This window comes from Acomys minous (assembly GCF_964271855.1).
Source record: "Acomys minous genome assembly, chromosome: 16".
Classification (NCBI taxonomy): domain Eukaryota; kingdom Metazoa; phylum Chordata; class Mammalia; order Rodentia; family Muridae; genus Acomys; species Acomys minous.
Genome location: NC_140498.1, coordinates 93617776 through 93757816, shown reverse-complemented (window position 1 = coordinate 93757816; position 140041 = coordinate 93617776). Strand labels below are relative to the sequence as shown.

Here is a 140041-nt window from a genome sequence, read left to right as displayed (position 1 = left end):
AGGGCTATAGAAAGGGGTGGGCTGTGCATATGTTCATATTTCATTGTACATATGTATGAAATTCTCATATTTTTACCCTGGGACCCTCTGTCCCATTCTCCCCACGGCAGGGACTTGGCTTCTCCTGTTCATGTCCCCTTCTGCCATCGGGATGAAGTCCGGCTCTTGTTGTGAAGTGCCCTGCTGACCTCTGCTGACCCCTGCTGACCTCTGCTGACCCCTGCTGACTTGTCTGCCTCACAGTGCCCAAGGCTGATGTTCCACACCCACCAGGCTTCCTCCTCAGCTCTCTTCTTTGTTTCCCACCCAGGAATGCTCTTCCTAGAGCCCTGGCTTGTCCCATCTCCCAGTGATGCCTCAGCTCTGCTATCAACCAGACAGGCTTCCTCACTTGATCAGTCCGCACAGATTCACCTCCACTCTCTGTCATCTCGTGTTTATCTTGGTTAGGTTCCCAATACACCAGGATGGATGAGTGGATGGATGGGTGGGTGGGTAGATGGATGAATAGGTCGATGGGTGGGTGGATGGATGGGTGGATGGATGGGTGGATGGGTGGATGGATGGATGGGTGGATGGGTGGATGGATGGATGGGTGGGTGGACGGGTGGATGGATGGATGGATGGATGGGTGGGTGGATGGGTGGGTGAGTGGGTGGATGGGTGGACGGATGGGTGGATGGGTGGACAGATGGATGGGTGGGTAGATGGATGGATGGATGGATGGAAATATGAAGCCAATGCATACTGACAAATTCTGAGTGTGGTGGGCACAGAGTCCTCGCCGGTGCTTTAGGCTCTGATGATTGGCACCTCCCTGTGCCTCTCCCCATGTTGTTTTCTCAGTGAAACACTCACTCCTGTTCATAGTATCTATGTGGAGACTCGCTTGCCTCTCAGGAGTGCACACGCACTGACGGTGTGCTGGGCCCGGGGGAAGAAGGGGGTTGGGAGGATTCTGACCCCAGCTTCGTCATTATCGCAGGTTAGTTACTTGTTGCTGTGGCCGGATACCCAACAAGGAGGAACGTGACGGGAGGGTTTGTTTGGACTCACCGTCTGAGAGGACCCAGTCAACTCACCCTGGACGACTAGGTGGGTGGCTCCGTGGTGGCCCGAGTGACCAGCTAGTCTTTCTAACCTGGGGGTGGGGGGAGGACAGGAAACAGAGAACAGCGGGCTGAAGACCCGCCCTTGCTGACCCGCCCACCCGCAGAGGCCCCGCCTCCTGACGTTTCCAAACCTCCCCAAACAGCACAGCTGGCTGGGGACCCAGCTTTCCAACACTTAAACCTCGGGGAACATTTCACATCCAAATCCCATCACCATGTGACGGCAACGCCCTTCATTTCTCTGACACAACTTCCCCATCAGGAAAACAGCTTTCCCGGTACTCATACGTGAGCGGACGGCATCCAAAGTTAAGAGTGTTGGCAGGCCTGGAGCTCACTGTTTGGGCCAGACTCCGACCTGTGTCTCCGCAGGGCTGGAATTCCAGGCATGAATCACCACACCCACAAGCTCTGGAGATGGTTTAAAGTCTCACACTGTCCTCGGGCTGTTTACTTGGACATTTGAGGACTGGGCTGAAGAAAATACAAACGGCTTCCCTCTACAGAGCCCACACGTGTGAGTTAGCTCACGCGACCGGCACAGCGGCCCTGGACCGGTGCTCTGTTACCTTCAGTAGAAGATGGTGCTCCCTGGAGCCAGCCGGGCTCAGCGGCCCCCTCTGCGCCCCCCACAGCCATTTGCTCCCCGCAGCTGGGCTCAGCGGTCCCCACTGCAGTAAATCCTAGTGCTCTTCAAATATGGCCTCTGCCCATCACCTGGGCCCCATTATCTGCCCAACTAACAGGTGAGAAGAAGACCAAGTATCAAAGGGATTTAGGCCAATTCCCCAGAGTAGAAAAGTGCATAGTCAAATTCAAATGCCATTGCACCTGCCTCAGAATCTGCTTCCTTCCTAGTACACCTGTCAATCAAAATGACTCACACAACCGCTCCACCATGAGCAGGCAGCCTCCCCCCGCGGGCCCCCCCGCCACCCCGGGAAGCTCCTGCGGGCTCTGACCACTGCCCACTGGACAAAGGTCAGCCACCTCACTCTGCTCTAATTGCTAGCTCTGCTGCCCGCCCTCCCCGCCCCCGGCCCCATCCCCGCAGGCTCAGTAAATGCTCCACTCCCAAGCTGACTGCTTTTGGGGGCCTCCTGTCACCGTGTTTTACAGCCCTCTCGTTGAAGAGCAAAATCTGTATTGATTTCAGAACAATTCAAGCTGTAAATTACTGGCCATGATCGGCTTGGTAACCCTGAGATGATAATCTATTGACTGGACCAGGGGCTTAAATCTAATTATCGTCCCGGGAAAGCCAGTGGTAGAGCCGCTCAATGCCTGTGTGGAAAAAGGACAGTTAAACAGCCAGAGCTACATGAATTTAAAAAAAAAAAAACCTAGATCTGGCCAGGGTCCCTGAAGAGCCAAGCCCAGGAATTTCCCATGGCCACCTACTGGCCTTGAGTCATTTCTGCAATTAGTGACGGTGATACAGATGATGATAGCTTGGTGTTCTGTTGCTCAGGCAAGTCTCCCAGTCACCCAGCCTGTCCGTGGCCCCATCCATGCCTGTTTCCTCATCTCTGTGCAGAGGTAGCAATGATGCCCGCCCCACCACAAGGATGGGGTTAAAATGAAACGATCGATACATGTGACTTGCTAAGATTGGAGCTTGGTGGGTTTCTACCTGTTACTTGAGAAGGAAAAAGAAACAGCCATGTGAAGACCTTGCCCAAGGTCACACAGCCAGCCCAGAATATAGACCTTTAAGTGGTTGTTAACTGCTAGTATTTAAATGCAAGGGGGGAGGGGGCGGGCGGAGCATTGCTGGAGAGATGGCTCAGTGGTTAGCTTCCTTGCCTGAGTGCAGTCCCCAGGACTGTGGGCGGCTGACAGTCGCCCAGACACACAAACTTGTGTACACAGCTCTGTGGGTCACTCCTCATCGGTGATCTGGGGACAATGCCAGTGGCTGAGCTGCTGTGGTGACAGCTAGATGGGACAACGCGACTGCCCGCGCCACCGTCTGGCAGTGGGAGGTGCTCTTGGGTGCCTGGTGTCCTCTCTGTGCGTGTCTTCATGTATGGTGGTGTGACAGTTTGCACAAGAACGGCCCCAGCGGGCTCATATGTTCAAATGCTCAGTCACCAGGGAGCGGGACTGTTTGAAAGGACTCGAAGGATTAGGAGGTGTGGATTTGTTGGAGGAAGTGTGTCACTGGGGGTAGGCTTTGAGACTTTAAAAGCCCAAGCCAGGCCCCAGAGTCACTCTCTCTCTCTCTCTCTCTCTCTCTCTCTCTCTCTCTCTCTCTCTCTCTCCCTCTCCCTCCCTCTCTCTCTCTCTCTCTCTCTCTCTCTCTCCCTCTCTGCCTAAGGATCATGTCGTAGCTCCTAGCTACTGTCCAGTGCCTGCCTGTGTGCCACCGTGTTCCCTGCCATAATAGTGGACTGAGCCTCTGAAACTGTAAGCAAGGCCCTGGTTAAATGCTTCCCTTTCTAAGAGTTGATGTGGTCATGGTGTCTCTTTACTGACTAAGACATAGACCCGTTGTTGTGTGAACAGCCATGCTTCACCCCGTCGCTTGCATCTGAGAAGCCTCACACCATCAGCTGCTAAGAATCCGGGGCCGTGACCGTGCCATGCGTGTGCCCCTAACAGGCCCCACAGAGGGAAACAGCATCTGAGGAGGTGGGCGCTTTCTCTTTTTGGAGCTGCTAGTTCTTTTTTTTTTTTTTTTTAAGACTGTATGAAGCCTTCCAGCTGCTAGCCATGAGTGAACTTTTGTCCCTCCACACCCTCACCATGGTTGTGTGGCACTGGGCACTCAATGGTCAACTTCCATTTCACAGAGACTACAGAGATCGTGACTGGGACTCTCCTTGGCAGCATGGGCGTCCTCCTTCACAAAGTGCCCACAGATAGCTTTTGCCCGTTTTAGGTTGCTGTTGTTTTAGAAACAAGAGGAGTGTTGGAAGTACGTGTGGCAAAAAGCATGTTCTGCTCCGAGGCTTGTCTCCCATGCGTTTACTCGTGTCCACTGGGCCTACAGAGGTTTCCACTCTCAGGCTGCCGGTCTGACCCTTGCTTCCTGCTCATCACCTCTGACCAGTAAGATAATTCGCCAGCTGCCTCTGTTTGCTTTTCCCGTTGGCTTTTCCCTTGGCTTTTCTCCCTGGGTATTCTGGGTAAGAGGACCATATCCTGCTTGTTTGTATCCATTCCGCTACCGTCAGGTCTGCACATTTTCTCACTGTGGTACGGGAGAATACCTCTTCAGTTCATCAGGGCGTGCTGCAACACAAAGGCCCAGGGCGGGGTGTTGTCTCTGACACAAACTCTCCTTCTGTGGCACAGGCTCCACAGCTGTGTAGGGGGTGGAGGAGAAATGACCTTTGGAATGAGTGTTGTCAGCAGAGGCCCCATCTTTGTTCCCATGCTGTGACGCATGATCTGCAGGAAGGATGTTCCAGGCTCATCCATGGCAAGCCCTCGTGGCCCATCTTCCTCCCTGCCAGGACACTTGAGCATACAGTGTGTGCGATTATCAATGCCCCAAACACTGAGAATTGTAACAAACAGGCTCACGTCTTACCAAAGGCAAAGATCCGTGAAGAGGAAAAAGATACATTCAAACAGAGGCAAAGATTAGGCTCTTGGGAAATCCAGTTAATGAAGAGAAATGAATCTTATCCACACAGTGCACAATAACACAGAGTTCTGACTGACTTAACATGAAACGAGGGCACCATGAAGCCATAAATTTATGCCAGTGATGGGGTGACGAATGAGTCTTTTACTCCCACCAATAATTGGAACTTGGGTTCACTCAACACACACACACACACACACACACACACACACACACACACACACACAAACTTGAAAACAGTGCACACACATGTGCAAAGTTAAAGTGAGGTAGTCATCAAATAGTTCACATCTAAGACTCTTCATAAAGGCCTGCCCAAGTCTGGAGCCATCAGCAATCCCCTGTGGTGGCATTGCTACTCCCTCCTGGCACACGACAACCAGCTACCACAGAGCAGAGATTGCTGTATGGCTTATGTCCATGTTGATGGCAGAGGGCGTGCATCCCCTGTAGAAGAGGGGAGACCTCAGCTGAGGTCCCAGACATCTCCCCACTGTCCCCAGCTACATGTGTTCTTGGGGTGTTAGAGAGTCTAGGAAGCAGAAATTGACTGACAGTTGGGACTCCGTTGGTTTGTGAGCTTGTCACCCATGTGGGTGGGACACTTTGGTAGTGTAGCTGCCTTTGAGTCACCCAGGCCACCAAGCCAGATAAAGTGAGGTCACTGGACGGCTGGTTCTGATCTAAGCATGCCACAAAGTTAAGATGTTATAGGCAATTACAGGAGATGGCAAGGTTTTCTTTCTATAAATTTCAGTTAAGAAAGGTTGGCATAAGATTATTGTGTAATTCAAATGATTTCTGTATCCCCTATATCTGGTTGCAAGCCTTGTTCTGAGAATCTCCTGTCTCAGTGTTGTATAAAATCTGCTCCTCAGTTGTCCTCTTATATGCCAATAAAGCAGCTAATAGCCAGTCACTGAGCAGGGGAGGGACTTCCTGTCAGCCTGGGGAGGAGGACTTAGAGGAGGAAGTAGGGGATTCAGCCACAGGCAGATGTCTGAGAGACATCAGGTGAGAGGAGCCGGAGCCATGGAAAGCTACAAAGTACAAGTATCTCTGGGATGTAAACTGGGAGGAAACCAAAGTAGTTTAGAGGGTTAAGACTAGAGTAACAACTGCTCAGTTCTTATGCTGTGGAGGCTATTGTTAAACAAATATAAAGGAGTCTCAATTATTTGTGTGATAGCCAAGTTAGAGAAATAAACAATTTTGTAAAAGTAACCTGCAACAAAGAAACAGTATACATCTAGCCTCCATGAGAAAGGGGAACTGCCAAAGCATTTGTAATCTTTCTGTGCAGGAGTTACAAAAGGAGCCACTGTAGACAAAACAAGCAACAAGTGTCAACACATGTCACCAACAGTTAACAAAACAGAATCTCCTAGGCTTTGGGATGCCACGTTTCTCGAGTGCCCTAAGTTGGCCATTGCTATTATTTCTTCTCTGATTTTTAATATTTACTTTCAACCTGAACATTTTTTTTTCCAGTTTGTATATATTTCCCAAAGTAGTTAGCAAAACTGTGGCAGTGCTGGAGCCAAGCTGCCCACAACCTCTCCCCACTTGGTGACACCCATAGAATCCTCCTAGTTGGCTGCAAACACACAATGTTGCTGCAAATTCACCATGAGTGGCTCAGATTTTATCTTGAGGAAGGGACTTGTTACGCTGCCCAGGCTGGCCTCGGACTTCTGATTCACCTCCTTCAGACTCTGCAGTGTTGGAACAGCAGGAGTGTGTCTGTCGCCACACCTGGGGAAACGCTTTGTTACTAACAACAGCAATAAAAATCCCACCAATGTGGCTGCCTGATACATGACCTAACCAGGTCAGCAACAGACACGCCAACGTGGATGGAGTGTGGGCACGTGAGGACTCCGGTCAGCCTTCCCAGGGCAGGGGGCTCATGGCCAGTGGCCTATAGGATGATTCTACCTTATGTGGGTCATAATCTCTGTGTTTGCCAAGTGTTGTCTGGTGCCCAGGCTATAACAGCAGCTCAGTAAACAGCCTCATCTCTAGGCAACAGGAGAACAGGGAGTCACTGGCATTTGGAGTCACATGAAAACTTCTGTGATCAGTCACCTCCTACTTAGGTATGTACTGTGACATGCAGGGACAGTCTCATCATGGTATGAGTGCACGGTGTTGTGTGAGTACAGGCATGCATGAGCCAGGGCACGTGTGTGGAGCCAGAGGAGAATCCTGGGTGTTGGTTAGTTCCACCTTTTTTGAGGCAGTGTCTATTTTGTCACCTTCTATGCCAGGCTAGCTGGCCATCAAACTTTCAAGGAGTCTGAGCGCCGGGGACTACATACACTCAGGTTACACTCACTGGCTTTTTATGAGGGTTCTGCAGGTTTGAACCTGGCACCTCACACTTGTGTGGCAAGCGCATTTACCCACTGAGTGTTGGTTTTTACGTATGCGGTGGGAAGTTGATCACTGGGGCCTGTGGGAGATATAGCAGGGAGCGTCCTGGGGGTGGGGATGCTGGCTATGGGGTTACTGCGCCGCCATGACGCCTGCGAGCCCAGAGAACAGGCTCCTTCGCCAGTTCATCCTCTGGGAGAGGGGACTGGCCAGAATCCGCTCATCTTTGCCACTCTAGGCTTTGGGGAACCAGGAACAGCAGTGTTACGGGTGGATGCAGAGTGGCATCTAGTGGTCTGAGGGGAAATAGATGAGATGTCCCAGGGATATTTTAAGGCTGAGATGGGGACACGTGGAGAGGCCATGGAGGCAGCCTGTGTGAGCTGCGGAGGCAGGGTTGGTAAAGCGCCTGCAGCGCAGGGACGAGACCTGAGTTTGACTCTCCAGAGCGCCAGAGCGCCAGTAGCGGACGGGCGCGGCAGCAAGCATCTGTGAGTAGCTCTAAGCATGTGTACATATGAGCGACACTAGATGGACTAAGTAGGGTGTTGTGCACGTGTGTGAGTGGGTGTGTGTGCACGTGTGTGTGCACGTGTGTGTGAGTGGGTGGGTGTGCACATGTGTGTGCATGTGTGTGAGTGTGTGTATGTGCACATGTGTGTGCATGTGTATGTGAGTGGGTGTGTGTGCACGTGTGTGTGGGTGTGTGCGCGCATGTGTGTGTATGTGAGTGTGTGTGCACGTGTGTGAGTGTGTGTGCATGTGTGTGAGTGGGTGTGTGTGCACGTGTGTGTGTGTGTGTGTGTGTGTGTGTGTAACATTTAGAACAAGAAGTCCTGAATTTGAGGAGAGGAGGTAACACAGAGGAGGAAAGGAGGGGTAGAAATGATATAAACATAATATACATGAAATTCTCAAATAATCATTTTTAATCTAAAAATCTTTCAGAGAAATCAGCCACGCAGTAAACATTACACACTTGAATTTAGTGCGGGTGAGAGTGTTTAGAGCACTGCGTGAGGAATGTTTAAGGGCAGAGGCTTCCACTCCTCCTGGAAGGACCTTTTATTCTGACCTTCATGGGCGTCTCCAGCGTCGGTGCTTTTCTCAGTCTCCCAAGTGACTTTTGAATCTTCAAGGTCATTTTCTGGGTCTCGGCATCTTCTCTTTCCTCTAAAAGGAGGGCAAGGCACACCTTAGCGGGTTGGGGGAGTTTTTGACAGCCGTGGCAAGAAGCCATGTGCCACGTAGGTATTTGGAAAGGTATGGCTAAGGTCTGCAGCTTCCGTGTCTGTGGTCCTAGAGGGCGATGCAGAGTGTGAAAGTGGCGGACAGACAGTGACCTGGAGTCACGCACGCACACAGGGCGTGGGTACCGGGTGTCTTCATCCGTGGCTGCACTTTGTGGTCTGAGGCAGGATCTGTCACTAGACCTGACGCTCACTGATTTGGTTGACTGGCCACCGAGTCACCACGGTTGTGTAAACATGGGCAGGTCGTGCTCTGTGTGTCCCCGTTGGCTGCTTTTTGAGCTGAGACGTTCCATTCACCCTTTCCCAGGTCAAAGGTCAAACCATCTGTGTTTCTCCTCTCTCTTCCAGGAATCTGATTGTACTTATTCCTGCATGTGACCTGCGAGATGTATGAGGGCAACAAATTACTCTGCAAGAAGCAACACCATGAAGGGATGCTCAGATCCTCGTCTTTGCACTCTCTTTGCATCCACCACAGCCATGACCACAATGCACTGTCTACTTTATGACCGTGGAAATACGTGGGCATCCAGAATACCGGCCTTCTGGGCACATTGCACACCTCCGGTAGTTGTAGGCTACAATGAAGAACAACCCTATTAACAGGGGAATGCAGCCCTGTGCTTGTTCTGTGAATCCAGATACATACACACACACACACACACACACACACACACACACACACACACACACACACACACACACACACCCCCTGTATCTCATGGTTCCATCTGTGCCAAATATTTCAGCACTTGTCTTTACTTGGAATCTGTCAGGGATTGTGCAAAAAAAAAAAAGCACAATTCATGCTGCATACAAAATCTGGGGAAAATGTCACTTTTAGGTGCAGCAGGAACACGCAGAGTTCTCATGACTGTTGGGGTGGATACGAGGAAAACATCCCTACCTTCACAGTTTCAAGTCTCAGCCACATCTTCTCGTTAAACCTCTCTGTTCTCTCGTGGGTTTATGGGCACTCCAGGGAGGGGTGGGTTTTTAAATAAATGACTGGTCTACCTGTGGATGCTTCGGGTACATCATGCCATATGAGCTAAGGATGGGCAGAGATGCTGAGCTCAGGCAGCTGTGCAGACTCGCTCACGTTTGGGATCTAAAGCAGCTGAACTCTTTGCAACAGAGACTACACAGGTGCTGGTCGGTGCTTGAGATCTGGAGAAACAGGTAGCAGCTGGCCCAAGGAACAAAGTCCCTGTGGTGCAGGAGATGGAGGTTTTGGAGACCTGATTCATGGTGAGCTTTGGGCAGAGTGACACTGTACTGTGTCCTGGGGTTGGCTGAGAGCAAGATTTTAATGACCATGGAGGAGTTGGAAAGCTGAATCTGTTTACAATAATCCTACCAGAAGAATCGTCAGCTGAGGCTGGCTTCCACAGTATCGGAAGGTACTGTGTCAGCTGGGGCTGGGGGAGGGACGGGGAGGGGGCAGGGAGTCATCAGCAGTCTAAGCCAGTCGTGAACCCTGCAAACTAATAATGAGCAATAAAGCAAGAGACGGCCCTGAGTGCAACAGTGGTGCAAAAGTTATTGGGGTGACCAACAACCCCGATTGAATTTAAGGCCTGGGCCACAGGAGGAGACCCATACCTGGTGCTGTAAGTCTGGTCAGGAACTCATGGTTGGTAGCTCAGAGGCCTCAGGGGCGGAGCTACCACTCTGATTTTGCTAAATGGCAACAGCTGGTAAATTTGTGTCTCCATACTCACCGGTTTGCCCCCCTCAGACACCATCAGAGAAGTTTCTTTGGAGAGTGGACGGTGGTTAACGCTGAAATCACAGGCGAACAATTGGTCAGCGTGCAGAGGACAAGTGCGTGAGCTAGCTCGGCCACAAATGCACGCCTTCATCACAGTCCCTCCCAATGAGACTCAGGAAGCATCGAGGAGCAGGCGGAGGGAGGCCGGGGAGGAAGTCACGGCAGCTGTGGGCGCCTACGCGAGACCTCCACAAGCTGAAGCCAGCCTGCATGGAGCAGCCCATGACTTGCCATCCCAGGCTTCTCAGCTGTTGGCACTTGACCGCTTCTGGGGGAAGGAGTTAGGGTTCTTCAAGGGTTTGCACTTTGGTCAGTCAACTACAAATATAAGGGCAGCTGGGTCTGTCAGCTATAGGCATGGCGGGCGGGCGCCTTTAACCCCAGCACTCAAAGCAGAGGCAGGTAGAGCTCTGTGAGTTCAAAGCCAGCCTGGTCTGCACAAGCAAGTTCCATGACAGCAAGACTATATCATAGAGACTCTGTCTCAAAAAAAAAAAAAATTAAACTAGCCCTCTCTAACTGGGAGTGGGGGGCACCCTGGTCCTCTTCGCTGACCCCCACCGATGGGCTCCATTGGTCGTAAACTTCTGGCTTCCTGCACACTTCTTTCCTCTCACCAGATTCAAGTCCCCCGGAATGCGCGCCTATAACCTCAGATAGTCTATTTTAATTCCAAGAGAGGCCCAGAGGTCTGATCATTCTGGACCCTTCCTGGCTCCGTGCTGCCAGCCTAGATCCAGTTAGTCCTGTTTTTCTGCCGCAGTGGCACTGCCGCTGCTGCAGGAAGCCCATAGCCGCAGCCACAGCTATACTTTCCTGGGTGACAGACCCGCTACACAGCCTTCCAAGGAACCCTGCCCCACCGCTCACAGCCTACTGAAAATTTAAATTTGCCCCCTGTTCAAGATACTTGGTGACTTATTGCCATCTTTGTTATGGGCGACCGTGTAAAATAATCATGTGATTGTTTATTGGATATATAATTGTTTATTGACTATGTTTTTATCCTGATCCAAATGTCTGATTCTAATCTATACTTTTCCTAATTCCTAGACAAGTAAATAAATACTATTTCTCCTGTCACCAACTAACCACGATCCAACTACCGGCTTCCTGCCTAATGGGTTTGAGACGGTTTTTAAAATTATTCTATAATGTTCTACTGTATTAGCATTCACTTGTTTACAATATTAGATTTTCAATCATTGCCTTCAACCATGTTTAGCCTACGATTCTAAAGGTGATATTGGTTATACAAAACTGTTCTGTTCTCTTTTATGGACTGTGTTTTTGGACTGTACTTGTGTTTTTAACGTTGCAACTTGATAGGCTATAAACTAAGTTGTCTATTTAAATTTTCTTAAGATAAACAAGACTGTGGTCTCATTGCCATTTTAATTAAAAGGCTGAAGATGTGTCCTGAGCCCCATATAAGAACTGGTAAAATCTTTAAAACCCGAAAGGAGCCTTCCCAACAGGCTCTGGTATAAAAACTATACTCCAGGCCTTAGTCACTACCCCTGAGAAAAATAGAAGTGGGCATGCCCTTCCCGCTGGGGTCCACCCTGAGCCAGCTCTGCCAGGGACCTGTTTCAGAGGCAGCCAAGAGGAGACACCGGTCTCACAGCTGCTGCAACCAGAGTGGGGCACTGGAACCCCAGCCTAGCCTGGCCTGTGGATGTCACTGCTCACACGCGGGCTTGTCCCCTGTGCCTGGTCACTGGAGGTTCAACCAGCACAAGAGCTGTGGACATGTCCAGCCTTCAAGCTCCTTGACCTGGCAGAGTACAGACGGCTCTTAAATTCAGCAGCCTCGCCGTCCAGGGTGATGCTCCAGGTCTGTGTTAAATTCATGCTCGGGTTACATAGACATATTGCCAGCTTCTATCATGGGAGACTTCAGGTACTTTCCCAGCTCGCTTCATACGCAGGAGACCAAACTGTCAATTTCACCTATTGTTTAAAGCTTCCAACAAGGTGTTTTAAAAAGGTGTTTTAAGTTGGTGAATGTAAGTTATGAGGGTCAACATGTCTAAACAGGTGCTCCATTTCTTCCTGTTACTATGCTGTTATATTAACTCTCCAAAGTATTGAGACTGATCAATGGAGCTCTGATTTATTAATCTAGTTATGGTAAACCATTCCGCTATATGATCCTACCCGAGTTCCAAGATTTTAAGTTTCCTTTTGTTGCTGTTCCACAGAGGACCAAAGGGCTTCTGCCTTCCCTGACCTCATCCCAGAGCATCCATGCTCTTAACATACAGTTCTTTTCCCAAGCCTGGACTATGCCATGTATGTCTACTACCCTTCTCCTACAATGTGTTCATGTCTAACAATGTGTATTTCACTACAGATTTCAAACAGTGGTGATGCTAATGTGTCTGAAATGTATCTCCCTTTATGAACTTAGAAGGATTCTTGTAAGCCACAGGAACTCCATCTCCCAGGTCAAATGGAGTCCAGATAAGTACCGTAATCCAAAACCTAAGTTTCTCACCTATCTCTAAGGGTGGGATTCCTTCTTTTCCCTGCTTTTGGGGCTCCCCCCTCCCTAACTGCCTCATTGCCACCGTCTACACCCAACCCCAGCTAAACTCTCCCTTCCTAGTCACAAAAACGCTTCCCTCTGTCCAAGAGACTGTCGACACCTCTCTGGTTCATTGGGAGCGGAGGTACCCAACCTCTTTGCTGACCCTCAACTAGGCTCATCTCCGTCAGGTGAGTTTCCTGATGTAGCTTTCTCCGCTGTTCTGTGACAGCCGCTGAAAAATTCGAGTGTACTCGTAGCTACGTCCCTGTCGCTAACTCATCTGTTGAGTTAGGCTGTGGCTAGCTCATCGGTTGAGTTAGGCTGCTGGTCGCTAGTTAGTGCTGACGAACTACCAATTAGTCTGCACCACCAGTCCTTTGGGCCACTGACAGTTTTTGGGAACACCCTGACGGGTTACTGACTTCACCTCCCCATAGGAAACGACCAGTCGTCCGTTCTTCCTGACACACTTTTGGGAGCACCCGCCTTAAAGCTTACATGCCTCTACAACCAAACTTGGACATCTCCAAAAGTAAACTGTTTTAATTATTGCCAACAATCGGGTAAATGGAAGGAAGCTCCCATATCCAGACTTTTTCTTTACTCTCCCAAAATTTTTCCCACATTGTTAACACTGTCTCAAGCCTTTTCTTTGTGCTCTTCCAAGAGTTTTAAATGTACACCTAAAAGGAAATTTTCTCCCTGACCTACTAACTTTGTCTTCTGCCCACATATATGTTCCAGTATCCTGCCAGACCTCCTACATCTGGGACATCATCAAAGCAGCTGCCCACAAGTGCTTCCGTCCAACCTCAGAAATCCTGCCAGCTGGACCTGCACTGCCCTCCCCAGCTGCAGATGTTCTCAGACCCTGGACATCAAATCTACAACCTGTTCTTCTAGAACCTGACCAACATTTCAGCCTCTTAAATCCCCTATCTCCACCCTACTGTCAGCAGGAAGTAGTTAAGACGATTACTTCGCCCCTTATTTACAAAAGACTGAAATGCTGTGCTCCAGGTGCCCCCAGCACTCCTCAGTCCCTATCTGCTACAGGACATGGCTGACATAGCCTGCCCTCCACCTTGAACTTTCAGGACAGAACTTTTCCTTCCTCTTCACAATATAATTTGGACATTTTGTTGCTGTTGATTTTTTTCTTCTCTCCATTGCCTACATTTATATACTTTAACTTACCTTATATAAAAACAATCCACTGTTGCTCATTTTTAAGTATAGGAAAAGGTAGGGGTGTTAGGATTCTGTGACACTCCACCTACCTGTGATGTCACTGCTTACCTGCCATGGGGGCGTGGCCCTGCCCAGAGCCATATAAAAGAACAGACCCTCCATGTGGCTCTCTCTCTTTTTACCTCTCTCTACCTCTCTACCTCTCTAACTCTTCTCTACATATCTCTCTCTCTCTCTCTCTCTCTCTCTCTCTCTCTCTCTCTCTCTCTCTCTCTCTGTCCACATGTGTCTCCAGAGATGGTTCCTGTATCTCTCTATTAAACCTCTTCAGTGGATCCGTTGTGTGGTGTGGGTCCATCCCTCTGTACAGCTCCGCCGCTCACCTCTAACCTCTGCTGCACAGCTTTTTACAACAACAAATAGACAAAAGAAAACATTAATAGGCAAACAAGACTAGAAAGGCACAGACACAGACACACACACACACACACACACACACACACACACACACATCCCAAAGAAATACGAGACAAAAAAAAAATCTACAAAAATGCCATTGAGTTCATTTTCTGGTGGCCATATACTACTGGGCATCGGGCCTACCCTTAAATGTACCCAGTGAGACTAAACTGTAGGAAACTCATTTTTTCTTTCAGACCCTCTGTTGAGTGGAGAGAGTTCCTTGGTTAGGGATGGGAGCTCATGTCTAATTCCCCCTTTAGGTGCTTTGACACGAAGTAACAAGTATTTCGGAGCATCCGAGTTGCGAGAACTGCAAGGCAACTGAGCTTGGCCTAGGTGCCCTGTCGCTGAAGCCCGTAAGAGCTCACAGAAGCCATGGCAGTACATGCTGAGTACAACACTTAAACCTGAGAGGCCAGAGAGATCCCAGAGACAGACAGGAGGACTCTCTTGTCTGGAAATGGAAAACTTGAAGGAACAGATTTATAGGCTATGACATAAAGCATTTAGTGGCCCAGGCAGGGCACAGCTAATACTCGGAGAGAGGGGCCGTTTTAAAGGCTGTCATAGAAAGATGGACGTGAGTGGAAATTTGAAGCTCACTTCTTCCCACCAGGGGCATCTGCTCAGAGCATCACTTACTTGTTCCCAGAACAACTTGAGCACAACGGCACTCACTGGAGAAAGGCTGGGTGCGCAGTGCTCCTCTGTCTAGGAGATTAGGGAACTAGAGCATCCACACAGAGTTCTGTGAGAGCATGAGGCTTTATTGCTTTAGGACAGACACCTAGGCAGGGGCATGCAGGCTCACAGGGTTAGCATCTCCTTCCCAGCCAGCCCAGGTCCACAGCTCAGCTGCCTGGCACGTGAGTGGTGTCCACTGTCTGGCTCTCAGTGCCCCGCCCCCACCCTGCAGTGGCTTCTCAGGGTGAGGGCAGGAGGACACCCAGGCACTGACCCCAAGGCTGCTGCCTCCTGCAGGAGCTACTCAGCCAGCAGCTGGCCCTCTGCTGGGCTCACTGCTCCTGGATGGTGCTGACAGCTCTGGGGCTGGGGCAGAGAAGAAGGGCCCAGTCTTGCTCTAGATCAGGGCCCTGGGGGGAGGGGACTGATCCCCTCCCCTCCCCAAGGCTAAGAGAGAAGATCTGCAGTCGCCCTGGCCTCTTACTCCAGTGGGGTATGTGTGTGTGTGTGTGTGTGTGTGTGTGTGTGTATGTGTGCGCGCGCGCACGCGCGCGCAGGCGCACGTGTGCATGGACAGCACATTCTGTGCCCACCTACCACTTCTCTGCTCACACATTGCAAATATTTGTTCCAACCATGGGCCATGCGTTGTCAAGCCCAATGACAAGCAGGTGAAAGAGAAGGTAGAAGCCAGTTCTTTACAGCAAACTTCCAAACTATCCATTAAATATCCTGGTCACCCTTTGTCCTCCTGACCTGCCCAGGCTCTAGGATACAAGGACCAGTAAAAAAGAGCTAGCTGCCCTGAGCATGCGTGTGGACCTCAGCTATCCTGGGGTGGTTGTGATCCCGCGCTGCCCCTGTTCCAGTTCATAGGGCATCTCCAGGATCCAGTGACATTGCGTGGCTTGTCAGTCTAGACACCACCTTGGATTCCTTTCTGGGTTCCTGATGGATTCTAAGGTCCCCTCTCCCCCGCATTGGTGAGTCCACCTCACAACCCAGTGTGCTGTTTACTGACCCTATCATCTCTGGCAGAGGTGAGAGAGTTTGTAGGTTTGCACTCTGCATACCCAGGTGTGTCCAAAACCCTTGGCATAAAGAAAACTGCATTCGGAGTCCTGGGAGAACTCAGGAAGGGACCACTGAGCCAGCAAACACCTCTGCCAGTGGGGCAGCAGACAATCAGAGAGGAGTTCCGGTTCAATAGGGGTGGCAGCTCGGCGTTTAAGCCCCTCTGATCAATGATCTCCCCCGCCCGAGGCAGGGGCTCTGTAACAAAGCTCTGAAGACAGCTCTAACCAGAGTTCCAGACCCCGTCCGTGAGCCCTGACCCGCAGTGTACTTCCATCCAGAGTCACACAACTCCACCCAAGGGTTTCTGCCACTTCAGAGGAAGGAGGAGGCTCATCCCTACCCAGGCTGGTGCCCAGTGTCCTCTAGGAAGAAAGGCAGGGCACCCTGGGTTTCTCTGGCACACATGGGACAAAGGTCTAGGGGTGAAAATGGGAGATTCCTCTGCTCACACATGGATGAGGAGATTCTGTCTCTTGCCATCTCCTGAGACTGGGTCTTAGAGTTACTGCGGATGACCAGACGTGCTAGCGCCCGTTGCCACAGGCTTTCCTGCTGTCCCCTCTGCCTGCCCAGGCTCCCGTGCTTCCTCTCCAGCATAAGCATCGCAGGGCAGCTGGGGGGAGGGAGGCCTGTGCTAGGGGCCTTGGAAAGCTGCTGCATCTCGTGTCTGGAAGCAAGCATGGCTGCCCTGCCCTCTCCTTCCCTCCCACAGCCCCTTCCAGCCCATCTGCAGCCTCCCTGCCCTCAGCCCGACTCCCTGCTCAATCTGCTCCTAGTAAGGCCTGCATCACAGGACCCACACTGGCCACACCTGCCCTGAGCTTGTCAGCTCTTCCCACCCCCACGCCCCACCTCTCTCTGCAGGGAAGGACCAAGACACTTGGCATCTCAGGGCCTCAGGCACAGCACCGTGTCCCAGTGTCCCTTCTACCGGGCAGTGGCACCTGACCCCCTTCTGTGCTCTCCCTGAGTTCTCCAATTCACATCATAGTGACCCACTCCCTGGCCAGCCTACTGCTGTCCCCTCCCTCAGGCCCAGCCTCGCTCCAGCCCGTTACCCATAAAACATGACAGAGCGGCTTCCAGTCATAACAGCAGCCCTTTCCTTCATATAAAATGGCGGCTTGGATGGCGCCCACAGTCCTCCCCGTTCCCTCAGCAGTTAAGGTTCATTATAGTACAGTCTTCAAGACTCAGCCTAAAAGTCAGCTTGCTCCAACAGGGTTCCTGTGAATCTCTCTGTCATTCTGAGCCTGTCCTGCTTTTCAAAACTATGTGACTGTGGAGTGTAGCTAAGGGCCGTTTGTCCCGCCAAGTGGAAGGAGCCCCCTCCCCTTTCAGCAATCTCTTAACTGGGAGTGGCCCAAACGTACCAGTTAGAAGTCAGAGACTAGCACCATGGATTAAATAGCAATGAGACCTAGCCACGTTGTGTGCAAAAAAGGCCGACTTTCAACGCGAAAACACAAGATAAAGGGAAAGGGGTGGAGAAAGGCACATGTTTTGCTCACACAAATCAAAAATAGGCCAAGCCGTTGCAAATCCATCAAACAAAGCAGCCATCACAGTGAGGAAAACGACTGTGGGCAGACGGGGTCACCTTTAGCTCAGTAGGCCAGTCCTCAAAGTCATTCTGTCCCCAGTATCCACACCCCTCGGCTCCCTGATGTGAGAGTCTCATATTGTAAAGGCAAAACCAGGTCCAGAAATGAACAAAATCTGTACTACAGCTAGAGACTGGGCCATTCCCTCTTACTGGTAAGTGCAGAAGGCAGGCAGGAGAACCTTGCGACAGACAAAGCCCCACCTGTCACCTGCCTCCCATCGGCAATGACAACGCTGCAGCGAGCATCAAGAGCACACGAAACATCCCCCAGGAATGCCCGTGGCATCAGCGCTGCCCTGACCAGCACGTCTGTGAAAGCAACGCAGACACAGAAAGCATATTCTCAGCTCTAAATGCACCTAGCCAGACAGCAGGAAAGCCCATACGCACTGTGAGATTCATCAGAATGTGAAAATTGTGGAATCAAAACAAACTAAGTTTGAAAGTGTCATGTGAAATATGGAGCAGGCCAACTCACGTGGCGGGAGCCCGGAGCAGAGCCTGGCATGCGCACAGCAGGAAAGGGTTGAAAGACACAAAACCCGAACCAGCCTCAGCCACTGGAAACTGGATCAAGAGACGGAGGGGGAAGCCGCAGTGCCTTCCTGACCCAGCCTTGAAAGTCCCTCTGTGTCCTTGGCCATATTCTACTGACCTCTCAAGCCATGGAGGACGTTGACAATTGGGTGTCACTTAGAGGGGTGAGTACCTGGAAATATATGGAGCTTCACCTTCTTCCATTTCCCAGGACGCTGGCTGAGTGCCAGCCGCCATGCTGGCACTGGTCGCCCACCGCCCACCTCACCGAGTCACGTGAGCCCATCCATGCCCACTGTCTTCTTTGTTTCTCTCCAAAATGCTTTCCACCCAAACCTCGAGTGCTGTCCCTAACACAGTGCATCTGACACACTTTGAGATGCTGCCTGTGTTGGTGCCGGTGCCCACAGGCGTGCCGTCCTCTACGGTAGACACACACGTAGCTGATGAGCACTTGAAATGACACTGGGTGGCTGAGGAACTGATCTGTAGTTGACTCTTTGTAAAGTCCGGGCACACAGGCCCCATGGAGTCTCGAGCTCCTCCATGCCCCAGTGCCCTTATGCTCAGGCTCAGCTTCCTGATGATGACGACAACTCTCACCGTGGCCGGGGCCCCTCCCACCCCCTGTCCCAGCCATTGCCATTACACTGGTTTGCTAGGAGTCTGTGGAAACCTGGGCCCTAGCTTCCCGGACCTCTGCTAGAACATTCTTCCCACACAGCCCTCGCTGGTTTTTAAAATCTCACGATTTGATTTCTAAACCAGGGTTCCCTTCTGGGCTCTGTGAGGGGGTCTTCAGACTTGGATATTGCTGAGCAACAAGAGAGTAGGGGCACCAGACTGGCCCGAGGGGACGCAGGGACAAACCCCGTCGGTCACTATCACCCACTCACAACCTCAGCTTTCATATCTGTAAAATGGGGATAAGAAACACCAGCCTCTTCCTTGGAAGATGACTCACCTTGTGAATTATATACACAAACCAAAAGAGTGAGTGGACACAGAGCTGGGCAGGCAGAGGTTCCCCCCGGGCCAGGTGCTGCCATGACAGCCCCACCATGGGAGAATCGAAGGCTTCACTTTGAGTTACAATGAGGGTGGAGCCAAGTCCACTCACAACAGAGGAAGGAAAGGGAGGGCGAGACAGAGCCAAGACATCCTGAAGCCATCTGTGCGGAAGCTCTGGGCTGTGTGGCGTTGCAGGCTCTCTGGAGTCAGCATGTGCGGCGTCTGCGTGCCTGGTGGTGCATGGTGGCATGGGGCAGGCACTGGCAAAGGTGGCTACCTAAGCCAGGGACATCATTTCTTCTTCCTGTTGGGCCCTAAGACTTGCCAAGCACCCCTGGGTGAATCAGAGACCGGGGCGAATGTGTCTGAGGTAAACTCCAGATGGGGCTGAGGCGCACAGGGGCACCAGGCACATGCCAGAAGCAGAAGGTGATGGTAAGTGTAGGCCGTGTGTGCCCCCTCCGTGTGGGCTGGGGTGGTGTACAGGACCTACACTCTCAGAGTGATGGGACCAAGGGGAAGAGAGTAAGGGGTGTTCAGGCACCAGGCTAAGCCACCGCCAGAAGTGTCCCGGGGGAAGACAGGAGGGTTCTTCGTGGGGGGTGGGGGGTTCCTGGATGCAGGCCGGGGTCACTTCATGCCCTGGGCACCCCTCTGATGCCATGCGCAAGCTGACTCTAGGGGCTGTGCCTGCAATGTCTGCTGCCGGAAGTGCTAAATGTGGAAGAGCAGTGGCTCTGTGGCCCTCTCAGCTGCTGGGCCAGCGAGACGACTGGGCTCCTTCCCTCAGGCATACAGTATATCCCTTGTCTGGCAGCTGTGTCCTCTCTCCTGAACCAAATAGATCTGGGGCTGGGACCACATATCTCTCTCCCTTGAGCTTGGGTGCCTGACTTCATCCCCTGGGAGCCTCATTTTCCTGTGGAACAATGTCGGGTGGGGTGGGGGGGACACAAGGCTACTCTGGAGGCGCTTCCAGGATTGGAGATGTGAACCAGCAAAGCACTTGCAGCCCCTGAGGGAAGCGTTCCTCCACCCGTGCGCAGCCCGCCCTCACTCAGCCCAGGGAGACCCCTGCCCGGCCCCCCCTAATTCCAGTCTTCCTGCATGCTTCCGGCTGGGTCGGTAAAGTGAAACAGCTTCTAAGACCTTAGCTGTGTCACCGCCTCTCTCTCTGGACTCTAGCATCCCATCTGTGTGAGACAGGCACTCTACTGTGCCAGGCTGGGGAGGACAGTGACTCATATAGTTATGGAGTATGTAGGGGTGGGGTAGGGTGGTGCTTTTTGGTGGCATAGATGTCTTTGAGTCACCTATCTTCAGGTACGTATCCCTCACCTACACTCCTCTAAAAACCTCCCAATAAATCTATTGGTTTACTAAGCTAGGCTCCGGTGGGATTATTTCTTTGACACGTGTCAAGAGTGACTGTCGTCTGAGTCAAGCAAGTGCCCTCTTGGTACATCCAGCAGTGGCCTGGGTGCAGGAGACCATCCTGGCTGGGCTGTTTCACATCCTCCAACTGCTCCATGCCAACCGCCAACTCTGCGTGCACCCACATGGCCTGGTGGTGGAGCTATATGTACACAAGCCCGAGGAGAATAAACGGGGGTTGAGGGGCTTCATCTATGTGGCTGCAGGAAAGCCCTCATCCCGGCTGGGTAAGGCTAGTTTCTAGGTGCAGCTGTTTGGAGGAGGAGAGCCCAACCCCACAGCCCCCCCCCCTGGAAAGGACTTTGAGAGACAAGCCTGCCGTTGGCTCCCCACACACCCCTCTCTCAGGTAGCTGTGTGTCTGTTTCACCATATCATCCGACAGCCATCACACAGCACACCCTGGCTTGCAGACTCCTATGGGTGCAATCTTCCTTCTAAGTGCAAATGCTTGCCCCCTGGAGGGCCTGCCGAGTGCTGACACAGTTTTAGCTGCCTGTGTTATGCAGACAGGATCATAAACTGGCCACCAGCATAAAGCCCACCCAGGGCCTCCGCAACCCTGACAGTCAGGGCCGGCCAACAGTCCTGTCCAATGACGGAGCTGGTGGCTTGTTTCGTTTTTGATGACTGTGGGTCATTTCAACAGTGTAAACAAACTTCATGTCATGGACGGCATCCCAAAGGTGTCTTTCACTGGCTGGATATGGCTTTCCATTAGGTTTCTAACTCAGCCGCTTCATACGTGTGGCTCACCATGCCTCCTTCAACTGATGCCTTTTCTTGATAGTGACAGTGGGACTCTGGCCAGTGCCAGTGTCACCAATACAAACAGTGGCCTTCAGTCATCTTATTGGTTTGCTGTTACATTCAGAATTAGCTGTGTTGTGTCCCGGTTGTGACTGTAGAGTGTGTAGAGTGTGTGTGTGTAGAGTGTGTGTGTGTGAGTGTGTGTGTGTGAGTGTGTGTGTGTGAATGTGTGTGTGTAGAGAGAGAATGAGAGAGAGAGAGAGAGAGAGAGAGAGAGAGAGAGAGAGAGAGAGAGATCCATACTTGCTCTATGAGTCCTGCGTCAACCCAAACTTGTGTCCCCCACTGTGGCACTCACAAAGTCACAGCCCCCTGGGTCACTAAGCATAAGGCTTCCCCTCCCGGCTCCTCCCTCAGGGAGCTTCTGAAGGAGGCCGTCCCTGGAGACCACCCTCCGCTGTCAACTCTGCCTGTCTGTCTGTCTCTGAGCACCTGTGCTCCCTTTGGGGAGACCCTATGTCCTGAGCAGGCGCCCTCTGCCACCCAGCAGAGGTCCCCTTATGGACAGCTCTGAGCCCATTGTTGCTGTCTGCATCAGTGAGTGTGCGCTTGGCCTGGCTAGCATCAAGGGCCGGACTCATGCTCATCTTTGTGAATTTTAGTTTTAGCTCTCACAGACAGGCCTAGCCAGGAGATTGCATATTGCACTTTTGTATTTCCTAAGCCTCAGGCGCCTGAGCCCCCGCCTCCCCCTGACTCCACTGGTAGATTTCAACCTTAGGGACAAGTCACCAAGCTCTGGACTGTGTTGGTCCAGTGGCCACTCCGGAGCCAAAGGGCCTTTCTCCCTCACTCTCTCACGCCTTTCCTTCCCAAACCACATGTTTCCTGAGGTCAGGGTGTCCCCAGGAATCGTGTTCCCCAACACAAAATGACTCCATCTCTAGCCCTGGTCCCGAAGTGTGGCTCTGACATCACCATCCAGGCAAAATAAGTGTGTGGGGCCACAAGCTGAGGGCAAAGTCGAGCATAAGACACCCTTCTGTCCAACACCAGCGACAGTTCGGGACTCGCTCGTCCACCCAGCCTTCACACTGGCTGTACCAGTTCTTACTAAGGCGGAGGCAGTAGAAGCCACACAGAGGAGCAAGAAGAGACACATGGGTGATGAGGGGGTGCATGGGGAGGTGGGGTACCACCCCCCAGCTCATCAGTCACCCACACACCCCAGCCCATCACAGGCTCACTGGGCACTGGATTCGCAGCTGGTGCCTCAGAACCTTTAGGGCAGGGGTCATGGCTGCAGGATGGAGCTGAGTCACTGGGACAAGGAGGCAGGGGTGGCTTTTCAAAGTTATAGAATGGCCCTCTTTGCACTCTCTTGCTCTCCGTTTCTCCCACAGTCTGGCCAGCTGCCTCATGTCCCACAGCCACGGACAGGAGCCAATCCAGCCACCATGTCATCATAGACTAACAGCTGCTGATGGCAGGAGCCCAAGTAACCCTCTCCTCGCCTCGAGTCACTTCTGTCAGACACTGGAGCAGCTAACACAGACCCCCACAGCCTTTTCTGCCCCAGTCTCATCGTGTAGGCGTGATTGGCCATGGAACCCTCCCTGGAGGCCAGCTTGCTCAGTCAACAGCCATCTCACCCTGTGGTTGGCCTTTCACTACTCTGTCCATAAACTGTCTCGGGTGGGGGTGGGGGAGGGACAACAGAGAGTCACCTCATGAACATAACGAAGGAAGTCCTTTCAGTCTAGAAGTTAGGACAGGAACAAGTTTCAGACACCAGATACACTTCGCCTTGCACTTCACTGCTAAGTGTCATGACAAACTGCAGTCTACGTATGTGTCGCTTCTGTCCCCACACAGCTCCAACAACCAGGTGCGATGGCAAAGGAAAAGGACCGCCACCACCCGGGAAAACATCTCTGGTTTCTAAAGACTGCCACCACCCAGGGAAATGTCCCTGGTTTCTAAAGACCACCACCACCCAGGAAAACGTCTTCAGTTTCTTTTTTTTTTTTTTTTTTTTTTTTGGTTTTTTGAGACATGTTCTCTCTGTGTTAGCCTTGGCTGTCCTGGAGTCACTTTGTAGACCAGGCTGGCCTCGAACTCACAGCGATCCACCTGCCTCTGCCTCCTAAGTGCTAGGATTACAGGCATGTGCCACCACGCCCGGCTCGTCTTCAGTTTCTAAAGACTGCTGCTCATGGTCAGTAACTGAACTGGATGGTGAGCCACCTCTGAGTGGTCCCCACCCCGACCCCATTCCCCACATAGAATGCAGCTTGCTCACACAAAACAAACTCGTGACTGTTCAAGTATGAGAAAGGAAGGTTTGAGAACGTGGGATGTGTGTACTGTGTGCAGAGCATGGGGACCGGGGCTGCTGGTTAACCCCGTGACCTAAGTCCCTCGTCTTTTTTTCCCCCCTGCCTCCACCTCCTGGGAGAGCACATCTGTAATCATGAGACATCAGGTCAGCCTTCATTCCTGTGACCATCCCTTCACACTACAGACAGTCCACAGCAATGCCAGAATCCTGTCTCTTCAGCGTGTCAGCTCAAGGGCTCTTTTGCCAGCACCCATTGGTGCTTCCGCCCTGGTCCTGTCCACATGCCCCAAGCCTTGCAGCTAGAGGAGGCATCCGATAGAATCCTAACCCACCTTTATATCACAGTGCTTGGGCCAAGCTTCCCTTTGCAGTGAGACGCCCCCCTCAGTGATAAGACACATGCCGCATGCGGGTCTAGTGGGGACTTAGAAGGGGGGGGGGTCTGCACAGTTCCGACAGCCTCCCTTTGGCTCTCTCCACAGAGGTCAAGTCGTTCTCTTTGGAAGACAGCCAACTAGCTGCCAGGCCCTCGCGCTCCTCAGGTGGGCAATCCGTCTGCCGCCACGGGCGCTGGTTATTACACAGCGCTCCTGCTCCGCAAGCCACAAGGAGCAGTGAGAGAAGCAAGAAGCGAGAGGTCTTAGTCAAGGCCTGAGCATCCTAGGAGAAGGGAGGCGGCCGCGCATCCCGGGTGCAGAGATAAGCTCAGGCACGGGCGAGGAGCATCCCAGCTATGGTCCTGTCCGACTTAGCACGAAATGGCTTCAGACTGTATCCGAAGGCCTTCCCAAGGAATCCAGTCAAGCAATTTGCTTATGCAAATGTGTGTACAAAAATGGGGGCAATTCTGGGCTTGAGGGTAATTCTGGATTTGGGAATTTGGAAAGACCGCACAACTGAAAAATGTCCCACCGTCAATTCACCTCCCAGGAGCGAGATTGTCATAGTGAGACTGCCCCAGCATGTCCCCCATCTCCAGGACAGCTGCCCAGAGGCACTTGAAGGGGGTTTGCTGTGACAAAATGCCAGGGAGAAAGAACTACATGACCAAGCGCCCCAGGACGCCTTCCGCGGAGGAGACTGGCTCAGAGCGAGAACTGGGAGGAGAGGGGGGAGGGGGAGGGGGTCACACTAGTTAGCTAGACCTGGCCCCTCCCCCGCCATCAGCCACAGCTGTCTACACAGCGATTGTTTTTGTGCTCACCCAAGAGAGAACAAGCAAGACACGCGTGTCCTGAGTGAGCTGAGGACTACATAGTACAGACATCTGATCTCAAGGAGACGGAGTTACTTCCTGCGCCATTCCCTCTCCAGCTATCGTGACATGTAGGACTCTTTGCTGTGTGGGAGGTGGGAAGAGGCAAAGACCAGGACTCAGGCCTCTTGTCTCTAGACCCAGACTGGAAGACAGAAGACAGACCCAGGTTCAGGACCAACTCGGGAGACCACAGAGCGAGGTATCCACAGGACTCGGACAGGGATCGCTTCCTGTTTTCCACCTGCTTCTATAAGCCAGCTGCTAGCCGGCCTTTGGGTGGGCTCCACTGCGCACCTTTAAACTAGACAGTGTGACACAATTGCCCCAGGGTAGCTGTGGTCATTCTACATTGGGCTCCAGTGTAGGGTGCGGTCATCAGTGGTAGCGGCTGGTCCCGTGGTCTCTTGTGTGGTCCAGACAATATCACACTGGCATCGTCTCTGGAATGACTTAGGGCCGTCGTTCCTAATCCCGTGTCCTACTCGTGGGTGGAAGGATGTGGGCCCTACATGGTCCTTGCTGGGCGGGTCTCATCTCTTCCTCATAACCCACCCCTTGCCTGGGCTCAGCCCTGGGCAGCTTGCTTAGGCCCCAAGAGTATCTGCTGACCACTCACGTGTAAGGATCTCTCTCAGATGTGGGGCAGTTCATACTTCACCTACTCAAGCCCGTTGGGGCCTCACGTAGAGGTCAGAAGTAACTGCTGGGGCTCAGCAGCAAGCTCAGGATCAAGAGACAGGGCTACCACACACAGCTGCATGCTTTCCCCCACCCTCATCCCCAGCTCCCGCAGCTCTGGTCGTATCTAGACAGAGTTTTCAGGGCCTGGCTTCACGCCTCTGTTAAAACGTGGCCCTGCTGGGAAGTCTTCTGGGCCTGGACGCTGACCTTATTGTTCTACTGTCCCAAAGAAGCACAGATGTGTAGTGACAACTTTAAAACTTTGGTTTCTTTTTTTAAAAAACAGCAATAGTATGAGGATATGTCTTTATTTTAATCCCAGGTATGGGGCTATGGGGCTGCTTTGCAGCAGCTGACTATGATTTGCCTCATGCTCTGGCAGGGGCATGTTTTTACCAGCTGCAGATAGTATCTGTGACTGTGTGACATTCGGAATACTGGGAATGTTTCAGAAGGTCTATGAACGCTAGGGACCCAAGAGGCAGGGTGGGTAGTTGGTTGGTTGGTTGGTTGGTTGGTGATTGGTGGTTGAGGTTTGCTAAGTAGTCATGCTCAAAGAGAAATCAACAACAACAAAAAAATAAATTAAATATCCTGTCAAGCAAAGATCAAACTCGCCCCCAAGGAACTGGACACCTCTTCTCATCAGGAAGCAGTCTAATGATAATGCCATTCCCTTTCCTACTCCCGACTTTATTCGGGGATCTCTTTCCTTTCCTCTCTAGCCTTTTTTTCTCTCTCTCTTATCTAGTGTTAGGGGGGCTGAAAGGGTAGAAGAAAAGGGGGTGGAGAAAGAGGTGAAAGAAAGAAGAACCCACAAAATAGCAAAGACCAGCTACACAGATGGGCATTTGCCTCAGGAGCACTAGGGAACGCACGAGTGCGCCCGTGCAGGGGGCTAGTCCTCCGCCTGGAGCACCGAGAGAGCGGCCACATCTAGTTCATCATTCAACTCTAGCTCTCGGCCATCTAGCTGAGCGCTCACTACCCGATGTCCTGCTTGGACATAATTTAGTCATTACCCAACTTCCAGTTAATCAAAACTCAAGCACACATCCAATCCCATGATCACACCAACCACCTTTTAAGTGCCGTTGGCTACCTAAATCCACAATGCCAAAGCAGAGGACAGTCACAGGATGCCCTCAAGCTTGTAATCTCACCTTCCCTCAGGGTCCATCGAGTCTGCACCCTGAACTCACTGAGCCTAAAATGCGTCCGTCACAGTTGGAATTCAATGCTGCCAAGACTCTCACGTGGAGGACTTGGGGCCCAGGGGAAACAGGAGGGTAGATTTGAGGGGTGATGATTGCAGCTCTTGTCTTTCATTTGAGGGTTTCCAACTCCCAATGAGATCAAGAGTGATCAGTGTCTTGCTGAAGCCTCTGACTCTACAGGACCCCAGGGAGGCTCTGAAAACCCAGAGGAAAGAGCAGCTGACCGGGGGTGATGCTCCAGGACCAGAGCTGGAACGCTAAAGTTTAGAACTTCCTAGAACCACGAGCCTGTGGTTCCTTCCAGAGGTCAGACTGCTGACAGGCCAGGTACGATTCTGACCACAATGGGTGACGTCACTCAGGCCCAAGCCTAGAGGTGGGGCCTCACAGGAGACTGCGCCCAGAGCAGTCCAGTGTGCATGGACCCTCTGCTTCAGAGACTGAGGAAGGGGAGGGGCCTCTGCCTCAGAAGGAAAGGGAAGAGTGCTTCAGTGACCCTGTCACAGGGGCCACGTGCCTCGGGCTGATGTTCTCAGATTGTCAGCATCCTTCTCTGCTCTGCTATTTAGACAGGAGCTTTCCTAGGAGGCCACATCTTTCCTTTGTCCTAGGGATTCTTCAAAGCCCTGGGTCCTGTTTGTAGCACAGGGCTTGGGTTTTGTTTTGGGTGTGACTCATCGGAGAGACTCCCATAGGACAGGATTCTCTCGGGCTCAGCCTTGACCGTGGGGACGACGTTCCAGCAGCTGCCAGGTGGGTGAGTGGGAATCTCCACACGGCACCCTCAAGTCTGCCCGCTCCGGGGATCAGGGCTCGAGAGTGCAGGGCAAAGCTGAGGACTGACGTCAAAGTGTGTGACCCTGGCTTGTCTCAGCCCCCCACTCACCCAAGGATGAGCCTGGAATCTGCATCCACCCGAGAGACCCGGGAAAGGAGGCTGCAGGCAGCAGATGCAGACGGCCACGCCCTCCAAGGACCACAGCTCTCGACAGCTATCATGCCCCTGGACTCCAGGCATGCCTGTTTCTCCTCTGACGTGAGTCTTTCCAGCTGCACTTCCTGTTCATTCTATTTAGTGTGTGGTGCAAATGTGGTGGCGGGTCCCTGTCTCTCGTGCATGTCCACCTCCAAGTCCTAACCACAGACTTGAGGGACTTTGGAGACGTTGCAGACACTGCTACATTTAGTGTCTTCGTGGTCTGGACGTGTGTGGGGTTGATAGGAAAATTCAAAATTGTCTGAGTACCCAAGTTCATGCTAAGCAGCTACTCAGTTACTCAAGGTGGGATTCACTATATCCTACAACCCATGCATAGTGAGGGCTCCAGACTTAGAAATGGCCCCAGTGATGGCCAGGGGAGGAGGGTGTCTATGTCCCCTATGCTCTGTTACAGATACCTGGGACTGGACATCCTAGACAAGGAGAAAGGCCACGGATGCAATCAAGGAGAAAGGACATGAGTGAGCCTGAGAGCCTCTCAGACAGACAGGATGACAACAGCCATCCTTTCCTGGTCACAGCTGAGGAGCTGGACGGATGGGGAAATACAGAGATCAGAGACCATCCATCCACCCGTCCCCCCACTGCACAGTGAAGGCGCCCACGTCTGTGACCCTCCCTGCCCCAGAGGACTGTCAGTGTCTGTCCACATGGGAAAATGGAATGGGGTGACAGACGGGGAGTTCCAAAGCCCCACGAGAGCACGGCACTGTTACCAGCTTCCAGGAGGTAAATCAGTTTGGTTTTCTGGGGTTTTTTTTCACCGTGAAGGATGGTCATATAGAACTTTGGGAAAAGGGGAGTGATATCCAGGGTGGGCAAAGGTCATTGGCTGAGCGGCTAAGGTACTGAGATACCTCATTAGCATGGGGAGGCAACCTGGCATTCCCAGGTGCTTGCTTATGGGGAGAAAGGGAATTTGGACCTGTCATTCCCCTGAGGACTACTTGACATTCCTGGGGTAGGAGGTGTGGGGATTTGGTCTCCCCAGGTCAGGCCGAGAAGAGGGGGCCCTCCATTTCCCCAAGCTCATGGCCTTCCGGTCATGAAGGACTGCAACCTTAGTAGCGGGGGTGGGGGGGAGGGGGGAGCGGGGTCTAACACAGGCCCTCACTGAGGACTGCAGACACGAGGGGAAATTGATAGTGCCCTGGGTTAAACCGCGTGGAATAGCACAGCCCACAGAGCGGCAGAGCCCTGAGTTCTCTCCCCCACCCCACCCTGCTCTTGGTCCCCACGGCCACCTCATCAGCGCTATTGCTCCTAAGGTTCAGACGATCACTTGGCAGCAGTGAAGACTCAGAAAGGGCCAGTCCGCGTGTGCGCGGGCTTCCTCTGCCCTACCCTTTCCTCCTCTTAGATGGGAGTCCCCACTCCTAGTTCCTGTTTCTCACATTTATGACTCTCATCATGAAGGATCTGGTCCACCCAGACACTTGACATCCTGGGAACGCAGTGAGCTCAGTGTCTCCGCGGAGCCCCTCAGGCCCCTGCCACGCAGCGCCCCGGTTTCTGACACCAGACTACAACACCGAGTAGGAGCACCCCTTCACAGCCAGGCAGCGGTTCTTCATGGGGACAGGGGCATGACAGCTGGGAGGTGTCAGCATCTATGTAAAGGTTCTGGAGAAGCGCCTGAGGCACTGGGTGTTCTGGATGTGAGTGTGTTCCGCCCTGGAAGGCGGTTCTGTAATGTGCTTCTCCGCAGCCTCCCATGCGGGACACAAAGGATGGGCGGAGCCAGGAGGAGGGAGCCCGAGAGTGTGATGAAAGAGCCAGGTGGCTGCTTTGTCTACGGCCAGGTGGGAAAGATCAAGATCTTAGGAAAATTCATGAAGTGAATGCATGTCCTGAGAAATCCTCCTCCAGCCTAGGGACTCGTTTGTAGCTACAGCGACAGGCAGGCAAGCTGGGTGGGGATACCAGAGGTGCAGCGCATCACTACTGGGGAGATGTGAAATGCCAACCTATGGCTAAGTGGGGGCTTCAGGATGGCCCCTGTGGAGGGTAGGCATGAAGGGGCACTGCATGGCTCCCCCCAGGATCGACAGGCCTCCTACTCCCCAGAGACTTAGGGACTTAAGACTCAGCTTTTTCAGGGTCCTTAAGAATGCCCTTTCCTCTGCTTCAGGCTCGCTGCCAGCGCTATCCCTGAAGCCTACCCAGTGGGAAGCCCAGGCAACCTCACTGATGCAAGGAGAGCCGTGTACTTCCCACACACAACCTCCTTAGCTGAGGACATGAGGCGGGCCCGGTGGCTGCTGGCTGTGAGTAGCGAGCGGGATATCTGAGGAGCCTTCTGGAACTGCAGAGTCTCCTGGCCAGCCTCCACCTCCCCGGTCACTGCATCGCCCTGGCACGCCGCACCATCGGTCCTGCTCCAAACTCCTATAATGAGATCAGGACACCTGAGCGGTCCGTGGCCTGCATCCCTGGCACGCACAGCCACCCGGCTGCGTGGCCTCTCCTCTCTGTAAAATAAGGTTCCGGCTAGTTAGATTGGCCATGTTCAGTGGACAATTTGGGGTATTAATATTGCATTTGATTCTTCCGTATTTAAAGTCCCTCCTGTGTCTGTTCTATATCTAGTGTAAATTTCTGGGAGGCGAACCTCAGGCCCAGGGAGCCACTCCTCTGGGATCTACCCAAAAAGTTACATTTTCAGTTTCCACATAGAAAACGGGCTAGCTTCTCAACATTGTTCCTGAGTGTAGATCTGAAGGGAAGCCTGCCCTCTTTTCTTCCCAGGACACAACATTCTTGGGGCCACCTCAGCAACCAACACCGCAGGAAAGCTGAATTCCAGCCCTAACATAGCCGGATAGACTTGCCGGAACCTGACACTACTAAGAGCGGTTTAGACTCCGAGACCTTCGGAAAAGAGAGATAGGGGATGTCAGACTGGGACGCCCACAGGTTGGGTGAGGACCCAACCCCTGCTTTGGGGTGCTGCCAGGACTGCCCTAGAGGGACACCGCCATCCAATAGCAGGTAGGCGACATTTGATGGCAGAGGGATGTGTCAATGGCAGGGCCTGTATGGTTCAGAAGACACCTAGAGTGCGGTGCCGATGGCTATGGAGGGACCTTCACAGAGGAGCTGGTGCTCTGCCCCTGGCTGTGCAGGGCGGAGGCGGGAGGAGCGTTCCCGAGGGAGTTCAGGTGCTCAGGAGGCAGCAGGAAGGAGCATCTTCAGAGCAGGTGCAGACGCTGCCAGGTCTCACCAGGCTTCTCACATGAAGTGTCTGTCAGGTCAGTAGAGACCACACAGGTTCCTGACAGCTTCCTTCACTGCCAGGAAACCACCAGCCACGGAGCTACTTTGTCCCCAGTAACCAACATTAACAGTGCACGGACGGCTGCCCAGCGAAGCCAGGCAAAGTCACTGTGGTGGGGCCATGGGACAGCTTTTAGAAGGCTTGAGTTTTGAGTCACAGAGGAGCCAGGGACACCAATGGTCCCTCAGGTGGCTCACCCTTGCAGCTGATGAGGAAAATTCTTAGGAAGAGGGGGCAGGGCTGGAGTAGACTCTTCTCTCCTTTAAGTTTTGTCTTTTTGAGGGGGGAAAAAGCCCTAGCTTTTGGTGCAGGACTGCAATGCAAAGGCAGGAGTCTGGATCTGTTCCAAGCCATTCTTTTGGCCAAGCGCTCCTTTGCGGGGAGGTCTACTCCCCCTTCACAGCCTCTGTGGGGTGAGGAAATCTGGGAAAAAGAGTGAGGGTATCCACAGCATCACTGTGGACTCTGGCTGATGTTCTATGACCCGAGGAGCCAAGCACATTCTTTCTACCTGGTCCATGAGACCTATGTGACTCTGGGCCAGTCACCTCATGGACTGTCCAATACATAATGTCCCACAGGGCTGATGTGGGGGCCACAGGGATGACGGCAGCTCCTCCTGGGGATCTTCACAATACCATGGCCACGTGAACCCTGAACTTAGCAAACGGCCCCCGGAGTTTTCTGGCTAGAGGCAACAGCCTCACACATCTATCTGGCTCTCCCCCAACCTGTAGTAGTGGCTGCTCAGGCGTAGCCAGGAAGCACCAGTCATTTTTCCTCAGGGTTCATGTGCACTCAATCTATTATGCTTTATACTCTGAGAAGAATAGATAAGCAGAGGGGCATTCCAGTAAATAAGCCAGGAGCCATCTGAGAAGAACGGGTGGTCCCTTGCCCAGGCCCCGTGGTTTCTGACTGAGACCTGAGCACAGGCCAGCAGGCCGTTGTGTTGCCTTTTCTCTGCCCCTTGAGTGGCTTAATTTGCACCACATGGTAGGTGCCTCTTCCCACTCCGGCTCTGGTTCAGCTGGCCCCCGAGGCAGCTGAGGGACACAAGAAGAAAAGGACACCTGGCTGGGGAAGCGTGCTGATGCTTCCCTGGACACCAGCACAGTTATCTTGATTGTGCTGTCTAAGCTCTTGGCTCAATGGCACAAGATACAAAGATGCTAAGATGTTCAAACAGGATAACCCAGAGAGCTGCCGCAGTACCGCGAGAGGTCCTGCATCCTTCTCACGGGAATCGGGGACAGGCCAGGATGCAGCCACCCAGAGAATCCTACTGTGTACCCCAGCTCAAGGTTTACTGGGCCCCTCTCAGCAGTGAGCGCCTTTGGCACAGTGGAAGCCGAGTCCCGGTGAGGCAGGATGTGAGCAGGAGGGTGCGCGCCCTGAGTGGCACAGCTGCTGCCAGTTCTCAGCCTCGTCTGTGTCAGCCTGACCCTGAGAGCCCGCAGCTGGTCCCCCACACCACCCCGAGCTGTCCAGCCCCAGCCCAGCAGCTCCTCTCAGCTCCTTCATCATAAGGCTCCTCCAGGTTTGGCCAGTTCAGGCAGATCTAATTATTTATGCAACTGTCCACGTGGGCAGTTGGTCGGAATGTCCGGAGTTCCGAGCCAGTTGGGCACCAAACACAACCACTGGTCATTCAGCGTGGTCACATGACTTGCTGCCCCTACCCCCCACCCCCACCCCCACCCCCAGCACATTAGAATTTAAGCATATCTGATGAAGAGGGCACCAAATTCCTAGTCCCTCAAGCCCACTATTCCCTCCCAATATCCTGATAACTGAGCCCCGCCCCCCCCCGCCCCCGCACACTTCTGTGTAATATATTTTTATACACAAAATCACAAATTCCAAGGTGACTGGTTTGGGGAAGTGCCTGGCAGTCTGTGCTCGTCCTCTAGACTCTACCGAGGTACCTTCCCTCTCTTCATGTGTCTCTACTCTAGCAAATCATCCATTGGTCCGAGTACAAGCTCTGCCCAGTCCCTAGAGAATTATAAAACCTACAGATACTCTTGGAGCCTTTCAACACAGTCCAGAACACACACACACACACACACACACACACACACACAGAGAGAGAGAGAGAGAGAGAGAGAGAGAGAGAGAGAGAGAGAGAGAATCCCTGAAGAAGTCTGAAAATGAGCCTTACTAGACAGACGCTATATCAGCTATTGAGAACACATTCAAAGCATCAGTTAACTGTCCCTAAAATCCAAATGGGAAGTATGTTCTTTTTTGGGGGGAAGAGTATGTTCTTGCACCATTTCCATGCATAGTGCCAGGGACGGACCTGACGCTGGCAAGGAAGGAAGGAAGACAAGACAGATGTAGGGAACTGAGTGGTCTGGGTTCTAGGATGGAGAAACTGCAGCACCCTGAAAGCTCAGGTGTTTGCAATATAGAGTTGACGTGGTGGCGTTGTGGCTCGAGGCTGGCAAGGAGGCAGCGGGGTTGCTTACAAATGAACAAGTGACAACTGGACAAAGAGACAGGTGTAGTTCATCTGGATAGGAGCTGTGTCTGTAGGGGGACAGTCTTCAGACTACAAACACCCAGAGTGGAGAAAGCTATGGTGGGCAGCTTTTTCACACTGTCCACCCTTGCACTTGGTCCCCCCAGGACGGCTTTGCTAAACCAAACCCCCTGAATCTCATCCCAGGGAAAGGTGTCAACACATGCCTCATTGGTTCTGAGGCTCTGGGGTCTTTGGCATGGCCACCTCATGTCAACACACACATTCACTCAGGACTGCGCTCACTAGGGCCGTCTCCATTCTCCACATTCATGAAATGGAAAGTAAGAGGTATAAGCCATAACAGGGTCAAAAAAGCAGAACGTCAACCCAAACTGTCGCTGTTGGCGGAGGAGCTTTTGATAAGGTTGCTAGGACAAACCATTGCGCGGCTTAGATTAGCGGAAAGCTCTTCATGGACAGTTCTGGGGAACAGAAACTTCCATGTCAAGGTGTCAGGCAAGTGTCCTTGCCTCCTCACAGCTTCTGTTGAATCCCTAGCTGACCTTGTCTTCCAGATGGACTGTTCTACCCCTGGCTGTCACCACGAATCCCTGTTGCCTCTGTGTCTCTATGTCCACAACTTTTTTTGTTGTCATCAGAGTGATGGTCTGATGACAGTTTTGGTCCACACTGGTGCAGGGCAAGCTCATCTCAATTAATGGAATCCAATTTCCAAATAAAGGGCACAGTCACTAATATTGAACATTCAGCATGAACACTGGAGGACACAGTTCAGTCTATGGCTTTCCTAAAGGCAGATGTGAGCGAGCAGAAGAGCCAGAGCTTGTACATCGGTCAGCCGATAGCACCAAGTCTGAGTCATAGTCAGTAGACACAGAATAAGCATCAAGTGTAACTCATGGTCAAGACACATAATAAGTAAGCTATCAGGCATGGGAGCCATAATAGAATCTAGGAAGAGATCCCAAGAACACGTGAAACAGGGAGAGGCCAAGGCTCTCCGACCTTAATTAAAACTTTAAACAGTCATGAACAAGCCAACCACGCTATAAAACTCACATTATATTGAACTGGTTGAGGTCAAGAGAAGCAGAGAGCTGACATGAGTCCTTTATCATGTGTAGAGGATCACTGAAGGTCAACCCAGCTATGGACAGGAGGTAAAAAGTTATGTTGACGTGATAAAAAGCAACAGAATCAGCTGGGCGTGGTGGCGCACGCCTTTAATCCCAGCACTCGGGAGGCAGAGGCAGGCAGATTGCTCTGAGTCCAGGACAGCTAAGGCTACACAGAGAAACCCTGTCTCAAACACACACACACACACACACACACACACACACACACACACACACACACACACACACACAATCCCTGGTGCATTGTTGGAAATGCCTAGGAAGAAGTGGCTCTGCCCATTCAGAAACTGCTAAAGACCTGCGGCAATTCATACACCCAGCAGAAATAAAAGTCAAACTTTCACACACCCGTGAGAGTCCACACACCACTATCCATAATAGCCAAGATGTGGAAAGGAGGCACTTGTCACCAGCTGATATGTGGGGGAAAACGCCCTGAAATTAGGTAGCCGAGTGACCTTGCAACCAAGAGAGCTAATGACACACTTAGGCGTTTACAGCTGTGAGTTACTTCTGGTTATAAGGGAATTATGATTTAAAATCTGACTTCATGCGAGGCACACTGGATTAGCTCCGTTCCCGCCCTTCCAACCCACCTGCTCTCCGTGTCCCATGGGCCTCAGTGGAGCAGGCAGTGAGATGACGCAGGCAGCATGTCGCTGCTCTTAGCACAGCTGCCAAAGGCTGTGGGGTCAGACAGTACACTTTCTTACAGAGGATCTTCCCCGGTCACATCATGGGCGTGAATCGGGGAGAGGCCATCATCTGTAGTCCAGGTTCCACACCCGAGAGCCTCTGAAGAACTAGCAGTGTAGAGACAGAGCCAGGAGGGACAGCAGTGGCTGTCAACTGACTGGTGGGCATTGAAGGCTCCTAAAGCCGTGGGTCCATCTAACGGGTTTGTTGCAGAGTTCCCTCCACGCTTGTGTCTGTTTTTCCATTTGTGAGTGACTCCACTCTTTATGCACCAGGGAGCACGTGTAAGCAGCAACTGAGGCTCTGTGCGTCAACAGGTCAGCTCTGTCCACCTGAGTGCCTTGTGCCCACACCAAGGAGGCTCCAGACAATGTACTGACATTCTGTTTCCTCCCTGACTCCCTGAAGGTCCGGACAGAGATGATTCCCTGTGAGGAGGAGGACCTGCCTACTATGAAGGTAAAGTTGTCCTTGGCTTCTGTCAGTCAGCTTCAAGCCTGAAACCATATTGTGGTGGACAGGATATTAGACTCTGACGGCCTTCTCTACCCCAGCTAGCCCACAAATAGTCCAGACAGAGACCTTTCGCATAATACAAGCTTGAAGGCACTGTAACAGGGCAGGTATCAACCCCCTAAGCTATTTTGCTATTTCCTGGCTACCCACCCCATGGTACTTGCCTTAACTCTTCCTGTCTAGGCTGCTTCTGTTCCGTCAGGCCAGCCCTCATGGACCATGCTCACGGTCCATACTGCCCCATGGTGACTCCCTTCTCCTGGCTTCCTCTCCTGCTTCGGTCTCCTCCTCCCTGCCTCATGGTCCCTCTGAGACCCCAATCCCAGGAACCGAAATTCCGCCCACCTCTCTTCCGCCCAGCTATAGGCCGTCAGCAACTTTATTTAACCAGTCAGAGAATACTGAGGAACAAACTTTGTCCAACATCACCTGTGTACGTGAGACTGGGCTGGGCTGCAACCAGATCTTGGGGGCCAGTGATTTAGCATTTGAACATACAGCACCAGACCAACCCCCAATACCATTTATAAGGCACAGGACTTGCAGAACTGCCTCTGTGGAGGAGTGTAAGGTGCAAACATATTTGTTGCCCGATCGTCCTCACGTTAGACATCATCTGTTGCCATCTTAGCAAAGCAAGCATCTTCCTCAGTATACCTTTTCTGGCTTCTGGAGGAATTTTGAAAATGAACTTGAGAATGCCTCTGTACAGTGCATCCTGCACTTCCCTAAACACCCCGTGCTTCACTTGGAGGTCACCGCCTTCACCCCCATTTCCAGCCAACCCTAGAGTCACCGCGGTGACGAACAGAGCTGTGCAAACAGGACTTGCCTCTTAGTGTCTTTATTTCTGTAATTGGTGGCTGACTCCACAGACAAGAAAACCATACGTATTCCCAACTAATTCACATAAGGAGAGAAAAAAAAAGTTAGCATTAAGAAAGGTTGAGACAGAGAAACCCTGTCTTAAAAAACCAGAAAAAAGAAAGAAAGAAATTAAGTAAGTGGAACTGCTGGGCACAGTGGTGCACGTCACTCAGGAGGTGGGGGGGGGGGGAGCTGGCATGTGGGGGGGGGGATTGGGGGAGGCAGAGGCAGGCAGATCTGTGTGAGTCGGAAGCCAGCCTGGACTACAAATTGAGTCCCAGAACAGCCACAGCAGTTATACAGAGAAACCTTGTCTCAAAAGAACAAAAGAAAAAAAATGTTGAATTTTTTTTCCCAGTTATGTCTAAAAGTATCCATCTTGCTTCCGGTTTCCTTTGCATAAAGTGACTGGGAGTTCTGTAATGGAGCCTGTGCTCCTGTGACAATTATAGACTAGCTGCTGCTGTCCCCGGAAGCAGCTATGTCATCCTGGCAGTGTAGGTTTGTGGGCATGAGGGTTGGGAGGCCTCTGTGAGCCACAGACCTGTGTGTGCCCTCAATAAGACAGAGTCCCACGTGGAGACGGCACAGCTAGCCGCCATCCTGAGGCACACCGACACTCATCACTCAGCCACGGAATCACTTGACACCAAGGGCTGGACCCTGAGCCTTTGTGTGGTAGGAGGATCGCCTGTGGGTTCTGCAGACTTCCTGCATCACCGTAGTGTGGTCACACTAGTCACATTAAGCAGCGGGGACACAGCTCATGGGGATGGTTCAGGATACAGCCTGAGGGGTCGGGGGAATCTTGCTGATTAACACCTTCTAGCTCCTGTCCAGCCTGTGCGCAACCCTGTCAGCGTGCCAACGGTCCCTCTGGGTCTTCCTAGCTGTCCCCGAGGTTGTGCTGGAATCCCATCCAAATCAGGAGATGCTTGCAGGGCTTTGTAAGGATATGTTTCATAATCACCGTCCCTGGATAAATGGAAGCTTCGTCTAACCAAGAACGCCATCCCTCTGTGCCCTCTTGACTGCTCACGGCACTTGACCGGCCAGGATCCCGCACTCAACAATGTCCTTGTTCGCAGGTCTTTTTTCTTTATTCTTTTCTTTTTTTAAAGATTTATTTATTATTATGTATACAGTGTTCTGCCCGCACATACACCTGCAGGCCAGAAGAGCGCACCAGATCTCATTATAGATGGTTGTGAGCCACCATGTGGTTGCTGGGAACTGAACTCAGGACCTCTGGCAGAGCAGACAGTGCTCTTAACCTCTGAGCCATGTCTCCAGCCCCCACAGGTCTTTTTTAATTCGTCTCAAAGTTCCTTTCCCATGGCCCATCTCCAGCACGAATTCTGGGCTGAAAGCGGAGTTCCTTTGGAATCCGGCCTTGCTACAACCAGAGATGACACCAGATTCCCGTAGGAGTCGAGGCAGGAGGATGAGCACTAAGGCTGGCCTGAGATGGAGGTCCAAGCATCCTTTATAGAACAGGAACCCTTTCCTCTGCTCATCTGCTTCCAGACGGCTACCACCTGGTCCTGATGCTGGCACTGTTGTCTTCAGAAACACGCAATATCTACGTTAGATAGGGTATCGCTCTTTTTGGAAAATTCCGCACCTCAGCCTGTGTTGCCTCATCCATCTGGACTCTGAACAGGCTCAAGGGATGAGCGTGGCTTCTGAAGTCAGCACTTTGTCTTCATCCTGTCACTGATGCTTTTATTGCTTCCGCACACTGTGTCCATCGAAAGAGCACAGCTGGGCCTTGACGTGAACGCCCCTGAACTAGTGTCCCTAGCACCTCATGGAAAAGCCTGCTTTGCGTGTGTACCCAGAAAGGACCTGAAAGTATGGGAGCAGATCGGCAGGGGGACAGCCCTGCGGCGGAACACCAGGAAACGGCAGGGAAGCGTTTCTCATTGCTTGACTCTCTTGGTCTTTGGAATGCCACACGGCTGCTACCAAAAAAAATTGCTATCTATATTTTATTGGTTTAAGTAAGATTAGCCATTCGGAAGCTCAGTCCACCACCCACGTTTCACGGGCCCTGTGGACAGGCTGTTCATGGTGCAGAGGGAATGGTCTCATGTTCTCATGGCCGTTGCCCTGAGACTGGCCCAGGTGTCCTCATCAAACCCACACACGACATTTGCACTTCACAGATGGGATTCCAGCCTGACAGATGTGATGCTATCCTGGCCCAGGGAAGGAGCAAACCGAGAGGTGGATGTTTCAGCTGCCCTCTCCCCCACCTGAAGGCTCACAGTGGATGCCTCTGTTTTGTGGAAGGCTCCCCTAGTCTTTAGAAAGTCCAGGGACAGGGTAAAGCAGTGACTCCTATAATCTCCTATAATCCTATAACCTGCTGTGGGGACTTTATAAACCAAAGGAAAATTTAGATCACTATTTGTGGATTCAAGGGCACACTGCGAGCATGTGCTTGGATCTCGTGACAACTCCTGGGTCATTGTACCATACATGTGGGAATTCATAAGGGGAGGTTTTATAGCAACGGGAGGCACAAAGCAGCGAGAGACCTGGTTTGCTCCTCTTAGGGATGCTAACCAAGGTCTGAGCAAACTACATTAAATGAATCACAGTGTCCCCTGTAAGCTAACTCCCTTCCCCTAGGCTGTGCCTCTGAAAGCTCTCATCACTGCCACACAGTGGGGTCCTCGCGCCCAGCACCTGAACCTGGCTGGTCAAAGCATATCTAAACCACAGCACCCACCGTTACCTCAACAGGAGTGGAAGGGACGGACAAGACTCAGTCCACTGAGACTCTTCCCGATGTTTATATCTCTCAATTAACTCTCTCAAGATTGGCGTGCGCACGGACAGTGCAGCCAAAGCCGTGGGTGTGGAGAGATGGAGGGTCTACAGGATGAAAAAAAAAACTACTCCTTAGTGTAGGATCCCATGGGAATAGTTTCCGGAGGCAGAGGCAGACCCAAGGAATTTTGTTGTTGTTGTTGTTGTTCCTGCCATTATTTTATAGACGTGGAAATATGAGCAGTAGGTCTATTAGGGCATCGAACATTTCATTAGTAAATATTTTCCTGCTTTGCTGGTTAAAAAACACCAGGATAGGAAACAAGGACAGGGCAGGATAAGCAGTCTGAGGAAGGACAAAGCGAGCAAGGTGGGTGCCATGCAGGAGTCTTGGAAGACACAGGCAGTGCCCTGGTGACTGCAGTAGCAGGGGCTGGGCTGGAAAAGCGCCCTGGGTTCTAGCCTCCGTCCCCAGTGCACAAGCAAGGTGACGGAGGATCTGAGGAAAGTACAAAGACATGAGGAAGACGTGGGCTGTGTGGCTGGGCTCTGAACCACCGGGAGCCGCAGGGGCCCATGTCCTCCCTGGACTTGAATCCTGTCCTCTTTTCCCAAGGCCACTCCGTCACGGTCACTGTCCTGGTATGTTCAGAAGTATGTTTCGTGGATTCTAAGGATTGGGAAAGAGGGAACAGACATTGGTATGTAAATTATCTTCTATATTCTTCTATGTGCTTTCAATTTGTAAGTTTTTGATTGGTCTATATCATTGTTTTTTGTTTTTTGGTTTGGTTTGGGTTTTTTTTTTTTTTTTTGGCTTTTCGAGGCAGGGTGTCTCTGTGTATGTAGCCTTGGCTGTCCTAGACACCCTTAATACAACTTTAAAAGCATCAGCCTATGTACTTGGACCATATTCAGCCCATAACTCCCAGCTATCTCACCAACTCTAGCTCATCTCGTTTCTCCTCCCATGTGGTCCCCTATATACTTACACACACACACACACACACAGGCACACGCACACGCGCACGCGCACACATATGCACACGCACACGCACACACACACACGCACACACACACACATGCCACATACCACACACACACGCGCCACACACCACACACACACACGCCACACACCACACACACACACACACACACCACACATACAGACACACGCACCACACACACACACACACACACACACACGCCACACACCACACACACTTCAAGCCACATTTGTCAGAGAGAGCGAATAGAAAAGCCAGGTGTGGTATTGCACATTAGCAATCTCAGTGTTCAGAAGGCTGAGACAGGAGAATTACCGTGAATTCAAGGCCAACATTGACTAAAGAGCAATCCCTGACTCCCGCCAAGAACCAAACCAAACCAAAACAAAACAAAAACCCAACTTTTAGAGTGGAGTTATTGAATGTATTGAAGATACAGAGCTTGAACATTCCAGATAACATGGATCTATATGCACCGCAGATTTAAGAAAACACTTTTTTCTTTTTAGGACAGGGTCCCTATGCAGCCCTGACTGGCCTGGAAGTGACTCTGTGTCACAGGCAGGCAGTGTCTTGGTGACTTTTCTATTTCTGTGATAAGACACCATTACTAAGACAATTTATTTTTTAATCATTTTTTATTAATTTATTCGGGTTACATCTCAATTGTTGTCCCCTTGCTTGTATCCTCCTGTCCCTCCCTCCTTCCCTCCCGCTTTCACCCTATTCCCCTCCCCTGGGTCTGTGACAGAAGGGGACCTCCTCCCCCACCATATGGTCACAGCCTATCAAGTCTCATCTTGGTAGCCTGCCTATTCCTCTGGGTGTCACCAGGCCTCCCCACCAAGGGGAAGTGGTCAAACATGGGTCACCAGAGTTCGTGTCAGAGTCAGTCCGCACTCTCCACACAGCTGTGGAGGCTGTCCTGTCCATTGGCCAGATCTACGTAGGGGTTCAATGTTGACTGCATGTGTTGTCCTTGAATGGGGAAATAGAAGGATCCAGAGGGTCCTAGAAGCCTCCAGGAAGAACATCATGATGGGCGGATCTGGACCCAGGGGGATCTGCTCAGCCTAAGACAATTTATAAAAGAAAGCATTTGATTTGGGCCTCACAGTTCCGGGTGGCAGTAGAGTCCATGACATCATGGCAGGGAGCACTGCAGGCAGGAGGGCGTGGCCTAGCATAGTAGATGAGCACTCATATCTGATCTCCAAGCATGGGCAGAGAGGGGAGAGACGGAGGGGGGGAGGGAGGGAGGGAAGGAGAGAGAGGGAGAGAAAGGGAGGGAGAGAGAAGGAGAGGAGGAGGGAGGGAGGGAAGAAGAGAGAGAAAGAGGGAGGGAGGGAGAACAGGGAGAGGGAGGGAGGGAGACAGACAAAGGGAGAGAGGGAGAGGGAGGAAGGGAGAGGGAGGGAAGGAGAGAGAGAAAGGGAGAGAGAGGGAGGGAGGGAGAGGTAGGCAGGGACGAGAGGAGGGAGACAGACAGAGGGAGGGAGGGAGAGAGAAAAATAGCATGGAAAGCTTATGAAACCCCAAACCCACTCACAGTGGCACACCTCCACCAAGGCCACACCCCCTAACCCTTCCCACATAGTTCACCGACTGGGAACCCAGAGTTCAACTATATGAGCCCGTGGAAGCCGTTCTCAATCAAAGCACCACAGGCAGTCCTCCTGCTTCAGCCAGAGGAGCGAGACACCACAGGAGGTGCACAAGTCTAAAACCCTGGGCCTGAGTTATTGATGAAGACGCTTGTTAAGTGAAGCTCCAGAGCTCTTTCCTTTGGGGTACTAGAAGCCAGCCCCTGGTGTTATTACCAGAAGTATGGTCAGCATAGGTCTTTTCCTCAAATGCCTTTTTAACTTTCTTGACATCAGTGCCTTCTCTGTCCTTCCTCTCTTGCACTCCAATGGCTTTCCCATAGACACTCATCTCACTTGGGCCTTAGGCACTCAGTGTCTCTTAAAGCCCTAGGCAGGTCCAACCTTTTGGCACAGTGACATGATGTTGTCAGTTGCAGAGTGCATGGCCAAGGACCAGGCAATAAAGGCTTTTTTTTTAGTCACACACATACACAAATTCATATTTTCAATATGTTTACAAATTTTGGGTGGTGTACATTCATGGCTGTCCTCCAGCCCGTGTGGCTGCTGGGCCACTGGGTACACGCACCTACCAGCCTCCTCAGCGCCCCTAGTGGTGAGAACATGTAAGAGGCAGAAACTGGTCTTCAGGTGTCTGTTCCTTAGAGCACTGGTCCACATTCTGTCTCCTTCGGATGCTGCAAGAGCAGATGAATCCACACTCCATCGCTGTCAAGACTGGACGGGAGAGTGGAGTATCTGCTCGCTTCTGTAACCAGTTCTGCTGGGCCTGCTGTGTGTTTGTCAGGGAGGAAACACATGGAAGGGGTTCACATAAGTCCCCTGAGTGTCAGCATGGAAAAGAGACCTCTTTTTATTCTCAATACTCAGAAAAACAACAACAACAACAACAACAATAATAATAATAATAATAAATGGATCCGGGGTCCAGCTTTTGAAACAAAACGTGGCCTCTTACATGACATACTCAGACATGTGAAACACACTTCTCTACACAGCACTACAGCCAGCATCCCATAAAACGGCACGTGCCCGGAGCATTCCACGTTGAATGTTCACCATGGCAACAGGCAGCCGCACGTATGGCCTTCCATTCCAACTGTCTCAGTGGACCGAGCGGTTCATCTCTGAGAGCAGTAGGGACGGGTTTTAGGTCGCTGCCTAGACTCCTCTGAGATGGGGAACCTCAAGTGCTCCTGCAGAGGTGCGTTCACTCAGCTCAGAGGGGCCAGCTCAGTTTCACGTGCTGTGCCAGCGTGTCACCATCCCACCCCAAATTTCCCACCGCTTTTAAAGTTTGTTTCCCATATAACTTGATATATACTTGCAGGTCTGCTCTCAGGCCGGCTGACTTGAATGCTTGAGGAGTAGAGTTAGCACGTTTCCTGCTTTCAGTTTTGTGCAGTCATCTAGGGAGCGGTCACAGGACAGCATGGCCACACGGGAGAATCTTGACGCTAAACCTAGCGACAAACACTCCGTGAGGGGAGAATGGCAAGTGAAACTCCTCTCAGTACACCTGGTCACATCCAAACGGGGGACTGGGGAGATGGCTCCGTGGGTAGAGCTTGTCACAAGGCTGACAACTTGAGTCCAGACCCCCAGAACCCATGTAGAAGCTATAAACAACAGAGCGCCAGTGTGCGCAGCCCCATTGTGCGAGGCCCCATTGTGCCCGTCCCTACAGGCAGTGCAAGGGCAGCTGGTTCATAGTATGCAGCAGTGAACAAGAGATGCCCAGCCACAAAAAAGAAGGGAAGGTATGATGGTATACAGGTGCACACATGTACACGAACACACGCACACACACACACACACACCCCAAAGAAAAGCTATTGGAAGTTGGGGGGAAACGGTCAAGTTATTTATAAAGGCAGGCATAATAACAATAATAATACAAAATAATAACAATTGGTTGAACAATAGAGATTTTTAAAGCCTGAGTGACTGGAGAAATGTATTCAAGCTCTTAGAGACCACAACTGCCAACCCAAACTATTATACCAGCACAATTATCTATTGAAATTGAATAAGAGAAAAACCTCCCTATGATAAAAAAAAAAAAAGAAACAAAACAAAACAGGATATAGGAATTTGTGATCACCAAGCCAGCTCTACAGATGACACTGGAGAGCTAGGAAGAAGAAGAAACACACCCGAGGTCCCTCAGGAGACAACACTGGGACAGTAAATCACAGGAGGTGAAAGAAACATCACAAACTCAACAAAATGGCAGAAACTAAGACCCAACTCTCAGCAATAATGTCTGAATGCCAAAGGTCTTGACCTCCCAATAGGTGCTTTTTGTTAAGGACGTTCACAGACTGTACAATAAAACCCAAACCCAGAACTTGGGCTGGGGAGATGGCGCCATAGTTAGGAACGCCGTCTGTTGACTATCAGCAACACATCAGGAAACTCACGTCCACTTCTGTCTTAGGGTTTTATTATTGTGAAGAGACACCGTGACCATGGCAACTCTTATAAAGGAAATCACCCCACTGGTGCTGTCTTACAGCTCCGAGGTTTATTAGTTCGTTATCACCATAGTGAGCGCACGACAGCACCCAGGCAGACGTGGTGCTGGAGAGCAGCTAAGAGTTCTACGTATGGACCTGCAGGCAGCAAGAAGAGACAGTGAGCCACGTGGCCCGGCTGGGGTTTCTAAATCCCCAAATCCCACCCCCACTCCCAGTGACATACATCCTCCAAAAAAGCCGCACCTCCTAATAGTGCCACTCTCTACGGGCGTATGGGGACCATTTTATTCAAGCTACCACAACCTCTAATGCCAGTTCCATGTACACATGGAACCTCTTCTGTGCAAGAGCACACACGCGTGCGTGCATGCGCACATGCGAGCGCGCGCACACACACACACACACACACACACACACACACTTTTTTTGGGGGGGGGGGATTTTCAAGACAAGGTTTCTCTGTTAAGCTTTGCCTGTCCTGGTCTCACTTTGTAGACCAGACTATCCTCAAACTCACAGCAACCTGCCTGCCTCTGCCTCTCAAGTGCTGGGATTAAAGACATGTACCACCACACCCAGCTTAAATTTTTTAATCAACATATTCCTAAAGTCCACTTGCCTCACGGTCTGCTCAGCCCCTGCCAACTGCAGGTCTGCTCTTGCCCTCTGGGAGATCCATTGCTGTTAATGCCCGGCTGTGGCTCTGGAGAGGTCCAGGGTGGGGTCTCTGGTCCTGGATGTGGATGCCCCTCCAGTTCGCTTCACCTCTTGGGTGGCCAGAGCTGATGGCTCAGGCAACTGATCAGCACTGAAAGAAAAAGAGGAGAGGGAGCCCAGGGTTACTTCTCTAGGGACTGGCAGTACCACGGCTGAGGAGGAGGACTTACGTAAAAGGAGGGGCTGTTTGATGTGTAGAAAGGCCTCCTTGTGGAGATCTCCAGTAAACCAGCATGAACTTAGGCTTACTAGCTGTAGAAGGCTGATGGCCCTGAGTCTGCTAACTTATTAGTGACTCTACAGGGAAATAAGAAGTAAGAGAGAGATAGAAAATAAACCACTCTCACACTTACATTCAAGAGAAAAGGTGGATGCAATTAGGCATCTCGACTTTAACTGAAGTCAGGTTTCCCAATCTCAATGTCGTTTATTGTTGATGACCGTACTTACATTTCTGAGAAAAGGGAATTACCTCATAGTCAAAAGAGTACAATTAATTACAAAAGCAGATGAATTCTAAAATACAACAGGTCATATGTTTTAAAGCTACGCATTCCTTATCTATGTATCCATTACATAAATTCATAGCGAGTTCGGAATGATGAAAGTTGACAGGGTCTAAGGTTAATAGGGTCTGAAACTTAATAGAGTATATGACATCAATTAGGACGGACCTGACTATACATTATCCAGCTCTTAGTTCATAATAAGCTCAGGACAATAATTTTATCTGTCTTTCATTCTAAGAAACAGAGTAAATTCAAGTAGCTCCATTCCTCTTAGGTTCATATGAAGTTTAAACAAACTTGCCTATATTTATGGTGAAATGCCAGGATTCGTGGTGCCATCTGCAGTGGAGGCTTATCTGAAGCCACAAATCTGCTACTAGGCTATCCTTAGTGAGGCATCTCGATGTCCACAAAGGTATTTATTGCAGCCATAAACTAACTTTAACTTTTAAAACTATCTGAGTCAAATCAGGAATTCCAAGATCAGGGATTAATTCATCTGAATAACAAAAAGTACATCTTCAACAAAATCCTGTAGGAAGTTTGCTCAATCAGAGCTGGTCAGTGCCCAGAAAGTAACAGTTCACTCCAATGCCAGATGTATTTACTTTTTGGTTTTTTGAGACAGGGTTTCTCTATGTAATCTCAGCTGTCTTGGACTCACTTTGTAGAGTTGGCTGGCCATGAACGTAGTCCTTGCTGTCCTGGACTCACTTTGTAGACCAAGCTGGCCTTAGACTCACAGTGATCCACCTGCCTCTGCCTCCCTGGGTGCTGGGATTAAAGGCGTGCACCACCATGCCCGGCTCTAATGCCAGATTTTAGAGAGATGCAGCAAAGCACAATTGACAGGGCAGTCAGAGGTTGGAAGCAATTATGGGGTACATCACAATACAGACCTCGCAAGTACCAGATCACCTCCAGAGATCTCTCATGCCTACTGTGCTTCCCCAAATCAACAGCTCCTGACAATATGTCAGAGGCTGGAAGCAGTTTGGGGGTACATCATGGTACAAGACCTTGCGAATACCGGGTCACCTCCTAGACAGCCCCCATGCCTAGTGGCTCTTGGCACATTGCTTCATATACCAGGTGAGAGAGAGCATTTTTGCTCTGCTCCTGGCTTATTTCACTCAACATGATGTCCTCCAGTCCTATCTCACGTTATCCTAAATCTCCCCGCCACTTTACCTTCACCGCAAGTGGGAATGTGTAAGTAACGCTGAAAATGCTATCGCTGAGTGATGAGAATATTTCAGAACAGACTGCCTCAAAAATGCAGTTATTCTATGCCAGTCAAGACAGGGCTTCACTCTCAAGCAGCTACTAAGACTTAGCCCACCTAAGATGTCATCAGCTGTCTCTGACCTCTTCTGTTCCCTAGGTTGCTGCATCCCAAATGAAGACGTTCCTCAGAGGAAGAGACATTTTGTCCATGGAACAAGGATCCGCTTGTGGCCACCCAGCAGGGTGGAGCCCACATATCCCAATGATGGTCTGTGAAAGTTCAGTCCTGAGTCCACTCATCAATAATGACTCTCCGTAGTTGGCGCCCTGCGTTTCAGAGAAAACTGTGACTTTATTCGGTCATGCATTTCTTTCTTTCTTTCTTTTTTCCATTTTTGTGTTTTTCTCTCTGTGTAGCCTTGGCTGTTCTGGACTCACTTTGTAGACCAGGCTGGCCTCAAACTCACAGCGATCCATCTGCCTCTGCCTCCTGAGGGCTGGGATTAAAGGCGTGCGCCACCACACCCGGCAGGTCATGCATTCTTTTATGTCCACAAACATAAACTCATTCAGCTACTAGCAACCTCAGAAACAAACCCTAGTAACCTCAGAAATATACGGTCATAAGTGAACACCTATTTACAACAGTATGTACCCCAGGTTGCCTTCTCAAGTGCTAAGGTAACTGCTATACTGGTGTGCATTATCACAGCTGAGTGTTTTGTTTTTGGGTTTTTGTTTGTGTGTTTGTTTGGTGTTGGTGTTGGGTTTTTTGTTGTTTGGTTGGTTGGTTGGTTGTTTGGTTGGTTTCATTTGGTTTGCTTTGGTTTTGTTTGGTTTGGTTTTTTGAGACAGGGTTTCTCTGTGTAGCCTTGGCTTTCCTAGAACTCACTCTGTAGACCAGGCTGGCCTCGAACTCACAGAGATCCGCCTGCCTTTGCCTCCCAAGTACTGGGATTAAAGCTGTGTGCCACCACACCCGGCCCTGGTTTTGGTTTTTTGAGACAGGGTTTCTCTGTGCAGCCCTGGCTTTCCTGGAACTCACTCTGTAGACCAGGCTGGCCTCGAACTCACAGAGATCCGCCTGCCTCTGCCTCCTAAGTGCTGAGACTAAAGGCGTGCGCCACCACGCCCAGCTCTTCACTGCTGAGTTTTAACATGGGTTTTTCAGCATAATGTTCAGTTCAACTGTATCGTCCTTTTTGTTCTTGCTGGGCCAGTCAGGATCGTTTAAGGTTGAGTGAAGCTGTCCTCTTTGCCAGTGCACTCGGTGGTGTCACACTGCAGCTCTCTGACCTGTCCCCTTTTCCTTCTTTCACCCACTAAGGAGCGTGTCCCAACCATAAGTGAAAGTGTGTGTGTCAACTGGCCACCTCCACCCCTTCCAGCTCTGTGTCCACACTACTAGCGTGCTTGAGCCTTTCATCAGCGAGACTAACGGGCTGACAGCACCTTGCTTCCTATTAGTTTCCAATAGGGTCATAATGGAGGTGGTCCCCTGTGTCTTCTCGGAAGAGGATGAGGATGAGGAAGAGGACAAGGACAAGTCTATCAGGAATGTAAGTCTGTCCTTCTTTGCCTGCGGTAGACATGTTGTTTTACTGATTTATTTCTTTGGGAATCAGGTTCAGACATTAGACTCTATACACCGAATTTCCTTCACGGAGAAATGTCAAGTTAAGTCTATTGCCAACCAATGCCTGGTTCCCACATTGAGGAGGCAGAGGCAGATGGGTCTTTGTGAGTTCGAGGCCAGCCTGGTCTACAAAGCAAGTCCAGGACAGCCAGGGCTACACTGAGAAACCCTGTCTCAAAACAAACAAACAAACAAACAAATCATAAGTGTTAGTATCAGCCACCAACCAGAAGCTAGCTCCTGCATCTTCTCCAAGTGCTCTCTAACCTCACTTTAGGGACACTGTGTAGAGCCCTGTCCTCCACACGGCTTTCTAACGCCACCACCACAGTGACCAAGAGACCTGAGCAAGTGAGATCCGATCCTCATGTCATTTTCCTTTTTGTGACCACAGGTGGAGCCCTCAGACAAGGAAAATAGTAAGTGTCCCAAACCTGTGTGCTGAGGGCAGCTCTAAGCCTGTTTTGTCGAGAAATCCACCTGGTTCTAGCTCCCAGTTGGAAAAGAGGAATGGGGCCGTAGTGAACAGAGCTGATGACGCAGTGAAAAAATAGGACCATCTGCAACGGCCAGAAGCAGCTCCATTATTTTGGTGTGGGTTTGTGGATATGAGGGTGGGAAGGTACCCGTGGCTGAGTCCAAGTAGAATAAACTCCCACAATCCAAGGGGGTGGGGGGAGGACAAAGAACACACCTTCACATATAGTTTTATTTCTTCAAGCCAAGAACAGCTCGATGTCAGGATCAGTTTCGTGTATGCAGACATCACGGGCCTGACTGGTCCAGACTCAGGGTTCTGCTAGATGAAAGACAGTGAGGAGCTAGCCACGAGGCCCAGTGTTGATGCTCTGAGCCACAGACCCATAGCCTAGTCTTGGTCAGGGAATCCCAAGTCACCATGCCGGGGCATTTCAGCCTCAGCAAACACCTGGTGAAATTCACGCTATGGAGTTTCCAACACCGCCCGTCTTTGGGAAGCAGCTGCAGTGTTCACACAACCCAAGGATGAAATGGTGCATTGAAAAGCGCACATGGGGCCGGGCAGTGGTGGCGCACGCCTTTAATCCCAGCACTTGGGAGGCAGAGGCAGGCGGATCTTTGTGAGTTCAAGGCCAGCCTGGTCTACAGAGTGAGTCCAGGACAGGCAAGGCTACACAGAGAAACCATCTTGAAAAACCAAATAAGTAAATAAATGCATACTTGGAATGAAATTGACATAGCTCCCTTCCTGCATGGGCAGGTGAGGTGCTGGGTACCACGGTGTAAGCCAACATGTGTCAGGGCTGCAGGAGCCCTTCCTCGCCTCTTGTTCAAAGCAGATAAGCATCACAGGGTCATTCGACTGTGTTTAGTGAGATGAGCATCCACAGCCTTACAGACACACCCTCTGTTCCCCTAGCAAGCATATCCAAAAGACCATGTGACAAGAAGTTTCAACTGGTTCTCATTCTGGGGCCCAGCTCTATTGCTGCACACCCGTGGTTAGACCTCAGCTAGAAACTAAACTCTAGCTGAACTGTCCCGCTGCGGGGTCCCCTGGGAGCAGGCCAGCCACTATCTCCAACGATACCACCACGACTTCTGTACAAACAGAAGACAAAAAGGGGAAATCACCACACCTTTGAGGTGGCTATTTGGAAATGACAGCAATCCATTGACGCCATAGTTATAAATTCTCTCGAAAACTAGTAAGGATTAGAGTATTTCTCTATAATTTAATCCAGTCTCCTAACAAAGGTCACTCTTTTGGTTTGTTTGTTTGTTTGTTTGAGACAGGGTATCACTTTGTAGACCAGGCTGGTCTATTATTAAAGGCGTGTGCCACCATGCCTGGCAAAGGTAACACTTTTGTCTAGTGAACAAATCCTTTAGGAAGAGTATATGCATAGGAGCATATGTGGATCTGGGGAAGAAAAGATCTCAGGAGTTACCCAGAAGATAGTGATGCTGTGCTCAGCATCTTACTGAACAGAGGAAGCACAGGACTATGTCCCTGGACCCAGTGTACGCTAGGATGCCTCCACCGGGAGAGTCAAATTCCCTGCCTCCATCCCCCTCCACTGCCCTCCACCCCTCTTTCACCCCCTCCACCGCCCTCCACCCCTCTTTCACCCCCTCCGCCCCCCCTCCACCGCCCTCCCTCCCCTCCATGCCCACCCCACGCTACACCCGTCCTTTGCCTCCTGTCTTTGCCCCATGTCTGTCATCTGATGCTACTGCATAACCCACAGGCACTGACAGCCAGGGCACTGACAGTGTCTCCCCAGGCATCCTGGAGACCCCGAGCGACCCCTTCCATCCTCACAGAAGATCAGAAGAATCCATCAAACACCCTAGTAGGTCGACTGCATCTGCATAGAGCATAGAAGTTCCCGTGATGGGACTGTGAGGACACTGACGTGCTGCACAGCACAGACGTGTGTTGGTGGAATGTTAAGGGAGTGACAAAGGTGACAAACATTCCGTAGCAGCTTAGTGCCAATATATTTCTCTCCTCAGTAGAAGACAGTTTTGCACTAGCCAGTAGCAGCACACTTGACGTTAGGTGACGTCATTCATGAACATCTCCTGTTTCTTTTTATAACTTTGTTCTTATGTGCACTGCTGTTTGTGTCTGTATGACTATTCATATATGCATGCTGTGTCCACAGAGTCATGCATCCTTTGGACCTTGCATTACAGACAGTTAGGGTGCATCACGTGGCTGCTGGGAATTGCGCCAGGGTGCTCTGGGAGAGCAGCTGTGCTCTTAACCACTGAGCCGTCTCTCCTGCTTCATGACAAGTGTAGATTTGCTGCAAGCCTTTGGATTCCCTTGAACCGACCACTCGTCCACATCTCTACGTCTAATGTCCCCGTGCGAGCAGAGCCCTGTTCACAGGCCACAGCACGTCACCTCCGTGATCATTCTTTTTTTCTGTTATTATGGGTCCACGCAAGAGGCGTGCAAAACGGTGGGGACGGCAGAGCCACTGACCTGGTTAGGGACAATCTTCATCAGAGAAGGGTGGGAGTGCCCTGCTGCCTTGGCATGGACAGCCAACTCCTTCTCGCTTCCTACTATGACTAAAGACCAGACAAGGACCACGGCCGACCTCTGTACCCCCTGAAAGCAATGGCACTCCTTTCCGGTGGTGTAGGGCTGGGCACATGGGGCATCATGTGTTCATGAGTGAATCCCCGTGTTAGAGTCACAAGGGTGCCTTTGTGTGGCTTCACACACACCTGGTTGCTTTGTTGTTGTTGTTGTTTTGTTTTTTCGAGACAGGGTTTTTCTGTGTATCTTTAGCTATCCTGGACTGGATTTGTAGACCAGGCTGGCCTCGAACTCACATCAATCTGCCTGTCTCTGCTTCCCGAGTGCTGGGATTAAAGGCGTGGGCCACCACGCCCAGCCTGACATCTGGTTGCTTAGCGAGGTTCATACACCCACTTTTCAGTGTTGCCATCCCAAAACAAGATACGATCCCCTTAGGTTGTGATTGTATCTTATAAAAATGGGCAAGGCCGACTCAGGGTGTCAGATGCCACAGTCACAAGCAGCACCCCACCAACGGGCATTTCCAAGGGGCTCACAGAGTTTGAGGTGTCATCCTGAATTTTGTATGCATGTGGGTCTCTGAAGGTCACCCAGACCTCAAGGAAAGACAACAAAATCAAATGCCATTCACCCAGACAGTGCTCCCTTGGTTCTAAGTGGTCAAGGAATGCTTCACAACTGTGACCGAAGAGTCGGTGCCCATATCTCTCATTAATGAAGCTGGTATGTCCCTGGCCTCCAAATAAGATCGTAGCACATAACGGGCCGAGGTCTGTCACACGTGGCTCACATCATTCACTGTCACCATACTCAGAATCCATTTTTCCTACAACTGCATGACAAGCACGCAGCGCTGGGCACAGCCCTGCCTTAGCAATGAGACCCCTGGCACTGCCACAGGCCATGCCCCGAGCTCCCTATGGTCAGAAAAGAGGCGACGTCTTTGCTTCCCTTGCCACAGGCAGTCACCTCCCAACTAGTCTCTGTGTAAACACTCCTGATGGAATATCATCTGGCTGGCACATTAAAACTGAATGGAGCCTCCGGGGCCACAGACTGTATCGCTGAACTGCATTGCCATTTCAGGGAGGGTAGGAGCCTAAGGGCATAACTCCAGGTGAGAAGACGCTTAGTGCACTGATGGGGCATGGGTCCACACTCCAGGTATTCCGATAGCTCCCCGTACAGCCCTCAGAACAGGAATCTCAAAGCTCTGGAAGACCTTTACATCACCGCCCCCAGGTGCTGTTGGTGGCCTCCCTTCTCATAGTGACAGGCACTCTGGTCCCAACTACTCACTCTGGCAGCAGGACCCGCGAGCTCAGCCCTACACAGCCACCACGTGCCTCACGAGCGTCTCCAGAGCTGGAATGCTGCTCACATGGAAAGTGGGGAGCCCATCCCTCAGCTCGTTCATCTTACTGTGCCTTACAAGGGCCCAAATGTCCACTACGTCGGGCTGAGGGGTGAGGGTGGCTCCCGAAGTGAGCACCTTGCCCCTTCTGGTCCCAGTGCTCCCTGCTTTTGAACAGGGTGACCTGGGCCTTGCTGGAGTCCAGCTGGGCCTTGAAGTCAATTAAACTCATTGGTTTAGCATCCAGAGGACTTGACGGAATGCCTAGTCCTGTCGTATGTGCCTGGTGAGCGATGTGTGATGAGATGAGGCAGGAAATCACAAGAGGTCATGAGGGGAAGTGGGGGTCAGACCCCTTATCTCTGCTCTCTCTTTGCCATCCAAGCCCATAGCCACTGAATGAACGCAGCATCCATATTATATTCAAATGCATAAGCATTGAGAATCCCTGCCCTCAGCTACAGCGCATGTCTCTGGAGGACACATGTTCAGAGCGTGGGAGAACAAGACCATCATACCATGGGCCTATGTTCTGTTCCTTCATCCTGGCTACTACAGCAAATGAACACACACACACACACACACACACACACACACACACACACACACACACACACACACACATCCACACAGAGTTGGGATGTGGGAAGAGACGAAGAATGGAAGCTTGGTATGTTTGGAAATAGGAGCTGCCTTGGGTGAGGAGAACTGACATTTGACCCTCCGGGTTCTCTCTCTCCCACTTGAAGGCTTGCAAGACCTTGCAGGCTCCTGCTGATGGCCGCGGAGTCCACAGAAGCCAGGCAATGTCTGAGAACTCAGGCGAGTGGGCTATGATCTGTTATCAGCCAGTGTCCTAGAGCTATCACAAAACGTTTGCCCTTGATAAAGAGGGAAATGCAGCTCACAATTCTAGCCGTCAGGAGTAAGGCAACAGCATCTCCTGGCTTTTGTGAACCCCACCTTGGCTCATCACAACACTCATGCATACGAGAGGAAGAGGCTCCAAAGGGTGCGGCACGAGGCACAAGGGAGTTAGCCATCCTCTTGGCAGGACATGCACAAAGCCACAGTGTGTGGATAAGCATGGGCTGTGGCAGAGGTCAGAGGTCAACTTGTGGGAGTCGGCTTTCTCTTCTCATTCCTGAGATCAAATTCAGGGCACCAGGCTCCGCGGTGGCGAGCACCTTCTACCAACAGTCTAATGGCACCCCCACCCGAGGCCACTTCTCAAAGGGCTGACCTGCCGTGACTATCGCCGTACTCTGCATCAGAGGGCGTGCCACGCCTCCAGACCGTAGCCACCCCACGACCACAAGTGACACGGAAGCGACGGGGAGAGCTATCCACTGACTGTCTTGCTGGTGTTTGTTTCTAAAGGTTGGAACACCCACAGGCAGTGGGACTGGAGCAGCGATGAAGAAGACGCGGAAGGTACAACACCTCTTGGGGCAGCCCTGTTTGGGAGGAGAGTGTTATAAGCAGGGAGGGAACAGAGCAGCACAGCAGAGGTGCCTGCCCTCGTTTCTTATTTTATGACGCACGAAGCAGTGTGGCCTGTCAGAGCATCTGTTCCGCTTTTCCAGTTGAGACCAATCCTGTCCTCAGGGGCTGCTGCTCGTGGTCCTGGGCCAGACACCGCCGCAGTTGGCTCTGACCGTGGGCGGACTGTTGGAGGCTGCATAAGATGTTTGGCCTTAGGCTCTGCTGAGCGCGGCTTCAGGAAGCTAGTGACACCGGTCTCCGCCTCAGGGGTGGCATGGGTAGTGGGTGAAAAGCCCATCCCCCCTTCTCTGTACACCTGCTTTTATGGACACTCCCGGGAGGGGTAAGTCAAAAGGAGGCCACGGGGAGGCCCTGGGTCCTGGAGAAGAGTGGTGAGTTTGTCTTCCATCACATGTCTCACCTCGCCTCTAACCCCACTGTCCATATTGGGAGACTGGAAGGGGACCTGAAGACATTTCCCCTCGGGGACTCTTATGTCCAATGGCCCCTCGAGCCTCCCTGAAAAGGCAGTAGTAACAGTGTATGTAGGAACGGGCAGCACACACAGACTTTCAACCTGCCCTTGGCCCACCCCCTGCACCCCCACACCCCCACCCCCTGAACCCCCACCCCCACCCCTCATGCCCCCACCCACACACCCCACACACCCCACCCCCTGCACCCCCACCCCTCACACCCCCACACCCACCCCCCACACCCCTGCACACCCACACCCCTGCACACCCACCCCCCACACCCCTGCACACCCACACCCCTGCACACCCACACCCCTGCACACCCACACCCCTGCACCCCCACCCCCACACCCCACACCCCCACCCCCTGCATCCCCCCTCCCCACTCCCCACCCCCCATTTCTGGGAACCCACAGGCTCTGGGTAGGGCCTCTGCCCGGAAGATCCTTGTCGCATCCCGTTCTACAGCTCCGAGCAGGCAGTGTCTCCGTCTTCTGAGCTCTTTCTTGGTCCTCAGATCTGCCAGTTACCTTCCCAGCACAGTGTAATAACTGCCCAGGCCTTTTCTTTAGGCTACCACTCATCTGTTTCCTGTAAGATGAGCAACTTGGGTTTGTCTTTTTTTTTTTTTTTTTTTTTTTTTTTGGTTTGGTTTTGGTTTTTCGAGACAGGGTCTCCCTGTGTAGCCTTGACTGTCCTGGTCTCACTTTGTAGACACAGGCTGGCCTCGAACTCATAGCGATCCACCTGCCACTGCCTCCCGAGTGCTGGGATCAAAGGCGTGCGCCACCACACCCAGCTAACTTGGGTTTATCTTGTCAGCCATGGGATTGTTGCGAAGTCCCAGTATCTCCCAAACCCCTCAGGTTATCCGAGGCCCAGAATGTCTATCAGCGTGTGTGTTGCTTGTCATTCTCTTGCACACGACAAGCACAACTCCCTGACAGGTGCGCTTGTGTGTAAAGGCCGTGGTTATCCGAGCAATTAGGGAGGAGGCGACAATGTACTCTCGGTCTCTCCTGCAGTCCCCGCATACAGGAGGACTATGGGAGCGAGGCTGAGAAGGAGAAGACAGGCAGCAGTGCCAGAGGAGGAGACGGGGAGTGTGGGGTGGCACACGAAGAGGGAGGCCACCAACACGCAAAAAAAAAAAAAAGTCATGGAGACTGTGGCGGCTCTGGGAGGAACAGGAGAACTCAGGCACTGCCCCGTGGCATTATGGGCTGGAAAAAGAGCCCCGGAGCCTGTCCTCAGGGCCCTGGTTAGGGGACAAAGACTCTCAGACAGGAGCAGAAGGGTGAGGAACCAGTGTCTGAGGTGGTGCATTTGATGCCAGGGACAGCAGAGGCCCAGCTCCTCACTCTGGAATCTTCCTTCCCCCAAGGCCACGTCATCTCTGTCATTGCCCTCGTGCACGCAGAAGCGTGCTCCTCTGACGCCAAGGACGGGAAGACAGAAGCCGTTGGTTTGTACCTCATCTCATTTGTCTCTCTATTTTCTCACCAGCTCTCCGCAGCTCTCCTCCACCTCCCCTCCCCCACCCCTTGCCCACATTTCATCATTCTCCTCTGTACGCTTGTAAAGTCCTTTGCGCTTCACCTCCTTCCTTAGGCCAGACTCAGTCTCCTCCTCTTTGTCTGGTGGTGATGTAGGTAGGACGCTCTGCCACTGAGCATCTCTGGTTTCGGAAAGTCATAAGGATAGACAAGGTGTTGTGACATGACAGTCAGGCACAAACAGAGAACCATGGTCCAGGCAGATGGCCTTGTTTACCTTGAGGGTCTCAGTATGGACCACAGAGCGGGAAGGGTCATGGGGAAGGCAGGCCATGGTGCCCCTCTCTTATCAGAACTCCTGGTCTCCCCCGGCCCTGGCGTGCGGGCTCCAGCCTGGCCCTCCCACCGTGCAAGGCACATCCATCCCCAGACTCCTGCTTCCTGTGTTTCAGGGTCCTGTGGTGACATCTGCGTGGAGGTGGAGCGGTGACGACGAGGATGGGAGGTGCCGGTGTTACTTTACCCTTTCCCGTCTGTGGAATGGCGTCCTCTAACGGTTTAGATTTAAATTTTTTGTACATATGTTCACTACTTTTCATTGTTACAAGAGATTTTGTTTTTAGCGTTGTCTATTTAATATTGTAAATATGTTTCTTCTACGTTGGTGCATCTTGTATATTAAATGAAAGTTGACTCCTGCCAGTCTGCAGCAAAAACCTTTCTTGTGGCTTAAGCATTTCTAGAATAAATCCCTAAAGAGAAGCCGGGTTGCAAGTTAGTGACCTGCCTCGAGCCAGGCCCCACACTGGGTCACACCGGGACACAACTGCCCATTTGTCACCTGTCCCTGTCACCGTTGCTCTAGGGCTTTGGTGACTGAAGTCACTTTGTTCTTCCCTCTGGAAGGCATCATGGCAGCAGTATGACCCACGCCCTTCACACCTCAAAGTCACCATGACAATAACAAATCCACAACTCCCCCTGCCCCTCCCCGAGGCTCTGGTGTGCTGCTCTGTTTCTGTCTGGGAAGGTTCTGCTTGCTCTCCCTCTGTCTCTGTCTCTGTCTCTCTGTTTCTGTCTCTCTCTCCCTGTGTCTCCCTGTCTCTGTCTCTCTTTGTCTCTCTCTCTCTCTCTCTCTCTCTCTCCTCTCTCCCCTCCTCTGTTGTTATTATGGAAGTCAGGCGCATTCCTTCACCCTGGAGCCCAGGATTTCCCAAGAGCACACTGTGGTTCGGCATCCCCAGTCAGCACCCAGGGTCCTCTCAGGAACAAGTCCCAGCATCATCTCCTTGGCAGGAAGACTCAGTGACAGTGACGTGACAGTGACAGTGACAGGCTTCCATGTTTTCCTTCTGCCGTTGCTTTGGGTTTTCCTGCTGGTGCTCAGTCATGGCTCCACCAGATCCCCGGGCACCTTCAGCTTGGGCGCTTTTCTCAGATCTCCCCACAGCTCTCCCTGAGCTTACTCAGAACCTCACCCTCTCTCACCGTCCTTTTCCCATAGGGAGATCTCTTCATGGAGCATCTCACAGAGTTGTCACCGAGGGGCTCCCTCTGTCTGCTCCTCTCCTGACTTCGGTCCACCCATTTCTGAGTCTCTCTCATTCTGATTAGTGATGTCATCCTGTGGTTCACTTCATTCCTTTAATGACTTTTTGCTGATTTTTCAAAAATAAAAAAATAAACTAAAAAAAAAAAACCCAATGCTTTACGCATTGGAAAAGCATGAATAAGACTTCATCCAAACAGAGACCTGTGTCCTACGGCGACAGCTCTCTGTGCTCATCCCTTCACTCCACGTCTGCGCCCACCCACAGGCCCGACACTGATGCTTTCTGTTGGTCACTCACTTACACACGAAACTTGCTCTCTGTGGGTGTCGGCATGGATCGACGCTGGCCCTCCTCGCCTGTCTGCGCCCTCCCTCACGCTGTTGTGGCCCTCACAGGGCTGCCACCAGCTTCCCCGGCTCTGCGTGCCTCCCATTTCCCAGTGAGTCTCCCCACCTGCCCCCTGCCTGGGTCCTCTCCTCCTCCTCTACCATGACTCTGCCTCTGAGCCCTGTTCCTCCCCAGGACACCACGCTCTGAAAGGAACAACCGCTGACATAGAACCCAGATCCGAACCCACTCCCCATAAGTTGCATCCATATTTAGAGTCCCTCAAGTAAATGAGCCACCGTCCACTCCGTGCCTAACAGTCCCCTCCCCCCTCAATCCTCTCTTCGCTGAGCAGTATTCTGTCCTTATAATGGAAGGTTTTGGTCTCCTCGTGTTGTGGTGGGCGGCAGTTTTTTTCCTCCGGGCCCCTATCTCCTGGAATAACGACTCACGAGACTCAAAAATACTATTTGCAAACACCTAGACCATATATCTAGGCTCTTCTCTGATTAGCTCATAACTTAATAACCCATTTATACTGATCTATATTCTGCCATGTGGCTGGTTACCTGTGCTCAGGTACCATGCATCCATCCTGCTCACATCTTGCCTGCGGGCTCCCCTGCGCCTGCTCTATCCCAGAATCCTGTCCCCAGCCAGATACTCCGCCTCCTATTTCCTGCTCCGTTTATAGGCCATTAGCTTTTTATTGACAGGTAGTGCATTCTTACAATACCCAAGATATGCTCTCAGTGCGGGGGGTGGGGGGGTGGGGGGGCAGGGCTTGGAGAGATGGCTCAGAGGTTAAAAGCACTGACTGCTCTTCCAGAGGTCGTGAGTTCAATTCCCAGCAACTACATGGTGACTCACAACCATCTATAATGAGATCTGGCGTCTTCTTCTGTCGTGCTGGTGTACATGCAGGCAGAGCACTGTATACATAATAAATAAATAAATCTTAGAGAAAAGATGAATTCTCTCAACATTCTCTAGTTTGATTTAGTCACAGGAGTCCTTGGTCTTTGGTGTTCATCTTGAGGTGGTTTACTTTGGAGTTCTGGCTACTGCATCTGCATATGTGCCCTGGATTGGAGTGATTTGACTTTAGCTATTGGGATTGCTTGTTAGTGCTTGAGTCTTACTGATTCGTACAGAGTTCTGTGAGAGCATGAGGCTTTATTGTTTTAGGCTAGACACCTAGGCAGGGGCACGCAGGCTCACAGGGTTAGCACTTCCTTCCCAGCCGGCCCAGGTCCACAGCTCAGCTGCCTGGCACGTGAGTGGTGTCCACTGTCTGGCTCTCAGTGCCCCGCCCCCACCCTGCAGTGGCTTCTCAGGGTGAGGGCAGGAGGACACCCAGGCACTGTCCCCAAGGCTGCTGCCTCCTGCAGGAGCTGCTCAGCCAGCAGCTGTCCTCTGCTGGGCTCAAATCAAATCAACTTTTCTATCAAATTTTAACACTATGGGTTAAGCAAGTGAGTTTCTGTTGGAGACTGGGCCTGATACCTGACACCTGGCCTCAAGGCCTTTAACTATTTTTCAAGACATTCAGACTGGAATCCAGTCAGGTAGGCTCTCTATTGCAGCCTGGGGAGGAAAGGGTTAATTTCAGCTTACAACTCCATCACTGAGGGAAGTCACTGACTGAGCCTGGAAGCAGGAACAGAGGCTGTGGGAGAGTGCTGCTTCTTGGCTGCCTTACCTGACCTGTTCCAACTGCTTTCTCATAGCACCCAGGCCCACTTGCCCAGGGCTCACACTGCCCACACTGAGCCGGGCCCCTCCCATATCAAGTCATTAACCAAGATAGTCTGCTTTTTCTAAGACTTCCCTACAGGCCACTCCCAGGAGGCATTTTTTAAGTTAAGAATCCCTCTTCCAAGCCGTGTCTAGGTTTAAGAAGTTGACACAAAGCTCAGCACAATATCTCCCCTCACAAACACGTGCACACCTGTGGTTTTTATTACTCTTTCAACAACAGGAAGGAAATGGAAGCAGCCTAAATGTCCACCAACAGATGGGCATGTACAGTGCATACACACACTAGAACTTTATTCAACTGCAAAAAAAAAATTGAAATTTGCAAGAAAACAGAACAGGAATTTATTTTCTTAAGCGAGGTAACTGAGACTCAGAAAGCGAGTACGGCAAATTCTTGCTCACGTGTGAATCCTAGTTTCTAACTATCACATCTGTGCATTGACACGGGGAGTGAGTGTGCAGAGCCCAGGAAAGAAGCAAGGTGCCTTGACATGGGGAAGAGGAGTCTCATGAAGGAATGACAGAGTGGAGACTGGGGCCAGGAGGGGGAGGGGGAGGAGGGAGGGGGAGGAGGGAGAGGAGGGGGAGGAGGGAGAGGCAAGAGGGGGAGGAGGGAGGGAAGGAGGGGCAGGGGGGCAGGAGAGGAGGAGGGGATGAGGGAGGGGCAGGAGGGGGAGGAGGGAGGGGCAGAAGGGGCAAGAGAGGCAGGAAAGGAGGAGGGGCAGGAGAGGCAGGAGAGGAAGAAGGGCAGGAGGGAGGGACAGGAGGGGAGGAGGGGCAGGAGGGGAGGAAGGGGCAGGAGGGGAAGAGGGAGGGGCAGAAGGGGCAGGAGGGGGAGGAGGGGAAGGATCAACTAAAACCAAGTATATATGAAAAGGCCATGAGGGAATATGAGGGAATGTGTTAACTTAAAAATTAAATAGTCGGGCATGGTGGTGCACGCCTTTAATCCCAGCACTTGGGGGGCAGAGGCAGGCTGATCACTGTGTGTTCAGGCCAGTCTGGTCTACAGAGAAAGTTCTAGGATGGCCAGGGATACACAGAGAAACCCCGTCTCAAGAAACCAAAAAATTAATAATAATAATAATAATAATAATAATAATAATAATAATGTCTTGAGAGCTGCCTTAGCAGTTATAATAAGTGGCTGTTCTTGCAGAAGACAGGGGTCCAATTCCCAGCACCCACATCACAGCTCACAAGTGTGTAACTTTCAGGAGATCTAATGCGCTCTTCTGGTCTCTGCCAGCACTGCACACACATGGTGCACCATACATATGCAAATACACACACACACACACACACACACACACACACACACACACACACATCTTTAGATAAAGAAAAAAGAAAACAAAGAACTACATAAACCCCAGGCCCCTTTGGCTTAGCCAAGCCCCAGGCTGCACAGCCGTCAGCCACCCTGACTCCAGGGGCAGACACATCCAGTTCCTGTGCCTCATCTGGGTCTCTTGCCCATGCTAGCGGAAGCAGAGAAGACACACTAACCAAGACAAGACGTACAGATATACTTACTGTGCAGTATGGTACGCGGTTTACTATTTGTGATGAGCATAACAAAACCAAAAACAAAACATGTGAAAATAGCTCACTCAGGAACTGCACTACGCCCAAGGCTGTGCCTGATAATCAGAAACAGGTAGCATCGATTCCTCAAGACAACCAGACACAAAACTGCGTGAGGGAAGATCCTCACACCCTCCACTAGACAGTCCGTAAGCAAGAGTGACGCACCACTCCTCACGTCTCCACGACTGCCTTACACACGGGAGAGATGCCACCGTGATCTGCCCTGCGGCTGGGGAGTCTGACCCCGGACCTGACCTTCGGCTAAGATAACGCGCGCCGGCGAGCATCCCTGGGGAGACGGGCTGAGGTCCGTAGTTAGGGACGTGGGGTGTGATGTGCAATGGCCCCTCAGCATAACCATGCACCCCTACTCTGTCACTTGAGACACTGTTTGGTATGAAAACTCTCGTAGTCATTAATGAAATAAAGGAATTTGCATTTGCCTCTGCCAGATCACCCGGGGGCAGAAAGGTATGTGGCCAATCACTGCCCCTGAAACCGCTGAGCCTTGCTCAGATGGGGTAAAAAGACACGTCCAATGCTCACAGCAGAGCCTGTGGAGGAGAGACTCCCTCCATCCTTGCCAAGATTCCTTAAGAGGAAACTGGATCTCCCTGCAGTTTCACTTTCAATTCTTGGTAAAGCTTGGTTTCTGTTTCCAGTCTGGTTGGCAGCTGGAGCTGAGAGACAGGCCAGCAGAGAGGGAGGGCCGGAGTGCTGCCTGGAGAAGTCACCCAGCCTTTCTCCTCACTGGGGGAGCAGAGGCAGCTCTCTGCATACCCACTGTTTATCAGCAGAAGGCAAGAAGACAGCAGCAAGGTTGAGCTGATGCACTGAGGATTAGCTCCAAGGGACAGGCTGACCCTGGGGACATGGATCCAATCCCCGACCTGTATGGGACCCCTGGAGACCGGCTGCACCACTTCCTGGAGCACAGCCTTCAGCCCCAGAGGGACTGGAAAGAGGAAGGGCAGGACGCCTGGGAGAGAATCGAGAGGTTCTTTCGGGAACAGTGCTTCCGTGATGAGCTGCTCCTGGACCAAGAAGTCAAAGTGCTTAAGGTGGTGAAGGTAAGCACATAGGGTTCTGGGTTCAAATCCCACCTCTGCCCTGTAGGGCTTGTGACCTTGGAAGGTAGTGGGCCATTTCTCCCCTCTGGGCCTCAGTGTCGGACGTATTATAAGTGACAAATGGGTCAGAGCATAGGAAATGAATCTGTGTGTAAGTCTAGCCTTGCAGAGCTGAAAGACAGGGGCGGTAATGATAGTTTTGGATTCTGATCTCTGAATGGACCACACTTGCCAGTTTCCACAAAATGTGTGCCTTTGCTTCTTGCTTAAGAAATACTACTCTGCCAGGCGCGGTGGTGCACCCCCTTTCATCCCAGCACTCAGGGAGGCAGAGGCAGGTGAATTTCTGAGTCCAAGGCCAGCCTGGTCTACAGAATGAGTTCCGGGACAGCCAAGGCTACACAGAGAAACCCTGTCTGGAAGAAAAAAAAAAAAAAACAAACCTAAAACTAAAACAAGACAAAAACCCCAAATACTAATTTAGCTCTGAAGTTATAAAGGGGGCCTGTTGTTCTCCTAAGTCAGTGTAACTACCAAGCAAGGCCACAGGGGTCCCGCGGCTGCCATCTAAGTAATTCATTCGACCTTCTATTTATAGACCTTCATTTCTCCCAGAAAAGTGCAAACTTACAACACCTGGCCCGCAGTCAAGATGGCTTGGATAAGAAACATGGATGTTGTTCATTTTGCTAAACTGAAAGACGTCTTGCGTTAATTTGAGTAAATCAGGCTTTATCCAGGCACCGAGTCATGGCGGCTGAGGTTAAGACGGGAGAGAAAGAGCGTTTGACTCTGAAGACTCTAGGACAGACCGCTGAAACCAAAGCTCGGGCAGAGTTCTTAGCAAAACAGGTTTCGAGACAGGAACTGAAGCTCCTATGGCTGCTTCAAGAGATAACAGCTTCGTCCCTCTTGTCTTCTGCCTCCTCCAAAGCCCCGACTTGCCTGTGAGCTCCTAGGTCTAGTAACCATATCCGCTTCCTCACTTCCAGGACCTGAAAGAAACAACAACAAAAAAGGAAGTCCAGAGCTGGGCGTGGTGGCCCCCCCCCCACCTGTAACCCCAGCACTGGGGAGGTTGAGGCAGGAGGATTACCAGTTTAAGACTGTCAAGCCTGAGCCACATAACAAGTTCCAGGACCGTCTTGGCTGCATAGTGAGGCACTGTCTAGGGGGACAAGGGAGGGGTTGAGATGTTGGCATACAGATGGTCCCACAAACCTGGCTTTTAGGGGCCTAGCAACCTCTGACATCACTTGCCGCCACCAGGGGCGCCCTTCTCTCTCTCTCTCTCTCTCTCTCTCTCTCTCTCTCTCTCTCTCTCTCTCTCCCCACTTCCCCTTCTCCCATAATAGACCCCCCTTTACATCAAACACGCTGCAGGGTGGCATACTCGTCGTTATTATAATAATGAGATTCATGCACTCTGACCTTGCTTCATGTTTTAATTGGTAAACAAAGCATTGTGTCTCATTATAGTGCTTCTCAAACAGTAATTTGTTTTGGGCTGGGGATGTAGTTCTGAGGTTGATGTGCTCTTTGCCTCGTATGGTGGCTCACAACCATCGGGAGTCTAGTTCCAGAGGGCAGACGCTCTCTCTTCTGGCCTCTGAGGACACCAGGCACACATGCGGTGCACAGACATACACGCAGGCAGGACCCCCGTGCAAATAAGAGGTTGTTGTTGTTGTTGTTTTTAAGTTTGAGATTTCAGCTGGGCGTGGTGGCGCACGCCTTTAATCCCAGCACTCGGGAGGCAGAGGCAGGAGGATCGCTGTGAGTTTGAGGCCCGCTTGGTCTACAAAGCGAGTCCAGGACAGCCAAGGCTACACAGAGAGACCCTGTCTCGAAAAAAAAAAAGTTTGAGATTTCAGGGCATTTGGACTTCTCAGTGTGGGACTATGGATGCTCCATCTATGATGCCCAAGGCGAAGGTCCTCATGATGGGAACCAGTGGCGGCTTTTGTTGATGTTGTTTTTTGTTTTTTCGAAACAAGGTTTCTCTGTGTAGCCTTGCCTGTCCTGGACTCACTTTGTAGACCAGGCTGTTACAGTATTTTGTATCTGTTCAGCCTACAAAGCAAACAACTGACACCGAGAAACTAAAATGTACTTTAAAGCTGCCAGCACTTTGCCGGGCAGAGTCTGAACTGATTCTAATCTATTCATAAACTTAACAACTACTGTAAACCTTATAACATACATATATTCCAAACACTTGCCACAATGACCCCTGGGCCGGTCCGCGTCCAGTTCCTACTGTCCTCCTCCAACCATCCCAAAACCTCTCTTTTTCTCTCCAACCGCCAAACTTTTTTCCTCCCCTCCAGGAAGTCCTGCCTTCCACTTCCTGTCCTTCTGCCCAGCTGATAGGCTAAACAGCGCTTTATTGATGGTTGATACATTCACTTAGCATTCCTCCACACCAGGCTGGCCTCGAACTCACAGCGACCCGCCTGCTTCCGCCTCCCAAGTGCTGGGATTAAAGGTGTGCGCCACCACCGCCCAGTTTAACTCTCAACCTCAGAGCACCAAATCTCAGGAGAGGTAAAGTTAGCCCTGTCACCTTCTGCAGGGAGGCTCCTCAGGAAAGGGGACTACGCTGAACCACAGATCGGACCAGGACATGGTTCTGTTCCTAAACTGCTTCTCCAGTTTCAAACATCAGGCGAAAAACCGAGAATCCATCATCAACTTCATTAAGGAGAAGCTGGTTCACTGTAGGAGAAGCCTGGCCTACAAAATCACTGTGGTTACACACAGAGAGGGAAACAGGACCCCTCGCTCCCTGACCTTACGGGTCCAGTCCAAGAAGAGTGATGACATCATTCTGATGGATATTCTCCCGGCTTATGATGCTTTGGGTAAGGCCAGTGGTAGTTCCTCTTCAGGGAGATAATTCCAGGGTCTGCTCCTCATGAGAGGGTTTAGAGGGAATCCTATAGAAATGGGGCTGGAGACCCCTCCCACAGGCCTGCGTGGGTCCCCTCGCCCCAGTGTTGGGTGGGCAAAGGGGATTTGTCGTAAACAATGAATTCCTACCCGTCCTCTGGAAAAACACCAGGTCAAGCCAACATCCCAAGGTCTTTGAAGTCGGATGGAACTGGATTAGAATCATCTTTTAAAACAAGGCAGTGGTGGCGCACGCCTTTTAATCCCATCACTTGGGAGGCAGATATAAGCAGATTTCTAAGTTGGAGACCAGCCCGGTCTGCAGAGTGAGTCCCGGGACAGCCAGGGCTACAGAGAGAGCTGTGTCTCAAATAAAATAAAAATAACAGACAAACAAATAAAATAGAACAAGGCACTCATAGCTTCCCATTTTACGATTTGTACTACCTTGAGCCAGCAACTTAGTGCCTCCTAACTGAGCCTACTAGCTTATTACATGTGATAATGCTACGTAGAGTCAGAGGAACTGGTAATATTTGCCCAATTTCCCATGGTTGCCTTTCTGTTTACCTCCTTTATGGAGCTGACCTGAGGATTTCATGACCCCAGTGCCATCTAAGCCTCTGTTGATTTAGTTTCGGGGAGGGGGGGGGTAAAGGAAGGAGTGAGGGTGGGAAGACTGTCACCCGAGTCCTCAGGAAGCTGAGGCAGGCAGATCACGTGCCTAATGGCAGCCTGGGATACCCAGAGAGACCCTGTCAAGAAAGAAAAGAAAGGCGGAAGGGAGGGGGGCGAGGGGGTGAAGGGCGAAGGGAGGGAGATTTTCCCCTTTCCCATCTCACACAGTACAGTTTCCTGACCAGATAAGTTTCCCCTCCCAGGGCCCCTTTCCCGAGACTCGAAGCCAGCACCAGAGATCTACGAAGCTCTAATAAGGAGTAACGGCTGCCCCGGGGAATTCTCTCCAAGCTTTGCAGCACTGCAGAGGCATTTTGTGAAAAGCCGCCCGGTTAAACTGAAGAACCTCCTGCGGCTGGTGAAGTTCTGGCACCTGCAGGTGAGGGCTGGGAGAAGAGGGAGGGAGGGAGGGAGGGAGGGAGAGAGGGAGGGAGGGAGGGAGGGAGGGAGGGGGCGGGCACAGCCCGGCAAGGTTGTTTTCAACCCAGGCTGTAGGTGCATGGTCTCCTTGGCAAGGTTGCACAAGGCTCTGGGGTCAGTCCTCAGCACCACCGGGAGACATGGAGCGGGGATGAGAAAAGCGAATGAGAGGCAGGCTATACCGCGCATGAGCTGGGAGCTAGTCATGACCTGCAGTGCACAGGACAGTATCAGAGCCGGACATTATCCTTGGTGACAGTGTTTGTGTCTGGCTTAAAGCCTCCTGCTTCCAATGGCATCTTCCACAAAGGCAATTAAGTGCCTACTGATGACAATGATAAAACGAGCATTGTGAAGTTCTAATTAGGTCCACGATCTAGGCTATGCAGGCCACATCTCACACACACACACACACACACACACACACACACACACACACACACACACCACATCTCACACACACACACACACACACACACACACACACACACACACACACACCCCGTTCAGTCTCTCCAGCTGCTTCCTATTAGGTGTGTCACCACCCTCACTTTGGAGATGAGAAAACTGAGGCTGAAAGATTAAACTGGAGCTGAGGTTTCCCTTTTTCTTTGTTTGTTTGTTTTTGTTTGTTTGTTCTTCAAGACAGGATTTCTCTGTGTACCCTTGGCTGTCCTGAACCTGCTTTGTAGACCAGGCTGGCCTTGAACTCACAGCGATCCGCCTGCCTCTGCCTCCCGGGTGCTGGGATTAAAGGCGTGCGCCACCACTGCCCCGCTTAGACCTGAGGTTGGAACGAGCGTGCCCAGCTCAACAGTTTGTGCTCACAGGAGAGCTTCTTCACAATAGTGTTTCTGGTTATCTGAACATCGCGAAGGGATCATCAGAAAAGCAAAGCAATGCTGAAAAACGCCCAAGGAAGAAGGGAACGTTCATGTGCAGTCCGGGGATAACGCGGCAACACCTCAGGGGCTTCTCTTTCACGTTTCGTTTCTGTCCGTGTCCGCACAGCTCCTAACTCTGCTGTTGGGCAACTGGCATCTTGCCATGCCGCTGCATTTTGGTCCACCCTTTAAGCAAACACATCTGCTGCTGACCTTTGGAGTCCGATGTGAGCGCACTGTCTGCTTACGCCACTTGCACACTTCGCCTTTGCCCCATCAGCTGTAGGAGCTCATTAGCCGCAGGTGTTTACCCTCCTCCCCATCTGTGCTGCAAACATCTTCATCCATTTCATCCATCTGCTGGCTCTGACTAGGCCACCTTTAAGAGCACAGTGCACTTGGAGGGATGGCTCAGCAGTCTAGAGCACCTAGTGCTGATGCACCAGACCCAAGTTCAGTTCCCAGGACCCACCTGGGACAGCCCACAACCACGGTCACTCCAGCTCCAAGGAATCTAACTCCCTCTTCTGGCCTCTGCAAGCACTGCACTCACATGCACATACCCACTCAGAGACACACATATATGCATAAGAGGAGGCCGGGCGTGGTGGCGCACATGCCTTTAATCCCAGCACTTGGGAGGCAGAGGCAGGTGGATCTCTGTGAGTTTGAGGCCAGCCTGGTCTACAAAGCAAGTCCAGGACAGCCAAGGCTACACAGAGGCCCTATCATGAAAAAAGAAAAAAAGAAAAAAAAAGGAACATAGTGATTTCTTTTTTGCATGCAAAATATGTGTATAAGTGTGTGTGCTTGTGTATGTTTGTATGTATGTATGTATGTGTCCGTGTGTATTAGTCTCAGGTTGATTTTCTTCCTCAACCTCCTCTGTATATACTAGAACAAGGTGTTTCAGTTGACCCTAGACTTGTCTACATGACTGTCTAACTAGCTGGCTTGCTCCAGGGAGCCCCAGCCTCTGCCTCACAAGTACTGGGATTATAGGCGTGTGTGACACCCACCCAGCATTTATGTGACTTCTGGGGATGTTTTACCCACTGAGCCACCTCAAATTTCTGCAGATGAATATTCGTGGTCTTCTCTAATAGATCTCAGTTACTTATCTGGACTGACTCTCTCTCTCTCTCCCCCTCCCCCTCTCCCCATAGCAAAAATAATGCAGTTATTTAAATACTACAATGGACCCACCATTTTATGCTGTTGAAAATTTCAAACAGCATCAAAAATGTATTTTTTAAAAAGGTAAAAAATTTTGTGCGTGTATGCATGTGTACATATCAGTGTGGGGATAAGCTACATCCATGCTCATAAGGGCAACTCCAAGTGGACTTACTATGTTTGCATGTGTGTGTATGTGTGAGAGAGGGAGAGATTTCTAACCACCTAATTTTTCTTATAGTATGTTTAATATGTGCTTAATTCCATTTTTAACTTCTTGTATATGGCATGACTTTGGCAACACCTTTACTTCCTTCCAAATGACTAACACATTGGACACCACATTTTGAATTATGCACTCTTTTCCTACGGAACTGAAACACTTTGTTAAAAGCATGACGTCACAAATCTAACAGGAGCTAATTCTGAGCTGTCTGCTCTGTTGCACTTGATTGGTTTCCCTTTTAAGACCTGAGAGATTGAACCCAGGGCCTTATTCAGGCTGGATAAGCACTTGGCCACCCAGCCACAGCCCTAGCCCTTGGCTCTCATTTATTCTTATACCAAAACTGGTGCTTCCAGGGAGAAGATCATGACTGACACCCAAGGTTGGCCTGTGATCTCCACATGTAACACAAGCACACATACACACACACACACACAAATACACCACACAGACAAACACATACACAAACACAGACACAGATACACACACAGACACAAACACACCACACACACACCAAACATACACACAGATACACACACACAGACAAACACAACACACACACAGACCCACACACAGACACACAGACACCACACAGACACACATACACAGACATACACACAGAGACACACAAACACAGACACACACACATACACACACACACACACAGACAAACACACACAAGACAAAATCACAGGGAGCCCAGCATGCTGTACACACCTATGTTCCCGACACCTGTGGGCCACCTCCATCACTCCTGTCTACAAGGCTGGGGAAACATTGAGAAAGAGGAGGTAGAAGGAGTCCAAGAGCCAGCGATCAGGGAAGGTGGCTATGGAGCAGCGTCTCACGGGCACAATGGCCTCACTGCTCATCACCTACAGTGATGAGCTTGGCCTGTCTGCCTGAGACCTGCGACCTGCACAGCATCCAACATCAGTGGGGGAGAGCTGAGAGCTACTGGCCCGAGAGAGGGATTTTCCCCAGGGTGTGGCTCCTGACAGGGCACCACACTCATGAACTTGAGGAAAGTTCCAACTGGACTCCACGGGATACAAGGAAAAGAAAAAAGAGGAGGAGGAAGAGGAGTGGGGTGAGGAGATGGGTGGGGTGGGGATGGATAATATCAAAACACGTTGTATACAGGTATAGAGTTCCAAAGACACCACACTGCCTTCTCCGTTCTAACTGGAAACCATGGGTCGACATGCAAATGGCCCACAGAAAACCCCAGGCCCTAAGTCATCTAGGCTCACCAATTCATGCTGTGCCACAAAAAGCAACAGGAGAACCCAAAGTTCCTAGAGCATCAATCATACCATATTCTTTTCTCTCTCCCTCCCTCCTTCCCTTCTTCCCTCCCTCCCTCTCTCCCTCCCTCTCTCCCTCCCTCCTTCCCTTTGTCTTTCTCTCCCTCTCTCTCTCTCCCTTCCTCCCTGTCTTTCTCTCTCTCTCCCTCCCTCCCTCTGTCTTTCCCTCTCTCCCTCTCTCCCTCCCTCCCTCCTTCCCTCTGTCTTTCCCTTTCTCCCTCCCTCTCTCCCTCTCTCCCTCCCTCCCTCCCTCCTTCCCTCCTCTCCCACTCTTCCTTCATTCCCTGCTTTCTCCAGTACCTGAGACGTAAATATGGAAGGGCGCAATTGCCTTCAAAGTACTCCCTAGAGCTACTGACCATCTATGCCTGGGAAGAAGGGACAAAGAGCAGTGAAAACTTCAATATGGATGAAGGGTTTGTAGCCGTGATGGAGCTCCTCAGGGACTACCAAGACATCTGCATATTCTGGACCAAGTACTATGATTTCAAAAATGAGGTCGTCAGAAACTTTCTCAAACAACAGCTGAAGGGAGACAGGTGGGTGAAGGAGACGGTGGGTGAAGGAGACACAGGTGGGTGAAGGAGTCACAGGTGGGTGAAGGAGACACAGGTGGGTGAAGGAGACACAGGTGGGTGAAGGAGACACAGGTGGGTGAAGGAGACGGTGGGTGAAGGAGCCTCTAGAGTGCTGAGATTAAAGGCGTGCCCCACCACCACCTGGCTAGCAAGCAGAAGTAAAAAATAAAAATAAAAGGTAGCAAGTGTCGGGTGGAGAGTAGCAGCTGGCAGCAGATTATCATCACAGCCAACAGAGAGGACAGGACTAGCGTGAGTCAGAGAGCAGGAAAGGCAGCAGCTTCAAAGCCCAGGCACGTACAACACCCTGCAGATGTCACTTAGGGACCTTGAGGCAGTCAGCTGGAGTTCCCAATCGATCTTTCTGTGGATGAACTCCTCATGCCTGACCCATGGCTGTACTTCCAGCTTTCTGTTCCCTCCGTACCATGGGATAAACAACAGTTGCCTCTTCACAACAAAAAAGGGTTCCCCTTCCAGCTGGTCTCAAGGCCACAATGACTTTTTTTTAAAGGGTAAAAGGTTTTTGTTTTTTGTTTTTGTTTTTTTGTTTTTTTGTTTGTTTATTTGTTTTGCTTTTCCATCTTCTCCTTACAGCACAGGGAAAGGGAAATGGGACAGGTGACCATGACAACCGACTCAGCCTGATCCGAGACAAAGAGTCTTAGGAGAACACTTTGAGATTGAGCCACATGTTTGGGTCTGAAACAGTGGAGGCTGTTGGGGGATGACCCCTCCCCCAGGGCCAGCTTTTTAGTGACCTTAAGCATCACATGACAATTTGCCATGAGCTTTACGATTCCACAGACACAAATGCCAGAGGCCAGACTCCTGCCCGTAACAGGAGTCTGCTTCCATTTTCTCCCCCAGGCCCATCATCCTAGACCCAAGTGACCCCACCAACAACCTAGGAAGTAGAAACGGATGGGACCTGGTGGCGGAAGAAGCTACGTATTGCCTGCGTCAGCCCTGTTGCTTTACTGAAGACCCCAGCGGGGGCTGGAATGTTCCGGTATGGCGCCCTAGCTCACAGACCTCACACTAACACTCATTGAGACCATCTGTAGCTCAGCCCACAGCACCCATGAGCACACCCAACAACATATTTAGGTATCGCAGCCGAATTTCCATCTAGAAAGGTCTAGGCCTCAGTCCCTTCTTCACCTGTAAGGCAGACGGGCAGGCAAACTGCCCTGCTCAGGAGTCAGTTCAGGGACAGTCAAGGAATTTACTCACTTTCTCTCAGACTCTTTGCATCTCCTTTAGAGTAATAGTCCCCATTCACTGGGTCTTCAAAGTATGGCTTCTTGCTATTGAAATACTAAATGTAATACGTCCTTGTTTTGTTTTGTTTTTTTAATTAAGTGAGACTCCTACAACCCACTAAAGACAATAAGCCAGCCATGCTGCCTTCCTGCGCACAGCCTCCCAGGGGTCTTGGACCTGGGCGCCGAGTTAGAATCCAGTGTCCAAACGCAAGGACTGGAGTTAGGGACTCCCTGAGGAAGCTATTTCCCCAACCTGCCAAACCCACATGGATCCTGCCCCCTTTCACCTGCCCTTCGTCTTCCGCAGGAAAATTCGGAATCTGTCCTCAGAGTTGGCCCCCACAGCAAGGCAGACAGAGATAGAACCTGACAGGGGCCTGCCATCTGGCTATCAAGTCCCATGGCTGAGAATGTCCCCCAAGGGGACTCTTGGGAAGCAAGGAAAAACACAACAAAAACAACCTACCTAAGTCCCTAAGTCAGGGGTTCTATTTCTGAGAAGAGACGCCATGACCATGGCAACTGTTACAGAGGAAGCCATTTAATTGTGACTGGCTTACAGTTCAGAGGTTTAGCGGGAAGCATGGCAGCGTGCAGGCAGACACGGTGCTGGAGGAGCTGAGAGTTCTACCTCGGGGTCCACAGACAGCAGAGAGAGAACTCACTTGAGTTTCTGAGACCTCAAAGCCCACCCCTACTGCGACACATTTCTTCTGGCAAGGCCAACAAGGTCATACTTCCTAATAGCACCATTCCCTATGGGCCTATAGGAGCCATTTTTATTCAAACCACCAGTCTCTCCTTCCACCCCAACCCCCACATTTCTCAGAAATTCCATCTCCCAGGCATCCATTAGCCGACCTCTTGCCTCCCTTTGGTAAACAGAGCTCACACTCAGAAGAATGTGCCAAGTCTCCCTGTATTTTCACTTTAACTTAAGCTGTTTTTCAGTGGGTTATTCCTTTAACATACAGGCCACTCCCTGGTCACACAAACAGACCCGTACAGCACCACCATATAACATGGGCTCTGTATCAGGGCGCTCCTGAGCGTCACGTGGAGCGATGTTAATTATTACAGCTCAAAGGATGGATGCTAGGGCTGTGCTAAGCAGACACGAGACTAAAGCCTATTCCTGTTACTTACCTGTTGCTGTGATACAGCAGCATGACCAGGGCAACTGATAGAAGGAAGGGTTCATTTGCGCTCCCAGTCCCAACGGGGGATAAGAGTCTTTCATCCTGGCAGCGAAGAGCGGCAGAAGGTGGGCATGGTGGGTGGAGCTCACATCTTTAACGGCAACAGGGAGCCAAGCCTCCTGTAAGGCCACGCCTTCTAAGCAGTTCCACCAACCGGGGGCCCAAGACAATGAGGGACATCCCATTCAACCTACTAGGAAACCACTCCAGAGCCAAGCCATCTTTTCAGCAAATATGTCTGAATTCAATGAAGTATTTTAATGATTAGAACCAGAACCCTGTGGCAGAAATTTAGCATACCCCCAGGCTTTTGCCGTGACAGTGAGTGCCCTTGAACAACCATTCTAAAGCCGGGTACAAACTTTTAACTTCCGTCGCTGCAATCCCCAGGCTTCCGTGAACACGACACTGTTGTGTGTGCCCGTGACAGTGAGGATTCTGAATTACCCCACACGGGAAGAGTGTTGCTTATAAACCAGTTGCTGCTGTAGTTCGGGTGAGCCGAGGAGCACAGTGTGACTTGGTGGTAACTCCAAAACCAGAGCGGCCAAGCCGCTTACCTGCTGGTCTCATGTAATTACTCATAGCATCTCTCAGTTTGTCTCGGTAGATTGTAAATGACATCAGGAGTTAGAAGAGGGAAGCTCTGTAGACAACCGTTCTCACGACACAGATGCCGGGTCTCTCTCTTCCCTCTCTTGCAGCGAGCAAGGGACATTCAAGTGACAGTGAAACAGACAGGAAAAAAAACGCAGAGGCTCTGGACAAACCCCTACAGCCCCATCTGGAAGATGAAAGCAGAGATCAAGAGGACAAATGACCTCTGCGGGGACTTGCGCATCTCTTTCCAGGAGCCAGGAGGAGAAAGGCAGCTGCTTAGCAGCCGGAAGACCCTAGCGGATTACGGAATATTCTCTAAGGTGACCATCCGGGCGCTGGAGACCTTCTCTCCTGAGATCCAGGTCTTTGTGGAGTATCCCGGTGGCCAGAGCAAGCCGTATGCCATCGACCCTGATGCTACCATCGAGGACCTGAAAGAGAAAATCGAAGATGATGGGGGCCCTCGTATAGAGGACCAGGTCCTGATGCTGGAGGGCGAGGAGCTGGAAGAGGATTGCAGTCTTGCAGATCTGCAGATCGAAGACTGCGACACCATCCAGCTCGCCTTAGGGTAACCGACTTGTAGTCTGGCTGTCTGTGGTGTCAACCACCACTGGCTTTTACTTCCCCGCCTCGTCGCCATCCCCTGACTCTGTGTGCTTTCTGTAGCCTAAATATTAACATAGCCTCCTGCTCAAAACCCTCCTGTATCTTCCCATACATACAGAATGAAGTTCTAAATTTCTTTTCCTTTCTTTTTTTTTTTTTTCACTTTTTTCTTTTTGTTTTTTCGAGACAGGGTTTCTCTGTGTAGCCTTGGCTGTCCTGGACTGGTTGTAGACCAGGCTGGCCTCGAACTCACAATGATCTGCCTGCCTCTGCCTCCTGAGTGCTGGGATTAAAGGCATGTGCCTTTATTTCTTTTCTTAATATTTGAAGTCTTTTTTTCTATAATCAAGTTGAGCCCTACTTACTCCCCTCCCCCACTCAAAACACACCAGAGACCCCGAATGCTCAGCACTCGCACCGAATGCCGAGTGCCAACTCCATTAACTATCCTTCTCCCCACGCCACCACCCTTGCCCCACCAGCCCATGTTTTCATCTGTCCCTGACTCCCCAACAACTATGGACCTGAGATTGAGAGGGTCGCCATCACTCCAGAACCTCTTTGAGCTGAGCCGGACACTCCAGTGAGGCTCTGCAGTCAGCGTCCGCCCAAGCCTCCCACGCCGTTCCCATGCAATGTTCGCATTGGAAGACGGACTACTGTATGACCGGGGCAGCCGGCGGCGCCATCTTGTGCTTGTAGCCTCTCCCTTCATCTACGTTAGGCTTCCGTGAAAGTATGCTGGATCTTAAATCATGTTGTTTTGCTAGATCTGTCTCCCTTGTCTAATGAGACTTGATTTTTTTTTTTAATGCCGTATGCCTTGGGCCTTGTGGTCTAGAATGGTACCAATCCAGTGCAAATATTTAACATGTGCTTGCTGAATAAATGAATGAATCAAAGAACGGCTCTGAAGCCTTCTATATTGTCTTTATCAGATCTGAGGCCATTTTATATTTTCTGTTTGTTTGTTTGTTTGTTTGTTTATTTTTCCAGAGCTGTGGGCCGAACCCAGGGCCTTGCGCTTGCTAAGCAAATGCTCTACCACTGAGCTAAATCCCCAGCCCCCTGAGGCCGTTTTAGAGTCCACATAGTTTCAGGTGCCCCAAGCCCACGTGTCAATCTCTGAAGATGCACCCAGATCACCTATACAAACCCCATGATGGTGGGTAGACATGGTCTGTCTAACCTACTCGGCCAAAGGTGATGAGGGTAGACTCCACCCATTGGCTAGCCGTAGCCAATCACATACCTCAATCTTGGAACGTGGGTCTCGGCACAGTAAACTTCTGGTACAGTCAGGATTGAAAGATGCTAAACAGCCAGGAATAGATCCACCCTAAGCCCATATTTGAATACAGAAAGAGAGCTGTTAGCCCACAGAATAGAGCCACGCACAGCAGGACACACAAGCCAAAGCCTACCTCGTGCCCAGGGAGAAAGGCTCAGAAGTTGTTTGTCCCTCTTTCCTCCCAGATTTTCCATGACTTTTCATCATCCTGACATCGCTGAATAAATTGAAGTGGACGTCTTTCCTGCCCTGCGGCCTTCTGTTTCAGCGGCTCAGTTCTCTCACCCGCCCCTCAACACATGCAGACTCCCACACACTCACGTGGGCTTTATACCAAAAGTCTCCACAGACAACGTCATTTGACTATCGTCACAGCTTACTTGGCGTTGGATGGGCTAATAGAAATAACAGCCTTTCTATGTTTTATAGACAGGAAAAAAAGCCTAGAGTATAGGGTTTTACCCGGGCGGTGGTGGCGCATGCCTTTAGTCCCAGCACTCGGGAGGCAGAGGCAGGTGGATCACCGTGAGTTCGAGGCCAGCCTGGTCTACAAGGCGAGTCCAGGACAGCCAGGGCTACACAGAGAGACCCTGTCTTGGAAAACCAAAAAGCAAACAAGCAAGCAAATAAACAAAAAGAATTTGGGAAATTATGTAATGTTGGGGGATGGTCTGATGTACTTTGATGCTAATTACTGCTTACTCTGTGGCTTACATTTTGCTCAATAAAAAGCCATCCCACCTGGGCAGGGCAGAGGAGATAGGTGGGGCTAAGGGAGAGAGGAATTCTGGGAAGAAGAAGGACGGCCAAGAAGAGAAGAGAAAGGACACCTGAAGGGAGGAGAGGAAGGCCGCATGGGTTAGCTGAGGAGAAGCACATGGCCCGTGGCGTGGATGGAGAATCCAGCCCAGATGAAGAACATGAGCAAGTATTTGGGATTATGGAAGCTTGATAGAGGTCATTAGAAGCAGATGGCCTGGGATTGAGACGGGGATCCCATGCCTGCCCCACCACGTGAGGTAGTTTAGAGGATTGATATCTGCCCTGCCCCAGGTTAACCAAGGCTATCTTAAAATATAACAAGTGTCTGTGTCTTCATTGATTGCTAGCCAGGCCTACAGATAATACAGGTAACACAGATAATTTTAAACACATTAACATATAGAGGAAGAGGGACCAGGACAGGCCCTTGGGGGATGTCCCAAGGCTCCTGGGACTCCTGGAAGGGTACTCTATCCACCTGTCTGGCCTTCCCACAGTGGCATGTGCCAGGAGCCTGGCCGCAACACCCTGATACTAATCTCAAGCCCAGTGATCTTAGCTGATTAACTTGGGAAGATCGCCTGACTGAGACAGACTCAGTCCACTGCCAGGGCCAAGGCAGCCAGACTAGGAATTCTACAGACTGGGGACTATTCGCGAGCCTTTCCTTTTGTTTGCGATGTTGAAGCCTCCCTTGCTTCCACAAGCCTTTGGCCCTGGGTATGAGAAAGAAGGTTAGCGGGGAGAGAGGCCGCAGACCCCTTGACTGCTCCTGGCTATTTAGAGTTGATTTGGTTCTTTGGGGGAAATACCAGTCTCTGTCAACAGCAAACAAGCAATCAGCCTCCTTTGGGCCGCTGCATTGAATCGCCACACTGGTCTCTCCAAACTGCTGCAAGCCACTGGGACTACAGGTGTGCGCCACCACGCCCGGCACTTTCTGCTTCTCTCAATCTGCCCTTCTAGCTTTCCTTCCTAGTAACAGAACTTTAAGGTAGACACATTGTAAGAGGCTAAAAAACGACATTTCCTGGTCGTCCTCGCAGCTGAGTGTGACCGTGACCGCATGATTAAGTTCTAGAAGTGTGGTTGGTTTGCATTTTATGCATTGGTTTTCATGTTTACCTTTAATGTTATACTTGTCAGTTGGGCCCAGAATTCCTGGAAGATGAATCTCTCCTGTTTTTGTTGTTGTTGTTGTTGTTGTTGTTTTTGGGCGGGAAGGGTGAGTGTGTTACTTGTGTGCATGATGTGTGAGGGTATGCTGGTGTGTTTGTGAGCCTGTTTGTGTGGGTGGGTGCAGACACCGGAATGCCATCACATTTGTGGAGAGGTCAGAGGGCAAGCTTGCAGTGCCAGTACTCACCTTTCCAGTTTGTTTTGGAGACAAGATTCTTCACCAATGCACAAGCTGGGCTGGCTGGGCTGTGGGCTTGTGGAGAGTGTCCTGAGCTGACTGGGCTGTGGGCTTGTGGAGAGCGTCCTGTCTCGTATCTTCTGGGGTTACAGAGCTTGTGCACTCTGCTCATCTTTCACGTGGCTCTAGAGATGGGCACTTAACAGCCACCGAGCCATCCTCAGGAGGCCTGCCTCCTGTTACACGTTGTGAGGGGGCATGGAGAAGTGTTTACTATTAGACTCTAACAAAAATTTGTGTGAAAGTCTCTGGCATCAGGGTGAACCTTGGACGATGCTGCTTTCCCAGAAATCCCAGGAGTGACATCCACAGGCCCAGGGCCCTCACTGCTCGTTCCCTGACTATGAGATAATAATGGTGATCTTCAGGGATGGAGCGGAGGGTGCTCAGGACGCACGGACTTGTGGAAGCCTGTGGAAATCAGCTAAGGAATCAGCTGGTGGCATTAGGGGAACCCAGAAGGAACCCAGTGCCTTTGATCCGGATTAAAGAAGGAAACGCTGAAACTTCAAGGAGGAAGGACCTTGAGCAATAAGCCTTCCATTTCCTCTACAGCCCACGCTTACTTCCTTTCCTCTCCAGCTGGGGCCCCACACCCTCGACGATGCCTTCAGCTTCTTGGTCATCGGTCTCACTGTCCACTTGTTCCTTTAAGAATCTGTATCAGTCAGAATTCCCTAAAGGAACAGAACAGAGAATAGACTGGATGCATATTACAAGGGGACTTATTAGATTGCCTCATGAGGTGTGGCCCAAGCCGTCCAGCAATGGCTGCCTCACGCTGGAGAGGCTAAGAATCCAGGAGTTCGACCCACAAGAACGAATGCCTCAGCAGTCCCAGTCTGTCAACAAAGGCCTGGAAGACTCTTGTATGGTGGCTGGCCATCCGCCTATGTCAGAATCCCAGCAAAGAAGCTGGTTCTAATATTGTTGGAAAATGCCACGTCAGCGGGATGGCGGGACTTCCAGTCTAGAGGAAGGGCAAGCAGGCAAAATGCAGGTTCCTGCTTCCTTGTCCCTCTACCTGGGCTGCCACCCAGAAGAAGCCACTTACATTTTGGTTGGGTCTTCCCTATTCAAACCACCCTGATGCGAACAAGAGTAATAAGCCGGCATGTGTGCCCAGTGCCTGGCCTGTCAGTTGGTTCTAGATCCAGATTGACACCCAACTTGTCCATCTTAGGGTCCTTCAGGTTGCTAAGCGACAGAAGCCTAAATGAACGTAGTTTGAAATGAACATAGTTTGAGCAAGACCAGGTGGTGGCTCACATCTGTAAGCCCAGAACTCAGGTGTCTGAGGCAGGAGAATTACCATGAGCTTCAGAACAGCCCAGGCTACCTAATGAGTTCAAGGCCAGCCTAGGCTACAGAGTAAGACTGTCCTAAAAGGAGGGGAGGGTGGTGGCCCACGCTTTTAATCCCAGTACTTAAGAGGCAGAGGCAAACAGATCTCTGAGTTTGAGGGCAACCTGTTTTACAAAGTGAGTTCCAGGACAGCCAGGGCTACATAGAGAAACTGTCTCAAAAAACAGAGAGAGAGAGAGAGAGAGAGAGAGAGAGAGAGAGACTGTCTCTCTAGAAATCAGCTTTTCAGACATGCACAGAAATAACATTCAGGACTAAGGCGATGGCTCAATGAGTGAAGTTCTTGCTAAGAAGGCGCAACAGCGAGAGTGTTGAGCCCCACGGTGCATGTCAAAGCTGGACATGGGGGGACAAATGTCCGCTCTCCCTGGGCTTCTGGGAGGACCTAGGAGGTCCAGGCCAGTTAGCTCGACATACACAGAAGTGCACACAACAGAGAACAATTCCTGTGGGGTATCCAAGAGAGAACACTCCTCAGACAAGGTCTAAGCCAACGGGCAGTCCTTATTAGCTGGCCAGTGACCACACTGGGCATTTGGGACCCCAGTCCGGCCCTGAGCGTTATTCAGAGTGAGCTTTTAAGCACAAAAAATTGTATGCTGGGTTGACATACTTCAGTTAGCAGGAACGGTTAGCCGGAAGCAGAGCCACAGAAGCGGGGGGAGGGGGGAACAAGGTTAGTAAATCTAGAGACCTACCCAGAGCTATGGACTTGGATGGATTAAGTCTTTGCTTTCATTTTGTCAGGCGGTGCTGTCTGCACGCTGAGTTTTATGGCCCGAATGGAACTTCCATCATGGAGTCAGTGGTGCTAAAGGCTTGTTAGAAAATGTTGCATGCTGGGAGTGGTGGCACGTGCCTGTAATCCCAAAATTTGGGAAGCAGAGGCGGGCCAATCTCTGTGATTTCGAGGCCACAGAGGCTACAAAGCAAGTCCAGGGCAGCCAAGGTAACACAGAGAAACCCTGTCTCGAAGACTTAAAAAAAAAAGATCTGGGTGTCCTACAGCTCAGATGAGCTGACTCCTAAAATCGACAGCCGTGTGGGTGCCGTAGCCCAAAAGATGCCAGAGTGTCTTCCAGTTAGTTATGCTGTGTGCTGAGTCATGCTGAGTCACTTTTATTTCCTCCTGACTGAACTTACTGAAAGGGCTGCTCTGATCCAGTGTCCCTGAAGCCGGAGAGAGAGATTCAGAACAGCCGCCATCACAGGTCTGGTAATTAGCCCCATAGCAGCTGTGAAAAGTAGGGATGGGGTCAGCACCAATGTGAAGGTGAGGAAGGACTGGCAGGGCTGGGCCACGCGAGCCCTGATCACACTTGCTTACACTTCCCTCATGAGCCTAAGCTCACCCTACGTGTTTCTGACTCTTCCATGGGAGGAGTCCTGCAAAGGCCTTTGCTTTCCTGGAGCCCATAATTTTTGAAATGGGGGCATAGGCAACTCTCCACCAGATGCCCGTTACCATGGCCCATTGACAACAACAACAACAAAAAAGGATGTTTTCACTGTATCTTTCTCATTATCTGGCAAGATGAGCTCAGCCTACATCACGATTGCTAATGGTCCAGCGAGATACGCGGCCACGCCCTGGTACGAGGGACAGGGAGAAGATGCCTCCTCTTCTAGAAAGATCCATAAAGCCGGCACTGCAGATGAGTGTTCAGACTGTGGTGGGAAGAATTTGAGAGCACGTTTATTAAGCCACGTTGTTGTTGCTGCTGCTGCTGTTGTTATTATTGTTAATACAACACTATATATGGATTGATTTAGAAAGAAAGGGGGTTCATTTGGTCCCTGGTGCTGGAGATCTGTAACTCTGGACCGGATGGGCAGAGTTAGGTGTGTCCCAGGAACTTGATGGCCAATCTAGTGTAAACAACAAAGCTTCCTGTTTATCGAGAGACCGTGTCCCAAGGCCGTGAGGCAGAGAGACATAGAGGAAGGCATCTTTTTCTGACCTCCATCTGTATACACGCGGATGTTCACACCAACAGGCTCAAGTGTACGCACCACACACACATCCCCCCCACCCCCACCCCGCAACACACGCTGTTGGGTGTCAACTTAACCACATCTGGAATCAACTAAGACCCAAGGGGCTGGGCACACCTGTGAGGGACTTTTCTTAATTGGATCATCCAGGTGGAAAGACTCGCCCTAAGCCTGGGCCACACCTGCTGGAGGCTGGATGTCTAAAAAGATATGCAAGGAGGAAGCTTTTGCTTTTCACCTGCTTGCCCTCGGTCTGTCTGGCAAGTTCATCTGTCCTGCTGCCAAGGCGTTCCCTCACTAGTATTAGAACCTACTTCTTTGGGGGTTCCAACAAAGACTGAAAACCAACTGAGACACCCAGACCTGTGAGTTGAACAACCATCGTATTCCTGGCTCTTCTGTTGGACTAGGAGGATCACTGATGAGCCACTCTGATGAATCCCATAAATATTCATTCTATCAGATCTGCTCCTCTGGAGATCCCTGACCAACACACACACACACACACACACAGTGACACAATATAAGGACACACAAACAGCTGTCAAGGTAATGTATCTTGGATTTGTAGTCTCTACCTTCTGACCTCCCACCTCTAGCTTTTGAGAGCATTCAAGAAGAAACCATCCTTACCCAAGTCTCCAAGCCAAGACAATCTCCCTGGGTCTGCCTCCTGCCGCAAACCTAGTCATCCTCCTCCAATGCCTGCTGCTCCTCCTTCCCCACAGAAGCTCGCCTAAGTTGTGTTTTGACACACCAGAAAGCCAGTGCGTTAACGACTCCATGTCCCCCTTCAGAACATTCAAGTGACATTCAGAGTATTGGTGGTGAAATGATTTGGTGTTGCGTGGCCCTAAGATGCTTCGTGAACAGAAAGAATATGTGAGCAGATCCTGTGTGAATAAATCTTGCCACTATAAGCATACGGTGGTCGTTGAAGTCTTAGTCTGTGTTGGCTTCTGTCTGTAAAACCGCAACTGCTCTTTACCATGTCATAATACAGCATGACTTAAGAACTAGATGGTGAGGAAAAACCAGATGAGGAAATGGGGCAGCGATAACTAAGCTCTAAGGGGTGTCTGGGAAAGCTATATAGAAGCCTGCTATTCCATTAGCTCCACACACAGTCAATAAAATATTTTAACTGGAGTTAGCCTTCGTAGGGAACAGTGCCCTGCCCAGAAGCTGTATGTGGCCAAATAAAAAAAATCCCAGCGCAAGATCGGGATACTTCAGATGTTAGTCAAGGGTACCCTGGAGACTCCCAAAACAAAACAGGCTGTCACCTTTGCTCTTGGTCTCCACCAGAACTCACTAAAACCTTATCGCTTGCTAAGTGCGATGGCATTCTCCTTTAATCTCAGCACTGGCCCATAGAGTGAATCCCAGACCTAGCTATGTAGTGACGTCACAGGACTTGGGGAAGTCAAATTGGTAGCCTCTCGAAGCTCCCTCTGGCGGTCAGGTGTCGTAGTATGGGAACATGCCGTGCAGGTTGCTGAGGGTAAAAAGTCATCAACAGTCTTATCCGACTGTGTACCCTTCAAGATACAGTAACAACTGCCTAGAAAGATATGCTCATGATACAATAGTGTCATGGATGTTATAGGGGTCTGCTTCTGGTTGCATTTGAGGGCTGTCTCATGGGAGGCAACACTTGCCCAGTACTGTAAACCTAGCCCAGAGCCCAGAGCTGGGGAGCTCATAGGTTTCAGTGACAAACCTAGTACTGTGATTTTGCTAAATGAACTCTAAGTTCACATCTCAAAAATACCGGGCCTAGAGAGATGGAAAATATTAAATATATATATGTATATTTAATATATTTATACAGATTATATATATATATATATATCCATACCTGATAGATCAGATTATCTCTCGGACTTCATCAGAGAACCTTTGTTGTGAGTTGGTTGTTGCACAAGCCCCAGGAGGCTAAAGGACAGAGAACGGGTGTGTGTGGCATGGCATGCTCAGGCACAACAGGGCATACATCACACCCCACCCTGCCAAGGCTCGGGAACCATCCAAGAAGAGGAGACAGAGAGGTGCTAAGGCAGAAAGATTGGTTTTGTTCACTGTTTCGGAGCTATCAACCCGTCACAGCAAAGTGAACATGAGACGGGTTCACATCAGCCGTTCATCATCGCAATCCCTTTGTGGGGTCAAATGACCCTTTTACAGGGATCACAATATCACATGTCCTGCATATCAGACACTTACACTGTGATGCGTAACAGTAGCAAAATTACAGTTATGAAGTCACAACGAAAATAATTTTATGACTGGGGGAGGCCAGTCACCACAACATGAGGAGCTGTATTAAAGGGTGGCAGCCTTAGGAAAGTTGAGAACCATTGATTTACATCATTGCAGCCAGGAAACAGTTGAATAGTGACAGGAAGAGGTCAGGGCAAGAGAATTCCCTTCTTCTTCCTACCCTACCCCACCTTCCGCAGGCTCGCCGACTCCCAGCAGTCAATTCAAACTTTGGACCCATTAGCGGATAAAGCTATTGATTAGGACAGGGCCTTCGTGGTCTCGGTCCCTCACAGACTGGCCCAGAGATGGGCTTTAGCAATCTCCTAGGTGATTTGTAATCCAATCAGGTCACAATCACAATTCACCGTCACATCGCCCTAATCTGACCTAATCTGAGAGATGCTCCTATCTCTCCCGTCAAACTGTAACCACTGTGATCACCAGCGATTTCTTGGGTCCTCTCAGACCTGTCTTTGTTTTGGTTTTTCGAGACAGGGTTTCTCTGTGTAGCCGTGGCTGTCCTGGAACTCACTCTGTAGACCAGGCTGGCCTCGAACTTAGACCTATGTTTCTTAACTTATCATAAGCATGCAATGTGGAAGATTTTTAAACTCCTAATTTTGGCCCCACCTCTTTGGTCACTCCGTCTAGTAAAGCACGCATTTCTTTCCCTCTTCCTGTCACTCACATTTTAGCATGATTTATCCTTCCTCAAGGTACTAGTGACCATCTGAGTGACAAGGAAGTCCAAATGTGATCTTTGCCTCTTCATTTATGGACACCTCCACGTTTTCCAAGATTCCTCCCAAGGAACAAGCCTAAGATGGACCCAATCATCCATGCTTTCTCCTGCCCTTCACTTCCTACCCCCTGTCCCTACTTCCTCCTAAAGAGACTTAGGACCTGCCCCCTTTCCTTACCTCCTCTGTGCCCAATCCTTATCCAAGCCATTGCCCCTACTCCATCCCCCACCCCCACCCCAAGCCCCCACGCCTACCCTCACCTTTTCATTGATTTTTCAGAAAGGGTTTCTCTGTGTAGCCTTGGCTGTCCTGGACTCACTCTGTAGACCAGGCTGGCCTCGAACTCGCAGAGATCTGTCTGCCTCCCAAGTGCTGGGATTAAAGGAGTGCACCACCACTGTCACCTTACCTCTGTGTCCTACTTGGCCCACCCCACAGTGACAGGCCCATTAACCCCCTCCATCTACCCTTGCATTCCTGCCATCTGTCCTCAGTACAGAATGTGGCAGAGAAACCGTCCTAGATCTCACTGTCTGCCATGTTCCTGGTTCGTCACTGCCATTAGGGACAAAGATAGAACAGACTCACCTGGCATGTGACCCAGTAGGCCACTTCCTCTTTTGCAAACAGTATTATCACTTGGCTTCCAAAACATTTTATTTTTCTCCACCCTCCTGCTCTTCTTTCTTCCTCTTTGCACCCCCAGACTCTGAATCTTGTAACTACTTCAGAGCTGTCTCCTCTCCTTCTTCTTCTCTATACAGTCCCACTGATCTTGCGGCTCTATCTCTACATTAGTGGCATTTTCATTTGTGTTCTTTTGGCTTTTAAGATATTTCATTTTCACATGGTGGTAGCCCATGCTTTTAATCTCAGCACTCAGATGCAGAGGCAGGTGGATCTCTGTGAGTTCAGGGCCAGCCTGGACTACAGAGTGACTTCCAGGACAGCCAGGGCTGTTACACAGAGAAACCCTGTCTCAAAACAAAACAAAACAAAAACATAAAAGCAAATAAAAGATTTTGTTAGCACTGTGTGTTTGAAGCATGTTTGAGTGCATACACACACACATCCAAGTCGTTTTGTTTTGTTTTTAGGTTTTTTTGTTTGTTTGAGACAGGGTCTCTCTGTGTATCCCTGGCTGTCCTGAAACTCACTCTGTAGACCAGGTTGGCCTCAAACTCGGAGATCCACGCGCCTCTGCCTCCCAAGTGCTAGGATTAAGGTGTGCACCACCACTGCCCAGTCACTTTCATGTTATTAATTAAACAAAAGCTGCCTTTTTTAAACATCAGTCAGAGCTAGACAGTGGTGATAGTGGTGGTGCACACCTTAGTCCCAGTACTTAGGGAGGTGGCTGTGAGTTAGAGTCCAGCCTGGTCCACAAACTGAGTCCAGGACAGCCAAGGCTACACAGAGAAACCCTGTCTTGAAACAAAACAACAAAACAAAAAGATGGATGAGAACTATGTAGAAAAATAACTCAGAGGAAGGGCAGCAGGTTACCGAGAAGAGACTTGATACCCTATGAGCATATACAGGGGGAGGTAATCCCCCTCAGGAACAGTCATAGGGGAGGGGAATAAGGGGAAAATGGGAGGGAGGGAAGAATGGGAGGATACAAGGGATGGGATAACCATTGAGATGTAACAAGAATAAATTAATAAAAAAAAGAGACAAAAAAATAATAAATAAATAAATAAAACAAAGGAAGGAGCCAATAGGTGATGCATTCGTGTGTGCACACATGCGTGCGTGATTGCGTGTGTGTATGTGTGTGTGTGTGTGTGTGTGTGTGTGTGTGTGTGTGTGTGTGGTACTTATATAATCAGGGAAGGCTTACTTGAAAAGGAGAACTTGAACAAAGAGCAGAAGGCAGTGTAGAGTGAGCCGCATGGACAGTGGAGGGAAAAAGAGTCTCTGTGGCAGAAAGAAAAGTAAAAGCCTGTGCAAAGGCCCTGTGGCAGTGACACACTTGAGGAGTCTGAGGGACATCAGGTGCCTGAACGGAATGATCTAGGTGGGGGGAGTTGAAAGGGGAAGGAACTGAGCAGTCGGGGGGGGGGGGGGGGGAGCAATGCTGCAGGCTCCTGAAGACGGTTGCCGTGAATGCGATTCAATTCTGAAAGTAACGAGGACAGTTGGAGAGAGTTCCGAGCAGAGAGTAGTTATACGCTCTGACTCATTTTTTTTCTTTTGGCTGCATGCACCTCCGCACCCCCACTTCTGATCCACCTTTTTTTAAATATTTTTTTTATGTACATTGGTGTTTCACCTGCATGTATGTCTGTGCGAAGGTGTTAGATCTTGGAGTTACAGACAGCTGTGAGCTGCCATGTGGGTGCTGGGAATTGAAGCCAGGTCCATCTCTCCAGCCCCCCAATCCACCTTTTATTTAACCTCATTGTACTTATTAATTCTGCTCCTCTGTTGACGCGACCTCCTGCCAGCAGGAAAGACGCTTGACACAGGATCCTTCTCAAACACGTTTTATTGGGAGCGCCCCTTGAAGCTGAAGCGAAAGACCCCGAACCCCCCTAGAGCTTGAACTTAAATACCATCTAAAGCGGCGTGTTAACACACCTCACAGGTTCAGGCAGAATGCCTAATTAACATATGAATGCAGATAGGTCAACAGCTACACAAGCGTAGTTGCAATTAGCATAGTCCCCCTGACGGGAGGGGCAACTAGAGATAGCTCTAGCAAACGCATGCGTACTGGCAATTGTTTACAGGTAGCAGCACACAGACCAGCGCCATTATTGGGTGCGGCTGGCACAATCGTGGCTGGCTCCTTACACTCTGTTTCTACTCCCTCGTGTGTAAGTTCTCTGGAAACAGGGATTCTTGTCCGTTCTTTGGCTGTAGCCACCCGCACGGGAAATAATATATGCTAAGTAAGTGCTTCCTGATGACTGAGTCAATGCAGGGAAGTGGGAACAAATGAGTGAGCAGTGCTGTGCTCTCCCACCCGGGAATATCCCCTCCTCGACAGATTCCAAGGATTACTCATCCTGTGAGCCCCTGACGCCAGTGTCAGCCTCTGCTCAGGCCTCACGCCCTCCTTGCTGGCTGATTCCTCATTTGTCCTGAGTCTGTTTGTCATTCTACTGGGATTGAGTCTGGGGCTTCACACCAGCGGGTCAGGGGCTTCACACCTGCGGGAATCTCACTGCCTGCTCTTCCATTGCTCAGCGAGCCCTTTGGGGCATGACGCTGATCCTATCTTGTCTCCCAGGTATGGTGTCACTTGGTTAAAGCTTTTGTGACAAAGCAAAACCTTTTGCCTTGACTGTGTATTTTCTCTGCTCAGTATTCCTTCGTTTCATCAACACTAGTTTATGAGATAGCTAATATTACTAAACCCACCTAGTGCCTGTAATCGCAACACTCAGGAGGCAGAGGCAGGCTGATCTCTGTGAGTTCGAGGCCAGCGTGGTCTACAAAGGGAGTCGAGGACAGCCAGAGCTACACAGAGAAACCCTGAGGGGCGTAGGGGCGTGGGAGAATATGAGAGTCTGAGTCAGCAAGATGGCTCAGCAGCTAAAGGTGCTTGCTGCCAAGCCTAATGTCCCCAGTAATCCTTCAAACCCACATGGTGGAAGCAGAGAGCCAACCACCACAGGTTGTACTCTGACCCCCACATTTGTGCCGTGTCATGTGCTCCTCCAAAAAAAAAACTCCAAATACATAAACATAATTTAAAATGTTTTTATTATTTTAAATAAAATATGGGAGTCCAAGAGTTTTAAGTCCCTGACAAAGGGCACGAAGCTTCAAAGTGTCCTTTTGAATCCAAATTCCTCTTTCCTTACCGCAACCCTGAGTCAGCCCTTTCTCTTTCTAAACCTCAGTTTCCATATGCTGTGTGGGGGCAGTTGGCCTGAGTCATCTAAACAAGGTGTCTGCAGAAGGTCAAACTCAAGCCAATTTCAGTTTACACACATCACAGAAAGGAAACTCCAAATGTTGAGAATCGAAACTTACAGCACAAAAGTTGGCCAGATGCCAAGCCTGTTAAGGCGGCTCCAACCTGCTGGCCCCAGCCTCCCTTCCCTCAGTACACTTGCCAAGATAGTAAATCTCCAAGAAGGGGACCCCCAGGGAGCCAAGGGCTCCCAAGTTTCTCTTTTTTCCCACCCTTTTCACCATAGGGTGCTAGAGGTCATCTGGAAGGGAGCACCCTTAAAAAAAAAAAAAAGGAGGTGAGGTGTGAGCCGGGAGGTGGGTGGGTTCTTGGTTATATAGACGGCATCAGCAGGCAGGGCAGTCGCCACAGACATGGCACTACCCCAGGAGTTGTACAGCTTCCCAGCCTCCAGGCTGGACTCCTTCGTGGCTCAGTGGGTGCAGCCAAGCCGGGAATGGAAGGAAGAGGTCCTGGAGACCGTGCAGGCGGTGGAGCGGTTCCTGAGGCAGGAGAACTTCCGTGGAGAGGCTGGCCTGGCCCGAGACGCACGGGTGCTGAAGGTGGTCAAGGTAAGACTGGGGCCTTTCCACTGCCATGCAAGACTAGAGAAGGGGGCAGAACCTGGTGCCAGAGGGGTCCCTCTGCCTCATGGTCCCTAGTTCAAACTTCTGATCTCTCAGGGCACCCCAGTCAACCCCGCACTGCCTTGAAAAGAGTGAACCAGTAAAGAAGGCAACAATAGACCACCTTTGGGGGATAGAGTAGCCTAAATCCTTAACATTCTGTCGTTAAGGTCTGTACCCTGTGAGAGAGACACTTCTTCTTCCTTCCCTTCCCCCCGCCCCCTACAGATGCGCCTAACAAAGGCTCAGCAGTGTAACGGCTATCATGGCTGCACGCAAGGCAAGGCCTCTCGTTGGGTCCTGGGATATAGTTTGTAAAATGGAGTTTCGGGGAGCCTGACATGGGGCCTTGCAGTTGCAATCCCAGCACCTTGGGAGCTGGAACCAAAAGGATCCTGGGTTGGAAGCCAGCCTAGGTTACATGTCTCAGAAAAGCAGGGGGAGAGAGAGAGAGAGAGAGAGAGACACAGAGAGAGGGAGGCAGACAGAGAGAGGGAGACAGAGAGAAGAGAGGCGGGGGGCGGGGGGGGGGGGAGAATTGCTGTTTGTTAAATTGCACCTCCTGGGGTTGTGGGGCTCTCTTTTTTGGGATTCACGAGCTGTACTGTTTTGGGGCAAAGTTCCTTGCTGTCTGCTACTCACTTTAAGTGGCTGCAATGAAGCCACTGTGGGGCTGTGTTTTTAGCTCAGTGCTGGAGTGCAGTCCTAGCAACATGAGGCTCTGGACTCAAGCCTTAGCACAAAAGAAAGACAGACACAGATGTGGCCGGTTCAGACGTGCTGGGCACCTGAGAGGCCTTTGCATCTTTTTCCTATTTTAACCCATTTTAATTTTTTGATAATAGAAAGATCCTTAAAATGGAGGCCGAGCGAGGTTGTGGGGCTTGCTCAGAGTTGCACAGCTGGCGTTGGAGCTGGGGTTTAAATTTGACTAATCAGACTGCTGCCCAAGTTTCTCACTAAGATTTTTCCCCCTTAAATCCTTCCTCCCAGCTGCCTTATCCAACCAAACCCCAGCCCAGCAAGGGTTGCAAACTCAAGATAGGCAGAGTTCAACAGACCCTGGGAGGGGGTGGAACAGATGCAAGCTGAAGACCCCCGAGTTTGCTTTCCAGTACCCTGTAAAGAGCTGAGTGTGGCTGCTCACACCTAGGGAAGCAGAGGCCAGGGAACCACTAGGAATTCCTGGCCCATCAGCCTAGACGAATCTGCAAGGCCCAGGGCACAGTAAAAGAGCCTGTGTCAAAAAACAAAATGGACATGCTAAGGAATGGTATCTAAGGTTAACCACTAGCATGCTCACGCATGCGCGCGCGCGCGCACACACATACACACATGCACACGCACACAACATTGGAGAATTACCCTCGGCCAATTTTTTATTTAAATATTAAGAAGACTGACACACAGAGAGGGTGACACACACCAAATTGGTCGCAACAGCCAGGCTAGAATTAAGAATGGACTCCCAGACTAAGGCTTTAACTTTCTCTCTTCAGATGACTTTAGCAGCCTGGAGTCGCTGCCTTCCTTGCAACCCACTCGGTCTCTAAGGCCTTGGGTCACATGACTTAGAAGTGGCAGTCATAGTTTTGCCCAGACCTGGACTTGACCCTGCGCTTTTTCCCCCTCTTCAACTGTGACTCTGGCTGGACGCCTCACGTCTCAAGCCCTGTGGTCTGCCCATCTGTGAGCAGCATCACAAACACCATCTCACGTTGCCCAGCACTGAGGAGAGCCGCCCAAAGGTTCTCTCAGGGTAAATTCTCAGAAACAAAGGTCTCCTTGCGATGCTTGCCCAGGGCTTTTCTTTCTGGCCTGTGGGACTGTCTCTTGGGCCACTCCCTCGTGACCTACCTGAGAAAGGAGGATAGGCTAGAAAGCATATAGGAAGAGGAAGGCTCGGCAAATGGAGTAAGTTTTGGTGGCAACAGATGCTAACTGCTAAGCCTCCTTTCTCCTCCCCTTAACCCACTAAATGAGAGCCACACCCAAGAGCAAGAACCAGTAAGGATGTGTCCTAGACTCAAACCTTTCCCCACTCCACCCTGAGGTGTCAGAGCGCTGAGCTGTCCGCATGACTGAGTGCTCACCTAACGAGTCAGGCGTAGGTTACAGGAGTGGATGACAACAGAAGTGAAGTCTGTCCTAAGCTGTGCTTTCCTGGCCGGGGCAAGGGGACGGCCAGGTAGACTGTGACCTAACCTGCAGAGAGACGGCCCTTTGCCCACATCCAGAATCAAGCTCCAGTCCTTTCTCTCGGGTTAGGAATAGCGAATCTGAGTCCTGGCGGACTCAGAATAAAGATGGAGAATAAGACGGGAGGCGCCTGCGCTTTGGGAATAGGATGTAGTTCGTGGCCACCATCACAGGCCGTGTGTGCGGACTCTCCCTCCGGCTCCCTGTCTGTCTGAGAGATCTTGCAAGTGGAGTTTGCTCCACTGCCTCTGCATCCCCAGCTGTGCCCTGGGGAGACAGGTCACATCCATCTCCATAGCAATTAGGAAGGGGACATGCTTTCAATGGCTTTGGGTAGTGCCAGATACAGGGCTGCCCAGCCAGAGACAACAGTGCTTTCGTTTCTGTACTGACTCAATCAACAAGGAGATCTAGCCGCTCGGAGAATGACTCTCCTGCAGCAGTCCCACCTCCACCATTGTCAGGGGGGAGCGCTGTGGGGGCTCTGTATGCCAGGGAGGCAGAGCCAGGAGGGGGAGTCTAGACTCCCTTCTAAACCATCTGGTTCCAGGGCCAGCAGGATGGCTCAGCTGACAACCTAAGCTTAATCCCAGGATCCCACATGTTGAGATGAGGGAACTGACTTCCACCAACTGTTCTCTGTCCTCTACATTTGTGCCATGACACAAGCATGTTCACGCGCACGCGCGCGCGTGCACACACACACACACACACACACACACACACAGAGGAATAAATAAAATGAAAAAAATAGGTTCAACAGTTTGGTCTCCTGCCATTAAGAGACAGGGAAACTGATGTGTAGGCAGCTGGGGAAACAACTAGATATAAAAGGAAGAGACATACTGCTGACTTCCAGAACACCAGGGCCCCACACCCCGCCCTGGGCACACAGCATTGTATCTGATCCTCCCAGTAATCTAATGACTCGCATTCCATCATGGTTTTCAGTTTACACAGGACGGACTTTGGGCTCCTAATGACCATGTAGCAGACAAGTCAGAGTAAGATGCAAGGTCAGGGCTAGGCATATAGCGCTAATGCCAACGCGCTTGCCTGCCATGGTGGAGGGTCCTTGAGGCATCCACAGTACAATTTAGAAAAGGAGGGAAGGAAAGGAGAGAGGATGGATGGATGGATGATGGATGGATGGACAGGTGGGTGGATGGATGGATGGATGGATGATGGATGGATAGACAGGTGGGTGGATGGATGGATGGATGGATGATGGATGGATGGATGGATGGATGGATGGACAGGTGGGTGGATGGGTGGATGGATGGATGGATGGATGGATGGATGGATGGATGGACGGACAGGTGGGTGGGTGGATGGATGGATGGATGGGTGGATGGATAGACTGATGGACGGACGGGTGGATGAATGAGTGGATGGGTGGACAGGTAGATGGGTGGGTGGGTGGATGGACAGCTGGTATAGTAGGTGTTCCTACAGTTTGGGAGCTCTTTATCAGAGATACTTAGGCCCAGAAGTGTTTCAGGTTTTAAAATGCAGTCTTTGTCCTATTTATATAAACATAACAAGCTATCCTGGGATAGAACCCAGATCCACTCGTGAAGCCCACTCACGTAGCCCAAAGACAATTTTATATACTATTTTCAGTCACAGGGGGTCAGGTGTGGGATTTTTCCCACTTGTGGCAGCATGTCAATGGTTAAAATACTCTCAGGTTTTGAACTTTTTGGAGTTTTCAGATTAGAGCTACTTGGCCATTATTCCCTTGGCATGAGTATTTCTCTGGGTTGGACAGGACTGAATTTCCAAAGGTATGCAGTGCAGCAGCTAAGCACAGGGCTGCTGTGGTGGCCTCAGCTGTAACCGCACTGCTTGGGAGGCTGAATCAGAGGGACCGTAAGTTTCAAGGACAGCCTGAGCTACGTGGCAATTCCATGCCAGCTGTAGGCTGCACGGCGGGGGGGGGGGGGGGGGACAGGGGGGACGATGTCAGAAGAGAGAGCACAAGGGAGCCCGGGGACTGCTGTCCATCCGCCACAGATGCTGAGCACAGGCAATTTCATCCTGCGTCTGCCGGCACCTGTGGCACGGATGGCAGTGCTTCTCCCCCTCACCCGTGTGGGAGGACTGTACGTTAAAGGGATATATTGCATGGAGAGCCCCAAGGTTGTGGGGCACACAGCCGAGGGCCATGGGGTGATGGCGTCCTGTCTTCCGCAGGTGGGCTCCTTGGGGAATGGCACAGTGCTCAGGAGTACCACAGACGTGGAGCTGGTGGTGTTCCTGAGCTGTTTCCACAGCTTTCAGGAAGAGGCCAAGCACCACCACACTATCCTGAGACTGATACAGAAAAGGCTGTCTTATTGTCCGGACTTGCTGGACCTTGGGCTCAAGAACCTGGCTGTGATGGAAGGAGTTCCCAGTAGCCTCATCTTCACCATCCACACAAGGGACACCTGGCAGCCCCTCACTGTCACCATCGTGCCTGCCTACAGAGCCCTGGGTAAGGGGAACAGAAGTACATGTGTGGCCTGCTCTCCCCCCCGGAGACTGTGACCCCTTGCCTCTGGTGGCCACATGCATTCCTCCATCCTCCTCACGTCCTGGACTGAGCTTGAGCTGCTACTGTGTGTGTGTGTGTGTGTGTGTGTGTGTGTGTGTGTGTGTGTGTGCGCGCGCGTGCACACATGCACTTAAGACTTTGGAAACAGGCTGGGCGTAGTGATGCATGTCTTTAATCCAGCACTCAGGAGGCAGAGGCAGGCAGATCGCTGTGAGTTTGAGGCCAGCCTGGTCTACAAAGTGAGTGCAGGACAGCCAGGGCTACACAGAGAAACCCTGTCTTGAAAAACCAAAAAAGAAAGAAAAATGTCTTGGGAAACAGAAACGTAATACAGAGGCATGCCATGAACACATGACAGGTCGTGGCCAGCAATCAGAGGGAAGGGTGACCACCAAAGAGTGTTCAGGAAAGGATGGCACGCAACCAGGGGAAGAAGTCAAGTCAGGCATGGGGTCACGCTTCCTGTGTCTGTGTGAGCTTTCCCAGAAGTGACCTCAAAGGTCCGAACCATAATAAGCTCTGTATGCCACCTCCCACCATCTCCCGCTGACTGCAGGCTGCACGTTATTCCGTGGGTGCTAGAAATGGTATCCTGGCTCAGGAAGAAAGTCACTCGTGCATGGCATGGCCCCAGTTCTTCCCTATGAGTGTTGACACGTTTCAATCATCCAGAAAGAGATCTATTGACAAGACAGACGATGAGGAAAGCTTGGAGTGTTGGGGACACCCAGGGAGAACCTGAGACAGACACGGAAAGCCATAAATTGGTTCTCTTGAGTAAGGCTCTCATCAAGTTGGGCGTGGTGGCGCACGCCTTCATCCCAGTGCTCGGGAGGCAGATGCAGGAGGAGCTCTGTGAGTTCAAGACCAGCCTGGTCTACAAAATGAGTCCAGAACAGCCAAGGTGACACAGAGAAACCCTGTCTTGAAACACACCACCCCCCCTCCCAAGAGTGGCCAGGCCCTCCCCAAATGCCTACTTAGTTCACCCAGGCTTCTAGACTCTTCACTCAGTCTCTGCTTCCACTCTCCCCAGGGCCTTCCTGTCCTGGCTCTCAGTTGCCGGCTGAGGTCTACGTGAATCTGATCAAGGCTAATGGATACCCAGGGAATTTCTCCCCGTCCTTCAGTGAGCTGCAGAGAAACTTCGTGAAACATCGGCCTACTAAGCTGAAGAGCCTCCTGCGGTTGGTCAAACACTGGTACCAGCAGGTGAGGGGGGCCATCAGGGTGAGGCCTGGAAAAGTTTATCAAGGGGAGACAGGGCTGGGGGAGGAGTGGGAGGAGGCACGCGCACGCACACGCGCACGCACACACACACGCACACATCCGCATGCACGCATGGTAGGGGGCAGTCCTGTTGTAAATGGAAGAGATACACTAAGAGAAAGGTGAGGTGTGGTGACACACACCTGTAACCCCAGCACTTAGGAGGCAGAAGCCAAACTAGAGTGAGCTCCAGGCCAACCTGGGCTACACAGCGAGACCCTGCCTCAAAAATAAGAAAACAGGAGCCAGAGAGATGATTCAGCGCTTAAGAGCACGGATGTACTCTTCCTGCAGAGGACCCGAGTTCAGTTCTCAGCATCCACACCAGGCAGCTTGACTGCTGCCTGCTCCAGAGGATCCAATGCCTCTGGCTCCCATGGAGATCCACGTTGACACGCACACACACACACACACACACACACACACACACACACACACACACACTATTAAAAATAAAGTAAATCAGCCGGGAGTGGTGGCGCACGCCTTTAATCCCAGCACTCGGGAGGCAGAGGCAGGCGGATCGCTGTGAGTTTGAGGCCAGCCTGGTCTACAAAGTGAGTCCAGGACAGCCAAGGCTACACAGAGAAACCCTGTCTCAAAAAACCAAAAAAATAAAGTAAGTCTTTTTTTTTTTTTAAGAAGTCTGGTAGAATTTGATGGCACTGTCCATTTGACCAGTGAGTAGTCATCTGCAGTTACACTTCGTCAGTTCGCTAGCCTGGAGTGAGGAAAAAGATCGCCCCGGATGGATTATATTATAATCAATCTACTCTTTTTAAAGAATTAGCTGTCAGGGATGGGATAACAATTGAGATGTAATATGAATAAATTAATAAAATATATTTTTAAAAAAAGAATTAGTTGTCAGGTAGAATGCTCATCTCTAAGGCCCTCTTGTTCCCATCATGCACACACACACACACACACACGCACATGCACACACACACAGACAACTAGTCTCGGTCTCAGAAAAAATTAAAAGGAACTATGTCTTAGTTTGGGTTACTACTTCAATGAAACACCATGACCAAAAGCAACTTGGAAAGGAAAGGGTTTATTCAGCTTACATTTGCATTTCACTGTCCATCTCTGAAGGCAGTCAGGACAGGAATTCAAGCAGGGCAGGAACCTGAGGGCAGGAGCTGATGCAGAGGCCATGGAGGGTGCTGCTCACTGGCTTGCTCAGCCTGCTTTCTTATAGAACCCAGGACCACCAGCCCAGGGATGACCCCACCCACCATGGACTGGGCTCTCCCCATCAATCACTAATATTGTTTTTGGTGTTTTGTTTGTTTGTTTTTGTTTTTCAAGACAGGGTTTCTCTGTGTAGCCTTGGCTGTCCTGGACTTGCTTTGTAGACCAGGCTGGCCTCGAACTCACAGTGATCCGCCTGCCTCTGCCTCCCAAGTGCTGGGATTAAAGGCATGTGCCACCACTGCCTGGCATCAATCACTAATTAAGAAAATGCCCTACAGGTTTGCCTACAGCCAGATTTTTTTTTTTTACAGCCAGATTTTATGGAGACATTTTCTTTTCTTTTTTTTTTTTAAAGATTTATTTATTTTATTTATTGCATATGAGTGCTTTATCTGCAGAAGAGGGCATCAGATCACATTATAGATGGCTGTGAGCCACCATGTGGTTGCTGGGAATTGAACTCAGGACCTCTGGAAGAGCAGGCTGCGCTCTTAACCACTGAGCCATCTCTCCAGCCCTGGAGACATTTTCTTAATTGGGGCTCCTCCCTTTCAAATGACTTTAGCTTGTGTCAAGTTGACATAAAACTATCCGGCCCAAGCTGGTATCCATAGTTTTACATTTATAAGTATAGCTCAAAATTAAACATAGCAGGGCTGGGGAGATGGCTCAGTCAGTAACATGTTTGAGGCACAATTATCACAGCCCGAGACCAGATTCCCAGCACCAGTGTGAGGAGCCAAGCACAGCTGCCCTCACTGTGCAGGACAGCCAGGGCTTGGAGGCTCCCTGGGGCTTGCTGGCCAGCTGGTCCTAGCCTGTTAGCAAGATCCCGTTCAGGAGAAGAGCTGGTCTCTAAATGTGGAGAGCGACTCAGGAAAGCACCTCTCAGTGGCCTGTAACCTCCATACCATGCATGCATATTGTCACACACTCCTACATACGTACAGAAAGTGTGATGTCTCGGTGAGTTAACCCTGCTTGCCTCACAAGCGTGGTGCCAGGAGTTTAATCTGATTCCAGGAAACCACGTAAAGGTTAACTTGAAGTCTACCGAACTAACCTAGGGCTTTAATCCTAAAATGGGGAAACCAAGGCCCACAGAGGGAAAGCAACTTTGCCAAGGTCACACAGCAAGTGGGTAGCAAAACTAAGTTAGACTTTGACTTTTCCCGCCCCTGGACCTCAGGCCATCTTCACACTCAGTCTTGGCTTTCTCCTCTGTCTCTTCCCCCTCTCTCTACAGTACGTGAGAGAGAAGTGCCCCCGGGCCAACCTGCCCCCTGTCTACGCCCTGGAGCTGCTAACTGTCTACGCGTGGGAAGCAGGCACCCAGGAGGATGCAAACTTCAGGCTGGATGAAGGCCTCGTCACAGTGATGGAGTTGCTCCAGGACCACGAACTCATCTGTATCTACTGGACCAAGTACTACACACTGGAGCACCCAGCCATCGACGCCTTTGTCAGAAGACAGCTCAAGAGAGAAAGGTACTGGGCCCCTGCTTGCCACCAAACCTCACAGAAAAGAAAACAAGAGAGAGAGAGACAGACAGACAGACAGAGACAGAGAGACACTAGGAGAAATATGGAATCTTATGACTTGGTTTATTAAGTATGGGCCGAGACTGCCACAGACAGCAGTTGACACTGAAATCTCCAAGGGACAGATATCAGTTCAGAAAGCCAATCAAGGTTTCCCAAGAGTCTTGGGTGATATGGGACTGTTCCTCATTACCCAAAGCCACCCTCAGTGCTTTCCTTAAAAGCCATGAGAAAACACAAAGGCGCTGGCCGAGCACGCACACAAGGACCGGGTCTGATCTGATCCCAGCACGGGCACAGGTGTGGACGGGTAGGAGTTTGTCATCATTTTCATACCTGGTACAGTTGGGGTGTGCCCATAACCCCAGTGCAGGAGGGTAAACCTCAAGAATCACACAGCTGGGGTAACATAGTGAAAAGGAATCTTAAAAACCAAGCAAAAAAAAAAAAACAAAAAACAAAAACCCAAAACAAACAAACAACAACAACAAAAAGCTAAGGACCAAAGAGATGGAAGGTGGTGGCTTAGTCAGGAAATTGTGTCCTGCAATCCTGAATAGCATTCAGATCCAATGCACCCGAATAAAAACTGGGTGGGGTACACACCTGTAATCCCAACTCAGGGAAGCTGAAACAGATCCCCTGGACCTTGCTAGCCAACCCGTCTAACCAGATCTTCAAGCACTAGGTCCTGTGGAAGACCCCAGCTCAAAAACTAAGGTAGAGGGGCTGGAGAGATGGCTCAGAGGTTTAGAGCACTGGCTATTCTTCTTCCAGAGGTCCTGAGTTCAATTCCCAGCAACAACATGGTGGCTCACAGCCATCTATAATAGGATCTGATGCCCTCTTCTGGTCTGCAGGTGTACAAGCAGGCAGAGCACTGTATACATAAAAAGTCTTTTAAAACGAAAACAAACAAAATATAAGGTAGAAAAATAGTTGAAAATGCCTAATGCCTGCATGCACACAGGAGCACACACACAAATTAGATGTCATTTTTAGATTCTTGGGGCACCAAGGCCAGCCCCAGTTCTCTCTCTCTCTCTCCCCCCTCCCTCCCTCCCTCCCTCTCTCTCTCTCTCTCTCTCTCTCTCTCTCTCTCTCTCTCTCTCACACACACACACACACACACCTGAAACAGGGTTTCTCTGTGTAGCCTTGGCTGTCCTGGACTCACTTTGTAGACCAGGCTGGCCTCAAACTCACAGAGATCCACCTGCCTCTGCCTCCCAAGTGCTGGGATTAAAGGCATCCACCACCACACCCAGCTAGATGTCATTTTTAAATTAACAAGCCAAGAGAAAACCAGGACCTACACTGTATACTGCTGAGGGTCACAGAAAATTCATGTTATATATGTTTGTGGTACATGATCTGTGCTGGACACAGCATAAACCATCAGGACTGTAGCTCAAGCCAGCATTGCCCTACATGTATGGCTTTGACCGTGACCACCCGCTGATGGCTGGATCCAATTCCGCTTGCCAGCACTGGCCTCCCGGTGCCCCTAGGTTTCCCTTCATAGGCACACCTCTCCAAGCAGCCCTCAACCAACGGCTTGGAGTCAGCAATAAAAACCAAGCTCTCTCTGAGGTCCGGAGAGAGCAAACTGGCTCCTGACCTCTGCTCTATTTCCCAGGGTTCCCCAGGGGTCTCTAGCTGCCTGCACTGACCTTGGTGCTTGCCTGTTCCCACCCCCATCATGCCATCTAGGTTTTGTTTTTTTGTTTGTTTGGTTTGGTTTTTTGTTTTGTTTTGGTTTGATTTGGTTTTTGGTTTTTCGAGACAGGGTTTCTCTGTGTAGGCCTGGCTGTCCTGGACTCACTTTGTAGACGAGGCTGGCCTCAAACTCACAGTGATCCACCTGCCTCTGCCTCCCAAGTGCTGGGATTAAAAGCATGTGCCACCACCTCCTGACTTAGAGAGAGGATTTATTCTTAGGAACTAACTTCAGGCTCTTGGGCAGAGCTGGAGTTTCCCCTTTCCTCTTTCCCTGTTCTCTCCCCCTGGCTCCCTGCCTCTGCTCCCCATTTCTTCCCAGCTAGAGGCCTCCATCATCCCTGGTGGAGCCCCCAGGGGGAAACTACATGATGCCTGCACACAGCCTACAGAGCCTGCTAACTCATCTGCCAGCTCAAAGAATGAGCCCGTCCCTGCCCACCCCTGGGAACAGCACAGACTGCTCCCTGATCATCAGGGTCAGATAGCTGCAGCATGCGAGGAGCCTCAGCAATGGAGCTCAAGGTGTCCAGTCCACCCGTTAGCCCGCTTTCATGTTCTGTCACAGAGACAAAGTCCCAACGTCCGGGAACACAAAGTGTGGTTTTTACTTATGAGCTTGGGGTCCACCTCAGGCAGTCTCCTAAGAGGCCCAATCAGAGGCCGCTCAAAAAGCAAAAACAAAAAAAGTACCCAGCATGGTGGCTCACACCTTTAATCCCAGCACTCAGGAGGCAGAGGCTGACGGATTGCTGTGAGTTTGACAAAGCAAGTCCAGGTTTCACACAGAGAAACCCTGTCTTGAAAAACCAAAAGCAAAAACAGATTCTGCTCAAGCCGTAATATTTAATCATTCAGCTGGAGAGTCATCTTAGAGGCAGCCAGAGCTCCGCTGTGTTGAGGCAGTAGAATCAGGACAGCCCAGAACCTTCCCTGTCAGCCATGAGAGTTTCAGGTCAGCTGAGTAGTGGCGCACGCCTTTAATCCCAGCACTCGAGACGCAGAGGCAGGTGGATGGATATGAGTTCGAGGCCAGCCTGATCTACAGACTGAGTTCCAAGACAGCCAAAGCTACACAGAAAAGCCCTATCTTAAGAAGAAGAAAAAAAGGAGAGGGGGAGAGAGAGAGAGAGAGAGAGAGAGAGAGAGAGAGAGAGAGAGAGAGCTTAAGGTCTAGGGCTCCAGTCCCTCACCTCTATAACAGGGATGATAATAATAATCCCTTCTAATGCTGGGCAATGGTGGCGCACGCCTTTAATCCTAGCACTATGGAGGCAGAAGCAGGTGGATCTCTGCGAGTTTGAGGCCAGCCTGGTCTACAAAGTGAGTCCAGGACAGCCAAGGCTACACAGAGAAATGCTGTCACAGGAAAAAAAAATACCTTCCAGAATTATAAGGAAGATTAAAGCCGACTCACTTGTGTTGTGGCCCAGTGGTGGTGTCACTGTTATCAAAGGTCATTTAGCAACTCTGTCCTCAAACTTGTGCAACCAGCCATGACCTTGGGAGGCCTCTCCTGCCGAGGTGGACATCTGTTATTGTTCCACGATACATCTTGCAGCCTCGTCCTCTCCATCCCTTAAATTCTTTATATATATGCGCTCTGTTTTCATGCACACTGGAAGAGGGCATCAGATCTCATTATAGATGGCTGTGAGGTACCATGTGGGTGCTGGGAATTGAACCTGGCTCCTCTGGAAGAGCAGCCAGTGCTCTTAACTGCTTGCTGACCATCTCTCCAGCCCCCTCCAGCCCTCAAATTCTTTGCAACTTCCCAAGGAGAAGAGTTCTTGAGAAATCTCACCTTCTCCATGCCCTTGCTCTCCGGTGATACCCAGTCAAAGTCCTTGATGGACAGCTCTGGGGGATGCAGAGATGCTCAGTGGCTAGAAAGGATGGTGGCTGGGAGCACCTCCCTAGCCTGCTGGGAGCACCTCCCTAGCCTACAGTTTTCAGACTGGAAAGAGCCGGGCATCCTCTCTCTGTTACAGGCCCATCATCCTGGACCCAGCAGACCCAACCCACAATGTGGCAGAAGGGTATAGATGGGACATAGTTGCTCAGCGGGCCAACCAGTGTCTGAAACAGGACTGTTGCTATGACAACAAGGATACCCCAGTCCCCAGCTGGACTGTGAAGGTAATGATGGGGAGATAGATCAGTGGGAAAAGCAACTTGCTGCTGACGACCTGAGTTGTCTTCTCTCTCTCTCTCTCTCTCTCTCTCTCTCTCTCTCTCTCTCTCTCCCTCTCTTTCTCTCTCTGTTTGTAATTCCTCAAATTAAATAAAAGACATGCCAGGCCAGGCAGTAGTGGTGCAAGCCTTTAATCCCAGCACTCAGGAGGCAGAGGCAGGTAAATTGCTGTGAGTTAGAGGCCAGCCTGGTCTACAAAGCTAGTCCAGGACAGCCAAGGCTACACAGAGAAACCCTGTTTCAAAAAACAAAAAACAAACAAAAGACAGGCCAGGCAGTGATGGCACATTCCTTTCATCCCAGCACTCAGGAGAAAGAGGCAGGTGGATCGCTGTGAGTTTGAGGCCAGCCTGGTCTACAAAGTGAGTCTAGGACAGTCAAGGCTACACAGAGAGACCCTGTCTTGAAAAAACAAAACAAAACAAACAAACAAAAAAGACACAAGCTAGGCGGTGGTGGTCACGCCTTTCATCCCAGCACTCAGGAGACACACGCAGACAGATCTCTGAGTTTGAGGCCAGCCTGGTCTACAGAGTTCCAGGACACCAACGCTACACAGAGAACCCTGTCTTGAAAAAAGAAAAAACAAAAAACAAAAAAACAACAAAAAATTAGAGAGCATTCCAGCTTGAAGAGCAAAGAACAGAGTGTGGGGATGAGCAGTGTATATATGGAAACAAGAGACTGCAGAAGGCAGAGAGAGAGCAGGGGTCTAAAATAAGGCACAGACTGCGAGTGAGGGGCTGCCAGCCAAATAAAGCCGGCGGATAGGCAGGAAAGTATAGGCCTCATGGCCGGTGTGTGAAACAGGGATCGTGTAGCCCTGGCTGTCATGGACTTCCGACATAGACCAGGCTGGCCTTGCACTCACAGAGATCCTCCTGCCTCTGCCTCTAGAGTACTGGGATTAAAAATGTGCGCCACCACACCCAGCCTATGTCTCTGGGATTTTTGAAGCAAGGCCTCGCTGCATATCCCAGGATACGCATAAATTCTTAACCCCTCGCCACCCCACCCCCCACCTCGTTCTGAGCACAGGAATGACACATACACGTCACCCCTGCTGGGCTACAGCGTCTTTCTTTCTTGAAAACTTTACAAGCTGGGGGTTTAGAATCCTTCAAAGTCTCACTGTGCCCTCCACTCCTTTCGCCATTCAGTGACCGTGAGGGCCACGAGGGCCACGTGGACACAGTCACTTTGTCTACTAAGTGGGAGGAGAGAGAGCCTCACAGGGCTGAAAACGTACTCGCGGGAGGTGCCCAGCATAGCGTCTACAAAGTCACCGGCACTCCTTAAGCGTTTGCTGACAATGGGGGGTGGGCAAGGGGGGGAGCATCACGTAGCTGTTTTGCTATTACAAAGATGACTCTGGGAAGGGCATTTGTCATCAGACAGAAAGATGAGCCTAACCCTGCCCCCCCACCCCATCTCTTGCAGAGAGCGCCAGACATCCAGGTGACCGTGGAGCAGTGGGGTCACTCTGACTTAGTCCTCTGGGTGAACCCTTATGAACCCATAAAGAAACTTAAAGAGAAAATCCGACTGAGCCGGGGCTATTCAGGCCTGCAGCGCCTGTCCTTTCAGGAGCCCGGCGGCCAGCGGCTGCTCATCAGGAGCCATTGCTCCCTTGCCTACTACGGCATCTTCTCCGACACCCACATCTGCCTGCTGGACACGGTCTCCCCCGAGATCCAGGTCTTTGTGAAGAATCTGGATGGCAGGAGCCACGCCTATGCTATCCACCCCCTTGACTTCGTCCTGAGCCTGAAACAGCAGATTGAAGACAGGCAGGGCCTCCCGACCCAGGACCAGCACCTGGAGCTCCAGGGCCATGTCCTGGAGGACTGGTTCGACTTTAAATCCTATGGCATCCAAGACAGTGTCACCCTCACCTTGTCCAAAAAGAGAAAAGGGAGCGCTCCATTTACACCCAGCTAGTTTTCTCTGTCAACATCTCTGAAAGTTATGGGTTTTTTTTTTTATAATTTTTTGCTCACTATCTCATCTTTGACTCAGCCTAGTCATCCCTCTTTCCAGCCCTCTGCTGGGATGGTTCAAGTCTTCGGTACCCAGAAAGTAGGGAAGCCAGAAGAGACGAGAGAAGTTGTAAGCAACCGGACAATAGCCAGACCCTGTGTGACAGTGGAATTCTGCAGTCCCCTGGGAGGCCATACCAGGACCTCTGCAATCCCCATGGCCACAGTGAAGGACATGAGTCAGTAAGCGGCAGTCTCACTAATAGACTGTTTTTGCTTGTTCACACACAGGAAGTGAAACAAGCTTCCCAACCAATCACAGGGGTCCTGCTTCAGGTTGTCCCACCTCCAAATTCCCCTCACCAACCACCTCAGTCAGGGCATAGCTGAAGCAGTCCAGGGCGCTCCCACCACTCCCTACTCAAGTCGGCCTGCCTCTGACTATCCAAGGCAGGGGAGGGAGGGCATCAAGTTCCTTTCAAACTGAGAATAAATGGCCTCTGTCTCTTTCCATTGAGTGGTCTTCATTAACTGCCACAGAGGCCTCTCAACTCTCGGGATTGACGAATGCAAGGAAACTGTGATGAAAACAGACAAAGTCTGGGAGACCGAAGATGAAACAATATTTTTAAAATTCCTTCTGGGCATGGTACCACGCCCTGGGAATCCCAGCACTTGGGAAACAGAGGCAGTTGGGTCTCTGTGAGTTGGGGGCCAGCCTGGTCTACAGAGTGAGTCCTAGACCAGCCAAGGCTACATAGTGAAACTCTGTCTCAAAGCTTTCTGCCCATACCCTCCAAAGTCCACACTTAAACAGTAAATAATTGTCCAGAGACCAGGGGAAAAGCTGATTTTTATCACCAAAGTATATTGTGATTGGGTTTATTCCAAACCTTCCTTTGGATCTGTTTTCTGGTGGACTTACCATTGCTTCCGAGTGCACTTCATAGCTGGTTTTCAAAACACTCTGGGCTGGGCATGGTGGCGCAGGCCTTTAATCCCAGCACTCGGGAGGCAGAGGCACAGGGATCGCTGTGAGTTCGAGGCCAGCCTGGTCTACAAAGTGACAGGACAGCCAAGGCTAACACAGAGAGACTCTGTCTCGGAAAAAAAAAAATCAAAACCCCCTGGGCAGTTTAACAATTGTGTCCTATATATATATATCCCAGTTCGTCTGCCTCCAGGGGCTGAAAGGATGTCTCTTTTCCAAAGAACAAACAGGCTAGCTCCACCCAGACCTTCACATACCTCATAACACAGCCCACACTGTAGGTGCTTTGCGAAAGGAATAAACGAGGCTGAGTCACATCAGCTGGTAGAGCGCTACGGAGCTACACCTGCAGGGCACCTACAGAGTCGCCAGTTCGATCCCCAGCACTCCCAAGTGTGGTGGCACGCACCTGTAATTCCATCACAGAGGCAGGAAGGTGATGAATTCACCACCTTGGCTACATAGTAGGTTGGAGGCCAGCCTGAGCTACGTGAGACCCTGTCCCAAAAGGAAAAGGACTAGATGAATATGTCACTGTCTTGGTCCATTTGTTTCCCGCGGAGCCGACAACGGTCAAGATCGCTGGCACCTGGTGAGGACCTCTTGCCGGCTTATAGACGGCAGCTTCTCACTAGGCCCTCATGTGGTAGGAGAGAAAGGTGGATTTCTGAGAGTGTTAAAACAAGGGCTGGAGAGATAGCTCCGAGGGTGAGAGCACAGCCTGCTGTTCCAGAGGTCCTGGGTTCAATCCCCCCAGCAACCACACTGTAGCTCACAACCATCTACAATGAGACCTGGTGCCCTCTTCTGGCATACAGGTGTACATGCAGGCAGAATACTGTATACATACATAATAAATAAGTAAATCTTTGGGAGAAAAAAAAAAGCTGGGATAAAGGCTCTGTCCCCAGCCAATCATCTCCAAAAGCTCCCTCTCTTAAGGCCATCAGTGTAGAAAGTTAGGATTTTGCAGGATGTTCAAACATTCAATCATAGCAGGGTTTTTTTCTTTATTTGTTTTCTGAGACAGGGTTTCTCTGTGTAGCCTTGGCTGTCCTGGACTCACTTTGTAGACCAGGCTGGCCTCGAACTCACAGAGATCCACCTGCCTCTGCCTCCCGAGTGCTGGGATTAAAGACGTGCGCCACCATGCCAGTCATGACTACTTTTTCTAAAGAAATGCAGATAGGTATGTAAAATAAGCAGGCAAAACAAACACAGAAAATAAATCATAAAGAAATATATTTCAAAACAATTACTTGGAGCCAGCAAGATAGTGCAAGAGGTAGTGAAGTATTTGCTGCCAGGCCTGCAAACTGAGTTTGATCCCCAGAGACCCCATGGTGGAAGTGCAGAACTGACCCTCTCAGCTCCACGTCTGCACGCTCTCTCACACTCAAATAAGTGTAACACTAATTTTAAAAAAATTTTAATGATTTTTTGGTGATGTTTGGTGTACATATAACCTTGCCATTGTTAACGATTAAAGCAAGCAGGTATGAGGGAAGCAGAAACAAGAGAGGAAATGCAAGTTCTGGGCCAGTGTGGTCCACATAGCAAGTTTCAGGCTGGCCACAAAGAATTATTTTTGACTCAAAGGGGGGGGGCATATAGGAGACAGGAGTGGTGGCACACGCCCTTAATCCCAGCACTCTGGAGGCAGAGGCAGGTGGATCGCTGTGAGTTTGAGGCAAGCTCAAAGTGAGTCCAGGACAGTCAAGGCTACACAGAGAAACCCTGTCTCAAAAAAACAAAAACAAAAAGAAAGAAAGAAAGAAAGAAAGAAAGAAAGAAAGAAAAAGAAAAGAAAAGTGTAGGAAAGATTAAGCTTTGTCGCAGGTGGAAGCAGTCTTGGCGGGCTTTACCCTTGGGGCACACCATGAATACCTTGTGAGAGACTGTTTGGAGCCTTCCTGGGCTTGGAATTCAGGAAGCCTACCTAGGAACCCCACCGTGGCTATTGTTTTCCTAATTGACCCTCGAAGGGAGAAGGGACCGCCCTTTGCATATGACTGGGAAGGTGGGGGAGAGAAAAACAAGAGGTAGAAGGAGAGAAGGAGAAGGCGCGGAGAGAGGGGAAAGGACCGGACCAGCTCGTGGGACTGAGACGCCTAAGGACCCGTCCTGCCGAACGGATTCCAGGAGGTTTTAATCTTCTGTCCCTTTAACCTTTTTTTCCTTCTTGTATATGCTAGTTGGGTTGTATAATAAAGTTTAATTGTTAATAAACTGAGCCAACAGAAAAGAAAGAAAGAGAAAAAAGAACACTGTCCTTGGGCTGGAGAGATGGCTCAAAGGTTAAGAGCACTGACTGCTCTTCCAGAGGTCCTGAGTTCATATTCCCAGCAACCATATGGTGGCTCACAGCCATCTATAATGAGATCTGGTGCCCTCTTCTGGCGTGCAGGTGTACATGCAGGCAGAGCATTGTATATATAATAAATCTTTAAAAAACAAAAAACGCTGTCCTTGGCATACATTAGTTTCCAAGCTGAGGGAAGAAGTTTCAGCACTCACTGGGGAGACGTGCTATACGTACAGTGCAGTGCACACATCACGTGCTCAACGCTCCAGCAAAGTGAAGCAAGTGCCAGAAACATCACAGGGTCATCACATGCTTGGTTCAGAAACCTTTACTATCGCTACATTTTTTATAACCGTCCATATTCAGTTCCCCATATGTTAAGATGTTTCCCAGACTAAACAGATCATCTGACCAGCCTTACACTCGCTTTCTGTACAAGTCACGGGGAGGGGAGGTTAGAAACCAGAGACTGTTCCTTCCCCCCCCCCCCCCCCCCCGTTTTTTGAAACCAGCCTGGCCTCAAACTCACAGGGATCCACCTGCCTCTGCCTCCCGAGTGCTAGGATAAAAGGCATGCGCCACCACCATCCGGCCAAAGACTGCTTTTTAAACAAGTTCTCAAGTGCTAATCTGCGCGTGTGCTGTGGGCTATGCTCCAACTGGTGAGGCCTCAGCTATCTCTTGAGTTATTCTGGTCTGATTTTTTTTTTTTAAGACTCTCAAAGCCTTAAGTTTAACAATCTTCCTAAGATCAAAATCTGAACTAAAAAGGGTGGTTAATTGCCTTCACTATGTCATCAAATCGCAAATAAATTTATTTTTCCTTAAAAAGAAAAAATTAAAAATAAAAAGAACTAATCCTCCTGTCAATCGCCTCCTTGTTTGACTTTGGGATATTGTTGTTCCTTATTAAAAGAAAAGAAGAGAAAATGAAAAAAGGGAAGAGAAGAAAAGAGAAGAGAAGGAAAAATTAAAAGAAAAGAAGGAAAAAGGATTGGAGAAGGTGGTGGTGTCTCGTACCCTTCGAAAGCACATCTTTCTGGACCGGTCACCCCCATGATGGCCTGAGAACTACAATCACCATGATGCTCTGCCGTGGATCACGTGAGAGGGAATGACAAATCAAAGATGGCCGCTTTCCCCCACAATCCTTTGCGTCGTCTCAAGATGGTGGCGCCCAGCGGTACCATGAGCGATTCGGACAGCAGCAGCAGTAGCAACAGCGATGCTGAGGAGCTGGCGCGGTGCCGCGAGGCGGCGACGCCCGCCTGGGGCCTGGAGCAGCGCCCGCTAGGAACGGAGAAAGCCAGAGCCGGTAGGGGCTGCCCGAGGGGCGGGGTTCCTCCCCTGGGGCCCGCAAAGGATGCGTCTCGTTGTACCCGAGGAGCTTTCTTGAGAAAGCTTCTGAGACTGGTTGGGGATGAGATTCGCGCCGAGGGCGGAGGGGGAGCCCTTCATTCCAGTGGAGGCGGCTGAGGCACCTCAGTGTGTCCTGAGTGCGCTCGCCTCCTCCGTGCGTCCTCATGGCCACCCTGTGGGAAGGTAACCAGCCACCTGTCTGAGATGGCGGAGAGCCTCAGAGTCCTGCCCTTGCCGGCCCTCACGCGCCGTCCCGCTCAGACTGAGGTCGGCAGTGAGTTTATCCAAGCGAGAGTCTCTAGCAAATTCGGGATGAGTCCGAAATCCGCCAGCATAGGGATCCCTCATCGTGGTTAGAGACTCCAACAAGTCCTGTAATTTTGAACAGAAAGAATATTGCATCTTTACTTTTATTAACCCTTAACTGAAATATAACAACCGTTCCCCTCACACATGTGAGCAAAAAGCCACAGTCACTTGACAATACCTGTTGCTTTGTCCCAGCGGATGTCACCGTATTGTTATATCCCAATTATAGCCTTTTACAGATACATCCAAGTATTTTGTTCACAGGACACTGTTGGAAAGAAATAACTTACACTGTTCTCTACTTTAAAGTCCCTGTGATGTTTAGACTCATTTCTAGCTCAGTGAGATGCCTCGGCAGTAGCCACACAAGCCTGCAGCCTGAACTGGGTTCCCGGAACTCGGTGATGGAAGAGAACTGGTTTCCAAAAGCTGTCCTGTGACTTAGACACACAGCAACAATAATAGACATTTTCAATTCTAGGAAGCTGACAGACATGAAAACAAAGCATGTAACACTAACTATGAGAGGTGATTTTGTTTCGTTTCGTTCTTTGAGACAGGGCCTCTCTATGTAGGCCTGACTGCTGTGGAACTCACTCTGTACACCAGGCTGGCCTTACACTCATAGAGATCCTCCTGGCTCTGCCTCCTGAGTGCTGGGATTAAAGGTATGTGCTGCCAAACCTGGTTTAAAAAGCGATCTTCAGATTTTTGTTTGTTTGTTTGTTTTTTGTTTTTTCGAGACGGAGTTAATCTGTGTAGCCTTGGCTAGCTGTACTGGAGTCACTTTGTAGACCAGGCTGGCCTCGAACTCACAGTGATCCACGAGCCACTACCTCCCGAGTGCTGGGATTAAAGGTGTGCACCACCACATCCGGCTTAGAATTTTTATTACATTTTATTTTGTGTGTGTATACACACGTGCACATGCACACAGGTGCCACGGTACACATGGAAGCCAGAAGGCAACTTCTCTCTCCTTCTACCATGTGGGGCCTGGGTATTAGACTGAAGTTGGTAGGCTCAGTGGCAAGTGCCTGGTGAGCTATCTTGTTATCCCTGAAAGGAAATGATCTCATTTTATAGATGTATGAAACCAACGGGTGGCCGGGCGTGGTGGCGCACGCCTTTAATCCCAGCACTCGGGAGGCAGAGGCAGGTGGATCGCTGTGAGTTTGAGGCCAGCCTGGTCTACACAGTGAGTCCAGGAAAAGCAAAGGCTACACAGAGAAACCCTGTCTCAGAAAACCAACAAAAGAAAGAAGAAACCACTGGGTGGGGAATTATGTGGCTTGCCCTGGTCTAGAGTTTGACGCTGTTCCTGTTTTGGGGGGAGGGCCTCGCCAGTGCTCTCTACTTACAGTGGGAGCTACTCCCTGTGATTTTGTGCTTCTGAAGACAGATGTCCGTCTCCAGCACACCAGCATCCAGGGGCATCGGGTACTTCAGAGCGCCCTGACCTAGAACAGTGTATCAGGCAGACACACTGTGAATATACAATGGCGTAGACACAGTGCTGGCCCTGAGGTTAATGCCCTGTGTTGTACATTGTGCTGGGAACCATCGACTTTCCATTCTACTCGCTTGGCACAAACCCACTTTGTGTAGCCTTGGCCATCCTGGACTCACTTTGTAGACCAGGCTGGCCTGGAACTCACAGCGATCCACCTGCCTCTGCCTCCCAAGTGCTGGGATTAAAGGCGTGCGCCACCACCGCCCAGCTCAAAAAATTAGCTTTTAGTCCAAATTATTTACATGTCTTTGGCCTCTTTTGCAGAATGCGGATAATGGTCACCTCTCAAATGGAAATGGCGTGGGGGAGGGAGGCGAGGCCTTGGGTTATACATGCATGTCACTTAACATGTACCTAGGCCACCGCGGCGGCTGTTCATTCTGTAAGTGCTGCCCGTCATTATTCCACAGATGCTGTGAGTAAAGAAGCACCAGCCTCCCAGCCAAGCCGCAGGTACTGTGTGCTCTGCATAGAGCTTTCTTTGAATCATTGAACAAATGCTGATCCCCTGTGCGTGCCAGATGCTAGGTCAGACCACAGGGTGTCATTGGGAACGAGACAAGCGGTCCTTCCCTTGCGGGCAGCATCTAAGCTCTCGGGAAGTGATGTCCTTTTCTGTGTTGTTACAGGCGTGAAGTGAACCAGCACGAGGAAGATGGCAACGAGCTTCAGACCACTCCAGAGTTCCGAGCCCATGTGGCCAGGAAGCTGGGAGCGCTGCTGGACAGGTGAGCAGGCAATCCTCTCGCCTGAAAGTGTGAGACTACAAGCCTTGTACCCCAGAACCAGCAAAAAAATTAAAAGATAAAAATTGTCAAATGTAGCCAGGTGTGGTGGCCCATGGCCTGTAATCCCAGCACTCGAGAGGCAGAAGCAAGGGGAACATTGTGAGTTCGAGGCCAGCCTGCTCTACAGAGTGAGTCCAGGACAGCCAGGGCTACACAGAGAAACCCTGTCTCGGAAAACCCCTAAAAAATAAAAATTTGAAATTTCAAAACAAAAGATACTTTTGGTGCTACCCTAAATGTCATCCTAAGTGTGGCCACTTCCTCATCCTTAGTTCCATCGCCATCTCAGAAGTATGGAAGACGCCTCAGAAGGCAGAGGTTCAGCTGGAGACAGAGGCGGAGGACGGTGAGTCCTTAAAGTGCTGATAAATGCTGCCACAGGGAGGTGCCACCATGTGCCCACAGCCACAGCTCCTCAGGGCCAGCAGCGCTGTGCCACAGGTTCCTTCTTGCATTTGCTGCCCCCACACTCTGAGGCAGGAATTATGGTACCCCATTCTTCCCAGAATGAGCTAGCTCTGAGAACCCCCACTTGCCCTGGTACCTGCAGAAACATTTTGCCTTCTTATCCCAGTCTTTCCCGCCCACTCTGTCTGATTCCGTCCGGTACGGCAGGTGAGAAACTCAACTGCTGACTTTCCAAAGCCTCTGAAGGCTAGGTGGGGCGGCACATGCTTTTAATTCCTGCCCTTGAGTCAGAGGCAGGCAGCTCTCTGTGAGTTCAAGGCCATCCTGGTCTACATAGCAAGTTCCTGGACAGATAGCTACACAGAGCAACACTCTCAAAACAAACAAAAAAGTTCACCAAAAGCCCCTGGAGCTCTGGACGTAGCAGCAGCCGTCGGGTGCCACTCAAGCCCCACCCCCACCCCCACACACAAACAGCAGGGATGCCCAAGCCCTTGCTGCTAGACTGGGTGAGCTTGAGGCCTTAGCACCTGGAGGGAAGGTCAGTCTCCGCCCCACCGACTGCTGATGCTGTCCGGGTGACCCCCAGGCTTCCGCCTTTTCTTCACATCCATCCCCGGAGGCCACGAGAAGGAAGCTTCTCCGAGACCCTGCCGAAAGCGCCAGCCCCCCAGCTCCAGGTGAGAGCTTACAACCTCCTCTTGCCTCTCCTGGCTGAGCCCGTGGAATAGCTGAGCAGCCCCAGTCAGGTCCAGACCAAAGGAAGAGACTGATCAGATAACAGGACAAAGTGTGCCCCCGGCAGGAAGGGCACAGGGTCTTCTTGGGGGGAGCTAAGGACCTCTGTACTTCACGAGCAGCCATCTTGGGCTTTACCATCCTTGCCTCCTAAGAAGCTCTGAGGTTTGGGCACTGTCAGGTTCCTAGAGATGAGAATACTGAAGTCAGCGAGCTCAGGTACTTAATGCAGTCAGGTGACTGACAGGGAGAGAAGCTGACCTTGGAGCCTGAGGTCCGCCTGAGCTACTTGGCTGCCACCGTCAGGTCTGGAGGCTGCGAGGCAGCTCTGAGGCCCATCCAGACGCCAGCTGACCTGACACCCCTGCCCCCCTACCCCCCGCCCCCCAGCAGCAGTGAAGACAGTGATGAGGAGTGGCAGCGGTGCCGGGAGGCTGCTGTGTCTGCCTCAGATCTTCTCCAGGAGTCAGCCATACACTGCCCTGCCAAGGTGGAGAAGGCGACCAAGAGGAAGAAGTTGAAAAAGAAAGCCGAGGAGGAGGCTGACACTGATGTGGCCGGATCCACAGGCCTGCAACAGGTAAAGGAGGCAGGCAACGTCAACGGGGACCTGGTGTCACTTGGAACCAAAAAGAAGAAAAGGAAGAAAAAGGCCAAGAAAGCCAGAGCTGCTTCCCCATGCCCATCCGCAGCACCTGTAGTGGCTGAGCCGGAGAACTGACCCCGGCCGTTCGCCCTGTGGCCACCAGCTCTGAGGATGAGGTGCCTGTGGGGTCAGGGCAGAGCCGGGCCATCCTCCTTCCCGGTTCCAACAGTGACTCTGCCACAGGTGACCTCAGTGGGGCTTGCCCAAGAGTCCAAGCACAGAAGTGGGGCGGGGGCGGAGCCTGAGCACAGCCAGACACACTTATGGCTCCAGAGTGTTCCGTCACCTCAGGAAGTACAGCTCTTCCAGCTTTTGAGACTGAATCTCAGAGCTTCCGTCCCCCACCACCCCTGCCTGGTGTGAGAGTGGGAGAGAGGACTCCTGTCATGGAAGTTTTGGGTTCTTTGTCAACTCAGTTATGTTATGTAAATATGTTTTTGTTTTACTCCTAAGTGTGGGGCTTTAGTTTGTCCACAGCTAATAATTGTCCTTTGTGGGAGGTGGTCTTTGCCAGCCTGCCTTGTGTAGCACGGAGAGGGGCGTGGTCGGGGATTTGAGGGAGATATATTCGACTGCCCAAAGAGTGCGGTGGTGGCATGTGGCATGTAGCAGTTTGGAGAGACCAGAGACCGGCAGTGTGGCAGCTTGGAGATGGGAGGGAAACGTTTCAGTGCAGCGGCTCAGAGGAGGCTGCTGCTGCATTTGCTGTTAATGGAGATTGGCGTTGCCCCAAAAGAACCCATTGACTCTAAACAACTGGGAGAAGTAAAGGGGTCCGCGCCCCTCTCTCCCTAACCTTACTCAGGGTTAAGGTATTGGTGGAAGGGACAGAGAGGCTTCAATACCCCAAATAAAATAGAGTTTTAAAAAAAGAGCATCAGGGCAGGGCGTGGTGGCGCACGCCTTTAATCCCAGCACTCAGGAGGCAGAAGCAGGCGGATCGCTGTGAGTTCAAAGCCAGCCTGGTCTACAGAGTGAGTCTAGGAAAGCCTGTCTGGGGGGGAGGGGGAGGAAGAGCATCAACTGGACTGAAGCTACTAAGGCCCAGGAAGACGTGCCCCTCTCCCCAGCCCGCACAGACATTAACGCATTGTCTGGAAAGGAAGGAAAGATGTCCCCTAGCTCATTTCCCAGATTTGTTACTCTGCTATCTCATTCGCTGAACGACAAGTGCCAGAGTGCTAGGACCTACTTAGTGGTGACCGGGTGTAGGCTTGACCTAGCTGGTCCTCTTTGCTTTATTGTCTAGAGAGTCTCCGCTCAGCTGGCCAGTCTCCTGTCTTGCCGCCTATGTCCTGTGAGTGCTGGGGACCAAACGTACAGCATCGTGCTCACTGGGCTAGGCCAGCGTTCTACCACCGAGCCACATCCTAGGTGCTGAATGATAAGGGGACATCATAAATGAAACCACACGTGGGATCCTTCCACCCACACCCCCAGATGTGTTTCTTCACCCCCCAGCTTCAAGGCTCCAGGCCATGGCACCATGTGTGGGCCAGGTCTCTTACAGTGAGTCCTCTGTGAGGCGAGCACACAGATTCAGGAGGTCACCTTGAACATGTGTCTCAGGAGCCTGGCCGCACCTCGGCCCTGGCCTGTGCTGGCCTCCCCTCCTGGCCACGGGTGGATCGTCAGGACGCTCCCACTCGCTTCTTACTGGCTTTACTAAAAGTTAAATAAATGTACAGGCTGGCCCATAGCTGGCTGTAAGCTGCAGGGCACATAGCTCTTCCCAGGCCCTTCCTCAGTCCCAGACTGGAGCCCACTGAGGGCCAAGGAGATGAAGTCATGTGCTCTGCTTCTCTTAACTGCTTGCCCCCCCCCCCTCCACCCCCACAGCTGCACTGAGACCTGGGATTCCTCAGAGTGGCTGCCAGCCCCCAGGCCACTTAGGTGGAGACAAGTTTCCAAGCTGGCATCTGAAGACATGTTCAAGGGAGGAAATACCCTCCTGCAAATGAGATCCTGGGGCTGGGAGAGATACCCATTCAGTACAGGAAAGCCTGCATGGCTGATCTTCAGCTCCCAAGCCTTGCAGAACAGCTGCTTGTCAAATGCCCCCTTGTGGTGAGGAGGGTTATCCACAAACAGTCATGGAAGGAGCCGGCCCAGATCCGGATGGCCTGGGGATGTACAGGAGACAAGAGGCAGCAGAGTCGACCCAGGGCCCCCAGGCTCAGCACAGATAGACCCTTTAGGGTCTGCAGGCTCTGACTGGGGGTGCCAGCATCACAGGCCTCCGCCTTCTGTTCCAAGTAATACGTTTTCAATTCTAAGCATCAGGCATGGTGGCTCCCTTCTCTGGCTGAGATGCCTCAGCGCTGGCCCTTTCTGGTGCTGGAGGGACAGCCGTGGGGTGAAGACCAGCAGCCTCCATCAGGAGACTCATGGCAGGCTCAGATGTCCTCCAGGCAGCGTGGCTGTGGCCTCCCCTCACCCCCCTGTACAGGCAGTGCAGCCTCTGGGGACCCAGCTCCTGGGAGGCAGTCACCATGGTTACTGGGAGGAGGAGGCCATCTGGGTAGAGATAAAAGTCTCGATGACGCCATGGTTGGATGGCAGCAGGTGGCTGTGCCCGTTGGTGGAGTCGGAGCTCTGGTACAACACAAGGCTGCTGGAGGACACTGGCAGAAGCAAATGATGTCACTGGGTGTTGGCCAAGTCCCTCTGACCCTCACCCCACCCGCCCATCGCCAAGCTATTCTGGACAGAGAAGGCAGAGACTCAAGAGAGTGCAGGAACCTGGCAGCCCTCAACCCACAGCCTACAGGGAGCCTCCCCAATGCATCCCGAGTTGTTGCTCTGCTGGGGCAAGTCAAACACTAATGTGGCCATTCCTGGAAAAGTTAGTTTGTCTTTGCATTGCTGGGGATTGAACCCAGGGCCTTATGCTTGTATGCACCCCTCAGAAGGCAGTTTGTAGATATAGTTAACAGCGAATCAGCTTTCAGTAAAAGAAGTTACCGTGTGGGTGGGCCACATCTAATCAGAAGCCTTAAACTGGAGAGAAAACTGAAGTTTCCTAGAGAAGAAATTTGTCATGGAGAATATAGTTTCTTCCTGCCCGTGTCCCAGCTTGCTGCTGCTGGTCTGCCAGGCCTCACAGCTATGCCTGTCAGTCCCACAGATGAGTATCACTGCACACTGCGAATGCTATTGACACTGTCAACTGATGAAGTGGCCAGGAGATGAGCTCTGGGGCTGACCTGGGTTCAGCCTGTCTCTGCCAGCATAGCTGTGGGGAATGGGACTGGTCCCTCACCTCCTAGAGTGTGCATTTGCCCATCCATGAGTACAGTAACTGCCGTTATAGCCCCAAGGGCCAGATGGGAGATCTGAGGCTCCAGAGGATAGCAGGTTTCCGGAAGTCACTAAACTTGAGAGTAGGGAGGACCCCAGAGCCCAGCAGCCTCACTCCATGGCATTGTAAGGTGGAATAGGTGGAATGGGACAAGGACTGCTTCAATTCCAGCTCCTGTTACTTTGCCGCAGCATCTTCTAAATGTTTAACCTGTCCTCTGTGAGCCGATGAGCTGTGCCCTTTTTTTTTTTTTTTTGGTTTTTGGAGACAGGGTTTCTCTGTGTAGCCTTGGCTGTCCTGGACTCACTTTGTAGACCAGGCTGGCCTCGAACTCACAGCGATCCGCCTGCCTCTGCCTCCCGAATGCTGGGATTAAAGGCGTGCGCCACCACGCCAGGCCTGAGCTGTCCCTTTAACTTTGGTCCCAAACTACCACACACACTGCTTGGCACTCATCAGGAAGTGCCTCCCACCTGCCCTCGGTCCATTGCGCACACCACCTCACATCCAACTGGGAGACCCCCCAAACCGCTCACCTGTGGGGCTGGTGCTGAGCCGATGGGCGGGCTGCAGGTGCTGGATGCTCGATGGGTCCTGGCTGGGGATGTGGATGGTGGTGGCTGGAGATGAAGGTTCGTGAAGCCCAGGCTCACTAGAGGCCTCCGTGTCGGAGGTGAAGACCTAGGTAACCAGAGTAAGCCCCTGAGGCGTGGAAGTGTGGGGCTTTGGGGGCCGGGGGTGGGGCTTCAGGGGAAGGGAGGGGGCTCAGGGGGAGGGGCGGGGCTTCAGGAGAAGGGCCTTACCTGCTTCGTGGGTGTGAGGCTCGCAAGGGTGCTGAGGTTGGTGTCCGTGATCAGCATGGTCTGCGGAAGCAGGCTTGTGTGTGTGTACTGGGCCACCTCAGGCTTGTGGCTGTACAGGGCTGGGAGGAGAAGACGCACATAGCTATGGCTCCCTGGGCCCTTCCCCGGAGGCTCAAGACTGAGCACCCTATGAGAAGCGGGCATGGGGCCTGATAAATACCCTGTGGGGATCTAGATGAGAGCGATGGACCCCGGATCTTCCCCGTTGCCGGGGCCAAGGGAAGACCTAGCACCAATGCCAGCTCATTTTGTGTACCGGGTTTTTTGTGTTTGTTTCCCCTGCTGCCCCAGGTGGAAAACAACCTCAGCAGATGAGAAGCAGAGGCACCGTGGCCCTGGGCTAAGTAGTCCATTAGGCAGGGATAGTGCTGCGCATACGCAGGTGGTCTGTCCAGGGCCTCTCCAGTACTAAGCTCGGTATGGAACGCTAAGCAAAGGGACCACAGAAGCAAGCACTAGTATCATGGCGTGCAGTGGCTTCTGAGGGAAAGGCTGGTGGCCTCCATCTAGGTGAGCAGGGCAGAGGCCAGCAAAACCTGTCTCCAGGACACCTCCAACATGTGCCTCAAAGTTTCACCTCTCACTTCTCCATGAGACCTGGACACTCATCAAGCACCTAGCAACAGCACGCTCTCCCAGGGAACTCAGTTAAGAGCAGAGCGGAGCGTCCACACAGAGAGAGACCTACACTGCCAGCCTCACATTGGTCCACAGGTCCATAGCCCCCGTCTCCATGCGGAAACCCAAAATGTCTGAGCCCAAAGCTTGGCCCCATGCTCCATTTTATGGCCAGCCTTATGCAGATCTGGTGGGAGGCTATCTAAGTGTGCATGCCTGCTTGTGCATGCATGTGTCTATGTGCGTACATGTGTGTCTATATACAGGTGTAGGCATGTGAGGCCAGTGGAACCACAGCTGCTGTTCCTCATGTGCCACTCACCCTGTCTTTTTTTTTTTTTTTTTTTTTTGAGACAGGGTTTCTCTGTGTAGCCTTGGCTGTCCTAGACTCGAGACTCACCCTGTCTTTTGAGAAATTTCTTTCACTTGCCTAGAGCTCAGTCAGTTAGCCAGACTGGCTGGTGCAAGGCCCAGGGGTCATCAGTCTGTCTCTGCCTCCTGGGCTCTATGATCACAAGAAGTGCACACCACCGTGGCCCCTCCCCCTGCCACAGGCTGAAGGACGGAACTCCGGCCTCCTGCACTGACTGAGCTATCTCCCTGCCTCACATGAGTCTTCAGTCTCCTTCATACAGTTCCACCTTTTACTGCAGAACCCACAGTGCTCTGTGGACAAGGGCTGCCCTGGCTGGACTGGGAGTAATATGCAACATGTGATCGGCGCACCAGCCACCTTTCTAAAAGTGGGAAAGTCATAAGCCGAAGTGTGCACAGCCCCGAGGGTTTCAGGGAAAAGGCTGTGGTCTGCACTCCAACACCAGGACAAACCACTCAGTGCATGACCGATGGACACCAGCACTGCAGACATTGAAAAGTTCACACTCCTATGTGCACACACAGGAGCAGGTTGGTGGCCCGTAGATAACCTGCACCAGACACAAGCAGACCACAGCACCCGCTGCCTGCCCTTCTAGTGCCTACCCACAGCCAACCCCTAGTCCACCTCCCCACAGGCCAGCGTGGGGGATGCTCACCGTGGGGGCTCTGCAGCTGGGCCATGGTGGCCATGAATGGGCTCTGGGCCACGTGGCTCTGCACAGGGGGCATGAGAGGCTGCTGGTAAGAAGGGTGCAGTGGCTGGGAGAACTGGACCGGCTGCAGGGTGGTCAAGCTGCTGCCCATACTGTTGATGACGGGCACGCTCTGTGCCTGAGTGGAAGCCAGACCTGTGCAGGACAGGCAGGAGTCAGCCAAGCCCTTCCCTCCCCTCCCCCCACTGCCGGCCACCCGTGTCCTTTTAGACCCAGCCCAGACCCTCTGAGGGACACTATCCCTCCTCAGAGCCTGTGGGTTAGAAGAGAGAGGAGAGAGGCTAAGAACAGCCCCAAGGTAGGACCTGCCACAAGTTTAATTGGTCATGAGAAGTCTTTCTCCAGGGCTTTAGCTCCTTGTCTGGCCAGGTGGGAAAGGCAGGCTGTGAGTGGTTTAGAGGTTGCCAGGGGGGGTACCCTAGAGCCCTGGGGGTACCATGGCAGTGGCAAAGCCCTGGGCTTAGCTCTCTGCTCCCTTCTTCCAGCAGCTCCCTATGTCTTACAGACTGAGCAGAATTCCTGCATATAAAGATGTTTGAGACTTAAAATAAGTAAATAAACAAAACCACACAATATCTAGATATCACACACACACACACACACACACACACACACACACACACACACACACTCTTCCCTGCTGTTTTCCTACTCTCTTCTCCAACTATAATTTCAGTATAGTTTCTACACTATGCTTAGTCGCTTGGCTTGCTTCACTGCCTGGCGTCAGGGGTGCCTAGCCGCAGGCTCTCAGAAGTAGGGTGTTGTATGGATGGACGAATGAGTCCCTGTGGCTTTTTCCAGGTCCCAGACTCTGCAGAGAGCACAGGAGCCCCACTTACCAATGACCAGGGTGGAGGCGCCTGTGTTAGTGAACGTGGGGCCCAGGGAGGCGGGCTCCCCGGGCCCAATGGCCATAACCCCAGGCAGCGAGGCCATGATGAGGTTCTGCGGCTGCTGGCTGAGACCTGGAGACGTCTGCTCCAAGCTGTGCAGTGCTGTCAGGGTGCTGACTGGAGGCAGGGGACCCCCGGTGGCTGAGACCTGTGAGGGTAAGCCAAGGTGAGCTGGAGTGTCCCCACACTGTCTCCCAGCCATAGAGAATGGGGCTAGGAGGGGTTTCCACACAGGGTGGGGCTGCTCACTCACCAGCTTGGCCTCCGTGCTCAACAGGCTGCTACTGGGCTCCAGGCCTGTGGGGGACACTTGGTGTAAGGCTGCAGACACTGTAACTAAGGGACCACCACTGCTGGAGGGCACCTCGGCTGCCTCGCTGGTCGCAGACTGTCCGTACCGCACACCTAGAGTGGGGAGCAATGTCTGGCCTCAGTACCCCCACTTTCCTGTCCTCTCCTGCCCCACAGGCCTCACCACACCAGAGCCTAATGGTTTGCTCAAGCCTGAACCCCGTCTTTCCTCTTGTGCTAGCTGCTTCCAGGTTTTTAATGTGTGGCCCTGTGTCCTCCACTGCCTGGGGTGTCCCTCTCTGTGCAGAAGACAGTTAAAGAACAACAGGACTGGGCTGTTTCAGGGCTCAGAGAACAGCACTAAGCAGAGTGGACTGTGATTGGCCAGATTAAAATAAAACTCCTTAAATGGGACCAGAAAGGAGTTGAACTAGATTGAGCCTTTGCCGAGCTGAACAAAATCAAAATGAATCGAACTGAACTGAACTGATCTTTACAGTCAGCCTGTGACCCACAGATTCAATCAACTGTTGGATCAAAAATATTTGGAAAAATATTCACTTCACATCTGTGAGTACATGTAGGTCTTTTCTCTTGTCACTAGTGCCCAGCCAATGCAGTGTCACTGTCTACATCATCACTGCACGGTATTAGACATTCTGAGCCATCTGGGGATGACTCCGTAGACAGTGAGGTGTGTGTGGGTGAGAGAGGCAAAATACTACAAGAGGGCCTGGCCCCAGTCCCCAGGCACCGAAGGCTCCGTTATGCAAATGAACCAATCCTGAGCATCGGTTTGGTCAAACTGAGTGGTCTGAATAGGATTGCTGGGATTAAACTATGATTTGAACACAACTGAGTTGAACTGAAACAGTTTGGGTTGGTAGGGTCCAGTGCGAATGTGTTGCGCAGAAGCGGCTGGAGGAGAGTTAGGTTGAATAGAGTGGGTTAGTGTGGGGTGGACAGGGTGGGGTGGACAGCGTGGGGTGGACAGGGTGGGGTGGACAGTGTGGGGTGGATAGTTTAGGGTGGACAGCGTGGCATAGGCAGGGTGGGGTGGACAGTGTAATGTGGACAGCGTGGGGTGGTCAGCGTGGCATGGACAGCATGGGATGGACTGTGGGGTAGACAGTTTGGGGTGGACACTGTGGGGTGGACAGTGTGGCATAGGCAGGGTGGGGTAGACAGCTATAGGGTGGGGTGGACAGCGTGGCGTGGACAGCATGGGATGGACAGCAGAGTGTGGACAGTGTGGGGTGGTCAGCGTGGCACAGATAGGGCTTAGAGAGTGGGAAGGATGGTGTGAGCCAGCATGGATCTGCCTAAATGAGGTGGGCGGCGCGCACGGTGTGAACTGGAGCGAGCAGAGAGAGTGGAGTGGAGAAAGAAGGATGGTAGAAAGTGTGAGTTGAGCATGGTGGGAGGAACTGACGTAGAGGGCGAAATGGAGAGGACAAAGTGAGGTGAGGTGAGGTGAGGGAGGCAGGCGGAGTGGGTGAGGCAGAGTGGATGAGTGGGGTGCAGAGCATTTGGGGAGTGGCTGCCACCACCGGGAAATCCCCGGGGCCCTTCTATCCACCCACTTCTCCTCAGCTCCTCCTCCCGTTCCCTACCCCACAGCACTCACCGTGGACCTTACTGGGGGAGAGGGCGGATGTGGGCAGGCCGGGGGAGCTGTGAGCAGGGAGTGTAGGGCCTGGGCCTGGGCCGGGTGGAGGCCCGCTGTATGTGTCCATGGCCAATTTGTGCCGGAAGGCCTCTTCCTTGCGCCGGTTGGCAAACCAGTTGTAGACGCGCACCTCGGTGACAAGGTTGGAGCCTAGCCCCTGTGCCTGTGACGGTGACACCCCCCTCTGGATGCACTCCGCCCTGCAAAGGTGGCACCCATGAGCCTCCAGGCTAGGCTCAGAGGAGGGAGGGAGGGGTTCTGAGAAGTGGGGTCTGCGCTGGTGCTGGATTACAAAACCAGCCCTGCTGCTGGGTGACCTCAGGCAAGCAACTCAGTTATGACGTGGACACAACAGCCATAGGGCTGTAGAGCAGATGAAGGGGGCACCAGTGGGTGGAGGATTCAAACCAGTGGGAAGAAACTGGTGAGCCCAGCGAGTACCCAGAGACACCCTCCCCTCCCCCACTCAGCCTCTGCCCTGGTAGGTGACACCACCACCACCACCACCCCCACCTATTGCACTCCTCCACCAAGGTCTCTCGCTCTTCCTTGCTGGGATTCTTCTGCCTCTCGTAAGCCTGGAACAGTATCTGCTGGGATGCTGGGCCCCACTTGAACCGGTTCCTCCGCCCCTTTTTGGTTGGCAGCTCATCACCTGTGGGCTCTTCGATCAGCCCGCCCTGCCCTGCGTGGGTGAACTCTGTAGGGACAGAGAGCAGGTAAGTGGGGCAGTGACCACTCCCACCTTCCCCTGTCAGCTCGCCCCGACCCTCCCCAGGTTCCCTCTCTTTCCCAAGGTGTTGAAACAGAGCGGTTGGCAGCTAAGACTAAAATCACCTAATCCTGGGGCTGCAGGTATGAGTCAGCTGGTAGAGCGTTTGCCTAGCATTCGAATCCAAGGCCAAGCCCCGACCCCTGCTGAAAGGGGACTTGGTGCCATAAATACCAAGAGGCAGAGAGCCAGGCAGATCTCTGTGAGTTCGAGGCCAGCCTGGTCTGCATATTGAATTCCAAGTCAGCCAGGGCTACAGAGCGAGACCCTGTCTTAAAACAAACAAACAAAAACCCCTGAACAATTAATTGGCAGTGGGGGGTGGGGATGGGGATGGTGGCGCAGGCCTTTAGTCCCAGCAGAGACAGGTGGATCTCTGTGAGTTCGAGGCCAGCCTGGTCTACAAAGCAAGTCTAGGACAACCAAGGATACACAGAGAGACTCTGTCTTGAAAAAAAAAGAAGAAAAGAAAAAAAAAACCTAAACAATTAATTAATTTGAGTGCAGTATTTTCCACAGCTGTGGCCTATTCACACCCACTCACGCTGTTAGGAGTCCCAAGAAGACCAAGTTGCACAACCATAGCATGTACGTGGAGGGCCTAGGCAGACTCTGTGAACTTTTTTCCATGCAGGCTCTAGGAACTTTTTCTACATGGATGTTCTTTGCAACAAAGGGTCACAAGAGCTTATGGGGAAAACCCTAGAAGTCCCCCAGTCAGTGGCTAGCTGAACAAGCAGTGATACCTCCTAATGACAGCCAACGGTTTGAAACCTTAGTGAGGAAGTCACATTGGAAGTAGCAGAGGGCACTTGTCTTCTTAGCCCTTGGGAGGCTGAGTCAGTAAGGTCACAAGTTCAAGGCTAGCCTGGTCTATATTACATAGAAAAGTAAACAGAGGGCTTGGATCTTAGTTTCATGGTAGAGCACATGACTAACCTGTGTTACATCCCAAGTATGGGGGTTGGCGGTCAGAAATTCATCAGTCTCTAAGTAATAGTGTCAGTCTCTGAGCCTTTCCTCGGGCTGTTAGTGTCTGAGCATACGCCAGCCAAAGAGCCTTTCCTCGGGCTGTTGGTGTCTGAGTGTACGCCAGCCAAAGAGCCTTTCCTCAGGCTGTTCCTCCTGAGCACAGCAGCCTGCCTTTTACCTCTACTTTAAGACCTAGGCGATGACCATGCTTCCTACAGAACCTTCCTGAAACTTCTGCCTCCCTGAGGTAGAAGGGCTTATTCTCCCTTCCACAATCAGCTCAGCATTTTACTCAGCACTGAGCCCAGCACACAGTAGGTGCTCAACTAATTCTAGTATGAGCTGTTGGTGGTGGTGGTGGTGGTGGTGGTGTGTGTGTGTGTGTGTGTGTGTGTGTGTGTGTGTGTGTATCAATCCTGCCCACTTCCCTCAGCACCTTGTGCAGAATGGACAGTAAGTTTGGGGAAGCCCTTCTGGCTCCCTCTCAGCCTCACATGTCTGTGGGATGGGGATGGTGACACTCCCACCCCACTCTGAGCAGTGGGGAGCTGTGGCCCTGTCAGGGAGGACACAGGCGGGGTCATTACTTACGCTGAGCCACCTCTCGCTGCTTGCGGACATACCAGGTGTACAGAGCGGCCCGCTTCTGCGTCTTCATGGGGGTGCCCTTGTTGAGGTGCTGCGACAGATGGGACTGGTTCAGGCCGGTGGTGTCCACCACCTCCCGCTGCGGGATGTTGTGCTGCTGCAGGTAGGACTTGACCATCTTTGCCACGCGCCATGGGTCCTCCCTGGAAGGGAGCAAGGACAGGGTCTGCTCAGTGGCCCCTCCTGAAACCTCAGGTGAGGCTGGGGTCCTAGGGACTAGGGCCTTCCTCCAGGGAGGAGGAGCTGTACTCGGGTTCCATACCAGGACACGTATGTGCACATGAGCAGATTCCCACTGGAAGTTGAGCCAGCCAAGCAGGGAAGACCCTCACCTATGACCCCTTCAAAGTCCCTCCTCTCTCCTGACCCTGAAAATGACATAAGATGCTTTTTGAAGAATATGTATGTGTGTGTATGTATGTATATGTACACATATATACTTATGAGTATGTGTGTGTACACATGCATAGGTACATGCGTGTGCACATGTACTACAACATTATGTGGAGCTCAGTTTTCTTTCTTTCTTTCTTTCTTTCTTTCTTTTTTATTTTGGCTTTTTAAGAAAGAGTTTCTCTATGTAGCCTTGGCTGTCCTGGACTTGCTTTGTAGACCAGGCTGGCCTCGAAGTCACAGCGATCCAAGGCCTGCACCACCACTCCCGGCTTAAGTGAGTTTTAAACAGCTGTTGATGGTGGGAGAACTATCTGCTTCCCAGAACCCAAAATGAGCCTGACACATAATATGCAATGGATGATACACAAGTAAGTGATGAGTGGATGGTGGATGGATGGATGGATGGGTAGATAGATTATGTATGGATAATAGATAGATGGATGGATGACGGATGAATGGATGGATAATGGGTGGGTGGATGGATTATGTGTGGATAATAGATGGATGGATGACGGATGAATGGATGGATAATGGGTGGGTGGATGGATTATGTATGGATAATAGATGGATGGATGGGTGGATGATGGATGGATGGATGATGGATGGATAGATGATGGATGGATGGATGGATGGATGATGGACGGATGATGGATGGATGGATGGATGGATGATGGATGGATGGATGATGGATGGATGGATGGATGATGGATGGATGGATGATGGATGGATGGATGATGGATGGATGGATGGATGATGGACGGATGATGGATGGATGGATGATGGATGGATAGATGATGGATGGATGGATGATGGATGGATGGATGATGGATGGATGGATGATGGATGGATGGATGGATGATGGACGGATGGATGATGGATGGATAGATGATGGATGGGTGGATGATGGATGGATGGATGATGGATGGATAGATGATGGATGGATGGATGGATGGATGATGGATGGATGGATGATGGATGGATGGATGGATGGATGATGGACGGATGGATGATGGATGGATAGATGATGGATGGGTGGATGATGGATGGATGGATGATGGATGGATAGATGATGGATGGATGGATGATGGATGGGTGGATGATGGATGGATAGATGATGGATGATGGATGGGTGGATGATGGATGGATGGATGGATTATATATGGATAATAGATAGATGGATGATGGATGGATGGATGGTGACCTGTTTGGCTGTTTGTTTGTTTGTTTGGGTCAGCTTAACACAAGCTAGAGTTTTCTGAGAAGAGGGAAACTACAAATTGAGAAAATGTCTCATAAGATTGGCTCACAGGCAAGACTTTGGGGCACTTTCTCAATGCATGATTGGTGTCAGAGGGACCAGACCTCTGTGCATGGGGCCACCCCTGGACAAGTGGTCCTGGGGTGTATAAAAAAGCAGGCTAGCCAGGTGGTGGTGGCGCACACCTTTAATCCCAGCACTGGGGAGGCAGAGGCAGGCGGATCACTGTGAGTTCGAGGCCAGCCTGGTCTACAAAGTGAGTCCAGGACAGCCAAGGCTACATAGAGAAACCCTGTCTCAAAAAACAAAAACAAACAAAAGCAGGCTGAACAAACTATATTCCTCTGTGACATCTGCTTCAATTTCTGCCTCCAGTTCCTGCCTTGACTTCCCCTCATGGTGGACTGTGACTGTAAGCTGAAATAAACCCAGATTGCCTTTGGTCACATCTCATCACACTAAGATAGATGGGTGGGCAACGAGGAGCTGAACAGGTGCTTGAACCTGTGGAAGAATGGATGAATAATTAGATATCTGTGTGGATGGATGGATAGGTAAATGGACGGGTGGATGGACAGATTGATGGATTGACAGGAGGACAGACAGGTGGACAGATCAATAAAGAAAACCCTTGAGAAAGAAAAAAGGCAGTGAAATATGGACTGCCCAATTTGCCATCAGAGCCAATGAAGCTTAGCAAGCTTGCATCACTTGTAACTCTTGTGCAAGGGCTGTGTGACTGGGCTAGACCAGTAGAAGCCAGTTCCACCCAGTTCTAAATCCAGTCACCAGGCAGAAATCACACAGGGTTAAAATGCCTAAAAGCCTGCAGTCCACCCTTGGCAGCGGCCTGCCTGCTCTCCCACAGCTCCGGGCTGGAGGGAGGAGTCGAGTCAGAGTGATATGGGTGCCAAAGTGCACATGTGGCAGAGGACAGTTTATAGGAGACACTTGTTCCCTCCCATTATCTCTCCAGCACCGCCCACTCCACATATGCATGTCTCCGACAAATGCAGCTCAAACCAGAGCACTGGCCACGAGCCTGCTTACCCCCTCCTGCCTCAGTCATCTGCTTCTAAAACTTGAGCCTTGAGATATTTACACATGTGACAAAGGACACCCTTAGAAAGTGGTTGTTTCAGTGGCTTGCTGTGACAAAAGATTAAAAGCAAGAAGAGGGGCGTGGTGGCGCACGCCTTTAATCCCAGCACTCAGGAGGCAGAGGCAGGCGGATCGCTGTGAGTTCGAAGCCAGCCTGGTCTACAAAGGGAGTTCCAGGACAGCCAGGACTACAGAGAGAAACCCTGTCTCAAAAAACCAAAAAAAAAAAAAGAAAAAGAAAAGAAAGAAAGAAAGAAAAGAAAAAAGAAAAACAAAACAAAAACAAAGAAAATGGTGACAAAAAAAGAAAACCAATCAGTAAACATTCAGTGCAGAAGCAATTTTTAAAGTTACTCTCAGCCCCCAGCTGGGTGAACAGCAGGTTTGGAACTCAGTGATCCAGGGGCCTGGCTGCACTAACATTTCCAGCTGAGCTAGGCTGAAACCCGCCCCTAGCTCCCTGCAGCCAGCGGCACAGCCCTGCTCCCCGCTTCTGTCCTTCCCAGACCCAGCGCAGTTACCAGTGGTTCTCATGTGGGTCTCGGCCCCTTTGGGGCCACCTAAGACCATCAGAAAACACAGACATTTACAAGTCGTAACAGTAGCAAAATTACAGTTATGAAGTAGGAATGAAATAATTTTATGGTTGGGGATCAGCACAGCCCAGGGTGTTAGAGAAGGTTGAGACCCTCTGACTTCCTCCTCTTTATCGGCAGCTACCAGACCGGAAGCAGCTCAGAAAAGGTGGACAGGAGTAAACTGGCACCGCAAATAAAAAGGATGAATGACTCCTCGGGGTCACTGGGAGCCGCCTGAAGCTCACTTTTTTTCTTTTCTTTTCTTTTCTTTTTTTTTTTTTTTTTTTTGAGACAGGGTTTCTCTGTGTAGCCTTGGCTGTCCTGGACCCGCTTTGTAGACCAGGCTGGCCTCGAACTCACAGCAATCCACCTGCCTCTGCCTCCCAAGTGCTGGGATTGAAGGCCCACGCCACCCCCACTCTGAAGCTCACTTTTAACCCAGGAAGTTGGAGTGATTTGGACCCTGGCTTAACCTGTGACAAAACTCTGATTCCGAAACCTGAAGTGTTGTCGTTTTCCCAGGCTGATCTAGCTGGGGCCCAAGAATATTTCTCATCGCTGGGGACACCATCTGCTTCCCCGCTTCCCCGCCCACGCTCAGGGGCTTCTTGGAGCCTCACCCTCCTCCCTTCCCTGGGTGCCAGTCAGGGCCAGGAGAGAAAGGGAGGACAAAGTTCAGCCTGTGCTTCTGCAAACATATTTATCTGGTGGCCTCCTCTGGCAAGGGCAGCCCTCGCCCTGCTCTGCACCCTCCCTCTTTCCCTCCCTTCCCTGTAGGAAGAACAGGTCACTTAGCCCTCAGCTACAGAGGTGGGGGTTTTCTCACCTTCTTCCAAGGTCTCTCTCTCTTTCTTTCTTTCTCTCTCTCTCTCTCTCTCTCTCTCTCTCTCTCTCTCTCTCTCTCTTTCTCTCTCCCCGACTATCTTAACCTTTCTCTTCCTCCCATCTCTATCTCACTTTACTTCTGCTATACTGATAAATAAATAAATAAATAAATAAAATAATAGTTACAGCCAGGCATGGTGGCGCACACCTTTAACCCCAGCACTCGGAGAGGAGGAGGTAGAGGCAAGTGAATCAATGTGAGTTCTAGGCCAGCCTGTTCTACAAAGGGAGTCCAAGGACAGCCAAGGCTACACAGAGAAAACTAATAATAATAATAATAACAATAATAGCAGTAGTAGTAGCTACAGCAACCACCCTCCACAAACACAAGAAACACTTATGAACAGAAGGCAAGAATTTGACTGGGAATAAAAGTATTCAAACTCAAAGGAACTTTTGTTTGAGGGGGAAGGCAGGTGAGAGATCTCTCTGTGTAGCTTTGACTGGCCTGGAACTCCTACAGACCCTCCTGCCTCTGCCTCTCCAGTGCTGGGATTAAAGGGGTGTGCCACCACGCCCTTTTTTTTGGTTTTTTTTTTTTTTTTTTTTTTTGGTTTTTTGAGACAGGGTCTCTCTGTGTAGCCTTGGCTGTCCTAGACTCAATTTGTAGACCAGGCTGGCCTCGAATTCACTGCAATCCACCAGCCTCTGCCTCCCGAGTGCTGGGATTAAAGGCGTGTGCTACAATGCCCGGCCACACCTGCTTTTTAAACAGTTCTTTTAACAACAGCAAGAAGTGGTTATAAAACGTCAGACAGAGCCAGGTTTGGCGGCAGAGGTCTATAGTCAACACTTTGAGAGGTTGAACTGTAGTGTCACAAGTTTGAGATATTGTCTCAAAAAAGATAGGAAAAATGAAAATGCTGGACAGAGCTGAAAGAACACATCCTATGTTTTTCCAGAAGTCATCTGTGCGACTTATGGGGGGTATCTAGTAGCTTAGCCCCTGTCTGTCTGTGTGTCGTCTGTCTGTCTGTCTGTCTCTCTCTCTCTCTGTCTGTCTCTGTCTCTCTCTCTCTCTCTCCCTCTCTCTCTCTCATACATGTGTACAAGCATATGTACACTCTCTCTGACTCTGCTAGAAGTACATGAGCTCCCTGTAGGGATGAAGGCTTTGGGACAGAGCCTGGTCCACAGCAGAGCTTTAGTAAGTGGAATGGTATTATTGTTGTCGTCATCATCATCATCGTCATCATCACCACCATCACCACCATCATCATCACCACCATCACCACCATCACCATCACCACCATCATCATCATCATCATCATCACCACCATCACCACCACCATCACCACCACCACCACCATCACCACCACCACCACCACCATCACCATCACCATCACCACCACCAACCACCACCAACCACCATCACCACCATCACCACTGTGTCCTGTCCCCATAGCAGAACCCAGAAAGACTGACGATCTGCCCTCAGCTTCCTCTCCCAATTCTGGAGTCAAACAGACACCCCAGCTTTGGGCCTTTGGTTCTCTGGTCCCCACAGCCATAAGAGGCAAGACTGCAGGGAAGGGAGAGACCTCAGTTTGGATTAGGGTTCAGGCTTAGATCTGAGGAAGATTCCCCAGATGTGCTACCCACTCTCTGAACTGCCTGGCAATAGGGTTTAAAATCTGTGTCCCCCAATTCTTTCATGGATGGGTAAAATAAAAAATATTTCCTCTCTCTCAGGCTGGGATGTAGCTCAGTTGGTGAGCACTTGCCAAGCATGCACGAAGCCCTGGACTTAGTTGCAGCATCACATAAAACTGGGCACAAGCCAGTTGTGGTGGCGCACACCTTTGATCTTAGTGCTCTGGAGGGAGAAGCAGTGGATCTTTGAGTTTGAGGCCAACCTGCTCTACAAAGTGAGTTCTAGGACAGAACAACACAGAGAAACCCTGTTTCAAAACCTAAAACACACACAAAACAAACAAACAGAGCCAGGCAATGGCAGTGGGTGCCTTTAATCCCAGCACTTGGGAGGCAGAGGCAGGTGGATCGCTGTGAGTTCGAGGCCAGCCTGATCTACAAAGTGAGTCCAGGACAGCCAGGATAACATAGAGAAACACTGTCTTGAAAAAGAAAAACAAACAAACAAAAAAAGGCATGGTGGTGCATGCCTAGAAACAGCACTTGGGTGGTAGTGGCGGGAGGGTTAGGAGTTCAAGGTCACCCTCGAGACGCTGAGTTTGAGGATAGTCTGGATTGTGTGTGTGTGTGTGTGTGTGTGTGTGTGTGTGTGTGTGTGTGTTTCAGAAATGGTCCAGAGAGAAATCCAAGCTTAGTATGTCTTTAAGCCCTTAGTGAGTTTTTTTAAAGATTTATGTATTTATTATGTATATAATTTTTGCCTGCGTGTGAGCCTACATGCCATAAAAATGTACCAGATCTCATTATAAATAGTTATGAACCACCATGTGGTTGCTGGGAATTGAACTTGGGATCTCTGGAAGAGTAGCCAGTGGTTTTTTGTTTTTTGTTTTTTTTTTTTTTTTTTTTTTTTTTTTGGTTTTTCGAGACAGGGTTTCTCTGTGCAGCCTTGACTGTCCAGGACTCACTTTGTAGACCAGGCTGGCCTCGAACTCACAGCAATCCACCTGCCTCTGCCTCCCGAGTGCTGGGATTAAAGGCATGTGCCACCACCGCCCAGCGTAGCCAGTGCTCTTAACCTCTGAACCATATTTCCAGCCCCCTTAGTGAGTTTTTTGTTTGTTTGTTTGTTTGTTTGGCTGGTTTTTCAAGACAGGGTTTCTCTGTGTAGCCTTGACTGTCCTAGACTCACTTTGTAGACCAGGCTGACCTCAAACTTGCAGCGATCTGCCCGCCTCTGCTGGGATTAAAGGCGTGTGCCGCCGCTGCCACCGCCGCCACTGCAGCCACCACCACCAGGCTCCCTTAGTGAGTTTTAAAGCCTGACATTTGAAAGGATTATTTCTGGTCAAGCTGAACGGCAAAAATGACTGGGGTGGGGGGAGGTGAGCACGCAAAGGTGGGGCATGGAACTCAAGAGAACTGTGCAGCCAGGGACCAAGCCATCACATGCCCAAGTCTGGCCTTGAGGAAGTCACTTTGCCTCACTGAGCCTTACTCTGCCCATCTGTAAAATGGGACCACTTAGTTGTGTGTCATGCCTTGAACCTGTGGCCAGACTGTTGTCCTCACAATTCTGCAAAAGAAACTGGGACTCAAGGAACAGAAGCCACCTAGCTGGCTGGAAAGCAACAGAGCTGGATGGGATCCAAGGCAGGCCGCTGTCTGCCGAAGCATCCTACAGGCCACCCTGCCACTGTGGTCCCGCCTGGGAGAGCCCTACAGCTGCGCAGCTGGGAGGGCCAGGAAACAGCGAGGTTGGGGTTTAAGCAGATGGCAGTCAGGAAGGTCCTGCAAAGACAGCCAACATTAGAACTCTGCATTCCAAGTGCTCCCCCAGGGAGGAGCGGGAGGTATCTTCAGAAAAGTCTAGCCACTTATGCCTGGCACCTGTCAGGGCTGGATGGGGAAGAGGGGCAAGTGGTGACATCACAAGCTTTTCCCTGACGATGTTTGCACACCAGGAGACAAGAAATGAGCACACAGACAAAATAACTATATAATTAAGGGACAGGAGAAAGTAGGTGAAAGAGAAAAAAATGGGGTGCAACCCCCATGCTGATAGGGCAGCCATGGAACTAAGAGCCGGGGAGGAAACGGGGGTGCAGAAAGCGGGGAGAAGGGTCTTGAGCAGGAAGATTAGGGTGGACAAAGACCTGGCAGAAATCAGCTGTACACCGAGGACCCGCAAAGCCAGCATCACAGGCAGAAAAGAGGGTAGGAAAGCTGAGGGGGAGCGGGGCGGTGGTGGCGCACGCCTTTAATCCCAGCACTTGGGAGGCAGAGGCCGGCTAGTCGCTGCGAGTTCGAGGCCAGCCTGGTCTAAAAAGCAAGTCCAGGACAGCCAAGGCTACACAGAGAAACCCTGTCTCTAAAAACCAAAAAAAAAAAAAAAAAAAAAAAAAAAAGGAGGGGATGAGGAAGCTGAGGGGAGAGGGTAGGGCATAGAGCTAGATCCAAGGCAGAAAGAGAAGTTTCCTTTATTCCGTCTACCTGGTGACACTGAGGCAGGGGAGGGAAAGAGTCTTGCCCAAGGTCACATGGTAGAGGACGGATAGAGATGTGGGAGGAGACCTGAGGTGTTTGCAGTGGCCTCCCACATGATGCACATGGGGGGGGGGGGGAATCTGAGACCCCAGACCCACTCCTCCCTCTTCCACGAATAGGTCTTTGACCCAACAGCTCCCATGGGGAATTGGTTCTTTACCACCACCTCTGTCAGCTTCAACCACCCCACTACCCAGGCCTTCATCTGGGGGTCCTCCAGCCCTCTCCCCAGAATTCCCAGCCCCCTGTCCTGTACCCAGAGGCCCCACTTCTGCCCCTGGGACACTTTCAGGTCCCCTTTGTTACCTGAACAATAAGTAACCCAGGTAGTTAGTTATAAACTCCGCAGGAACAAGGAGCTGGTTGATAATTTATAGCAACATCTCGAATTTAAATGGAAAGCAAATAGCACGCTGTTAGCATTAAAGAAAACCAAGCTGGGAGGGACGCACTCCAGCCTCCTCCCAGCTCGGCCTCTCTCCCCTGCCCCTGCTCCCAGCTGCTCAGAGACCCTCTCCTTTCCTGGCTCCCCTGCCCTCCCAGCCCCTCCACCCCTCTGTCTCCATCCCATCTTCCTTGGTGCCTCTCCTCTCTGCTTCCAGGACTCTGCTGGTCTCCCAGGGAGCACTTTGACCTCTGCTCAGCTGCTTTGGATCAAGTCCCTTGTCAGCCCCCACTGCCCCCCGCCATGGGGGCTGGTGATCAAGAGGTACCACCTAACGAGGTAAGAAGACACCCTGGCCTCTTAGCCCCATACCTAAGGCCCTAGTCCCTCGACAGGTCAGGCCCAGCCCCACCCTATCCAGGTCTCTTGTGCCCTGGTTCTGGCAATCCCTGGCCCTTTGCCCCTCCCCTGCAACCAGGCAGCCCTTTGCCCTCCTCTTCCTGCAGAGTCAGGGCCCTGACTGTTCCCCCCTGCCCCTTGCCCAAGGCCCAGGGAGGCTCCCGGACACTTCCAGAAATGCTGGGATCCACTAGCCCTCCCCCCACCCCAAGTCAGGATCAGGACCTTGGACAGAAAAGAGACTGACTCCTGGACGTTCCCGGAGAGGAACCTCAGCGTCCTCAGCCAGCCTTCAGGCCCCTCCTTCAGAGCTCCTGCCCCAGCCCAAGGCTCAGTTTCCCCAATCTGTAAGGCTGACTCATTAACAGCTTCCTTCTGGAGGTTCCTGTCTATATTATGGGGAGTTAGGCACCCGAAGACCCCAACAGAAAATAGCAAGCCGGGGAGATAATCCTGTGGAACTTGTAGTGGCCTTGGGATTTTGGGGGTGCTGGTGTTCCCCACAGTCCCCAGGTTACCCTTCCCCCACCTCGCTGTTCCTCTTCTCCACCTGATCTGGTCATCTCCCAGCCACCATCCCTACAAGTTAATGATCACAGGGCCTTATCAGAGCATTTTGCTATTTATAAATTTATAAAACAAAAGAAATAATAATACGCACGGGTAATTAGTAACCAGGCCGGCTTTGCTGAGGAGAGGGGAGGCAGCAAGATTGGGACCCACCCAGCACTCTAGGAGATGGGAAGCCAGACAACAGACGAGGGGTCTGGCATGGGAAGAGGCCTCTAAACCTGCTATCTGGCCGGCCAGGCTCCATCTGCCTCAGGTAAGAAATCCCACGCTTACCCAGCCAGATTCCTAAGGCCCCTTAAGGCTCCTGGCGTATCAGGAAATCCCCTAAAACCCTAGCCTCAGCCCGGACCTCCCTCAGAGGCTTGTGGGTCCCCAAACCTGGGATCTGACCCCCGCTAAAGAAGACAGAATTTGTGGGAGCACAAATGACCACACTGGCGAAAGATTTCTACCACCCGCTGGTTCTCGGCGTATTTTGTTGGGACCCGCTTCCTTTGTCCTCTGTCTCAAAGTGACCTCGGGCCTCCTCCCTACTTCCTAAAGCCGGGGCCGCGGACAGTAGCGCACGGATACGGGGTGTATGGGAAGACACAGAGGGGTAAGCCTAGGAGGAACCCCTCGAACTGGCGCCCCTCTTGACCACCAGCCTGAAGGCCACAGCTCCTGAGTACTCTAGGCGGAAGCAGAGCTTGCCAAGAGCGTAGAACGGGCCACTCTGGGTCCCTTCCTGGGTGCTGGGGACAGGGTAAGGTCCTTACTGCAGAAGTGTCTCCACCACGGCTTTCTGGTGGGCTGCCTCCTCGGGACTGAGGTTCTCCAACTCTTTGAGAATGGGTGGCGCGAAATCTTCCCCGTCGTCATCCGTGTCATCTTCAGAGCCACGCGTCTCCCCCAGGCCGTTGGGCAGCTCCGCCAGGTCCCCTCGACTCCCACCGCAGGGCTCCCCCTTGTCCAGGGGACCATCTCCAACCATCAGGTAGGGGCCTGGCTCGCCCAGGGCCTGGATCAGCGCCTCTTTGCTCAGGCCAGACTCGAGCAGGGCAGCCAGGAGCTCCGTCTGCAGCTGGCTCAGCTTAGAAACCATGGCTCTGCTGCCACCAGGCCACGCGGCCCAAGGCCACTGAGCTAGCCGCCTCCCCCACCCGCAGCCGGTGTCTACTTGCCGGCAGGCCTGCAGTCAACGATCCAAGCTCGCTGCACCCACCGCCCCCCCAAATCCCACTAGTCAAGCCCCGTGGGCACCCCCAACCCCCAACCCTGGCCCCAGCGGCCGGTGAATCAGGGCCCCTGCCTGCTCTGTTTACATTGGAGCTGGGGAAATTCTCCAAGGTTCATATTTATCCGTGTGCTTAGCGAAGGGACTGAACTTTGGACTTCAGCCTTGCAAAGCGCAGGCCTCACGGCAGCGAGAGGCACTGGGAGCCGCGGCCTACAACTGGAAGTGAGCAGAAGGGAGGGCGGTGGGGGAAGTGGAGCGGCCCCAGGGCTCCGGGATAGAGGCACCAGGAGCCAGGAGGCCTCTGAGAGAGGTCTCTCAGCCTAGGTTGTTTTTAGCAGGAGACTTTTAAAGTCCTGTTTCCTTGGGCCCTTGAGCAGCAGGAAGTTCTGGGCCACTGGGCTAGTCAAGGACAGAGTTAGGTCACCGTCCCTGGCATGGATCAGTGCACCTCAATCCTAGCCTGACGCCAGGCTTCCCAGCGGGAAGAACTTTAGCCTTTTGTCTTAGCACTGCAGACTTCTGTCTTGAGGACTAGAGTGAGCTATAATGTGCATCCTTGTGTGATCCTAGCCAGGAAGTGTGGTGTGCACGCGTGTGTGTGTCTGTGCCTGTGTGTGTATCTGTGTGTGTGCACTCGCCTGTATTGTTTTTCGTGAGACCTGTGTCTCTGTGTAGTTCAGGATGACCTTGAACTTCTGATGTTCCTACTTCTGTTTCCCAAGGGCTGGGGTTCCAAGACTGTACCTACCATGGCCAACTTTACAGAAGTGCTAGGGATCAAAGCCAGGGCCTTCCTTGTATTTGCTAGACAAGGACTCTACCAAGAGCCACAACCCCAGCCCCAAACGCACCCTTTTCATTTTTCCCAAGTATAACTTTCTTCAGTGCTACTTAACGAAAGCACTTAATTTTTAAAAATCTTTTTGAATGTGTGTGTCTCTCTCTGTCTCTGTCTGTCTCTGTCTCTCTCTCATGTGGTGTGTGTGTGTATGTGTGTCTATCTGTCTCTGTCTCTCTGTCTCTGTCTCTCTCTCTCTGTCTCTGTCTCTCTCTCTCTCTCTCTCTCTCTCTCTCTCTCTCTCTTGTGTGTATGTGTGTGTCTCTATCTCTGTCTCTGTCGCGTGGTGTGTGTGTCTGTGTCTGTGTGTCTGTCTCTGTCTCTCAATCTCTCAAGTGTGTGTGTGTGTGTGTGTGTGTGTGTGTGTCCACCCATGGGAGCTCAGTTGCTCTGACCACCGCACATTGACCTTCTCAGCCATCTTGCCACCTTTTGAGATGCTCAGCACTGCACCACCCCATCCCATAACTTACATTTCATCATCCTGAAAGAAAGTCCACATTTACCAAGCAGCCACGACTCACCCAGGTCTCCAGCCTGGACTCTGGTATCCACAGCCCCCCCCCCTCCCTTGTCCCTGCTCGTCAGCCCTCCCTTCCTCCTGCCCTTGCCTATTCTGAGCATTCCTAGCCTTGTGACAAAGCTCTGTCATCCGTGCAGTATGTCCCTTCTGTAGGGCTGCTGTTGTAAGGAGACCTGGCCCTCCCCCATGCACACAGATGGCTAACTATGGCTTCCCCCACGATTTAGCTACGGTGAACAATGCAGCTTAGGACACCAACCACGAAGCTGTGTTGTTGTTCTTGTGGTTTTGCTTGCTTGTTTGTTTGTTTGTTTCCAAGATAGAGTCTATCTATGTAACTACATTGGCTGTCCTGAAACTCACTCTGTAGACCAGGCTGGCCTCGAACTCACAGCGATCCGCCTGCCTCTGCCTCCCAAGTGCTGGGATTAAAGGCGTGCGCCACCACCGCCCATCTTGTTTTGTTTTTTTTTTAACATACATTAGTGTGAATGTGTCAGATCCCTTGGTACTGGAGTTACAGATAGTTATGAGCTGCCATGTGGGTGCTGGGAATTGAACCTGGGTCCTTTGGAAGAGCAGACAGTGCTCTTAACCACTGAGCCATCTCTCTAGCCCCCATGCTGGCTAGTTTTATGTCAACTTGATGTAAGCTAGACTCATTTGATTTGTTGTTTGGTTTGATTTGGTTTAGTTTTCGAGACAGGGTTTCTCTGTGTAGCCTTGGCTGTCCTGGACTCACTTTGTAGACCAGGCTGGCCTTGAACTCACAGTGATCTTCCAGCCTCTACTCCGAGTGCTGAGATTAAAGGCGTGCACCACGACATTTAAATTTTATTTTATTATTTATGCGTTTCTTTATTTGTTTGACATAGTATCTCTACATAACCAGGTGCTTGTTTGTTTGGGGGTTTTTTTTTTTGGTGGGTTTTTGTTTTTGTTTTTTGAGACAGGGTTTCTCTGTGTAGCCTTGGCTGTCCTAGACTCGCTTTGTAGACCAGGCTGGCCTTGAACTGGTCTACACCTGCCTCTGCCTCCCGAATGCTGGGATTAAAGGTGTGCGCTGCCACCACCCAGCCTGTTTTTGTTTTTTAAAGACAGGGTTTTACTAAGTAGCTGAGGTTGGCCTTAAACTCATCATTCTCCTGCCTCAGACTCCCAGGTAATAATATTATAGGGCATACCTGACTTTTTTTCTTTATTTTTATTTATTTATTTATTGGTTTTTCCAAACAGAGTTTCTCTGTGTAGCCCTGGCTGTCCTGGAATTCACCTCACATCAATCCAACTGCCTCTGCCTCCCAAGTGATGGGGCTAAAGGTGTGCACCACTACCGCCCGGCTTTTATTTTTCTTTTTTTAAGATTTATTTATCTATTATGTATACAGTGTTCTGCCTGCATGTACAGCAGAAGGGGGCACCAGATCTCATATAGATGGTTGTGAGCCACAGTGTGGTTGCTGGGAATTGAACTCAGGACCTTTGGAAGAGCAGTCAATGCTCTTAACCTCTGAGCCATCTCTCCAGCCCCAATACCTGACAATTTTTAATTAAAAATTTTTAATCAGATAGAAGCAGGAGGATTGTGAGTTTAGGAAAATTTCAGCTATATAGTGAACTTGAGGCTAGCCTGGTCTACATAGTGAACTTGAGGCCAGCCTGGTCTACATAGTGAGTCCAGGACAGCCAGGGCTACATAGTGAGACCCTACCTCAAAACAGAAAAGAAAGAGAAAAAACATCCAATAAATAAATTAAAAAATAAAAAATAAACCAGTCATTTCTTTTGTCTCTTGCTGTTTATTTTTGGTTTTACTTTCTACGGTGTGACCTGCTCCCTGGCGTCCCCGCTGCCATGCCTCCTTCGCTGCAGCAGGTAACCCCACCCACAACTGAGTCAAAAACAAACCCTTCCCTCCTTAGGCTCCGTTTTCATCAGGCACAGTGACAGGAAACATGGTTATCTTGACTGGCTGTCCCATTTGGTTTTGTTGGTTTTCAGAGACAGGGTCTCTCTGTGTAACGTGACTGTCCTGGACTCACTCTGTAGACCAGGCTGGCCTGGAACTCACTCTGTAGACCAGGCTGTCCTGGAACTCACTCTGTAGACCAGGCTGTCCTGGACTCACTCTGTAGACCAGGCTGTCCTGGACTCACTCTGTAGACCAGGCTGTCCTGGACTCACTCTGTAGACCAGGCTGGCCTGGAACTCACTCTGTAAACCAGGCTGTCCTGGACTCACTCTGTAGACCAGGCTGGCCTGGAACTCACTCTGTAAACCAGGCTGTCCTGGACTCACTCTGTAGACCAGGCTGTCCTGGAACTCACTCTGTAAACCAGGCTGGCCTGGAACTCACTCTGTAGACCAGGCTGTCCTGGAACTCACTCTGTAGACCAGGCTGGCCTGGAATTCTCTCTGTAGACCAGGCTGTCCTGGAACTCACTCTGTAGACCAGGCTGGCCTGGAACTCTCTCTGTAGACCAGGCTGGCCTGGGACTCACTCTGTAGACCAGGCTGTCCTGGAACTCACTCTGTAAACCAGGCTGTCCTGGAACTCACTCTGTAAACCAGGCTGGCCTGGAACTCACTCTGTAGACCAGGCTGGCCTGGGACTCACTCTGTAGACCAGGCTGTCCTGGAACTCACTCTGTAAACCAGGCTGTCCTGGAACTCACTCTGTAGACCAGGCTGGCCTGGACTCACTCTGTAGACCAGGCTGTCCTGGAACTCACTCTGTAAACCAGGCTGGCCTGGAACTCACTCTGTAGACCAGGCTGGCCTGGGACTCACTCTGTAGACCAGGCTGGCCTGGAACTCACTCTGTAAACCAGGCTGTCCTGGAACTCACTCTGTAGACCAGGCTGGCCTGGAACTCACTCTGTAGACCAGGCTGGCCTCAAGATACCATATAGAGCTGAATAGCAGATGCTCAATAAATACATATTAAATAAATCTCATTACAACTAATCATGTTTTATGGGGTTTCATGGTGTGTGTGTGTGTGTGTGTGTGTGTGTGTGTGTGTGTGTGTGTGTATGTGTGTGGTCCAATCCAATACTCTGTGGTTTGAATGGTTCCCTTAAAGTTTGTAAACCACCTCCAGTGCTGCAGCGTCCTCTCTGGCCTCAAGAGGAGCTTCATGTCAGCCGGGCATGGTGGCGCACGCCTTTAATCCCAGCACTCGGGAGGCAGAGGCAGGCGGACCGCTGTGAGTTCAAGGCCAGCCTGGTCTACAAAGCTAGTCCAGGACAACCAAGGAAGGACATATCTTCATTTCAAGAGTGGATTAGTTGTTCAGAGTAAGTCAGCTGGGAAAGCAAGCATGCTCTGACCACTCCACCCCGCTTTTGGCTTCCTCCACCGATGCTTTCGGAAGAAGGCTTCTTGCCTAGATGTTGGATCCTCCCACCTGGATTTTCCAGCCACAGCTGCTTCTGGTTGCCCAAAATTACCCTTCCTGTCTGTTTTTGTAGCCGTAGATACAGACGAAGGCGCCATGCTGGGCTTGGCTCTGCTGCGGTTCAGTCTTGGACTGGGTCGGCCGGCACCTCTGAATTCTCCTAGAGTTCCATCCTGCAGAACACTGGGCTCTCCCTTTGTGGCACCGGCGACGGGCGAGCAACGCCTGCCTGGTGCTGGAATCCGGCAGCTCACGTCCTCAGCTGTGAGCAGTGAAGGTTTTTAAGCTCGAAGCCTCCAGTGCCGTACTCAAATCTCCTCAAATGTTGTCAC

General features: G+C 51.2%; 5 protein-coding genes and 2 long non-coding RNA genes across 11 annotated transcripts; 5 read left to right on the top strand and 2 right to left on the bottom strand.

The window, feature by feature from the left end:
- The first annotated feature begins 7995 nt into the window (after nucleotides 1–7995).
- LOC311587306 lies at nucleotides 7996–11483 on the top strand. The gene is made up of 2 exons (XR_014775818.1): nucleotides 7996–9587; nucleotides 10078–11483. It is a non-coding gene; the product is annotated as an uncharacterized lncRNA (long non-coding RNA).
- A 21827-nt stretch (nucleotides 11484–33310) lies between these two features.
- On the top strand, nucleotides 33311–57384 carry LOC311586229 (uncharacterized protein). Of its 2 annotated transcripts, XM_084762228.1 has the most exons (10): nucleotides 33311–33755; nucleotides 35900–35950; nucleotides 40269–40353; nucleotides 47357–47467; nucleotides 48667–48758; nucleotides 49230–49254; nucleotides 51067–51171; nucleotides 54610–54663; nucleotides 56575–56655; nucleotides 57139–57384. In XM_084762228.1, exons 1-10 carry the CDS (start codon nucleotides 33753–33755, stop codon nucleotides 57174–57176), a joined length of 645 nt encoding a protein of 214 aa, XP_084618354.1. In that variant the 5' UTR covers nucleotides 33311–33752; the 3' UTR covers nucleotides 57177–57384. The 2 variants fall into 2 exon arrangements, with proteins under 2 accessions (XP_084618354.1, XP_084618355.1); XM_084762229.1 differs by lacking the exon at nucleotides 51067–51171.
- Nucleotides 57385–62478: 5094 nt separating this feature from the next.
- Nucleotides 62479–76355, top strand: LOC311586217 (2'-5'-oligoadenylate synthase-like protein 2). 2 transcript variants are annotated; one of them, XM_084762200.1, is made up of 7 exons: nucleotides 62479–62987; nucleotides 65563–65851; nucleotides 66761–66936; nucleotides 70868–71109; nucleotides 72019–72160; nucleotides 74320–74786; nucleotides 76301–76355. In XM_084762200.1, exons 1-7 carry the CDS (start codon nucleotides 62790–62792, stop codon nucleotides 76338–76340), a joined length of 1554 nt encoding a protein of 517 aa, XP_084618326.1. In that variant the 5' UTR covers nucleotides 62479–62789; the 3' UTR covers nucleotides 76341–76355. The 2 variants fall into 2 exon arrangements, with proteins under 2 accessions (XP_084618326.1, XP_084618325.1); XM_084762199.1 differs by lacking the exon at nucleotides 76301–76355 and adding an exon at nucleotides 75307–75727 and having other exon boundaries at nucleotides 62480–62987.
- On the bottom strand, nucleotides 67610–139402 carry LOC311586236. The gene is made up of 3 exons (XR_014775482.1): nucleotides 138981–139402; nucleotides 137334–138805; nucleotides 67610–67701 (listed from the first exon to the last, which is right to left on the bottom strand). It is a non-coding gene; the product is annotated as an uncharacterized lncRNA (long non-coding RNA).
- Nucleotides 88746–104349, top strand: OASL (2'-5'-oligoadenylate synthetase like). Of its 2 annotated transcripts, XM_084762201.1 has the most exons (6): nucleotides 88746–89141; nucleotides 93591–93873; nucleotides 94970–95145; nucleotides 97649–97890; nucleotides 101655–101802; nucleotides 103298–104349. In XM_084762201.1, exons 1-6 carry the CDS (start codon nucleotides 88944–88946, stop codon nucleotides 103796–103798), a joined length of 1548 nt encoding a protein of 515 aa, XP_084618327.1. In that variant the 5' UTR covers nucleotides 88746–88943; the 3' UTR covers nucleotides 103799–104349. The 2 variants fall into 2 exon arrangements, with proteins under 2 accessions (XP_084618327.1, XP_084618328.1); XM_084762202.1 differs by lacking the exon at nucleotides 93591–93873 and having other exon boundaries at nucleotides 88890–89141.
- Nucleotides 108212–113338, top strand: LOC311586226 (protein CUSTOS). 2 transcript variants are annotated; one of them, XM_084762224.1, is made up of 6 exons: nucleotides 108212–108447; nucleotides 110724–110766; nucleotides 110943–111041; nucleotides 111374–111447; nucleotides 112099–112189; nucleotides 112638–113338. In XM_084762224.1, the coding sequence occupies exons 1-6, from the start codon at nucleotides 108261–108263 to the stop codon at nucleotides 112966–112968; spliced, it is 825 nt and encodes a 274-aa protein (XP_084618350.1). In that variant the 5' UTR covers nucleotides 108212–108260; the 3' UTR covers nucleotides 112969–113338. The 2 variants fall into 2 exon arrangements, with proteins under 2 accessions (XP_084618350.1, XP_084618351.1); XM_084762225.1 differs by having other exon boundaries at nucleotides 108214–108447; nucleotides 112641–113338.
- HNF1A (HNF1 homeobox A) lies at nucleotides 114540–137244 on the bottom strand. The gene is made up of 10 exons (XM_084762184.1): nucleotides 134488–137244; nucleotides 123958–124157; nucleotides 122136–122322; nucleotides 121581–121822; nucleotides 119916–120067; nucleotides 119609–119810; nucleotides 118710–118901; nucleotides 116998–117116; nucleotides 116731–116875; nucleotides 114540–115517 (listed from the first exon to the last, which is right to left on the bottom strand). The coding sequence occupies exons 1-10, from the start codon at nucleotides 134811–134813 to the stop codon at nucleotides 115390–115392; spliced, it is 1893 nt and encodes a 630-aa protein (XP_084618310.1). The 5' UTR covers nucleotides 134814–137244; the 3' UTR covers nucleotides 114540–115389.
- Nucleotides 139403–140041: the final 639 nt, after the last annotated feature.

What these genes read in the sequence shown, in the direction of transcription:
- LOC311586229 (XM_084762228.1), top strand. An exon ending in AGGACAAGTCTATCAGGAAT is followed by an intron (nt 48,759 to 49,229) that starts GTAAGTCTGTCC and finishes TTGTGACCACAG; the next exon opens with GTGGAGCCCTCAGACAAGGA. An exon ending in GCCCTCAGACAAGGAAAATA is followed by an intron (nt 49,255 to 51,066) that starts GTAAGTGTCCCA and finishes CATAACCCACAG; the next exon opens with GCACTGACAGCCAGGGCACT.
- LOC311586226 (XM_084762224.1), top strand. Translation starts at nt 108,261, where the DNA reads ATGGCCGCTTTCCCCCACAATCCTTTGCGTCGTCTCAAGATGGTGGCG. An exon ending in AACGGAGAAAGCCAGAGCCG is followed by an intron (nt 108,448 to 110,723) that starts GTAGGGGCTGCC and finishes ATTATTCCACAG; the next exon opens with ATGCTGTGAGTAAAGAAGCA. An exon ending in GCCTCCCAGCCAAGCCGCAG is followed by an intron (nt 110,767 to 110,942) that starts GTACTGTGTGCT and finishes GTGTTGTTACAG; the next exon opens with GCGTGAAGTGAACCAGCACG.
- OASL (XM_084762201.1), top strand. Translation starts at nt 88,944, where the DNA reads ATGGCACTACCCCAGGAGTTGTACAGCTTCCCAGCCTCCAGGCTGGAC. An exon ending in GGGTGCTGAAGGTGGTCAAG is followed by an intron (nt 89,142 to 93,590) that starts GTAAGACTGGGG and finishes TGTCTTCCGCAG; the next exon opens with GTGGGCTCCTTGGGGAATGG. An exon ending in GCCTGCCTACAGAGCCCTGG is followed by an intron (nt 93,874 to 94,969) that starts GTAAGGGGAACA and finishes CACTCTCCCCAG; the next exon opens with GGCCTTCCTGTCCTGGCTCT.
- LOC311586217 (XM_084762199.1), top strand. Translation starts at nt 62,790, where the DNA reads ATGGATCCAATCCCCGACCTGTATGGGACCCCTGGAGACCGGCTGCAC. An exon ending in AAGTGCTTAAGGTGGTGAAG is followed by an intron (nt 62,988 to 65,562) that starts GTAAGCACATAG and finishes CACCTTCTGCAG; the next exon opens with GGAGGCTCCTCAGGAAAGGG. An exon ending in CAACAGCTGAAGGGAGACAG is followed by an intron (nt 71,110 to 72,018) that starts GTGGGTGAAGGA and finishes TTTCTCCCCCAG; the next exon opens with GCCCATCATCCTAGACCCAA.
- HNF1A (XM_084762184.1), bottom strand. Translation starts at nt 134,813, where the DNA reads ATGGTTTCTAAGCTGAGCCAGCTGCAGACGGAGCTCCTGGCTGCCCTG. An exon ending in GTGGTGGAGACACTTCTGCA is followed by an intron (nt 124,158 to 134,487) that starts GTAAGGACCTTA and finishes GCTCCCTTCCAG; the next exon opens with GGAGGACCCATGGCGCGTGG. An exon ending in TGAGCACGGAGGCCAAGCTG is followed by an intron (nt 119,811 to 119,915) that starts GTGAGTGAGCAG and finishes TTACCCTCACAG; the next exon opens with GTCTCAGCCACCGGGGGTCC.